Source organism: Amblyomma americanum, chromosome 1, assembly GCF_052857255.1.
Source record: "Amblyomma americanum isolate KBUSLIRL-KWMA chromosome 1, ASM5285725v1, whole genome shotgun sequence".
In the NCBI taxonomy this organism is placed as follows: Eukaryota; Metazoa; Arthropoda; class Arachnida; order Ixodida; family Ixodidae; genus Amblyomma; species Amblyomma americanum.
This window is the reverse complement of record NC_135497.1, coordinates 143,938,706-144,079,491: the sequence shown is the minus strand read 5'-3', so window position 1 is coordinate 144,079,491 and position 140,786 is coordinate 143,938,706. Positions and strand designations below refer to the sequence as shown.

Below are 140,786 nucleotides of genomic sequence, written 5' to 3'. Positions count from 1 at the left end.
GCCAACATTCAAGAGCAGGACCCCTTATCGTCGTGGTTATCAGTCGCAGTGAAGTAAAATAATGTATTGTGTTCTTCCCGCTTCATTCACCCAGGTTCGACGCCCCCAATCTGCATCGTGTTGCCAGCAGCGGTCGATGTAGTGTCACCGTGTGGGGCTGTATTTCCAATGACGGCTTGGGTCCGCTTGTACACCTGGACCGCCGCTTTAATGCCACAACATACTTAGACCTCCTCGACACCGTCCTTATGCCGTACGCCCTGGATGGGCCATTTAAGGACGGATTGTTTTACTTCCACCACAACCGGAGCCCAGTTCACACCGCAGCACCCGTGAATCGCTTGCTGGAAGACAGGTGTGTGATGGTGTTGAACTGGCCTCCGCAAGGTGCGGACATGAATATTATTGAGAATGTATGGGCTGAAATAATGAAGGCCCTGTCTCGTCGGGCGCTCCACGCGTGTTCTTCGGACAACCTGTGGGCAGCTGTTCAAGAAGAATGGGAGAAGGTAGCGCGTTCTTCCTTGGCCGATAGCCTCTATGAAAGCTTCCCACGCAGAATGGCCACCGTATTGGCTGCTAAGGGCGAACCAACAAAATACTAAGACTTCCTTTAAATGTTGCACGAGGACGGGCCTGTGACTGCTTCTTTTCTTTTTTAGTCGTTACAAAACAAACGAAATAAACTTTCTTTTTTTTTTGTGCAAGTGTTCATCATGTCTACGAAGGCACGTACGGCGCAATCTCGTAGCTGAATCCCGTGTCTTGCTTGCACAGCACGCGTGCCGCATAGCCAAAACACGTGTAACGAGAGCGTCGTCTGCCCGCGCAGATGAGCAAGCAGACGACGCCGCAAAATGGGTAGTGCGCACCGCCGAACCATTTCGGTCGGCACACGAAGGCGCGCTAGCCTTGCAGCGCCACGCAGGCAGTGTGGTAAACTACAGGCCGGCTCATTGGCGACCGGAAGGAGCGATTCTGCTTTGTACATGTTCTCCCCCTCGCGCTATACCACAATGCAGCACGTTGGTTCCATGTGCATCCACTGGCGGCGCAGCATGCAGCGAAGGCCTGAGTATCTGACAGAGCATGAAAAATATGTAATGAACAAAGGTAGTAGGAATGCAGCTGTCATGAAAAATAGGGCACTGTGGAATTACAATATGTATGAAGTGGTAAGAGGGATCTGGAAAGGGGTGATGGTTCCTAGCCTGACTTTCGGTAATGCAGCCCAGTGCATGCGACTAGATGTTCAAGCAAGGTTAGAAATTAAACGTGGCGTAGGGAGGCTAGCTTTGGGAGCACATGGCAATACACCAAATCAGGGGGCACAAGGTGATACGGGATGGGCGTCGTTCGAGAGCAGAGAAGCTAGCAGTAAGATAGCATTTGAGGAGCAATTGAGAAAAATAGGGGAAAAGCAGCGGGCTAGGAAAGTTTTCAGATACCTGTATATAAGGAATGTTGATACGAAATGGAGAAAGCGCACTAGAAAATTGACAAGCAAATATCTGGACAGCAGTAGGGGGCAAATCAGCAGTTATCAGTTAAGAAAAAGGTTAAAGAAACAGAGAGAGCTTTGTGGAAAACAGGGATGCTGACCAAATCAGCACTGGGAACATACAGGATTTTTAAGCAGGAAATTGCCAAAGAAAATATCTATGATAATTGCAGGGGAATCTCTTTGTTGTTTGAGGCCAGGACAGGAGTTTTGCGGACTAAGACATATCGAGTCAGGTACCTTGAGATAGACACGTTGTGCGTTGCGTGCGGAGAGGAGGAGGAAACGGCTGAACACTTGATACTTTTCTGTAAAGGGCTTCACCCTACAGTGGAAAGCAGCGGGGCTGATTTATCCAAGTCATTGGGGTTTAAGTACAGTGAAGGGAAAGTAGATTTTAAGCGGCTAGAAGTAACCAAGCGAAGGTTATCTGATTGGTGGCTAAAATCAAGAGAACAGTAAAATTTCATTAGTCATGGCTAGGAGGCTTGAGCCACCGGCCGATTTAAAGGGTTCAGCCGTATGCATCCATCCATCCAGCCACGCGCTCCGAATGTCCCATTTCAATCGGTGAGTAATGTACACACACGTTTGGCACACTTCTGAAATCTGACCACGTAGCGAAGTTGTTCAGGCCCTTAACAAAAAAATCTGAACCTTAACAGGACATACCCGGGTTCGAACCCGACCGCGGCGGCTGCGTTTTTATGGAGGAAAAACGCTAAGGCGCCCATGTGCTGTGCGATGTCAGCACACGTTAAAGCTCCAGGTGGTCGAAATTATTCCGGAGCCCTCCACTACGGCATTTCTAGTGGCGCGCATTGCGCTTTTTACTTAGTGCTTTAAGCAAGTTTTGTGTGGCTTACGACAAACAGGACGCACCTACAGTCAGGACCTAGCCGTCACACGACCCTAAAACATTTTCAGTTTCGGTTTCGAAATATAAAAGCTCCTGTTGGAACTTGATCATAACACTGGGCCCTTTCCTTTTCTCTGCGCTGTAAACAGCAACTTCTGTGCTATCTACGATAAAATAAACACTTCTTTTATAACGCCCATAAATGCAGCAAGTGCTTGAAAAGTCTGTAATTGCTGCAAAATAAGTATTTTATGGCTCGGTGTGTGGTATATATCATGAGTACTATATTGCCACTGACCTGAAATCAGCCACTTAGGACCAGCAGGGGGGGGGGGGGGATAAAAATTGCTGAATAGGTGAACTGATGCACTGGAAGAATATATGTTAAGAAAATAGAAGAGTGCAAGGTACGAGGAGGAAGAGGTTCTCAAAAATAAACTGCTAGTGAGCTACGACTTCCAAATTTGCGTATTCTTCACAAAATTATCCAATTACTCCACTCCTTACCCGTGTGTGCGTTTGTATCAACAATGTACCCTGGCTAATCCCCCATCGTGGGTACGTGCCATTCATCCAGAGGCCATCATCATCATCATCAACACGGAACTGCGTAGCACTAGATTCACTAAAAGTCTTTATTTAGTGACTCTAGGTAGCACAACCGCGCTCTCGATCGAGGTGCTTCGTTGAGTTCTATAAGTATAGTTTCGCAGTGTTCTCTGGCACACCGCTGTCGTGTCCGGGTCATAATGGCAGCGGGTGAAGGTTTCGGCTGTGCTCGAGACAATTAGTATAGCCAAGGACTCCGGAACTTTTGTTTTTTTAGTGGGAGGGCAGGAGTTCGAGCTTATTTTGTTATTTATTTATTTATTAATCATTTACATAATAAATTATATATATATATTTTTTTCTACGTTCAAAGCTTGATGCAAAGTGTCACGTTGCGGTGACGACACTCCAGCTGTCAGGAAGAGAAGGAAAAAGCTTCCAAAATTACCTGTTTAACGGGCTGACTCACGCCCACTAAGAACTGAATTACTCGGCGGCGACAATAGGCGCAATTAAGCGTGCTCGGCGGTCATCGAACTGAATGTCATGCAGTTCTTGGTCGTGCTGAATTTAAAGCTGGCAAGGAACCTTTGAGATAAAGAACAGAAAGCAGCAAGAATCTGGAAAAATGTGGAATCATTTGCACGTGGCGATGATCAATGGATATAAGTCTGGTCGCATCTCGCATTACAAAACAAAATGATAAAGCCGCGTGCCGGCGGTTGTGAGTGCGAACGAACAAATGGTGCAAAGATTCATGGCAATATAAAATAATTGAAATAAGGAGCTTGATTTATAGGTAGGAAGCTGTACGCACGAGTGATCAATTCCATTAAAAAGTATGTGCATAGTTTGTTGAAATTCTGCTAATCAAGATCATGTACACGGTCAGGTCGACAGTCGATTGAATTCTGCAGGGACATGACTGGTTTAGGTTACTCATATACAAAGTCCTTTACAACTGGCTACTAAGCCAAGCAGCTCAGCCCCACTGCGCTTTGAATTAAAAGGGTCCTGGAACTAATGTGTTCCAATTTTCAGAAATATGATCCAAGTAGAAGCAGTTGGAGACTGGGGGGGGGGGGGCGCTGCCTCATCTGGAAAAATGTTGGAAGGGGGGGGGCACCGTACCCCCCCCCCCCGTTCCGGGGTTCATGAGTATAGCCCACCTGAACTCGGGTAGGCGGCCCTTTAGATACGTGATCGGCCCGCTGGAATAGGTATCTCGCATATTGTATATCTGATATTCGTCGCAAAGCCGATGTCTAAACGTCCAAGGTGTTCTGAGAGATGTTCGATCCGACGAAGCATTCGGTCGGGAGAGATCTTTGAAGCCAGTTTGCAGTGTATCGAATTGTTTTTTCCGAACATATAGCTTTCGTCAAAATAGGAAATTTTTGGACTTCTTTTATTGACATATCTCTAATAAAGCCTTCATTTCTTCAAGAAAGAAAAACACAGTGAACAAGGTTCAGTAAAGTCTCCTCTCAGTCTAAACAGATAAATAATCAGGGTAACTGAGAAATTGCGAAGTACGACATCGTTGGACGTGCGCAGCAACCATGAGAACGAGAGGTATATGCGATATCTTAATATAATGCTTGGACTCGAAGGAACAGACTCGTACGTGTTCATTTTCGAGGAAAAACGGCATGCACAAATTCGATGCAGCCTGCGGAAATCGTCTCTCACTGCAACTCCACGAATTTTCACGGAAAGCTGCGTCTCTAGTATGTATTGAATTCACGTCTGCCTTCATTTCTTTCGGCGGGGCTTGTTTACAGTGCTTTCAAAAAATTCAGCAAATTAACAGCAAGACTGATTTCCAATCACCTCTATCCTTGTTTTCACCGGTCTGGAGAAGTAAGCGGGAATGGTATTCACGTGCAGAAAGCAATATGCGTCCAGAGGCTCCTGAATGTGCTTCCGGCTTTGGAACATGATGCCACGAACTTCGCGGACACATTCAAGGCGTTTATAGTAGCTCTGTTGTCGGGCAATACCTTGAACCGTTTTCCCTATAGCTTTAGCCAACAGGGATAACCTGAATGTGATAACGACCGCCGTTTCTTGTTCCTCTGACTTTAAGTTAAGATTTGGAATGTTGCAACTGTGCATTTTTGTATCGTTACAAGAACGATCCTCGATGCGTCACTGATAACAGGCTTTCGCGAAACAAATCAAGGAAATGACCTCAAAAAGAACTCTCAGCGAGGGCTACATTTGTTACAATGGCAGTCACAAAAGCATTGTGTGTCATCTGCTAGCGGTTCATCTGTAGCCTTGGTGGTCGCGGCCGCGCGGCGACCGCGCGAGTTGAGCCCCGTTTCTCCACAGCTGGCGTGACGTCAGACCACGTGCTCGGTTGCAGCGCCCCTAGCGGGAGGAGCGGGAGTTAGCCTTGGTGGTCGCGGCCGCGCGGCGACCGCGCGAGTTGCGCCCCGTCTCTCCTCAGCTGGCGTGACGTGCTCGGCTGCAGTGCCCCTAGCGGGAGGAGCGGGAGTTAGCCTTGGTGGTCGCGGCCGCGCCAGGCAGGGCTTCGCATAAAAAAGCACATATTTTCTAAAGGTTCTGCAGGAAAGCAAAGTTGCCGCTTTGAAGTCAGAGCTCGTCTGGAGCTTCTCTGCCTGTTCCGGGCATCCTTATGTACATTGGAGCAACGTCCTCCAAAAAGCCCGGAACTCTGTCCACCACTCTATGCAGTGTGCTCTCTGCCATTCCAAACAGCTGTGCTACAGATCTAAATGTGGCTTTGTTACCAGCATACCTGCAAAAACGAGTCAAGCATTCGAGAGACTCGGAACGCCTGTGAACATACATATGAAAAGGAATCGTGCAAACGCAAATATATTTTGCGCTTTGAACGATAATTCTTTACGCGGTCATTTACCACAGAAAGGACAAAGCGTGTTCTTCGGCTGTCTTCTGAGGTGTTCCGCCATGCCAATAATTTTTTGGAAACCAGCTTGAGTCTTCAAACTGCGTCGTCAACAAATTCCAAGTCGTTCTGGTCAGGCGAAAATGCCTCCGGAACTGAAAATAGACACATGAAAGAAATTAAAATGAACAAAAAGACCAAACAGCGGGGCACGACAGATAGACGCAACGAACTGCCGTTATGAAATGTATGTACCTCTTCATCGCTGTATTGCGGCACTACGCTGGTCACGAAGTTCTCCACTTTCGGCCGCTGATACAGGCGACCATGCTCATGAATAGCGGCAACTAGCTCATCTTCACTTTCCGATGAACTACTGGACTCCAACAATGCAAGAAGAAAGCGAGCGCGACGTTTATTATCCATTTGCTCTTTCCGCTGCATTTGGAATGCGGTAGTGAAGCTGCAGGAGACGTTCGCCGAGTCGTCTGCTGCCGGCTTTCCCGGCGCCTGCTAGCGCGCGCAGCACGACGGGATTGCACCGCGCTCCACCGTCAGTCTCTACGGTAGCGCGGTGGCGCGCACTCGTGTCGTGCTCATCCCAGCCGAACGTACGGCACCGCACGAGTGACAGCCAGCCGAACGTGCGGCACCGCACGAGTGCGCAGAAAACGCCACGAGTGCCGTCAGCCGAAGACACCAACAGTTTTATACAATGAGACGGTGGCGCTTCACCTGGCCATCTTTAATGATTTCAGCTTACCTACGCGGATTGGTAACAGTGTTACTGCCGATACTAGCCCAGACCTCACGCTTGGTAGAAACTTGGACCACCTTCACTGGGAAAGAATGCTTTCCACACTAGGCAGCGATCATCACCTCAATTCGAATAACGCTAAACTATCGCCGATCTCAGCGCAAATTTACCGTTAAGCACACTAATTGGGACGCGCTCCGCAAATTTAGACAAGCGCAGCCAATACCGGCCCCCTTCGACCTAGACACCTGTATTATTCAGTTGCAAAAAGACATTCGCCAACACACTCAAACGTTCGACTCTACGCCAGACACCCCTGTTATTGACAGCAAGCTCGCCCACCTCCTCCAAGCACAGGAAAATATAACGCAAAGGTGGAAGACTCAGAAGCACAATAGGAGACTAAAACTCAAACTTGCCCAGATTCAATCCCAAATAGTACAATGTAGTGCCACTCTTTGCAAAGCTAACTGGGCTCAGGTTTGTGACGGTCTCCGCGGCAATCTCTCCACAACCCGCGCTTGGCATCTGATACGGCACATGCTAGACCCCACGCAATCCAAATCTCAGACGCGCCTTAGCATTCGCCGCCTCGCTCACAACCATCGACAGGACACCGACGCCTTCCTCGCCCAGGTGAAATGCACCTATACAACCCCCGGTCTCCCTTGCAAGTATCCTGATTATGCAGGCCCACCCAGCCCGAGCTTGACGCCCTTATTACAGAATCAAAATTTCGCGCCGCCCTATTGAAATTACGGAATACCGCTCCCGGAGATGATCAAATTACCAATGCAGCTACCAGAAATCTTGACGATGCTTCCATCTATGACTTAGTCAACTACTTTAACGAATGTTGGGAGGCAGGTACTCTCCCTGCCTCGTGGAAGGGTGGAAGAATTATTTTTATTCCAAAGCCCCACAAGCCTATCACCCTAGACAACATCCACCCCATTTCTCTTGCATCCTGTCAAGGTCTTCCAGCACATAATTCTTGCTCGGCTAACAACGTACATGGCAGACAACCTTTTCCGCCACAGTATGCTCGGCTTTCGTGCGCATATATCTGCGCAGGACGCCCTACTTCAAATTACGCATGACGTGCTTGATGATACCATCCCCCACCACACTAAAGCTATCCTGGCAGTTGACGTCACCAAGGCATTTGACAGAATTCGACACGATGCCATCTTACGGGAACTGCAGGCTCTACAGGTAGGCCCTAAAACCTACAACTATGTATACGCTCGCGCGTTTCTCTCGGGCCGCACTGCCTCCCTGCACATAGATCAGGTCACCACATCCCCTTGTACACTCGGAGAGCTCGGAACCCCTCAAGGGGCGGTCCTTTCTACCCTTTTCTTTAACGTTGCTCTCATCCCCCTAGCTCACAAACCGGCTCTAATCCCACACCTAAAGCATACCCTGTACGCTGATGATATTACCACAGGGACCACTCATGGCTCTGACAGGGAAATTGAGGAAACTCTTCAGTTAGCAGCAACCATCTCCTCTCACGCGTCATCCATCGGGCTCGGATGTTCCCCATCTAAGTCCGCGCTCTTCCTAATTAGGCCAAAATCTGGCGCTAACTCGCCCATCCAAATCAATTTAAAAGGATCCCTTATCCCCATCACACCCGCCCTCCGCATGCTTGGCCTCCACTTGCAGGATTCTGGACGAAATGAACACACCCTTAAGAGACTCAAGGCCTCCACGCAATCCATGTTGCACCTTCTACGCCGAGTGCCCTCCCTTAACAGGGGTTTAGACGAAGCGGACAACATGAAAGTAGTGCACGCATTTACGCTCAGCCGCATTCTATATGCAACCCCATATCTCAAACTGAACCGCACGGAAACCGGACGCGTGAACGCAATAATCCGCCTTGCGACTAAGGCAGCCCTAAACCTACCTCGTAGCACTAGCACAGCCAAACTTCTTGCACTAGGCATGCATAACACCATTCAGGAACTAGTTGACGCGCACCTTCAGACACAGTACCTTAGACTTGCCACGTGCGCCACTGGCCACCATATACTCTCCTCCCTTCGCATCAACATAACCGCTAACCATTCAACCCTTATAGCCATCCCTCGACACATCCATACACCTCTCGTTGTGAAACCCCTTCCTCGAAACATCCATCCCTAATATCACATCCCTCGCCGCGTAGCTCGCGCTAATGCCCTCCATAAGTATTATGGGCAAGCCCACGATGCCGTTTGGGTAGACGCCGCATGTACAGCGCATGAAGCGGTAGCAGTTGCCTACAATCCAACCATACCTCATCCCCTAACTCACCGTCTTCCCTCGGGCTCTACGCCTGAGGAGGCAGAGGGGACCGCCATCGCCCTAGCCCTTGCACATTCGGACGCCCAATACATCTTCAGCGACTCCAAAACGGCTCTGTCCAACTTTGCGAGGGGCAGGACTCACGCCCCTACCTGGCAATTGTTGAACACCCCTACCCAAAATTTACCTCGCAGGGTAGAGCTTCAGTGGGTTCCGGCTCACCCTGGGAACCCTGGAAACGAGGCTGCCGATAAATTGGCCCGAGGTTTGATTTGCCGGGCTCAGGACAGTCTCGATCCAGGATTCTCGAGGGAGCGGGCGCACAGCTCTGCGGAGCTCACGCAAATACCCCATTTGGACCGCCGGACTTACCCTCCTCCCCAACCCTCTCTTACGCACTCCCAACAGATCCTCTTCAGACGCCTCCAGACGCGCTCTCTGTCATCCCCTCAGCTTTTATCCCACTATTGCGGCACATCCCCTGCATGCTCCCTTTGCGGTGACCCCCACGCCACACTCTCCCATATCCTTTTCGGCTGCCCTGCCGACCCTCCCCCGCGGGGACAGCACGCCATCTCGAGCTGGGAGGACTGGGAGGTCCTGCTTATGTCTGCAGACCTGACATTGCAGCTTGCTGTGGTGACACGGGCTGCCGACGTCATGTCCTGGCATGACCTACTTGATGCAGTGCGGGACCGCGCAGCGGCTCAGGGACCCAGCTGGGTTTAAAACTCACTTGCTCAATAAAGTTTTTCAGTCGGTCTGTCTGTCTGTCTGTCTGTCTGTCTGTCTGTCCCGTACATCTCTTTGATGAGAAGCACGAAAGAAGGTGGTAAACCAAAAGCATCCAATGTGCCGTAAACATACTCCTGCTCTAAAAGGTGCAACGCTTTTTTTTTGAGCGAGAGAAAGAAGACCCTGTGCGCGCCGCCGTATAGTACACTCTAGGATAACCCGCGTTACGGATGATAAAACTATGTATTCCACGTACGACCCGGGATGGAACTAACCTGGCGGCAGGAAACGAGGCAAGGGAGGAGAGCCCGTAGACGGCGAACGAGTAATTTTGCTAATGCTTTACAAGCTGAATTTAGTAAAGTGATAGCGCGCCAATCTGCCGGACATGTCGAGAAAATAGACTTTTTAGGAATCAGGACAATGCGGCCTCCTTTAAATGAATCGGGAAAGACATTCCCAGGTAAACAGATTATTAGCACATCCTAGAAAACGGGGCCTACAATATGCCAGAATTATAAATAGAACTCCACAGGAAGCGTATGTAGCCCTGGCGCTGAGCCTCGTTTCATGGAATCTAACGCCTCCTTGGTTTTTCACCTGCTGTTGGCGGAGCCATAAGGCCATCATGAAGATAACGGTAATCTGCGCGGCAATCTACGCGGCAATCTGCAGCAAGCCTTCACAGCTTTGCACTAGGGCTCGATCATCATCATCATCATCATCATCATCATCATCATCATCATCAGCCTTACTACACCCACTGCAGGGCAAAGGCCTCTCCCATGTCTCTCCAATTAACCCTATCCTTTGCCAGCTGCATCCACCCTTTGCCTGCAAACTTCTTAATCTCATCCGCCCACCTAACCGTCTGCCGCCCCCTGCTACGCTTACTTTCTCTTGGAACCCACTCCGTTACCCTTAAGGACCAGCGGTTAACTTGCCTTCGCATTACATGCCCTGCCCAAGCCCATTTCTTTCTCTTGATTTCGACTAGGATGTCATTAACCCGTGTTTGTTCCCTCACCCACTCTGCCCGCTTCCGATCTCTTAACGTTACACCTATCATTTTTCTTTCCATGGCTCGCTGCGTTGTCCTTAACCTAAGCTGAACTCTTTTCGTTAGCCTCCACGTTTCTGCCCCGTAGGTGAGTACCGGTAAGATTATGCTGTTGTACACTTTCCTCTTGAGGGAAATTGGTAAACTGCCACTCATGATCTGCGAGAATTTGTTATATGCGCTCCACCCCATTCTTATCCTTCTAGTTATCTCCCTCTCATGATCTGGATCAGCTGTCACTACCTGCCCTAAGTAGACGTATTCCGGCACAATTTCTAGGCTCTCGCTGCCAATTGTGAACTGTTGTTCCCTTGCTAGGCTGTTGAACATTACCTTGGTTTTCTGCATGTTAATTTTTAGACCCATCGATCTGCTCTGCCTGTCTAACTCGTTGATCATGATTTGCAGTTCACCTCCTGAGTGACTCAGCAAGGCAATGTCATCAGCAAATCGCAGATTATTTAGGTATTCTCCATTTATTCTTATTCCCAACTGTTCCCAATTCAGGCTTCGAAATACCTCCTGCAAACATGCGGTGAACAGCATTGGCGAGATCGTGTCTCCTTGCCTGACACCCTTCCTTATTGGAATTTTATTGCTGACTTTATGGAGGACTATAGTAGCTGTGCAGTTGCTATATATATCTTCCAGTATTTTGACATAAGGCTCTTCTACCCCCTGATTACGCAATGCCTGTATGACTGCTGAGGTTTCCACTGAGTCGAATGCTTTCTCGTAATCAATGAAAGCTATATATAGAGGTTGGTTATATTCTGCGCATTTCTCTATCACCTGATTGACAGTGTGAATATGATCTATTGTGGAATATCCTTTACGAAAGCCTGCCTGATCATTTGGTTGATTAAAGTCTAACGTTGCCCTGACTCTATTAGCGATTACCTTAGTAAATACTTTGTAGGCAACGGATAGTAAGCTGATCGGCCTGTAATTTTTCAAGTCCTTGGCGTCTCCCTTCTTATGAATTAAGATAATGTTTGCATTCTTCCAAGCTTCTGGTACAGTTGAGGTCATAAGGCATTGCGTATACAGGGTGGCTAGTTTTGCTAGCACGATGTCCCCTCCATCCTTCAACAGATCTGCTGTTACCTGATCCTCCCCAGCTGCTTTTCCCCTTTTCATTGCTTCTAAGGCTTTCTTTACTTCATCTTTCGTTACTGGCGGGATGACGCATTGTTGTGCACTGCTGTCTTTCTCATTAGCGCTCTGATTACATTGGCTACTGTACAGGTCTGTGTAGAACTCTTCGGCTACGTTAACTATCATATCCATATTGCTAATGACATTGCCCTGCTTGTCTCTTAATGCATACATCTGGTTTTTACCTATGCCTAGTTTCCTCTTCACTGTTTTTAGGCTACCTCCGTTCTTTATAGCATGCTCGATTCTCTCCATATTAAAATTCCTTATGTCGGCTACCTTGCGCTTATTTATTAACTTTGATAGCTCCGTTAGTTCTATTCTATCGGTAGTGTTAGATGCCTTCATGTTTTGGCGCTTCTTGAATCAGATCTTTCGTCACCTGAGATAGCTTCCCGGTATCTTTTCGAACTGTCCTACCGCCTACTTCTACTGCGCACTCCGTAATTATTGATGTCAGGTTATCGTGCATTGAATGAACATGAAGATCATCTTCCTCAGTTAAAGCCGAATATCTGTTTTGCAGCGCTATCCTAAACTCCTGTGCTTTCCCTCTTAAGGCTAACTCGTTAATGGTCTTCTTCTTCGCTAGCTTCTTCCGTTCCCTTTTCAAGTCTAAGCTAATTCTAGACCTTACCATTCTATGGTCGCTGCAACGCACCCTTCCGAGGACGGCCACATCCTGAATGATGCCAGGTTTAGCGCATAGTATGAAGTCGATTTCATTTTTAATCTCACCATTGGGACTCTTCCAGGTCCACTTCCTGTTTTCTCGTTTGCGGAAGAAGGTATTCATGATCCGTAAATTATTTCTATCCGCGAATTCGACTAATAACTCTCCCCTGCTATTTCTACAGCCTATCCCATAGTCACCTACCGCGTGGTCGTCAGCCTGCTTCTTGCCCACCTTCGCATTGAAGTCGCCCATCAGTACAGTGTACTGCGATTTTGCTTTATTCATTGCTGATTCTACGTCCTCATAGAAGCTTTCAACGGTCTGGTCATCATGGCTGGATGTGGGTGCGTAGGCCTGCACCACTTTCAGCTTGTACCTCCTATTCAGCCTAATTACGATAGCTGCTACCCTCTCGTTAATACTGTAGAACTCCTCTATGTTGCCAGCTATATCCTTATTAATGAGGAAACCCACACCTAGTTCTCGTCTATCCTCTAACCCGCGATAGCACAGTATGTGTCCGTCCTTTAGTACTGTATACGCCTCACCTGTCCTCCTAACTTCGCTAAGCCCTATCACATCCCATTGAATTCCCGCTAGTTCCTCAAACAGCACTGCTAGGCTAGCCTCACTAGCTAAAGTTCTAGCGTTAAACGTTGCCAGGTTCAGATTCCAATGGCGGCCTGTCCGGAGCCAGAGATTCTTAGCACCCTCCGCTGCGTCACAGGTCTGACCGCCGCCGTGGTCAGTTGCTCTGCAGCCGCTGGGGACTGAGGGCCGAGGGTTAATTGGTTTGATCATAGAAGGTTGTGGCCAAGTACTACACCAGGGTGGCCAAATCCTGCTCTGGTGAGAGTGCGTTGTCGGTTCTGGTCACCGAGATAAGGCCGCACTCCAGGCCTGGTTATGCAATTCCATCGACACGCGGATTTTTTTTTTTTTTAAACCCGGTGGAGAGTTGCGCGGCACCAGGATTTGAACCCCGGTCCTCTTGCACGCGAGGCGGATGTTCTACCTCTACGCCATCGCTGCATCTCGATCATCCCGTGCCAAACGTTCGACGACGAAGGCATCCCGCAGTTTTGTACCGAAAATCTTAGTACTCAGCGTTCAAAAGTCTGGCGATTCAGCTGACATATTTAGGCAGAGTGTCCTTGAAAACCACAGCGAAGGCTCGGGCACTGCAATCAGAATCTGGCCTCAAGGATCTGCACTGAACTGTTTATTGAAATAAAGAGTAGTGCAAAGTGTGAATGCAAAAGAAGTGTATCTTTTCTACAGCTTTTGTTTTTACTTGCTTGACCGAGTGGCCCGACGCTGCCCTCCAGGCTGAGCTTTCCTTTCTCGCCGCTGTACACGGCGACGCTCCACGGGCCATCCTTTTCCTCACGGCGCTGTTGAGGTGTACACTGGGAAGTGAGAGAGTTACTGCGCCATTTACTTTCCTCAAAAAACGCCTTTTTTATCTCGTGCTGCCTCGATAGAGCATCTCTTTGGTAGGGTGGCATCACTGATCGTTCGATCTGGAGGCGCCATTCTGAATCACAGGGGTTAAATAATAATAATAATAATAATAATAATAATAATAATAATAATAATAATAATAATAATAATAATAATAATAATAATAATAATAATAATAATAATTTGTTTTTGGGGAAAGGAAATGGCGCAGCATGTCTCATATATCGTTGGACACCTGAACCGCGCCGTAAGCGAAGGGATAAAGGTGTGAGTGAAAGAAGAAAGGAGACGTTTCCAATAATGGAGACGCTTCTAAATTTAATCTGAAATAATATTTTCATGTCTGGAAGAAGTACTGGTCACTCTGGTGAGTAAGAAAAAAATTGGAGAGGACACTTAAAGGGACACTGAGGAGAAATTTAAGTTGGCTTGTATCGATAGAACACCAGCTCTTGACAACAAAAACGCCACTCTTACTGAAAACAAAGCTCTTGATAGGTAGAAAATAGCAATAACCAAAATACAGGTATCGTCGCCATATGCCAATCTCGCAACACAAACGTGATAACGTCATAGGACAAGAGACGTCACCTTGGAGGAATTTTCCTTCCTACATGGGTGCGCGAATCTCTGAGGCTGACAAAGAAAGGTGGCGCGGTTCAATCTTGAAGTAAGTTTTGTCTTAAAACCGAAAGTGCACTTTTGTTACACAAGACAAAAAAGACAACCTGAATGTTGGAAGCAAAGAAAACCGATGCTTGGTGTTGCCACAGGCGGTCAGGAGTTTTTCGATTTGTTATGGCACTTCGCGTCTATGAGATTTGCGTGCCGCGTGGTTTTGTTTTTGACGCACCTCGACATAGAAGCGCCGAACAGCAGAGGAACTCCAAGTGCCGCTTCAAGTGCTAGTTAAACTTTGAAGGAGCCTTTTAAGGCTGGTCAGATGATCGCCACGGTCGATTAAAAACTATGATGGCACGATGGTCGGTGATCGTACAAGGCAGTTCGCAGTATTTATAAAGAGCACTTGCGTCTTCGCACGATCGCTCGGCGAAACATTCCCGGCTGTGCCAGTCAACTTCACACTACTTAACGGAAATCGTTTATTAGGGACGGGAGACAAGATACAAGGCAGTTAAGAAAAATTGCTGATGGCCTAGCTCTGTTAGGCCAGGGTATACGTAGCGAAAGCGCGGAGACTTCTGCATCAGAATAGTGCATTTTATATATGCGCATTTATTGATGGCTATACCTTGAGCCGTCGTGGCTGAGTGGCGGCGTCTCCGCCTAAAACGCCAAAGGCCCTGGTTCGATTTCGAGTCTCGGCACAGTGTATTTTTTTAATCAGTGAGTGGGCGGGGGGTTTCAGTGGCTCCCATAGATGCCGCCACCGAGTACGTTGGTTAGCGTTTAAGCGCAGGCTCTGTTGAGGCGCATTTATACTCCGGCGTAACGCGCGCGCGCACGCTGCACGGCGACGTCACGTCGGCCAAAGCGAGACCCCCTATACTCCAACTGTGCTTGACCGCCGACGCGATCGGCGGCTTCGGCGCACTCTGACCGCACTGGCGGAGACTCGGGGTATGTCTCTATTTCGCGCCGAGTGCGCCAGCCGCCGCCGGCCCGGCGAGACCGATTCGGCTCCGCGGCGAGGTGCGCGTTGTGACGTAATTCAATAGTTTCGGCAATTGGGCGCAGCTCTTTTTTTCGAGCTCTCGGCTAATTTAATCCATTCCCAGTACACATCTGAAGGTACATGCAAGTGGCGAGAGGACCAATCAAGTGGACCCGTTGGATCCAGCGGAAGCCGTTGAAGCGTCGTGCGTCGGATTTAGTTTCAAGCCGCCAACTTTAAACGCGAGCGCCCTTGAGCACCCATACGATTTTTTTGTGGAAACCGTGCATGGGAGACCTCGACGCCGCCTGCTGCACCGTGCAATCGCGCCGTTCAAGGAATCGCAATCCGTTGGCGCCAAAGAACCGGCCAGCCTCCGATGGGCGCAACGCGCCGTCCTTGTCCTGACCCCTCGCGACTCCCCGCAATGGGGTTATGACATTTAATTTGCAACGGCTGCTCACGGCGGAAGGGGGAAACGACCCCGCCGGCGCCTAACCTAACCGTGCTCCCTCAAAAGCATCGCACGCTCTCTGGGCCTGCGGTCGCTGAAATGCAGGTCGGAGTTTTTGCGAGAACTTAGTCGTCGGGTTCGTGAACGGGATCAATCGTAACGCTGGCAGGACGCCGGTGCAAACGTAAACGAAGCGACGGTAGCGACCCCCGATAGATGCCTTCAACGTGCGGCGGCGGTAGCTTTCATTTCGGCAGCTGCTAGACCGCACCGCTAGCCGCCAGAAACAACGGAGTCTGCATTTACGTGACGTTTCACATCACGCCGTCCTATGACGTCACAAGAGTTCTACGTGACGTCATAAGAGCTCTCGAGTTTGAATCGGAGCGGCGGGAGAGAGAGAGAGAGAGAGAGAAACTTTATTGAGGTCTTTTAAGAGATTGGCGGTTCGGTCTTCGTCTTCATCGCTGTCGACGCTTCACCTCTTTCAGCAAGGTTGGGCCCCTATTCCAGGGCTCTACTGAGCCTAGCTGCTTCGCTTGCGTGCTGCACTAGTGCCCTTTGGGCAGTGAGCTCGCAGCTGGTGAGCCGGCTCTCCCATTGCTCCGCACTCGGGGTTTTGTGTTGGTGGAATGCGTAGTTGCGTTCGCACTCCCGGGTGATATGGTATAGCGTGGGGGTTGCCCCGCACCACGGGCATGTGTCCCTGAATTGTGTAGGATACATTTTGTGTAGGATGTGTAAGTTAAAGAAAGTTCCCGTTTGCAGCCTCCGCCAACTAGCTGCGGGAAAAACTTTTTCAACTTCGAATCCAAATTTCTTTCAAATAAAAGCATCTTTCGCTCCCGAACAAGCGGCAACAAATCCATGAAATGCCGAACTATCAGATTTTGCTAACGAGAAGATTTGATACAGTTCTCCTCACTGTCCCTTTAAGCTACGCCTTAAGGGTATGACGCGATAGCGTACTGGCTTACGCTTTCCATCCTGAGCAGTTTGCAACCTTCGAACACATTTTTCGTTTCATAAAATTGCTGCAGTTCATTAATCTATCAATTGCACACACTAAATTTTCTTAATTAGCATCATCATGCATTGCCTTTTCATACTGAGCATTTTGATACCTTTGAACAACCTTTTTTCAATTTTGCCATTTTCTTATTTCTTTAATTTATCTATTCATTACAATGATTTCATTAACTCGTCATCGCTTATCACACACCAATCATTCATCAATCACTACAACCACAAATTACAATGATACGATTTTTTACCGCAGCCCCCGATTATTTCCGACACGCTGTGCCGACTATTACTGCGCCGACGGCTTTTCGAGCGAACGAGCTGTATACGCTATCGCGTAATGCGCGACAATGCTGTTAGGCTCAAGCCTCGAGGGTGTAGTAGAGTTCAAGGCACCCCGAACAGAGAGACACAGGAAAGCGCAATAAAGTTCTGGGTTGTTGTGTTTAAAGCACCGAAACGAAACAACACTAACGTTCCAAAGCCGAGACATGCATCTGTCGCTTTGGAACGTTAAATTCATTTGTATAAAATTACTTATCTTTGCCATGTGGCACCATGTAGAAAGACAGAGCGAGGAAAGGTGAGTACAGCCGAAATCACCTGCATTATTCCTCGAAATACGAGGGATTTATAGGGTCATTGGGCTTTTAACCCTAAGATGTGTCGTTTCTGCTCTCGTCGCAAGGTAAAGAGGATGAGCACGCGGGCAGTGTTCCTCTGCAGTTTTATAGATTAAGTTGCTGATATATTGGTTTGGTTTGGTTTAAGGGGGTTTAACGTGCCAAAGGGACTCAGGCTATGAGGGACGCCGTAGTGAAGGGCTCCGGGAATTTCGACCACCTGGGGTTCTTTAACGTGCACTGACATCGCACAGTACACGGGCCTCTAGAATTTCGCCTCCATTTAAATTCGACCGCCACGGCCAGGATCGAGCACGCGTCTTTCGGGCAAGCAGCCGAGCGCCATAACCACTGAGCCACGGCGGCGGCTCCTGCTGATATATTGGCAGTGCATGGTTGGTAATAGGGACAGCGTAGAGGAAGTGCGCGTACTGGGTAAGCGGAGTTTCATACATCGAGAACAATACGGTCATGCCACTCCTTCCAGCGACTGCATTGCAAGGAAATTACATCATTATCATCTCTGCTCAGTTTCTCTTAACCAAAAGGTTAGCAGTTGTTTTAATGTAATTTTATATTGAGCTTAACTGCACTTATAGGGGAGAAATTTTTACCGTGCTACTTGTTTGAAGAAGCAACTTATGCAAGCTTATATTCAGAGGCTGTTCGATGAACATTTTAAGACTACAGCTGTTGCCTTCTAACCTGAAATGAGGACATATGCGATCCAGTTTCTAACTTGAAGTAGTTGCTAAAGGACAAACATTCCTGTAGGTGTTGTGAGCTTGTGTGAGTTGTGAAAAGAAATGGTGTTTGTTCCAAGTTTCAACTTTAGACCAAATTTTTTGAGTATGTGTGGAGTGTGTGCTTATCTTCATAATTCTACATCACAACCTTGAACATGAGGAGTAAACTTGATGCCACCTATCATGGTTGAAAGAACATTTTCAGTGCATAAATGCAGTAGAGCAATAAAATGAAACATAAAAGTGCCTTTCAAGTCACCTCAGAATTCTGCTTGGTTGTGGAAATATGCAGGGGTTGTGAATTCTGCGAGAAAAATATTCCAAGAGCTTGAATGCCGAAAACCAACAGTAATGACGCTTGTTCCCCTCCTCACTGTTTATTGATGCACCATTCACACTTCGAAAAGGTTTAAAACACGAGGCAAGCAGGGTATATTTGTGGCTGCTAACCACTTCGTTTTCAGTATGTATTTTATTTTCTATGAAGATAGTGTGTATTTTAGTATACATTTGTTGCTATAAATCGTACTATTACAGCATACTCTTATCAGTGATTTTCATGTGTTCGAAGAGTCACATTGTGAGCACTGAAGAAAAGTGCGTTAAACGCAGCACATTTAAAGATGTGTGCTTCTGCGACTTGCTTTTGTTTGGAGCCCGCTACATGTGTGTTGTGCCAGGTGTGCATGTGTGCGTGCCATGCCACATGCTTGGTTCGCACCATGTGGCAGTGAACTGTAGTAGCACATTGTGGAATGCATTGTGCTAAACACCTTAATGTGGGGATAATCCAGCTGCCGCTGCTCACTTTGCTGAAAAGAGTTGAAATAACTTTCTTGCATACCATCTCATAGGATACGACATGACGGAGTGGAGACCAGCCATGGTGCCTTGGTGGCTATGACATTCGACTGCTGAGCTCAAAGACTTGAGGTTGAATCCCGGCTGCGGTGGCCGCATTTCGATGGAAGTGAAATGAAAAACACTCATGTGATATGCGATGTCAGTGTGCTGAAGAACCCCTTGTAGTCTAAATTACTCCAGAGCCCTCTACTATGGCGTCCTCCGTAGCCCATGTACAGCTGTGGGTCATTAAACCCCGCAAACCAAACAAACCAACGATAAAAGAGTGCAGTGTCATACGTCTGTACTATTAATACTGCAGCAACTTTTGATCTCGTCATCTTTACAAGCTAGTACAACAAAGCTTAGTCCTAATTGTTGGCCTCTGAAAGGTTATACATTTATCTCTGGGCAATCAGTAGGTGGCCGCCTGCAGGTGAAGATGTAACACTCGGCATTCACAATAGTCGCAATGATAAGCTGGTTACAAAAACGCTAAGTTTCATGCCATGTTTGTGGTCATTGAACATGAGAGTTGGAATGACGCCAGGGCAAGCCATCTATGTAAGGAATATCTGGAAAAGTAAATGGACCACAGAAGTGACTGAATATTTACTCCAGGACAGCTTAGCATATGAAGTCAGAAAATGACGAGCATGACAAGTGCGATCTACTATGCTTGGCATCTACTAATGGAGTAAACACTGAGGTATGTATGCCAGGACCGATGCAGTATGCCAGGTTCCAAGAAATAAGATTTAAAATTCGTTTTCTTGGTTCATTTACTTTTCCTGCCAATGGTACAAACATTATGTAGCAGGAAAAGCAGATAAATTCTTTCTTTGCAGCAGCATGTGCATGTTGCTGGAAACGCACAAGAATTCTCCACAATCCTCTTTTCAATTCAGAGTAACACTCTGGCAGCCAAGGGTACATTCACGGCCATATTTACTTGGGACATCATAAAGACACGACAGAGAATTACACAGGGGAATTCTCTAACGTCCAGTGCTGCGCACATAACGCACTAGAAACACACACTAGGGATGAACACAAAAACAAGCAGTGCTCATAATACAAAACACAAAAATGAAAACAGAACTGAAAACTTGGTGATAAAGCATGTGATTATGCATAACGCATACAGGGGTATGAACACTGCAGTAAACACAATTAAATTGGTGGCACTTGAGAAGCATAATTTGACAGAATCCAGAATCAATTCAGAGTAACTGAAAAACAGCGTTGCCCCATGTTTCCAGTTTCGAAAAATACTAACGCAGTTTGGAATCCAGGGGCAGCAATTTGTAACAGTTCTTTTTCAGATTCATTCTTTCACCACTTTACCAGCGGCAGTAGTGGCTTGCAATGTCTTGCTGGACAGTCACTATGGCTGGGATTCCATCCCACATCTTTTGGTTCAGTAATCTAATGCCGCAGCCACTTAGCCAGTGCACCAGGTATTATCAAGCTTTAGCACAGTGCGATGTGTAGCGTGCTATTGTGATCAGCCATGTCCAGGTGACTGGCGTTGGTGCAAACCTGCCATGGCACAGATGGTTCACAAGACACATACTTCATAGTTTATTTGCACCTGTCAACGAGGAGGAGGAGAGATGGCGTTTGCAAAGGCTGGTTACTCTGCATGTGAGAGAAACTGTCTTGGAGACGGCATAGCAGAGAGAAGCACAGTGAGTTGTTGGTTGAGATAGACCGAATTTTGCTATAACAAGTCCTGAAAAATTTTTTTCCGAGTTGCATTCGTGAACATCTCATAGCCACCGGAGTGTAACAAACTTTTTGACAAGCAGCAGGTTAAGTTGGAGTTTAGGACAAAATAGTTTGCTCAATGCAAAAGTGCCAATAAGCAAGGGTCTTAGTTACAGAAGGTTATTATGGGAAGCCCAGAGATGGCCACATTCCATGCAAAAACATGCATGAACCGCTCAAAGCAATATGAAAGGCAAGTCCTTCTGGGCATGAAGGCAGTGATTACTCCCCATATGCTAGTGAGCAGCATATTTAATTCTTCAAAGTTTTGTGTTAGATGTACGAGTCCTTTGATGCCTTCTCAAGTTTAAAATTTATTTCACAATTACTGAGTGTTCTCTTTCGTCCTGCTTGCACATGCCTGCAAAATTAGAAGTGCAGGCCATGGTGGTGTTGACAAGCTGTTGGCAGAGGCAAAGGTTTCTTCATGCCCCAAGTTTCATTTTATTTACTTGATGAACCCTTTTGGGCTAATGCGTGAAGGGTGCGCTTACAGACAGATAGTTGCAAGTACTGAACATGAACACTCACCGTCTTCAAAAATGGCATGGGCAGATGATGGCCACGACGTGACCAGGGTGTCCCAGCCGACACCCGTTCGAGGGAAAGTGTTGGGCAAAGATGTGGGATATGGGTGGGAAGGCGACCTGTAGGAGGCCAGTACAAAGTGGCAGTATAAAGATCTATAACGTCCAAATCCAACTCTCAGTAATTGTCAATGACTATTGCCTGCCTCCATGTACATTGTAATGAGCCCCTCATTTCACTATCCTTCCTTGCTCTTGAACTAAAGCATTTAACAGGAAGTGCTTTTATGTGTGTTACCCATATCATTTTTCTGAGAATACAAATTTAGGTACAATAGATGTGCACGTCAATAGAAACAAGCCATGCACCACAGTAAAATCACTTTACTGTTTAGTAATCACTTTAATAAGCATTGAAATTTGCCTCCTGCCTTTCAGAAACAGCACCTATAGTTGGGTTTTTCTTTCATGGCCATGCTTGGTTTACATCTTGTGCACTTTCCAGAATGCAGTTTTTTACTTCGTGGCCTTACACTTTTCTGTATAACACATTTACAAAAACCTTGCAATCTAAGCATCAATTTGCCCATCTGCACAGTATTTCTCACAAAGCTGCCCTCTAGTTCCTACCTGTTGGTTTGTACTTTATGGGCGTCCTCGGCTTTTCTTTGCCGCTCATACGCGCATAAAACACGTGCACTCCTTCATTTCTTCGAAGGGTGGGCCCTGGGCTCACATGGGCCATTCCTTGGCAATTAGAAACCCAGATCTGGTGCAAAATGTGTTCTCTACCGAGACCTTTGCAATCTTTGCATCCAAAGAAAATGCATCGCCACCCTCAGTCATTAAGAGGAAGGGGGGAGGGTCTCGTGACTAAAGATTAAAGCACAAGAAAAAAATGCTTGCCGAAGCATTCTACAGCTTCTACGAGCTCCTCCACATAAATGAGTGTTATGCACTTACACTATTGTCATTGCTCCTCCGTGCCGCTCTCCCACCTTCCTTAGAGTCTGAAAAGGGGCATCACCCACCTACCAAAGGTACCGCAGGGAGGCATATTTCCTACCCAGTCGAATAACGAGAGTGGAGTACAGCTAAACTAGATTCCTTCTGAATCAAAAATTCTACTTTGAACGCCATATCTGCTGCATATCGCAAGCAGTACATGTGTAGCAAGCACATTCTTGCACCACTGACTACACCAGTACACTCTAAGCTATCCACCTAGACTCCGTGCATCTATAATTCTTTTCAAACGCGTGCAACTTGCATGGTGTAGCAAGAATGATGTTCTCGATATTCAATCACTACAGGGGAAATGCCAAGAAAGCATATAATTCATAAACCAACTTTTTAATGCGGACAATTACAGTGAAATGACGCGTGTCACTATACAAGCATTGAACCCGGCTGTTTTTGTAGCACACAAGTGTGCAGTACACAATGTTGGGAACTTGGGCACCCTACTGGCTGAATGCACTGTATTCCCCGCCACGTAAAGCCGGGACCAAGTGCAGCACTGAGCCACCAGTGACCTTATAGTCTGCTGCGAATTTTTGAGTGGAACCGGTCGCCCTTAGGGGACTGCACACTATAGTGAAAGTTATCGGGTAGTGGTCACTCGACGTGCCACAGTGAACTCGCGACAATGAAGATATCCCAACCCCATTAACAGCGAAAGTCAAATCAATCGCTGAACGCGAATGAGCGCGAATAAAAGCTATAGCACCGCTGTTGTGACAACGAGCATCATTTGCAGACATCTATGACCGAAGTAGTTGCCCACTGAAATCTGTGCGGAAACCCCATATAAATAACATGGTGTGAATTGAAGCCTCCCGCAAAAACCACGTTGTATACTTATTGCGCAATAGAGCACCCAAGCAATCCGTTCTAGGAATGCCAGCAGGGAGGTAAATATTCCCAACTGCTAGTGCGACACACTGCGGTACAAGGATATCAACTGCAGATATCTACAATCCGAGCGCATTATATTTTGTGACACATTCGCGCGGTGAAATAATTTTGATGAAATCAATGTCAACCCCCCCCCCCCCCCCCCCCCCCGCCCCGTTCGTGCGATCAGCTCTAAACACACGGAAATTCTTACGTGATTAGGACCGATTAGGAGAGAGCCGGGTTTTTTGCAGTAAAATAATGTATCGGCTATGCATAAGTAAGAGCCGCTGTAAGTCATGGAACTAATATGCGATTGAGCGACAACTCCATTTGACGACGGTTTGTTCATTTATTTATTTATTCTGGTCGAATATTTACGGAGAGGAGTGGGTAGTAAAAAACATAGAAGAACAATATTGGTACAACAGAATTGGGTTATACAATCACTAACAACATTCTTAATTAACTCGGACATTGTGATGGATGCAATGGAAGCGGGAAGGTGGTTCCATTCCTTAGCTGTCTTGGGGATGAAAAGGCGAAATGGATGATGGTGCGACTGCTTGGCACTTCAACCTTGAACTGATGGCCGCGGCGGGAAGAAATATATGAAGGCGGCAAAAGTAGCGAGTCTCTGAGATGAAAGTTATAATGGTATATTTCGTGCCCCCCTCCTGGAGCGGCCTCACCAGGAAGGCGGCAGAAGTAGCGAGTCTCTGAGATGAAAGTTATAATGGTATATTTCGTGCCCCCCCCCCCCCCCCCCCCCCTGGAGCGGCCTCAATAGGAAGGCGGCAGAAGTAGCGAGTCTCTGAGATGAAAGTTATAATGGTATATTTCGTGCCCCCGCCCCACCTGGAGCGGCCTGACCAGGAACCGATGAGAGTCGAGAGGACGCTGCAGCAAAGTTCTAGGAGAAGCAGGGACGCGGGAGGGGTCGACGGGTCGCGGCGAAGAAGGTATACGGCACACTCGGAGGCTTGATCCGGTCGTCTCGATTTAGGCTGGTCGCGTACCAAGACCCAAGACGCACCTCGAGAAGCACGATGTGGTCGTTGCTTTCCTCAGTAAACATGGCATGTACCCACGTGGGGGGACTGGCCAGGGTACGGTGGTGAATGCCAATGAACTATATGCACAGGGAAAAAAAAGGCGTTAGGGGACGAAATATAATAATAAAATGTTTGAAACTGAAAATACTTAGTTGTTGAAAAAGTCATATAAATTCAACAAATTTGCAGCACCAAGAATGGAATAAAATACAGTTTTTGGACACGCGGCAGCATTTTATGCGCAGTTAACATGGTAACCGACCAGTTGCAATAATGTAATCACGAAGGCAGCCGCGAACACTACTTAACGAGAATCCCTTGGCGCTCGCACCGAACGAGAAAAGAGCTGGAAGAGGGATTCCTAACGTCGAAAGAGCGACCTATAAATACTGCTTTCTCTGAAATGCAAACCGCCAACAAGAGAGGAGAAAATGTTCTATTGTTTCAACTTCCCCACATGAGTCATAAGGGTTTGTCGTAGCGAGCCCGCATCTGCATAAGTACAAATTTATGCGAGGGATTATGCATTTCAGAAGAGTCAGTGGCGCCTAAAACAGCCTTGATTTATACGACCGGGCATTTCATAGGGGCTTTAAGTGTTGAAAATCATGGCTATTGAGCAACTGAGCACTCAAGCTGGCTGATATATGTTGGAACCGCTGGTAACGAGAAGTCTTCAAAGCAATTAGATCAGCGACGGGATGAATAACAGGGGCGCTGAGAGCTGACCTTGCCAAAATAGACACCAGAACGACTATGTACCCAGACAGAACGGACCTAGCTCACTGTGCGCGGAAGAAAAAACTCAAGGGAACGATTAAATAGATATTTATCGGAAGTTTGGAGAGAGACTAAAATGAAAGGCAGTGTGGCAAGGATAAGAGCCCATGCTACATGGCTCAGGATTTTGAGAAGAGCCAAACCAATAGACAAAAACCTCTGCAAAGAATGTAGGAGTATAATCAGGGATACGAACGGAATGGCTCCAAGCCAGATCCTGCGAATATATCTTAATCGCCGCCTTCTTACAGCTCCCGGAGGCATCGGTGGAGATAACAGTATGACGAGCAAAATTCTGAAGGTATTCAGCAACAAGGCCATTTATGATATTTGCGGGCGCATGTTTAGCATGGAACGGAAATATATGGTCGTAATAGAAGACGGGGTCAGCCTGCGTATCAGCGACTCGTTGCAAGGAGATCAGATCGACCTGAAGCGGGCTAACAGGTTCTCGTGAACATAACTTGCGGAAGCTGATAACGTGGCCAATGATTAGTGAAACAGGTGTAAATGGGTTAGAAATATGGGAGTATTAACGCCGGGAGCCGGGTGAAAGGACCTAAGGAAAGTGCGCACCGTTAGAAGTTGGATGCTGCAGATGTATGAAGCCCATACACAGGAATTGGATGGCCATGGGCGACGGGTTTTTACAATCCCTGTACGGTAAGATAAGAACGTAGAACACTGTACCGATAGTCACCTTTGATTTAGAGTCAGCTTGTTTGGGATACAGCGTAAGAGAATTAATAGAATGAGACAGCAATCAAGGGCTTGCAGACAAAAGGGCTCCAAGACTCCGGTAGAAAAAAAAAAAATCTTCCCCCCATGAACACCATTATAGTGCTGTATTCTTTTCAAATGCTCACTTGTATTTCTGTAGCCAGCGTGCGCATGAAAATCTGCGTTGAAGGAAAGTTTCACGGTGAAGCAGAGCCCGCTTAACAGCAGCGGGAGCAGCGCTAGTGCAGGCACCTGAACATGCCCCTTGTTAAGCGCATGCTTCGAAGGAAACGAACTGATAGCGCCCGATCACGCCACGTCACTCTGTTGCGACAACCACGTGCAGTAGGGTTTGTTTTGCAGAACTTTGACTACAAAAGTTCGTTTCGCGGGCACCCTTTTAAAGCCAGGCGCCGAGATTGAACTCGGAGGAAACTGAAAATCTGATCAAATTAGCGGGAGGCTTTCTAATGTTCTCGATGGTGACGGCACCAAAGCGTCAGTTCAAATTAAGCGGCTCCTCTAATCAAGAGAGTTGCGATAACAAGAGTTCACTGTAACGCAAATACTGGAAGATTGAGAACTCCATCCAATTTTTCCTGGGTAAAAATCGACTGTGCGGCGCTTTCTGGTTATGTTGATGTTTGTTGACAGCAAAATGCGCGTTTATTGTGAGAAAGTTGTATTTTAAAAATAGAACCTTTATTCCCGCCACTCGATTCGGACTCGTGAGTTGAAGCCCGAAAGGACTCTGTGATGAGCGCTGGAAGTAAATGACGGTGTAACCTAGCCTCAGGGATCCGCGTTGCAAACTGTCTTGCTGTCTTGACGTCACCGCAGCTTGCATGCGAAAATGGCCGGTGGTGCCCCCCCCCCCCCCCCCCTCCCCCTTGTATTCTTTTGTAGCGATAACTACATTACGGTAGCATTTCGAGCCTTCAGCGTGGCGGCCCCACCACGCTGTCATGTGGTTGGTCACGTGGTGCGGAACAGCTACCCAACGTTAATAGACTAGGAACCTAGTCTAGTAACGTTGGGCGAAACCGAGCTGCACAGGTGTGCACATGCGCTGTGTCAAGTGGGACGAAGATGAAGAAGGAACGCCAGCCAAACGGAGCGGCGAAAGACTGCCTTTGCAATTCAACTCAGCGAGTTCCACTCGGCCAGATGTAGCTATCATGTCACTCCAGGTTTAACCAGAGCTAAACCACCGCCAATTTTCTTACCTCTTCCAGATTATAAAAGCTCTTGTTCAGCGAGAGAAGCCACTTCTACCGGTGCAGACCAACTATTTTTTTTTCTCAGGGTCACATTAGCTTGATATTTTTTTACTTGTTTCAGCCATATTTCTTGAACTGATGCGTTATTTGCACGACCGCGCCTGCGAGTGCATGCGCTCCACATGTACTACGCGGGAAGGGCGCGCTGAACGTATTGGCAGAATGTGACCGTGAAACAGCCAGTCCGGGTATCAGAAACGTCTTCACCGTGAAGTTTACATCGAACATATATAAATTGTACCGAAAAAAAAGCACTGCTTCACTGCGTACTAACAAGCATCAGTCGTGTGCAAATACAGTAAAGCTCAAAGTTAACCTTTGGCGTACATCTGACAGTCACACTGGCCTCTTGCTCCTTCCTCCCTTTTCGCAAAGCTCGCGTTCATGTGTGACGTCACACAATGAAACCGTCTGTTCTACTTCTTGAAGTCGCAGCTGCGTCTTGTCGACTATTGCCTGCAGTACATGCACCACATTGCAGAGCAGTAATGAAACACGAAGTCAGCCTCTTCCAAAGCCCAATTTCTATCATTCACTCCATAACTAAGCTGACTGTTGGGCAATGCAGTAATCGTTTAACCGGAAGGTTAGCCTGCCAGCCTACGGTTTTGAAAGATATAAACGTGAAATAATTTTTGTTTGCGGCTGTGCAATCATCGATGCACGAAATGAACGCATCGTAGACAGGGAAAAGCTTCCACCAGCAGGATTAAGAACACACCTCCACGCAACCGCTAGGGGAGCAGAAAGGAGCGGCATCTTCACGCGGTGTGGTGAACGCTGAAGGCGGTAGTCGAGCTGCGCCGTTGGTAAGTGGCGCTGTAGGCCTGCGTCGGGAAGTCGGGAATAACCACTGGCGCCGGGGCGCAGGGTACTTAAGCAGTTCGAACATGTAGGCTTGGTGCGTCAATAAACTTCCTGAGGAGCGATTGATTTGTGGGGGGGGGGGGGGGGGTGCAGCCCAGGGCCTCACCTCGGACAGTACAAAGGGGGCCCTTTATTCTAATCTGCTTATAGGATAAGAAACCATGGGCAACGGAACTTCGAGCGATATGTATGAAAGACCGCAGACCATTTGTTCCCGCTGACAGTCGCAACAAGAGCGGAGAAGAGGTCGCGTACCTGGATGCCGAAGTGGCTGCAGAGGAAGAAGTCGAAGTCCAGCGGGTGCGCGACCACCGAGTCGACGGTCGTAATGTGTGTGGCCTTTTATTAGCCGCAGTGATGCCAACTCAGGCCAACGTTTTATCCCTAAAATGAGCCCCCAAAGATCTCTAGATTGAAGAAAAATCCCTAGCTTTTAGTTGTTTACTTGTTAATGTGGCGATTTCAGCTTTAACAAAGTCTCAATGCAGTTCACGCTTTATTCCATGTCTTGTACATTTTATCAGAGATAAATAAATGTGTGTTAGCCGCAACTGTAGCTTTTTTCTTAACTTTTTGTAGAGTTGACATGCATAGAAGGTCCACAGAAGGCACCACCAGTTAAAGGGGGAGTCAGCAACGACGCTCTCCTGACTCCCCCTCTATCTGAAGTAAAATTCGAGCAAACGACTCCTGTTGCACCGCACCGCCTTTTTAGCTGCTCTTTCAGCAGGCTCATCTTTACGCGCAAAGAACCCTTGCAGCCCTTTGTAAATAGAATGGAGTTGAACCCAAGTTGAAAGAGCTGGCATTGTTTGCTAAGCCCCCTTAACGCATCAAAGTATTTTGTTCAGACAACATTAACAGTCTTTTTAAGATGCAGACAGAAAGACGAACACGTTTGACTTCGTGAAAGTCCCCTTCCCGCCTCAAACATAACACTCAGAAGCGGTGGAATGGCGTACCTCAATGCCCAGTACTTTATTTATCAAAGTTTCAATCAAAGATCGTCAAACAGTAGTTGGAGCGACTAAGAAATGACATCACGAGAACTTGACATCCTCAAAAATGTAGTCTTGCTAGCAGTGATAGCAGTGATTCAGACGTAGAGTTGGTAATTACAAAAGCAGAAAATGGTTTCTTAAAACTGAGAATATATATGTTGTTTTGGAATTGAGCAGCACGTTGAAACGAAGCGGTCTGGCAAACGTGGAGAGTGCTTTTCTGTTAAAAAAAAAAAGCTGCACAGATCGAAGCACTTTCTTCAATAACAAAAAACACGTACGGTGCAAATGATACTGTATTCAGAAATAACGTAAATGCGCGTGCAGTGTCGATGCTGACGCTTTAAGATATATCTTTCTTAACTCTCTAGAATTATTATATGGCACACGAACAAGGAATTAGACGCGCACACAATCTTAAAGTCTTAATCATCGTACAGATCTTTGTTCATCCTCTTCAAATGAGAAGGAGTGATCTTGAACTTGTAACAGCAGCTGTCTATCAAGGATCTTTTTGCGTGCAGCAAACCGCACAACGCTTCTGTTGACAATCTGTTTCTCTGCTTTGTTTTCAACAAGTTGACTTGCGAAAACACGCGTTCGACAGCGGCGCTGGAGTGTGGCAGGCACAAATGGTCCTTCATGAAACTTGACAGCAAGGGGTACTCTTGTGAACTGTCTCCTTTTTTCATTTGAGACACTTTGTGCCAGAACTGGCTTGCAGCCAAGTCAGCGTAGTCGCTCAGCTCCATGTTGCGGAGAAGTCGCCATTCCCTGTCGAGTTCATTAACTTCGTTTTCTTTCATTATCAAAGGAAAGGAGACCGCAAGCGACGCGATTGATGGCACTGTCTTTCCCAGGACAACTTTCGGCTCTATGACTCGAAGGTTTTTCATCTGTTCACTTTTTAGGGGGAACCGCAGGTAGATCTGATGGGCTGCTTCAATAAAAAAACTCTAAACACCGCAGCCGAAAGTTGTGAAATTGATTATCGTTTAAGCCGTGCGTGTTACCGCTAGTGCGGCAGTTGGCTTTGCTCCGAGGTAAATTTCTTCCAATGGCAGGAACTTGGCTGGGTCTTTGTACCGCACATCGGACAACGCTGTGGCCTCCAAGTAGTCCCGCTTGATGTAGCATTCGAGTATGCATTTCAGCATGGCCGAACCGAAACTTTTTCATGGACCAAGTGGATTCTGGTTTCTTCCGACTGCATTTCCTTATTTAGGTTAGTGAAAAAAGGCAGGACATACTCAAGGAACTCGAGGTAGAGTTTCGTTGACGGGTCAATCAGTTTTTCCAGAATGGCTTCTGCAGCAAGCAGGCGGTCATCAGTGGCGGCTTTTTTGAAAAACAAAATCAGGGCAGGCATCTGCTCAAGTAAGCGTGTCACAACAACTTGTAGAGACAGCCACCTTGTTTGGCTTGGTTGCAACAGCTTGTGTGGTTTCACCTCTGCAAGCTTCTGGAATTCTTGGAAGGCAGATGTCTGCTTCGGCGACAAAAAGTAGTTGAAAACATCGCGTGCCAGATCCTCAACTTCTCTCGGAAGTGTTTTACATGCATACGAGGCGCACAGATGGAACGAATGACAAACGCACTTCATAATGAAGAGGCCTGGAATTTCTGCCTGTAGCAGCGATGCGACGGAATGATGTGCACCCATCATCACGTTCGCTCCGTCGGCCGCAAAGCCAATCAAATTTTTGTCGTACGGAATTTCCGCAGCACTGAACACTGCCTTCAGGCTAGTGTAGAGAGAGCTGGCAGTCGCATCACTGAGTGGTACTAAGTCCAAAAACGCATCCATTATGCCACCGTCGACGTTCATTACTCGGGCGACGAGGGACAGATGCTTCACCGTTGCCTTGTCAGTGGATTCGTCGACTAGAAGGGAGAACTTGTTTGCGCAAAAGCTCACTGAGCTCTTCGCGACTCTCCTCTCCAAGCACATTCTTTATGATGGCAGCGCACTTCGTCCGGCGGCAACTTAAGTTCTTTGCAATCTGCGAGTCGTCACACGACGCTTTGACATCAACTAAATGCCCCATGGCTTAAAGGGTAGATTGTGTTCCGTGATAAGCGCCGCAAGTCTTATTTCAGCTTCTTTGTCAGATTTGTCTACTTGAGTTTGCCCACTTATTGAAGGCATGGATGTCAGTTCGCGGGTCGATTGCAAGCTCGCAGCGCTTTTTTTTGTGTTTGGAGCTCGCAAGGTGGCGGTCGATTTCGGATTTTCCCCCTTTGTAATCGGATCTGCATGCTTTGCAGGAAAAGAAAAAGGCCCTTTTTTACTGGCTGATAACCAGCCTCTGTACTTTGGATCCGCCTCCCATTTTGTCAAATATTTTTGGTCGTATGCTTTCGCTTTCTTTTTGCTTGGCTCACCTTTCTCAAAGTCTCCTGGTCCAGAAGTTGCCATCTGGCATGCAGCACGTTTGAACGGATAAGGTACGCGGTGAGTGTAAACGTAGCGCGTTGATCCAGACAATACAAGTCAAAACTCAACTTTTTTCTTTCGTAGAGCAGCAGTCACTCGTAGCGCCAGTGATGACACGCACGATTAAACAGTTTGAAAGTCATATGGTTTCGTTTCTCCTCCCTGTGCAGCAGCCGATTATTTCGCGTTGCAGAACTGCTCTCGCCATCTATCGGCTTGGCACCACAAAAATAGAGGAGTAACCAGGATTTTTCATTGTTTTTTTTCTGTTCGAAAGGCACTATAATCAAATACGATTTATAAGGCCTCAAAATCCCTAGATTTCACAAAAAGACGCTAAATCCCTAAAGCAAAGAGAAAATCTCTAGATCTAGGGATAAATCCTTAGGGTTGGCATCGCTGATTAGCCGTGCCACATGCGCACTAGAAGTGACCGCAGATGTTTGTAGCCTTAGGTTTGCCTATGCCATTATTTTCGGAGCTGGCGCTACACGTCCACCAGATTTAATGACATTATTATTTATTGACAGATTTATTAACATTACAGATTCGCGACTATAACAGCGGAGATTACATTCGAATAATTCTTATTAGACGAAACAACAACAAAAACGACGGTCGTGCTGGGAGGAACGTTGCGGAACTTGCCCACGCTGTCGCTGTCGTTGGCGGGCATGAACTGCGCGTGGCGTCGCTTCTGGACCACGATGAACGTCAGCGATGGCTCGTAGGTTTCGGTGGGAGACATTTCAGCACACGCCAGCCGGGTGACGCTCACCTGAGAGATTCGAGAGCGGAAACAAAAAAACTTGGTCAGGGCTGAAAGGCCATTCGAATAATTACGATATATACTTGTTTCAGAATGTAAACCAAACACTTTGGACCTTCACGAACTGTGCCGTTCTATCTTATACAATTGTCGTTTGAGAACAACTATACGGCGAAGAGCAGCGTTTTCTGTTAGCAATGCTGCAATGAGTAATACTCTGCACAGTTAAACGAGCTACCGTTCAGTTCAATGGAAGTGAAGCTTTTTCAACTGACGCTAAAATGAATAGCATTCGCTGCAGTTACATGGCACACTCCGCTAAACTGAGATCAGGCGGTTCACATTCTGGATCACGTGATCGGTTTGTACATAACTCTGGGCATTGACTCCCTACTTGACTTTACTTAACTAAAATTTCTGTGCAAGCTTGGCCCTTTGAGTATGCCGCTAGTCAACAACCACACAGAGCTAAGAAAATTCAGTAGAGGAACGTCCGGCTTCACCGCTCAGCGGTTACTTTCCTGGTGCCACTTGGCGGTATTTTTTTTTTCTGGCTACACTAATTTGCATATAGTCGGAAACACTCAAGAATGAAGCCGCTTTTCTCCGTAAAAGGACCCCCTTGCAGCCAATGGCTTCTGCTTATTATCACGAACCTGCAAGGTTGACAATGCGGCGAGCGCCGTAACAGTGACAATAGTGACATTAGTCTCCCCTTTGAGGGGGGAGACTACCCCCTTTCATCTGCCGCTCCCCACATTGTTACCCGAGCAGGCTCATGAGAATTTGTCTACGCCATTGGCTGCAAGACAGTCCATTCAGGGGGAAAAGCCGCTCGGTTCTTGAGTTGTATCCGACTATAATGGAAGTTTTAGTCGTACTTATATTCGCCGGGATAGCAAGATGTGGCAGCCGGAAATGCCGCCGACTCGGCCGATGCAGCGAGTCAGTAGACTGATCCAACTGCGTATCTCTACTGAGCAGAGATCTCAACAGCAGGTGGCGCTGCCTTTTATTACCCGTGCCACACGCGCACTAGAAATAACCGCAGATGTTTGCAGCCTTAAGTTTCCCTATGCCATTATTTTCGGATCTGGGGCTACACGTCCAGATTTAATGATGTTTATTGACAGATTTATTGACATCACACAGAAGATTACAATCGAATAAATGACGAACTTCAAGTGTTTCCTGAAAATATCCTGATGCCCTCTTTTCAATATAGGTCAGTAAAAAATAACCGCGGGTTCAATTTAGAGACAAGCTAGCCGAATTTGTAGCCAAACATGTCCCGCTTACCACGCTATCAAATCATAAACCTAACCCTTGCTTTACAAGAAAGCATCACCGCACGAGAAATAGAAAAAACGCTTGTAGAAAAATACAAAGCACGAATGTTCGCCCTGCGCGCGGTGTAAATATAAAACCTGCCTTAAGCTGTTTTGTTCTGGCCTTTGTGACGAAACAAAGCCCTTGCTGCGCTACTTAAGAACAATAAAAGCAAGTCCTTCAAAACAATACGTCCGACCAGTGTCAGTAATGATATATCAATACATGACGTTCACAGCACCCCCTACTTCGATGCTGAATGTCCTAAAGCATTAACTCGTTTTTCGCATATATTTTCACCCAAGAAGACAATCCTAACATCGCGTATGTAGCAGATTTTGGTTACCCGTACATGGCACTAGTTGACATTACACTTGATGGCTTAGTACACCTGATAAATAACCTAGTACCCTCTTCTTCTGGTGTTGATAAAATCAATTCAGAATACTAAAAAATGCCATTTCTGTCTCCAGCATCATCTTCCTTCATATCTTTAAGCAGTCAATATCTACAGGTGAGGTTTCCACCGGTTGGAAAATAGGAAAGGCTGTACCGGTTTTCAAGAATGGCAACAAACACTCGCACGAAAACTGCCGACTTGCACCTTTTTGGACTTTGCCAAAGCACTTTATCGGTTAGGATATTGCCGACAAATATCTGAGCTGTGTGCGCTTAAATTACATTCTTTTACTCTGTCATGGGTCCGTAGTTTTCTTTCTAATCGCCAGCAGTACACCGTTGTTAACAATTATTAATTTCCTGTTTGCGATATTACATCGGGCGCGGCGCAAGGAAGCCTCCTCGGTCCATTACTATTCTTAATTTACATTAATGACCTGCCAGCAACAATCTAATCTTAGATACACATATTTGCTGACGACTGCATTATTTATTGGCCAATAAAATTTACTAATGGCCACCTTGAACTTCAAAGTGACCTCGATTGCATAAACGACTGGTGTAAAGCATGTCTAATGACTTTAAGCATTTCTAAGTGTAAGATAATTACTTTTAGCCGAAAATCAGTCACTTCGAATTTTCCATACCACAATAATAACGATACGTTGACCCGGACAACGCAGTATAAGCCTCTAGGCGTCCATATTTCACCAAACTTTTCTCGGGCTGAACACACAACCACTAGTTTTCTTTCGCCGTAACCTGCAATGCACTACCCCTCACGTGCGTAAACAAGCCTACATTAATTTGAAACACGTCAGCTAGAGTACGCTTCATCCATCTGGTCACCTCATCAGAAATATCTAATAGAGAAGTTGGAAGCGGTCCAGAATCGGGCTTGTCGTCTCATTTCGCAAAATTACAGTTATCGGTCCAGTGTAACCCAACTAAAGATCAAACTTTCGCTCCATGCATCCGTAGCAAATTCGTCGCGAGACTGCTCTTTTATCTATCTTTCACAAATACGTCAATGCCACTGATTCACCGCGCCAGCACATCTACAACGTCCCTTCTACTTATAACATAGATTACATAATAACTACAGCTATGCCGCATTTATGGCAACACACATGCTTTCAACTTCTCGTCACTCCCGCGTGTCATTCGTCTCTGGAACGATCTTCGGGGCTGCATCGCCCTGCAGGCTAATCATGGCACCTTTTGCGAACATCTACCCAAACACTTCGTTGATAACAGTTAGCACGTCATTTATATACTCAGGATTCGGACAACTTCGTTTTCAGCAGCTTGAGACTATTGCCTCTTTGGTTCCGTGGATGGGCAGCTTTGCTCATTTATGCCTGATATGTTTTCGTTGGCTTTTGTATAACTCTTCGTGCATTTCCCCTGTTTTTGTTCCATGACGCAGAGTGGTTTTTTTACTTTTATCCCTTTTTATGAATTGGGATATCTTATCTGAACTCACCTCTTTTTTGTGTGTTTTGCTGTACTTTTACTATGATTTTTGGATTTCTAACCTATTTTTCACTAACTTCTGTATCCCCCCCTTACACAATGCCTCTCCGGAGGCCTATAAGGTGTCTGCATATAAGTAAATAAATAATTTAATTAGTCATGGTGACGATACCGCCTTCAAAGCAGTAAATAAAACCCCTATATAAGCAGTGTTAATCAGCCACTATCCCAGAAATGCCACTCAGATATAATATAAATTTTAATTTGTAGAAAATGTCACTGTTCTTGCTTGACAAGTGTGTAAAACTAGAACTCGTTTGTCAGCTCACAGGATAACACTACATATGAATTGCTCGTAAAAATAGTGTTCTTTATGAATAAACCATTATCCTCTGAATAGTAACTCGGAGATCCCACGTACCGTCGCGCGGCTTGCACATGGTGTTGTTCTCAAAAACCAGAGATGGCGGGTCGAGCACTCTGCCCACAGCCTGAGAGGGTCCAGTGTTGATCTTGACGCCGAACTCTCGCAGGTACTTGTTTGAGCTGCTGACAAGGTCGCGCACAGACTGACGAATCTCGTGGAAGCGCTTGGCTGGCGGCTAGGCCGTGCGCTTGATCATCTCGGCGGTCTGACTCTCGTCGAGCTTCTTCCGACAGTGCTGGCCTTCGGCCAGCTCGCACACCTCCAGAGGAATGTAGACCGGATGCGTCGGACTGCCACTCCGCACGCAAGGGAAGTTCGGGTACGACAAGCGCCTGTAGCGGCTCTGGAAGTAGTCGGCGACGGAGATCTGACTACCTTCTGATTCAAAATAGATGTCCTTCGCAGGTTCCCTCGTGATCTTGACCACTTTGTACTTGCGCGGGTACGGAAGGTGCGTCACTTTGACACGGAGCTCCCTATTCAGGCGCACGTACTGGTTGTCCCGCAATGACCGGAAGTCCGCGGGCGTCAACACACGACGGCTGTCGCTTAAGAACCTGCACATGAAGTCGACCAGTGGAAGCGACTCGTAGAATGCTGTTGCTGACATGTCGACGTTAAGCATGGGCTTCCATTGGGCGGGTCGAACACTCGTGTAGTAGCCAAACCACACCTCCCGGCCTCCTCCGAGGTCATTGTGCTCGTTGGGTCCTGGCGGTCTGAAGAACGAGCGTCCAACCGGTGCAAGGTTGATCGAGGGGCTGTGCCCCAAGACGATGTCTATGGCCTGGAGGACTTCCTGGGGCACAGTTTGTACGCGCTTTTCGAAGACGTCATGCAGGGCCTCCAGGTTCACTGTGGCCGCGTACTGGATCTTGATTATAAACTTCTGGGATCTTTGGTCTTCCTCCAGGTCGACAGTGAATGTACGCTAGCGAAAGTTGACCTGGCGGCGCGTGTACAGGTTCTTGCGGCCATCAAAAGCCGGGATGCAGTTGGCCAGATCTTGTCGGTACTTCTTTACTAGGAGCTCGATGACAATCCTGTTGATCTTCGTGCTGAGACATCGGTACTTTTTCTGCTCAGGAACTTTGGTCTCCTGGGCAGTCTCCGAGGAGATGTCGACGTCGTAGTGGTAGACGCTGCCAGTCGGTATTTCAATACTGAAGTGGTTGGCAAGAAGTTGTATGGTCCGGCCCAGCTGGCCGTGGGCGGGCCGCCGCGGGAATTGAGAGGGCAGGGTTCGCTCGAGCTCCTGCGTTGTGATTGGTGGTAATTAGAGCAGGGCATGAAGAAATAAGTAGGCATGCACTGTTTCGTGTGTTGAGCGTCACATAAGTTAGGCCGAATGGTCTTCGGTCTACACTACAGTGCAGGACCGGTTCCGGTGAGTATTAATGGGAAAAGCCTCCTGCACCCTGTGTGTTGTAGCGAGCCCGTTAAAGGACGGCACTTCATGAATACCTTGAAGTGAGGATGTTATAAACGTTTAGCGCAAGCGAATTTATCTGTAGTCAAAATTTAAATTTCAGCGTCTTCGAGCCTTTCCATCTCCTTTCGCCACACGTTTCTTGCTCACAGGTCGGCGCTCTTCAACCAGTCCTACCCACTCGGCCCAACCGCCGGCTGCCAACCCGTTCGAGGATTCCCCCGGCGCGTGTGTGTGTAGGGGGGGGGGGGGGCTTTCTGACCCGCTGAACCGACGCTTATTACTGGCACCGGCCATAATAGCTGCTTTACTTCTGAATTTAACCGACAGACAGATCTGAACAGAAATACGCACGAGAGCGAGGCGGAGAAATGCGCGGGCGTGAAAAAATCGCTGGAAAGAGCTCGCCAACCTTCGCTCGGTATTGTGGGTACTGTGCTCAATATAGAAATATTTGGTTCAGGTGTTTGTGACGAGAGAACGTAGTGGTTGACCGAGGTTATGTACACGGTTGGTCAAAAGTTCAGGGGCCACAGGGTTTGCTTTTTTCATCGGCATATCGTTGCATTTAAGATGCCAAAAAAGCTATCAGGGTTCGAAGAGTATAGAACGATACCTCTTCCGCCCTCTACAGATATTTTGAGTCTCTGGGGGTGTCATGTCTGCCTGATTATGCAGCTCAAAAACAGACCCTATGGCCTGAGAACTTCTGACCGACCCTGTACTTTCCTCGGAAGGTATTTCAGAGCCTTGTGCCATCTTGAGCACCTATGACAGGGACCACCGGGACGATTGCAAAATAAGGGAACCGCACTGCATGGTCGGGATGTACAACAAAAAGCGAGAGAGTAATTACACGTTCTTTCTTTCTCTCCCTTAATTTCTTTATTCAGGGAACCAAGGCCATGATGGCGCCACAGATCTGGAAGCATTTCTTGCAAAGTTTCTGAACCACTCAAATGGTAATTGCGGGCGATTTTGAATGTGTTTGGACGTGGTATTGTGTTCCCATTCCCATCACATTTCTTAAGAGACCCTTCTCAGTGCCTCAAAAACAGTTTTTCAAAAACCTGAGTAGAAGCCCTTTAAAAGAGGCAAAACCAGGAACGCGGAAACCAAAACTGGGTTTCTCCCAAAGTATGGCGTCAAGATAGAAGCTTGTCGTCATGCATACTGTCGCAGAACCTCTCGTCGCGCTGACTGACTAAACTGGAGACTAAGCGACAGACCACTGGTTGTGTGAAATGACCAAAAACAAAGCACTTAATTTTCTTCTTCTTGAGCAAACTCCGAGCAAATATCGAGGGGCATGCAGCTGGTGACGTCACACGTCCAAGGTCGCCCACAGAAATCGTCCCGATTGGGGCCACAAAATTTGAAAAATTTAATCATTCGTGATGAAACAAACCGGCGCCCGGCGGCGAAGCTCGGCTCAAGGAACTACCGTGGAAACTTCGGCATTCGTGGAGGTCGGAAAGACGCCGCAGCCGCCCATTAACAGCGAAAGATGAATAACAGGAATCATTCTGTGAAATGAGAATGTGCAGGCGGGTAATTTAAAAGAATCAACTGCAGCTACAGGCCAAGGAAACATCACATTGCCAGAGTGGATATTTGGGCTCGACAGTGCATAATTTCGCTCGGATTAAAAGCCCATTTAACGCGTGGAAAAAAAAGACAATACACTGATAGCGGTGGCTCAGTGGTTAGGGCGCTCGGCTGCTGTCCGGTGTTCCCAGGTTCGAACCCGACCGCGGCGGCTGCGTTTCGATGGACGCGAAACGCTAAGGCGCCCGTGTGCTGTTCGATGTCAGAGCACGTTAAAGATCCCCAGGTGGTCGCAATTATTCCGGAGCCCTCCACTACGGCACTTCTTCCTTTCCACTTTCACCCCCCCCCCTTTTGTCCCTTCCATTGCGGCGCTTTACGGGCGTCCGCCTATATGTGAGACAGGTACTGCGCCATGTACTGCGACAGGTACTGAGACAGGTACTGCCCCCCCGCCAAAAAAATTAATGTGCATTAGCTTAATAATAATAATTATAACTGGTTTTAGGGAAAGGAAATGGCGCGGTATCTGTCTCATATATCGTTGGACACCTGAACCGCGCCTAAGGGAAGCGATAAAAGAGGGAGTGAAAGAAGAAAAAGGTGCCGTAGTGGAGGGCTCCGGAATAATTTCGACCATGTGTCGATCTTTAACGTGCTCTGACATCGCACAGCACATGGGCGCCTTAGGGTTTTGTCTCCATAAAAACGCAGCCGCCGCGATCGGGTTCGAAACGGGGAACTCCGGATCAGTAGCCGAGCGCCCTAACCACTGAGCCACCGCGGCGGGTTGGATTAGCCCCGCTAATCCAGGATATACAAAGCGAAAGCGAGATTGAGGTCTCCACTGACCCACGGAGCCTGTTGTGCGTCTTTCCTTTCATGAAAATGAACGGTCTTTGCAAAGTTGTCAACGCCAATGAATTCTATGAACGCCGTCGGCTGACTTGTTTTGTTTGGTTTTTGAGGAAAAGAAATGGCACAGTAAACGTCTCCCATCCCGGTGGACACCCGAACCGCGCCGTGAAGGTAGGGATAAAAGAGGCAGTGAAAGAGGAAAGAGAGAACAAAATTGAAAGTTGGATTTTGAGGAAAGGCTCGGCGGTGCGCAGCGGCGGAACACCTGTGGCTCGGTGCTACTAGCGGCGAATGCGCAGTAGTGATTAGGGAGAGAAATGCGCTCTGTGTCGTCACTGCTCCTTGTTCATGCGCAGCACGGCTGTCCAGGTATCATGCGAAACAGCTCAACCTGCGGCCAGTAAAGCTTTCGCTTTAAAAACAGTTTCTCACGGTGGCAACACAACACTCGGCCGCCGGTGTGTAAGTACTGAACCCAAAGACTAAACCTGACTACGCACCTATTGCTTGAGCCAACCTTTATCCAGGCGACGACTGAGGCCCTGAACCTCACAGAAGAATCTGTGAAATTTGAAAATTGGTTTTTGGGGAAAGGAAATTGCGCTGTATCTTTTTCACATATCGGTGGACACCTGGAACGCGCCGTAAGGAAAGGGAAAAAGGAGTGAGTGAAAGAGGACAGGAAGAAAGAGGTGCAGTAGTGGAGGGCTCCGGAATAATTTCGACCACCTGGGGATCTTCAACCTACACTGACATTGCACAGCACACGTGCGCCATAGCGCTTCGCCTGCATCGAAACGCAACCGCAGCGGTCGGGTTCGAACCACTCATCTAAATACGGTCGTTACAACACAAACTTCGCTTTTAAATTTCACCCACTCGCCTTGCCCTCCTCGTTGTTGACCAAGGAAGCCGTAGCGGGTCTGAAACGTTGTTCGTGATCTTGAATTTGTCAGCGGAGTAAATCTGGTTTCACTTCCAGAGCGCCCTATACGTCATGCACTACCACGATTCTTGCTGCCCACACCACTTTTCAGTAGTAAAAACTAAGCCCTGCATAGTCGGCTGCAGCTCCAGAAAGAAGCGACGGATGCCCTACAAAGGACGCCTTGTAGCCAACGGCGTCGGCCGATTCTGCGGACGCCGCTGTCAATCTGTTTAAACGGTGGTTCATCTCCTTTCATCTGCCACTCCCCGAGATGTCACACAGGTCCAAGACGATTGACTAACCATGGCGTCATGAAAACCAGTCATCGCCATTGGCTGAAGGGCCTTTTTCGAGAGGCACATGCCGCTTCGTTCTTGAGTTGTATTATACCCGGGTTCGGTTCTCGTACCTTGCGTGTAAGTCGATGTTTTGGAGAGGTGAGCTTTCCTCTAGCCTTCAAGCTCACAGTTGAACCTCTTTGTAACAAAGCGGTTTATAACGAAACAACAGATATAACGAAGAAATTATGTTTGCACGTAGAAGCTCGGCCAAGAGCGGATATAACGAAGCTACAGCTATAACAAAGTAATCACCGGAAACCTTCAACTTCGTTGTAAAGAGGTGCTACTGTATATGGACCGCTGGCATAACGAACTGTAAAGCATGAGTTAGGACGAAATAATGGATGTAACGAAGTAATTGCGATTCCCCTCGGAAACTCGGTCAACACTGCATATAACGAAGTAACAGCCGGGAACGAACTTTTACTTTGTTATAACGAGGTTAAACGAGATACATAGCAAATGGCTCAAGTTGAAGCCCTTTTCGGCAAGCAGTACGCACCCTGATCTTGACATCGTCGCCGGGCGTGGTCTTGTCGCCAGCTTCGGGTGTTTGCTCTGTCACCGCAATGGGCGGCGTGCACGGCGGCGACGGTGGTGGGGCAGCTGCTGCCGGCTGACAGCCACTCACGGCGGCTGCCGCGGATGCAGGCCAGGGGCTGCTGGCAGCTACGTTGGCGGCACCAGCGGCGGCGGCGGCCCCATAGATGGGTCGGTAGCCGCTGGGCTCCACGCTGGGCTGAGCGCTGCGCTCGGCGGCGGGGGTCTGGCTGCCGCTGACGGCGCGCGGCTGCGGGCTGGCCGCAACGCCCTGCTGCAGTGCTTGCTCGAACGAAACCCGCGACGGACCGGCGGGCGAAGCGGTGGCTTGGTTGCCACCGCTGACGGAAGGCACCGCTGCGAGCCGAAAATGCCCATTTGACGTCGGCTTGATATATCTGCTGCGTTTTCGATCATAGCGATCGTTACGACACGCATATATACACCACCGAAAGCAGAAGACTGGACAGCCGTTGCCCTAGCTCGGTAGAGCACCGGACGCGAAATTCAGAGGTCATGGGTTTCGGACCGCACCGGCGGCAAATGGTTGTTTTTCTTCTGCTTTCTAATCAATTATCTTTAAAAAGTTTCGTCTCTTTATGGGTGTTTAGCGTCGCAAAGAGATTCTTTAAGAAGTTATTGCCCTATTAAGCCCCACTGATGAAGACCACAAATTATTTTATAAAAACATCCCCTACGCTTTTTGGTTCGGTCACTGTTGGCTTGAGTCATGCATGTCATAACGAGCACCTCTTGTTCCTTGCCTTGCTAAGCATCTTGAGCCTGAGACGCTTGCCAAGCGTCTCAGGCTCGTCAATGGGAGCGCCTGGATGGACAGCCGTTCTAGAGTATATACCCACACAACCACGTGGCTTAGACGTAGTATCACATGGTCTTACACCTCCATTGAATGTGTTGAAGGTCAAAGGTGAACCCAAATGTCACCCAATGTCTAAGGTCCAACATCAGACTTCAACTTAAAGGTCATGAGTCGGGGTCAGGAGCCAAGAGTTCGACGCCATAACTGTACCACGTATGGTCATACACGGCTCACGTGGTTGGGCTGAAGGTCATTCAATGTTCTTCTCCGGCCTATGCGACGACTGCTTTACCAAACGTGGTGAAGCTTTTCGCTTCGTGTTCAACAGCAGTGACTTCTTTAGTTTATTTTATTCTAGAGCGCAGCTCGCCCGTTCCTGCGTTCCGCGTCGTAGTCAGTGTAACATGCTACCTGACAGCTGACGAGTTGGCATGCAGTAGCAGTGCGGAGCGCCACGTGACACGGCGAGAGGAATGGACAGCCGGAAGGCGGCTGCTACCGGACGATTCCGGAGTGTGGCTAGCAACGTAGCACGACACCTGCCAAGCGGTAGCAGGCAGCTTGCGAAGAGCTGCGCTCAAATTCCGAATTACCGTCTGCCGTAATCGGCCTTCGATTTTTTAAAGCGGAAGCTTTACTGGCCGCTAACTTGCGATTTCGCCGTGGCGGTACTAGGAGGAGGCACATGACGTCACAACGGGCGCCTCGCCGCGGATATTTCTCTCTCTCTCTCTCGCTCCCTAGTCACTACTGCGCATGCGCCACTAGTAGCACCGAGCTGTTCACTCTAACCGAGCCACAGGTGTTCCGCCGCAGCGCAGTGCCGCGTTTTTCCTCAAAATCAGAGTTTCAATTTTCAGTTCTCTCTTTCTTCTTTCCCTCCCTCCTTTATCGATTCCTTTACGGCGTGGTTCGGGTGTCCGCCGAGATATGTGAGACGGTTACTGTGCCATTTCCTTTCCTCAAAAACCAAACAAAACAAGTGAGCAGATGGCGCTCATAGAGTTCATTGGCGTTGACAACTTTGCAAAGGCCGTTCATTTTCACGAAAGGGAAGGCGCACAACCGGCTCCGTGGGTCAGTGGAGTTACCCGATGCGGTGACTCAGTGGTTAGAGCGCTCGGCTACTGATCCGAAGTTCCCGAGTTGGAAGCCGACCGCGGCGGCTGCGTTTTTATGGAGGTAAAACGCTAAGGCGCCGGTGTGCTGTGCGATGCCAGTGCACGTTAAAGATCCCCAGGTGGTCGAAATTATTCCGGAGCCCTCCACTACGGCACCTCTCTCTTCCTTTCTTCTTTCACTCCCTCCTTTTTCTCTTCCCTTACGGCACGTTTCAGGTGTCAAACAATATAGGAGACAGATACTGCGCTATTTCCATTCCCCCAAAATCAATTATTATTCCTTTGCTCAAAGCCATCGCCGTCTAGAACATTGCCAACGCCAACGCCAATGAACACAGTGAACGCCGACATCTATCGCTTTTTATATCCTGGATTATCTGAGCGAGTCCACATTATTTTTATTTACATTTATATATCGGGCGTAAAGAATGCACCTTTCTTACCGCGGACAACGCTTGCTGTCACGGAGAATGTCAGCACATGCTGGTTGTGGGAAACGTTTGCCCAATTCCCTTCTTTCCTCAAAAGTGACGGAGTCCAGAACACCGTCAACGCCAATGATCACAATGAACGCGACGGTGGCGGCTGAGTGACGTCATAGCTGTCACGCGCTTTCTCCTCGGTTCAAGGTCAAACTCGCGTACACGGCGAAGCAGCTACGAAGGGTAGCAGTAAAGCTGTCACTTCACCTGAAGGGGACGATCAGGTGGCTGCCTGGCCCTGCTGAGCTGCGATGCAGGGGCTCTCGCACATGTCGCGAGGGCTCCTTGTCACCGGAGGTACCAGTTGCTAAAACCGTCGTCGTCACTTCAGATGACGCGGTCGTTGCGACGCGCGTCCTTTCTTTCATTATTTCCTCTCATATCTCTTTTAACTCCCCTACTGTCTGCCCGTGGCAGCGATTATCTGCAAGTGGCAGCGATTGTGGATCAGCTTGAGCCAGTGGCCGGGCCCCTGAACTTTTCATTCTTCCCTCAGTCCCAACAACAAAACCCTGCCACTCATCGTGCCCCACAGCGGGACCCCAAGTTGTTAAGCCGGCTTGATTTTACCCGGCAGCCCCATAGAGTGCTCACACTTATCTAGAAGTAAAACACACTCAGTCGCGATAAATAGTGACCACAATTCGGGGAAAGATAGACATTTGCTGAACTGAAGTAATAATAATAATAATAATAATAATAATAATAATAATAATAATAATAATAATAATAATAATAATAATAATAGGTTTTTTAGGGAATGGAAATGGCGCAGTATCTGTCATATATCGTTGGACAAGTGACTGCGCCGTAAGGGAAAGGATAAAGGAGGGAGTGAAAGAAGAAAGGAAGAGAGAGATGCCGTACTGAGAGGCTCCGGAATAATGTGGACCAACTGGGGATCTTTAACGTGCACTGACATCGCACAGCACACGGGCGCCTTAGCGTTTTGCTCCCATGAAAACGCAGCCGCCGCGGTCGGTTTCGCTGATATAATAATAATAATAATAATAATAATAATAATAATAATAATAATAATAATAATAATAATAATAATAATAATAATAATAATAATAATAATAATAATAATAATAATAATAATTGGTTCTTCGGGAAAAGAATTACTGCCGAATCTGTCATATATCATTGGACACCTGAACCGCGCCGTAAGGGAAAGCATAAAGGTGAATTAAGAAAGGAAGAAAGAGGTGCCTAGTGGAGGGCTCCGGAATAATTTCGACCACCTGGGGATCTTAAACGTGCACTGACATCGCACAACATACGGGCGCCTTAGCGTTTTTCCTCCATAAAAACGCATCCGCCGGGGTCGGGGCTGAAAACTGTTTTTTAGGAAAGAAAATGACGCAGTAACCGTCCCGCATATCTCGGTGAACACCTGCACCACGCCGTAAGGGAAGAGTTAGAAGGACTGAGAGCAGAAAGGAAAAAAGAGGTGCCATAGTGCAGTGGTCCGGAATAATTTCGACCACCAGGGCGTCTTTAACGTGCACCGATATCGCACAGCACACGGGCACCTTTGCGTTTCGCTTCCATCGAAAGGCGGCCGTCGCAGTCGGGTTCGAACCCGGGAGCTCCGGATCAGTAGCCGAGCGCCCTAATCACTGAGCCAGCGCGGCGGGTAATGCGGATAGCCCAAGCAAAAAATGCAGCGGAAACAGAGGACGCTGAAACACGATACCCGAAAGACGCAGGTTCGATTTTCGATGGAGGCGAAATTCTAGAAGCCCGTGTTCTGTGCGATGTCAGCGGACGTTAAAGAACCCCCATGAGGCCGATATTTCCGGGCCCATCTCTACGGCGTCCCTAATAGCCTAAGTCGCTTTGGGACGTTAAACCCAAATAAACCATAAAGAAATCGCAAATGCGCTTAGGTAATTGGGGCGCGGAGCTGCGGAGGGGTTGCTATGCATCAAGAACAACAGCGCTCGGAAACGTGCCGTGGATGAAGGCACTGACCAAGCGGAAGAGCGTTCCACAGCACCCGCCCCGTGTCAGGTCAGCAGCATGGCCGGACCACACAGGCGCACGTGCTACGCGTGCAGAAGCGCGTGCTCGAGGAGCGGCGAGACGCACAGTGCGCATGCGCAAGGCGAAAGTTCGAAAACGCATTCACGGCAGGAACGCGCCGCCGGTCACAAATGCGCGGCTGGGATTGACCCCCTTTTATTGGCACTCAGAAAAAAACAAAGGATAAAAAAACATGATGTGAAGCGAAGCGACGCAATCCTTTGTATTGGGTTTTGCCTTTCGGTTAGGTATTTCACATAACCTGTTAGCACTGACGTTCGTAGCATCCCTGGAATTTAGAAATTTTGTCCATTCCGCATACATTCTGTCGTATAGCAATGCTACCGCTAGATCATATATTCCCGAGACTGCAGCATCAATGCAAAACGTTGGTGGCCAAAACAAGAGACGAATATTAATGATATAAAAAGAGTGCATTGTCCACAACGCGGGTTCGAGATTGAGCAAGCTGAAGGCTTTGCCATTTCACTAAGCGTGCGCGCTTTGTTCGAACCAAGCAAAGCTCTTCACAGTCCTGGGGCAGCGCGCCAATTACCGGCGTTGCATATGGCGACACTAGGAAGCACGAGGACAAGAGACGCGCAGAGTGGCGCGAGCCCGGAGCTCGACCGACGTACGCAGTCCAAAGGCCACTTCACATGCAAGTGAAAACGCTAGCCGTTTCGAGCCGTCGCGGCGGGTCAAGCGGCCAGAGTGAAGAGGTTCCAAAATTTTGCAAATTTTTTGCTGCAACGCGCCGCTCAGTCGCTTGCACGTGAACCAACCTTAACGCGATTTAAAGGCGGTCGAGGTCGCTTCGACTCAACCAGACCAGTTTTTTTTTTCTCTCTCAAGTCACGGTCACTCACGCTAACATAAAAACGACGGTGCATAATAGAGAAACAAACCGGCTAGCCACGCTCACGTATTTCGTTCAGCCGTCTCGCAAAAATATAATGCTTTAGAACACAATCATCATAGCCTACTAGGTTAGGCCTAAAGCAGCCACCAAGTGACGGCAGATGAACAAATGGAGCACCCAAACCACGCTGCCGCGGCGAAGGCCACAGGACCGAAAGGAAATACGCTACGCACCTGGACGCCCATCAGCTGAGTCGCTTTTCTTCTTGCCGTTGTGCATTGTAATTTTAAAGAAGAACGGCGCGCACATTGAGAGGCACTACGCATTCCTTTCTCCGTAGCCACAAGCACAGCTGGTAATTGCACCTCTTAATCACTGCCGGCCAAGCGACTGGAGAAGAAGAAAGGGCAGACAGGCTGCGGTGTTGCTCCTTTATAGTGGCCTTCTCTGCTCTGCGATTGGCTCATGCGACGCCACGCTCCGTGTTCCGTCGTCATTGGCTGGAGACGTCATGCGCGTGCCGGCGATTCCATGTGCATCCAAGAACGCATAAAAAAAAATGTATAGAACCAAATGGAATTGTCGTATGATGTCGCGCTACCACTGCTCCTTATGGGAACGCAAAGGCTCGACGCGTCTCGAGCCCGCGCGCTGTGGAACTCGAAGACTACAAGTGGAGGGTAACTGCGCTTCGAAACCCAGCTAGTCCTATAGGCTACTTTGCTGAGAGGGACTAGTTCGGAAAATACAGAGGCGCATACCGACGTCACGGACGTACAAAGTGAGAAAATGGGAAGAGTGCTGCTAGCATTCATTTCCCATTTTGTCCAAGTCCGTACGTTTCCATATGACTGAGCCACCAGAAAGCGGCAAATAAAGAACTGTAGCGATTTCTCAACATTTCAGGTTTTATTTATGTCTCTATGTATTGTTAATGCACCCGTTTAATTCATTTTATTGCCACGTGCTAGCGTGGTTAAGTCTCGGAGTAAGGAGTGTGCGTGTTTTACTGCCCACATGTGAGGTGACAGTCTGAATAATATTTGGGGAGAAGAAATGGCGCAGTATCTGTCTCCCATACCCGCGACTCCTGAACCGCGCCGTAAAGGAAGGGACAAAGCAGGTACTAAGAGAATGAAGGAAGAAAGAGGTGCCGTCGTGGAGGGCTCCGGAATAACTTGGACGACCTGGGGATCTTAACTTGCACTGACATCGAACATCACACGGGCGCAAATCTCAGTTTATGTCCTGTCGTTGCGGTGGCCATTGCTCTCGATGGAGGTCTCGAAGCACGGTTCGCTGGTCACAACCGTGGCAGTCGCTCGGTAAGGAGGAGCCGCCATACTTTGACGTCTCCTTATGTGCGAGGCGACAAAAAAAAAAAAACGCAAGGCGGCGACTTTAGCCTAGGCTTAATATCTGATACGCGTCTCGCTGGCAATCTCCGACGCTGGCGTTCGATGGCATTGCAAGATTATCGCAGACTTCGATGTCCGAATTTATACATTCCCTAAGCCATCCATGTTGCTGTGACTACAGGACGACAGAGGAAAGTAAACGGGCCTGCCGACGGGCTCCAGCTATGCCCAACCACTGCCGCGTTGCAAACAAAGCCCAGTTCAAGGAGCTTTGAGGGGACCTACTGAAACGAGAATGATGCGTTGCATCAACTGCGTCCGCAGAAGCGACGACGGCTGTCTCAGCAAAAGATGCTCTTTTCCACCCCTGCTCTATCCATGCCCAATTGCAGCTCTAGCGTAGGACATTTGGAACACTGCAGTGCAGCGTTGCTATCTATTGTATAGGCGGCCTTTCGACTGTTATGCTGCTCAATCGAGCAGCTCTATTTCAGACACCTCAGGGGACCTTTATATTGCGAAAACGCCCGCGTGCTGTGCAACATGCGTGCTCTTAAAGAACGCCAAGCGGCCGAAATTACTGCGTAGCCCTCTATTACGCTGCCTCTTTCTCACTGCGTTTTTTTTTTCACTTCCTCTTTCGTCCCTACCCTTAGAGGGCGGACAAACCACCAAGGAGTGTTTTATCTTGGCCTTCCCTTTGCCAGCCTACGCTATCTCTACCGACACCGCCCCTGTTCGGAATAGCACACTGGAAACGCGGCCACAGAAGGAACAACATCGGAGGCGCCGTTTGCCAGGGCCACGTGTCATTTTCTCGCTCAAGGACTCGCGGATGTTCCCTCGTCTGCAACTCCGGTTATGACACATTACGCCGACAGCAACACAGTTTCCGCAAGAAATAGCCCCCCCCCCCCCCAAATTTACAGCTGAAAACACCAACCACACCTGCGATCAAAAGAAAAACCAAAATGGGACAGCGTGGCATTCGAAGCTAGGGATCATGCGTAGAGTGTAGATGATCGTACAGTAGGGATGATCTGAACAGTGTCGCAGCAACTGCGAGGCATTCGAACAAACGCACAGGTGAATGTGGCTTACTGTAGGTTTAACCAACCGGGGAACGGGAGCGGACGCCCCCGCCGAGGCGCCTCGCTCAACGCGGAGATTACTAACTTTTATCGCGGGCTGTTGCACATATCCCGCCCCTCACCCTGACCTGTACAGGGCGCAAGCCACGGCACTCAGACGCCTACAAACAAAGGCCATTCTTAGCCCCTACCGATTATGTTTAACCACCAACGGTGAATATCACCCTGCATGCCCCCACTGCGGTGACGGGACGCACGCCACCCAAGGCCATATTTTATCGGGATGCACTAGCAAACCCGCTCCGACGACACTTGCCAGCTCCCTCGGCGGAGGAATGGACAAGCTTTTGGTCAGTTCAAGAAAAACAACGCAGCTGGCCCTCATCACGCGAGCTCAAGAGGTCGCCCCTGGCTGGCGGCCACCCTGGGCTCTCCCCAGCCCCAACTCATCCCTTCCATTTGGTGGAAATAAACTTGTAACCACCACCTCATTGTAGCAGAACGCTACGGCTGTACCAGCGCTTCTATTTTCGAACGGACGCTGGATTGAAAGCAGGTTGTTCCACTGAGAAGTAAGACAATTACTTCTCTGTTTCCTTTCCTCACAACCAATTTTTCGTAGCCCAGTGCTACGGCATCGTGTCTCAGTACTTAGCGAACTGAACGACATTCGAACAGAAGCCGTCTGGAAGGGTGTTGCGGCAGCACAACGGTGCGGCAACGCAGTTCCGTCACCATATAGAGTTCCCAGCATCAAAAAATAAAGAAAACAACGCTTCGGCAACGGACTTCCACCAGCAACTAGCATTGCTAACATAAAAAATAAAGAAATAAAACGTTGTCACTTGGCACTTCCTTGAAGCTGGCGTTGCTGGGGTCGCCAGGTGTGTTGGACGCAGCGTTGCCTCTTTCCCCTTTCCCGAACACAAGTTAACGCCCAAGTGCTGCGCAAGGTCAGTGCATGCATGTTAAAGATCCCCAGGTGGTGGAATTTACTCCAGAGCACTCCATTACGAGACGTCTTCCTTTCTTGTCTTATTCCCTCCTTTATCCCTTCCCTTAAAGCCCAGATCAGGTGTTCGCCGAGATGTGTGAGAGATACTGCGCCATTTCCTTTCCAGCCCTATTTAAAAATCTGGTATATATGTCTTATATGTCTCATATATACGCAATTATTGGATTACCTATCCATCGTATATAGGAGCGCTTCGTAACCTTCCGACAGGTATGAGGGCCTCGTCATGGGGCCCTCATACCTGGGGTCATGGGGCCCTCATCATGGCCTTGCAACTCGTACTCTGTTGTACAGTTAATAGCCCTGAATATGTAAGTTACCTGAATGAACTTGCAACCCTTCAGCGCAGCAAATGCTGCATCCCAGCAGTAAATACCCGGCTGCAGTCAATGAAATAATTTTTTTTGCTGCCTTTATTTTATCATTTTGATATGACTACAGTCATTGACTACAGGGCCAGGGGCAGGTGCAGGAAATGATTATTTGATGTCTCTCAGCATGCCCGCCAGGTAGCGATTCAACTGCTCTCCAAATTTTCTCTTCCTCGGCAGCTCGTGCAGCTTTGATGTATGCATCAAATGCATCTGAAAAAGTATTAATCATGAAAAAATTGAAGACATGCAGGTGCTGCAAAAATAAAGATATTTAAGACATGCACATTTAAATAAACGAATGTCCGTCAGGAAATCTACCTAAACAAAAGAGGTTTCTTGAACACAGCGGCAAGTTTTTTTGAGCTCATCCGAGGCTTCTGCATGGCACCAGCCTTAAGGACTTGCCCGGCCACAGCGGCAAAGCCTGCAAATCTGCCTTACGCTGCTGTGCCTGTGGGGAACGTCATTGCAGAGAGGAATGCCCCGCCACGTAAAGCCGGGACCAAGTGTAGCACTGAGCCACCAGTGACCTTATAGTCTGCTGCGAATTTTTGAGTGGAACCGGTCGCCCTTAGGGGACTGCACACTATAGTGAAAATTATCGGGTAGTGGTCACTCGACGTGCCACAGTCAACTCGCGACCATGAAGATATCCGAACCCCATTAACAGCGAAAGTCCAATCAATCGCTGAACGCGAATGAGCGCGAATAAAAGCTATAGCACCGCTGTTGTCACAACGAGCATCATTTGCAGACATCTATGACCGAAGTACTTGCCCACTGAAATCTGTGCGGAAACCCCATATAAATAACATGGTGTGAATTGAAGCCTCCCGCAAAAACCACGTTGTATACTTATTGCGCAATAAAGCACCCAAGCAATCCGTTCTAGGAATGCCAGCAGGGACGTAAATATTCCCAACTGCTAGAGCGACACACTGCGCTACAAGGATATCAACTGCAAATATCTACAATCCGAGCGCATTACATTTTGTGACACATTCGCGCGGTGAAATAATTTTGATGAAATCAATATCAACCCCCCCCCCCCCCCGCCCCGTTCGTGCGATCAGCTCTAAACACAGGGAAATTCTTACGTGATTAGGACCGATTAGGAGAGAGCCGGGTTTCCTACTGTAAAATAATGTCTCGGCTATGCATAAGTAAGAGCCGCTGTAAATCATGGAACTAATATGCGATTGAGCGACAACTCTATTTGACGACGGTTTGTTCATTTATTTTTTTATTCTGGCCGAATAATTACAGAGGGGAGTGGGTAGTAAAAAAAATACAAGAACAATATTGGTACAGCAGAATTGGGTTATACAATCAATAACAACATTCTTAATTAACTCGGAGTTTGTAATGGATGCGATGAAAGCGGGAAGGTGGTTCCATTCCTTAGCTGTCTCGGGGATGAAAAGGTGAAATGGATGTTGGTGCGACTGCTTGGCACTTCAACCTTGAACTGATGGCCGCGGCGGGAAGAAATATATGAAGGCGGCAGAAGTCGCGAGCCTCCGAGATGAAAGTTATAATGGTATATTTCGTGCGCCCCCCCCCCCCCCCACCTGGAGCGGCTTCACCAGGAACCGATGAGAGTCGAGAGGACGCTGCAGCAAAGTTCAAGGAGAAGCAGAGAGAGAGAGAGAGAGAGACTCTTTAATGAAAAAACAGAGAATTTAGCCGGCGTTTCAATATTGCTGGCATGCTACTCTGCGCAGGGAGGGGAATTTGGGAGATAAAGACTTAAGGAGAGCAGCGTGGAAGAGGTGGGAAAAAAACGAAGATAAAATGCAGCCATGAAATGGGTACTAAGGATGCAGTGGCGAGTATTGATGTAACCTATGGAATCATGGACTACATAGTCCGACGAATGGGCTGACGAAGTTCACTGCAAGAAGAATGCATGAAGGTAACCTCCAAGTGAATTTAGAGCTTATCGAGATGCCCAATGTCTTTTAAATATGTAAAAAGAAAGTTCATTGCAAGTCTCTGTTGTCTGAAGCAGGCTAAGGGGCCTAAAACTTTGTCCATTGTTAGGGGCACTGGGCAGAGCTTCTGCATGCAATGTTCATAGTACGCACGCTCGTTAGCATACGCAGGGCACTCAAGCAGGATATGTTCCACAGTTTCTATCGAAGCACAGTTGTCACAATGCGGACTGTTCATTTGTCCAAAACGGTATCGCAGGCCATTTGTATATGCAGCATTCAGACGAAGTCGGTGATAAAGTGTTTCGAGTTGTCGAGGAATTCTGGGTGAGAGTCTTGATCTAAGATGTGGGTCGATTGAGTGAAGAAATTGGTACTGATGTGTCGGCAAACTCCAAAGCCGATACGTTTCTTCGTACGCAAAACTTTTAGCCATTTGGGACGCATCAGATTTCGTGAGAAAACTTCTAATGTATCTCTGATGTTGATGGCCCTTACGGGCCGCTTCATCTGCTTTTTCATTAGCCATAATGCCACAGTGAGCAGGTACCCACTGAAATGTTATGCAGTGGCCTGCGGCAATAGCTAAATGATGGATATACCCAATGTCCAGGGAAACTGGCTGGTGATTCGTTTTCTTCAGCAGGTTGGCCAGGATCTGCAGAGATGCTTTTGAATCGGTGAAGATAACCCAACGGCCGGCGGTTCGGCGCAGGATGTAAGAAACAGCTTCCTTAATGCCGTGAAGCTCAGCTGTTGTAGAGGAGGTCCTCCGCTGCAGCCGGTGTTGCGTTGTGTCTGCTCCGTTAGCGGACCCAACGGGTAGCGAAGAGCCGATCGTCAGAAGTCGGGCAGCAGGCACTCGGGCATCGCGTTTGACGACGATGCAGAGACGAGTCGAGCAATAGAGAAAACTAACAGAGATTTATTTACATGGTGATCGAAGCGATTTCGGTCCCACAATGAGCACTGCGGCTCGTTTTAAAGGGTCCCGTGTCCCCAGGTCCCTAGTTGGGGAACTTGGTTTAATGAAAAGCGTCCAATCACTACCCTTTTGGGTCACGTGCACTTTCTTCGGGAACCACCCACCGAGACGTCCCCGACACACCCTCGCCACTTCCTGCAGCAGCGATGACAAACACGAAAGGCGACCCAGGTGGAAGGAGCGAAAACAAGGCACAAGTCGAAGCAGCACTTGCGAACAGAGTTCCGCACAATGGAAGAGGAGGCGTCTTCAGAACGGCTGGTACACAGGTGGTGGGGCTCGCTGTAAACAACAGCAGCCGCGTCCGCCGCCGGGCACGGGCCACCCAACAGGACACCCAGACACACTCTCGCCGCCTCCGGCAACTGGTTGTAATGGGCTTTGCCACTTAGCGCACGACCCTCTCGGCGCCGCTCTCCCGATGCACACAATTGAAAGCATACGCGCGCCGGGAACCCGAGGAAGCAGCTTGGAGCAGTTTGGCCAGACCAGCGGATGTCCGTCCGAAACCCACTGTCCCGAGGCTCGGGATATTTCGAAACGTAACACCGGTAAGAAAGGGCATGGCCTGTTGAGGGCACATAAAGGCCACAAGAAGAAGTTTCTTTAGTAGTTGAACCATCGGTGAAGATATGGGTGTGCTGCGTATATTCTTCGATTAAGTAGGCGAGAGTAGCTTGCAGAAGTGCTGCCAGTGGCATGCGGCTCTTTGCATTCACACCTGGAACAGACTTCTTCACCTTTAGAGGAGAGAGTGTCCTTGGAGGAAAGGCCAGAGGTAGTAGTTTCTGAGGCTGATTAATAGTAGGAAGGGGCAGGAGCTGCACTGCCTGGCCAAAGCTAGAGTTGCTGCGAGTTAGGTGGACACGGTGTAGGAAGTGCTTCTTCCCTTGCAGGACATGGCGGAGATGGGTACGCATAGTTTCCTGGGCGGCAATTACCTCTAGTGGGAGACATCCTGCCTCCGCTACTGTTCCTGATGCAGAGGAACCCTTTGGGAGGCCAAGACATATTCGCAGGCAGTTGTTCCGTGCGGCATTGAGAGCCTTATTGCTTGATGTAGATAATATTTGAAGCACTGGTAGACAGTAGCGCAAGGTTCCTTCAACGTAGGCTTTTTCAAGCAGAAGCATTGATCGGCAGTTGCTACCCCACCTTGTTCCCGCCATGAACCTGAACACTTGCGATGCTGCAGTAATCCTCGCACGGAGTTTTTTTTATCTGAGGTGACCATGACAGATTATAGTCGCAGGACGCTACAGGGGTGGAAGGGTCGCGGCGAAGAAGGTATACGGCACACTCGGAGGCTTGATCCTGTCGTCTCGATTTAGGCGAGTCACGTACCAAGACCCAAGACGCACCTCGAGCAGCACGATGTGGTAGTTGCTTTCCTCAGTAAACATGGCATGTACCCACACGGGGGGACTGGCCAGGGTACGATGGTGAATGCCAAGGAAATATATGCACAGGGGGAAAAAAAGGCGTTAGGGGACGAAATATAATAATGAAATTTTTGAAACTGAAAATACTTATTTGTTGAAAAAGTCATAAATTCAACAAATTTGAAGCACCAAGAATGGAATAAAATACAGTTTTTGGACACGCGGCAGCATTTTATGCGCAGATAACGTGGTAACCGACCAGTTGCAATAATGTAATCACGAAGGCAGCCGCGAACACTACTTAACGAGAATCCCTTGGCGCTCGCACCGAACGAGAAAAGAGCTGGAAGAGGGATTCCTAACGTCGCAAGAGCGACCTATAAATACTGCTTTCTCTGAAATGCAAACCGCCGGCAAGAGAGGAGAAAATGTTCTATTGTTTCAACTTCCCCACATGAGTCATAAGGGTTTGTCGTAGCGAGCCCGCATCTGCATAAGTACAAATTTATGCGAGGGATTATGCATTGCAGAAGAGTCAGTGACGCCTAACACAGAATTGATTTATACGACCGGGCATTTCATAGGTGCTTTAAGTGTTGAAAATCATGGCTATTGATCAACTGATCACTCAAGCTGGCTGATATATGTTGGAACCGCTGGAAACGAGAAGTCTCCAAAGCAATTCGATGAGCGACGGGATGGATTACAGGGGTGCTGAGAGCTGACCTTGCCAAAATAGACACCAGAACGACTAGGTACCCAGACAGAACGGACCTCGCTCACTGTGCGCGGAAGAGAAAACTTAAGGGAACGATTAAATAGATATTTATCGGAAGTTTGGAGAGAGACTAAAATGAAAGGCAGTGTGGCAAGGATAAGAGCCCATGCTACATGGCTCAGGATTTTGAGAAGAGCCAAACCAAAAGCCAAAACCTCTGCAAAGAATGTAGGAGTATAATCAGGGATACGAACGGAATGGCTCCAAGCCAGATCCTGCGAATATATCTTAATCGCCGCCTTCTTACAGCTCCCGGAGGCATCGGTGGAGATAACAGTATGACGAGCAAAATTCTGAAGGTATTCAGCAACAAGACCATTTAGGATATTTGAGGGCGCATGTTTAGCATGGAACGGAAATATATGGTCGTAATAGAAGACGGGGTCAGCCTGCGTATCAGCGACTCGTTGCAAGGAGATCAGATCGACCTGAAGCGGGCTAACAGGTTCTCGTGAACATAACTTGCGGAAGCTGATAACGTGGCCAATGATTAGCGAAACAGGTGTAAATGGGTTAGAAATATGGGAGTATTAACGCCGGGAGCCGGGTGAAAGGACCTAAGGAAAGTACGCACCGTTAGAAGTTGGATGCTGGAATAGAGATCCGGGATACGGGCTTCTAGATAAAGGTCAGCGTTTGAAGCTGATTTTGGGAGCCCGAAGCAGAGCCGTAGGGCACACCTTTCCAGTAAGGCTAAGGGCTGCAGTTTGCAACTTGCGCTACCAGAGAACAGGACGCAACCAGATTCCAGAATCGGTCTCATATAAGCCTTATAGAGAAACAGTAACATGTCGCGAGGCATGCCAAAGTTTTTATTGCCTACTCGCGTAAACCGGCCCAGAGCACGTTTCCCTTTAGTAACATTATTCTTGATATATTGACGCCCAGAAGGGGTCGTCTGCTGCAATATTTTAAGAATAAAGATGCAATATTGCGCACGTTCGCGCCCATGCGCGACCGTAATCCATGAAAAACGCTGCACTCCGAACTACAAAATATGATAACCGAAACATTCTGCTCAAACGTCGCGGTGATATATGCACTTAGTGCAATTAGAAATTCATATCCTAGATGAGAGTTGGAAGATGTTAGCGCCTTGCCCTGGACCACTTTTCGGGCTCACCTTTACCACCCTGCTCTAACCTCTGAGCCATCCTGGCGGATTTTATCGGTATCGACAACTGACCAAAACGGACCATGAGATTATGGTGAAAATAAAAAGATCTTGCTTGACGTACCATCAGCAACGAACGAAACGCGAACAAGAAAACTGAAGTTCCGAACAAAAGCACTAACGTATTAGCTCCTGGAGGGGAAACACAAGTGAGGTTGAGTAACAGTTCTAATGGACCGTCTTCGCGCCTTCTAACTGAAATTCTCCTCTGTTAGTATTGAGGTGATCTTAGGAGCTTGTCATTTTGCTCTTCGTGGTTAAATTCTCTTGTTCGCTTTTCTTTGTTGCTGACGGTAAATTTACAGACTCGGGCATACTAGTACCGATGACATAAGGATTTGCAATTTCGATTTGACAAGGCAGGGCAGGGCAGGGAAGGGCAGGAAGTTCCAAGGCTGCCCAATAGAAATGGGAAACATAGTGCAAAGTCCCCCCCGGCAGCCTTTACGATTAAAGAAAGTTCCCAGCTTCCCCAAATCCAAAAAGGCTCTAAGCCATTCAGAAGCTTTTTTTTTTCTTGCTCTTTCCCGCCTCCCAGGGAAGAGATTAGTTGATGTCTCTATAGTTTGCAATATTTTTCTTATTTTCATTCTGTATGTAAGAAGTTCTTTCTTGACTATAACTGCACCCCTTTGTCTAAAATGATTTGTGTAACACAGGCTGCCAGCCTCTTTCCCTCTCTATTTCCCTCTCCACCTGCGCTCGAATCTCTAGACCCCCCTTCGATGGAGCCAAACTAAGCTGTGCGTGTGCCCATCACGTTACCACACTCTGGTGAAATCAGTGTTCTTCGATCCTACAGAGTGGAAAACTGGTTCGAAGCGTGACTCACGGAGTAACGTAGATAGGAGCGCCGACTCAGGTCGCCACGCCAACGCGATGCGCTGTGCGATGTCACCCTATTGAGGTGAATGAATCCAACCCCAGCGTTGCACTGCTCTCCCACTCCTCTTCCGTGCGCTTGCCGACGCGCCTTTGTGCCTATTTTCCCCGTTAGCCGTGTTTCGATGGAGGCGAAACGCAAAAAGCACCCGTGTGCTGTACAGATGAAAGTGCGCGTTAAAGATCCCCAGGTGTTCGAAATTATTCGGTAGCCCTCCACCATGACACCTTTTCCTCTATTTCTTGTTTCGTTTCTCCTTTATACCTTCCCTTAAGGCGCGGTTAAGGTGTCCACCGAGCGGTGTGTGACGTTACTGCGCCATTTCCTCTTCTTAATAATAATAATTGGTTTTGGGGGAAAGGAAATGACGCTGTATCTGTCTCATATATCGGCGGACACCATTTCCTCTCCTCAAAAAGCGATTTCCATCCTTGCAGGCGAGACTGGCGTGGCCCTCACGGGCAACGTAAGATTTCGGCCTAGTTGGAATCAGTTCGTAGTGAACAACCGCGCTGTTTGAATGCGCAAGAGACGCGCCTGGAAGGCAGCGCCGCCCATCCCGTGCCGCCGTAACAGACGACGGCTGGCACCATGGCTGACACGCTGTACGGGATAAAATTCGCGGGAAGTTTGGTCGTAGCTTGGTTCAAGCCTCGAGGAGCGGTTTTTTAGGCGTGATTTTTCTTCGCCAGTGAGTAAACAGCTGTGACCATTCAAGATTACAATTGTGCAAAAGAGAGAAAGACAGAGAGAGAGCATAGTGAGGAGCCGTTCTTCAGAGCTGTGAAGCGACGCTCGCCTCGCTCACAAGCAGTGCCTTGAAACGCTCAGGGAATTGTGCGAACGAGGTATATAAGGTTTCTTTACGCGTCTGTTATACAGACAGAAGTTGTTTTATTTGTTCGGTGCGTGAAGGGTCAGCAATCCACAGAACAAGGGTCACCCCTGCACCGCGTCATATTGCAGATGTATGAAGCCCATACCCAGGAATTGGATGGCCATGGGCGACGGGTTTTGACAATCCCTGTACGGTAAGATAAGAACGTAGAACACTGTACCGATAGTCACCTTTGATTTAGAGTCAGCTTGTTTGGGATACAGGGTAAGAGAATTAATAGAATGAGACAGCAATCAAGGGCTTGCAGACAAAAGGGCTCGAAGACTACGATAGAAAAAAAAATCTTCCCCCCATGAACACCATTATAGTGCTGTATTCTTTTCAAATGCTCACTTGTATTTCTGTAGCCCGCGTGCGCATGAAAATCTGCGTTGAAGGAAAGTTTCACGGTGAAGCAGAGCCCGCTTAAAAGCAGCGGGAGCAGCGCTAGTGCAGGCACCTGAACATGCCCCTTGTTAAGCGCATGCTTCGAAGGAAACGAACTGATAGCGCCCGATGACGCCACGTCACTCTGTTGCGACAACCACGTGCCGTAGGGTTTGTTTTGCAGAACATTGACTACAAAAGTTCGTTTCGCGGGCACCCTTTTAAAGCCAGGCGCCGAGCTTCAACTCGGAGGAAACTGAAAATCTGTTCGAATTAGCGGGAGGCTTTCTAATGCCCTCGATGGTGACGGCACCAAAGCGTCAGTTCAAATTAAGCGGCTCCTCTAATCAAGAGAGTTGCAATAACAAGAGTTCACTGTAACGCAAATACTGGAAGATTGAAAACTCCATCCAATTTTTTCCTGGGTAAAAATCGATTGTGCGGCGCTTTCTGGTTATGTTGATGTTTGTTGACAGCAAAATGCGCGTTTATTGTGAGAAAGTTGTATTTAAAAATAGAACCTTTATTCCCGCCACTCGATTCGGACTCGTGAGGTGAAGGCCGAAAAGGACTCTGTGATGAGCGCTGGAAGTAAATGACGGTGTAACCTAGCCTCAGGGATCCGCGTTGCAAACTGTCTTGCTGTCTTGACGTCACCGCAGCTTGCATGCGAAAAGGGCCGGTGGTGCACCCCCCCCCCCCCCTCCCCTTGTATTCTTTTGTAGCGATAACTACATTACGGTAGCATTTCGAGCCTTCAGCGTGGCGGCGCCACCACGCTGTCACGTGGTTGGTCACGTGGTGCGGAGCAGCTACCCAACGTTAATAGACTAGGAACCTAGTCTAGTAACGTTCGGCGAAACCGAGCTGCCACAGGTGTGCACATGCGCTGTGTCAAGTGGAACGAAGATGAAGAAGGAACGCCCAGCCAAACGGAGCGGCGAAAGACTGACTTTGCAATTCAACTCAGCGCGTTCCACTCGGCCAGATGTAGCTATCATGTCACTCCAGGTTTAACCAGAGCTAAACCACCGCCAAATTTTCTTACCTCTTCCAGATTATAAAAGCTCCTTGTTCAGCGAGAGAAACCACTTCTACCGGTGCAGACCAACTTTTTTTTTCTCAGGGTCACATTAACTTGATTTTTTTTACTTGTTTCAGCCATATTTCTTGAACTGATGCGTTATTTGCACGACCGTGCCTGCGAGAGCATGCGCTCCACATGTACTACGCGTGAAGGGCAAGCTGAACGTATTGGCAGAATGTGACCGTGAAACAGCCAGTCCGGGTATCAGAAACGTCTTCATCGTGAAGTTTACATCGAACATATATAAATTGCACCGAAAAAAAAAAGCACTGCTTCACTGCGTACTAACAAGCATCAGTCGTGTGCAAATACAGTAAAGCTCGAAGTTTACCTTTGGCGTACATCTGACAGTCACACTGGCCTCTTGCTCCTTCCTCATTTTTCGTAATTCTCGCGTTCATGTGTGACGTCACACAATGAAACCGCCTCTTCCAGTCCTTGCAGTCGCGCCAGCGTCTTGTCGACTATTGCCTGCAGTACATGCACCACATTGCAGAGCAGTAATGAAACACGGAGTTAGCCTCTTCCAAAGCCGAATTTCTATCATTCACTCGATAACTAAGCTGACTGTGGGCCAATGCAGTAATCGTTTAATCGGAAGGTTAGCCTGCCAGCCTACGGCTTTGTAAGATATAAACGTGCAATAATTTTTGTTTGCGGCTGTGCAATCATCGATGCACGAAATGAACGCATCGTAGACAGGGAAAAGCTTCCACCAGCAGGATTAAGAACACACCTCCACGCAACCGCTTGGGGAGCAGAAAGGAGCGACATCTTGACGCGGTGTGTTGAACGCTGAAGGCGGTAGTCGAGCTGCGCCGTTGGTAAGTGGCGCTGTAGGCCCTCGTCGGGAAGTCAGGAATAACCACTGGCGCCGGGGCGCAGGGCACATGTTCGAACATGTTCGAAAACTGTTCACGTCACCTTCACAAGAAAACGTGCTAATCATCCGTATAGGTATAGAATTAATGATTTTACTCGCAACATAAGCAAGTCATTTAAATATCTAAGCGTCTTTTTTACATCGGACTTACGATGGAATAAGCACATTAATTGTATTGCGAATAAGGCAGCGTTACGTTTGGGTTTTCTACGGCGGAATTTTAGCCATTTACCATGTAACTTAAAAAGACAGCTGTATTTCAGTTATGTACGCTCCATACTTGAATATGGATGTGTTTGCTGGGACCCACACACATCCGAGTGTGTAGGAAAATTTGAGAAAATTCAGAATAGGGCAGTTAGATTTGTTCTTGGTAATTATAACTGGCAAGTTAGTATGACGGAAAGCAACCGAAAAGTTAACTGGCAAGAGTTGAAGGACCGTAGAAGGTACATCAGATTGAAATTTCTCCATGAGATTTATTATTCAAAAACTGACATAAACCGCGAACAATATATCCAGGCTCCTCATTATATTTCAAAGCGGCTGGACCACTGCTTGAAGGTCACAGAATTTTCTTGCAAGGGTGACGTCTTGCGTTATTCTTTTTTTGTTAGAACTGTTCGGGACGGGAACAGTTTGCCATCGAGCATTGTATGTATTACATCTAACGAAGCATTTTTCCATGCACTGCAATAATTGCTTTATACCTATAAATGAAGTCTGTACCCCCTGCTTTAATGCCCTGCGGGGCGATGCAGGTAACTAATAAATAAATAAATAAATAAATAAACTAAGCTGACTGTGGGCCAATGCAGTAATCGTTTAATCGGAAGGTTAGCCTGCCAGCCTACGGCTTTGTAAGATATAAACGTGCAATAATTTTTGTTTGCGGCTGTGCAATCATCGATGCACGAAATGAACGCATCGTAGACAGGGAAAAGCTTCCAATTATCAGCCCACGCGGCGCATTCGCCTAATTTGGACGCCTGCTCATGCTTCCCTTGCTGGTAATGAGGCGGCTCATAACCTAGCTCGAGAACTGTCCCGCCGAGCTGGGTCGTGCAGCCCACCCGCCCTATACTCTGGCAAGGACAGGTTGTTTTCTTACAGATAAATCCTGCAGCACTACAGGCTTGCAAGACTCAGATTCCACCCAGCAGATAAAGCGCTCTCCAAGCAACAGGCCAAAGCCTGGCGTAAACTTCAAACTAACACCTATCCAAATCCCCAATTGTGTAGCTTCTATTCGGAAGGACTCTACTCAAACAAATGCAAAAATTGTGATGCGAAAGCCGATCTAAATCACATGATCTGGAACTGCCCGCAGTCCCTACCCGCGAGTCACTTCATTACCGACTCTGCTCATTGGGAGGCTCTATTGCTCAGCCCCGACCCGGGGATACAGATCAAGCTCCTCCAGCTGGCTGAAGACGCCGCCGCTGCCCAAGGGATAGCGGCCGCCGTTTAAGCGGGGGGCGACTTCGTGTCGCTCCTCTATATCCGCTGGAAATAAAGTTTTACAACCAACCGACCAGCAGGATTAAGAACACACCTCCACGCAACCGCTAGGGGAGTAGGGTGCCTCGATGCCAGCGCCGCTTTTCAGGGTGGGGACACACTTTGTAGCACTCCGCGCCGCCTCTGCGCCATGTTGGTTCTTTCCCGCCGGCCGTCGAGCTGAACGGAAGCGCGTCGCGTTCTATTTGCTGTCTTTGTGGTGTTGCGGTGCGAGAGCTCGTGTTTTATGTGGTCTCTTGGGAAGTGCGCGCTTGTTAACGAAACATGACGGGCTGTTGTGCCGCTCTGTGCACTGGATCGAGCGCAAAAGGGCAGCGGGTATTTCGTTTCCCCCGCGATGCTGAACGAAGAAAGAAATGGGCAGCGCAAGTAAAACGTGACGGCTGGGAACCGACGGATACAACTAAGATATGTGAGGTAAGGCTCATGATTTTGTGATACACTATTATGAATAATGTCATTTTCTATTGCTTTTCATCATCTCAATACAGCAGCATGCATATGTTGGCGTGCCTTTTGTAGTGATCACGCTGCAATATGGTGCGATCGCCGTGTTTGACTCGTTGCAACGGCGTAGGTTTTTTCTAGACGTGCGAACTGCGCATTTTTTTTTCTATCTAGAAGTATTGGGGCGCTTATAAACTCGGTTCGTTTCCGAGTTCGTGCATTGATCTCGATAGGCATGAGGGGTTTATTTATTCGTCGACTGGGGTGTGTGTGAAGAAAGTGCCTTACGATTCTGCTTGCCACCTCATCTTTCAATGACATGCTGTGCTTCTTTTTTCATTCTTACAGCTCCACTTTGGGCAGGATCAATATGAATTAAATCGTCTGGATGGACGACGGCTGCTCAAATGGAACGCCTTGCCTACTCTCTTCGATTTTAGGCGTACGTAAACATGAATTTGTTGTTTTTTATCTTTTGCTATTGTGAAAAATCTTATAAAGTTTGCAGTCGCGCGAATTTTTCGTGTTTGTTTTCCGCAGACTGCACTCGTTTAAGCTTTGCTCAAGGAGTGTGCATATGTTGCATTGCATGTATTGCTCATTATGTAGAAGATCGGCGGAACTTACACGCGTGTTTGTAATATGCAAGCGTATATTTTATTACTCTATTGGACTCACTGATTATTGAATCCTTAATTAGGTCAAAACTATTACAAATTATTAGCAGCAGGGGTCTTGTGCTTCCCATGACATGCACTTATTGTGTTGTCATTGCCAGTTCCTTAATCACGTGGCTCTCATGGGTAACAAGCTCTGTGGGCCGTCTGCTTTCAGGGTGGATTCATTGTTGTTTTTTATGAACTTATTGCTCCCATTGGTGATGTGATGTTCACATATCAAATGGCCACTTCACGAAAATGAAGGTTGGCATTGCCGTACAGTTTTTCAGAGAGGTACCACCAGTTATTCGGTTCTGGATTGAAAAAAAAATGCTTCCTCCTGAAGCTGAAACAACAGCATGGTTCTTTGAGCTTATCTTTCAATGGTACACGCTCATGACAGCTCGCCATCCCGTAGTTGCTTTGAGCCATCTCGATGACGCAAAATACAAGCAAGCCATATCAACTCTGAGTCTTGCTTCAGATGTGATCAGGGGTCTCAACATTGGCATCAAGGGTGTATGGAAGCCATGCCAGTCTGGCGTCTTGATGTCAACGGAAGTGGTAATGAAACTACATGCTGCTCTTATTAACGAGCGCGGGTACACATTTGTGCTGACTGGAAGGCTCGCTCAAGACTGCCTTGAAAACCTGTTCTCTGTAGTACGAATGATGAGTCCAGTACCGAGTGCTTACGATTTGAAAAACGCACTAAGAATAGTGTCGGTGAGCCAGTTCCTCAAGGTACCGAAAGCGTCTGGATACACAATCGATGACAGCACCTACCTTGTCGATTTGCTCTCACCAGAAATTAAACAGTTTCAAAGTATCATCCAGTCGGAAGAGAGCGATGAGAGAAGAGACTTCGTTCTTGACTTAGAGGAAGTGTCTTCTCTTGAGGAAGATGTGCTCGCCCACTTGGCGGGCTTCTTGTTAAAACCAATTGTCCGCACTGTGGAACACTGCTATGCATGCGCATGCTAGTGGCAGAAGAACCTGGACCGGAACACCACCTTACTCAACTAAAGGAATATGTTAAAGGTAGCAGGAATTTAATTTATGCAAGCAGACAAGTGCTGGACTTTCTTTTAAAATGTGAGAGCGCCTTCAAGTCCTTTGCTGAAGCTCAAAATCTGAGCCATCTAAGAACACCATTGAAAGCACTGAAGGAAATTATTGCAAACAATGTAACCTTGCCAGAAAACCCATGTTGTCAGCACAAAGATGTGATCGAAAAACTTCTTCAGCGCTTTGTGTCCACAAGGCTTCAGATCTATCTGCGATGGCTTAACACTCCAGAAAAGCCAGCTGAGCGTTACGCTAGCAAGACTGTAGCAGGTAGGAGCCTCCAGTAAGGCAATTACATTTCAGCCTTATAACCTCGTTGAGACCTCATAATGTGGAGTATGAGTGATTATTTTACAAATAAAACGTGTTTGATTGTTGAAGACTGTTTTTAGTGCATTTCTTGCTCTTCCGTTAGGACGTGAGCTGCTTTCGGCGAACTTACGCGGCGTCTCCTCATTTTTCTCCTAGTTTTATAAATCTGACCGGAAACACACAATAAGAAACAAAATTGTTACGAAAGTACTGCAAACAATAAATTTCATCCAAGTGTGCAATTCCAGTAATGTTTGTATGACGTGTACGAGTGAAATGAGTAAATAAAAAGGGGTAACCTCAGATGCAAATCTTGCCAACATCAGGTTGTGATGCACGCGAAAAGTGTCGCCACAACCACTCTGGAACTGAACAGTTTATGCAAACAAAATGCTCAATAGATGGTAAAGCAGAAAATTTGCATTTAAATAACGGTGGTATCGCCCTCATACGCCCGCGCCCCTTTCTTTCTGCCCGATAGTTAATCTGCACGCCCTGCGCCTCCGAATTGGAAAGAACCAAGATGGCGGCGAAAAGAGTCGGTGTCCCCGCTTTGAAACGGAAGCGCGGGCATCGAGGCAGCCTATAGGGGAGCAGAAAGGAGCGACATCTTGACGCGGTGTGTTGAACGCTGAAGGCGGTAGTCGAGCTGCGCCGTTGGTAAGTGGCGCTGTAGGCCTTCGTCAGGAAGTCGGGAATAACCACTGGCGCCGGGGCGCAGGGTACTTAAACAGTTCGAAAATGTAGGCTTGGTGCGTCAATAAACTTTCTGAGCAGCGATGGATTAAGGGGGGGGGGGGGGCGGGGGGGGGGCGGCTGCAGCCCAGGGCCTCAACTCGGACAAAAAGTATGGTGGGGCAGCCAGAAAAAAAGAATGTAAACCAATATGCCCCTGCCTGTACAGTAGAAGGGGGCCCATTTATTCTAATATGCTTATAGGATATGGAACCATGGGCAACGGAACTTCGAGCGATATGTATGAAACACCGCAGACCATTTGTTCCCGCTGACAGTCGCAACAAGAGCGGAGAAGAGGTCGCGTACCTGGACGCCGAAGTGAGCCGAAGTCCAGCGGGTGCGCGACCACCGAGTCGACGGTCGTGGTGTGTGTGGCCTTTTATTAGCCGTGCCACATGCGCACTAGAAGTAACCGCAGATGTTAGTAGCCTTAGGTTTGCCTATGCCATTATTTACGGAGCTGGCGCTACACGTCCACCAGATTTAATGACATTATTATTTATTGACAGATTTATTAACATTACAGATTCGCGACTATAAGAGGAGATTAAAATCGAATAAATCGTATTAGACGAAACAACAACGACGACGACGGTCGTGCAGGGAGGAACGTTGCGGAACTTGCCCACCCCGTCGGGTCGAGCACTCTGCCCACAACCTGAGTGGGTTCAGTGTTGATCTTGACGCCGAACTCTCGTAGGTACTTGTCCGAGCTGCTGACCATGTCGCGCACAGACTGACGAATCTCGTGGAAGCGCTTGGCTGGCGGCTTGGCCGTGCGCTTGATCATCTCGGTGGTCTGACTCTCGTCGAGCTTCTTCCGACAGTGCTGGCCTTCGGCCAGCTCGCACACCTCCAGTGTAGACTGGATGCGTCGGGCTGCCACTCTGCACGCAAGGGAAGTTCGGGTACGACAAGCGCCTGTAGCGGCTCTGGAAGTAGTCGGCGAAAGAGATATGACTACCTTCTGATTCAAAATAGATGTCCTTCGCAGGTTCCCTCGTGATATTGACCACTTTGTACTTGCGCGGGTGCGGAAGGTGCGTCACTTTGACACGGAGTCCCTTGAGCTCCCTATTCAGGCGCACGTACTGGTTGTCCCGCAATGACCGGAAGTCCGCGGGCGTCAACACACGACGGCTGTCGCTTAAGAACCTGCACATGAAGTCGACCAGTGGAAGCGACTCGTAGAATGCTGTTGCTGACATGTCGACGTTAAGCATGGGCTTCCATTGGGCGGGTCGAACACTCGTGTAGTAGCCAAACCACACCTCCCGGCCTCCTCCGAGGTCATTGTGCTCGTTGGGTCCCGGCGGTCTGAAGAACGAGCGTCGAACCGGTGCAAGGTTGATCGAGGGGCTGTGCCTCAAGACGATGTTTATGGCCTGGAGGACTTCCTGGGGCACAGTTTGTACGCGCTTTTCGAAGACGTCATGCAGGGCCTCCAGGTTCACTGTGGCCGCGTACTGGATCTTGATTATAAACTTCTGGGACCTTTGGTCTTCCTCGAGGTCGACAGTGAATGTCCGCTCGCGAAAGTTGACCTGGCGGCGCGTGTACAGGTTCTTGCGGCCATCAAAAGCCGGGATGCAGTTGGCCAGGTCTTGCCGGTACTTCTTTACTAGGAGCTCGATGACAATCCTGTTGATCTTCGTGCTGAGACATCCGTACTTATTCTGCTCAGGAACCTTGGTCTCCTGGGCAGTCTCCGAGGAGATGTCGACGTCGTAGTGGTAGACGCTGCCAGTCGGTATCTCAATGCTGAAGTGGTTGGCAAGAAGTTGTATGGTCCGGCCCAGCTGGCCGTGGGCGGGCCGCCGCGGGAAGTTAGAGGGCAGGGTTCGCTCGAGCTCCTGCGCCGTAATTGGTGGTAATTAGAGCAGGGCATGAAGAAATAAGTAGGCATGCACTGTTTCGTGTGTTGAGCATCACATAAGTTAGGCCGAATGGTCTTCGGTCTACACTACAGTGCAGGACCGGTTCCGGTGAGTATTAATGGGAAAAGCCTCCTGCACCCTGTGTGTTGTAGCGAGCCCGTTAAAGGACGGCACTTCATGAATACCTTAAAGTGAGAACGTTATAAACGTTTTGCGCAAGCGAATTTATCTGTAGTAAAATTTAAATTTGAGCGTCTTCGAGCCTTTCCATCTCCTTTCGCCACTCGTTTCTTGCTCACAGGTCGGCGCTCTTCAACCAGCCCTACCCACTCGGCCCAACCGCCGGCTGCCGTCCCGTTCGGGGATTCCCCCGGCGTGTGTGTGTGTAGGGGGGGGGGGGGGGAGCGGGGCCTTTCTGACCCGCTGAACCGACGCTTATTACTGGCACCGGCCATAGTAGCTGCTTTACTTCTGAATCTAACTGACAGACAGATCTGAACAGAAATACGCACGAGAGCGAGGTGGAGATTTGCGCGGGCGTGAAAAAGTCGCTGGAAAGAGCTCGCCAACCTTCGCTCGGTATTGTGGGTACTGTGCTCAATGTAGAAATATTTGGTTCAGGTGTTTGTGACGAGAGAACGTAGTGGTTGAGCCAGGTTATGTACACGGTTGGTCAAAAGTTCAGGGGCCACGGGGTTTGCTTTTTTCATCGGCATATCGTTGCATTTAAGATGCCAAAAAAGCTATCAGGGTTCGCAGAGTATATAGAACGATACCTCTTCCGCCCTCTACAGATATTTTGAGCCTTTGGGGGTGTCATGTCTGCCTGATTATGCAACTCAAAAACACCCTATGGCCTGAGAACTTCTGACCGACCCTGTACTTTCCTCGGAAGGTGTTTCAGAGCCTTGTGCCATCTAGAGCACCTATGACATGGACGATCGGGACGATTGCAAAATAAGGGAACCGCACTGCGTGGTCAGGATGTTCAACAAAAATTTCTCTCCCTTAATTTCTTTATTCAGGGAACCAAGGCCATGATGGCGCCACAGCTGTAGAAGCATTTCTTGCAAAGTTTCTGAACCACTCATATGGTAATTGCGGACGATTTTGAATGTGTTTAGACGTGGTATTGTGTTCCCATTCCCATCACATTTCTTAAGAGTCCCTTCTCTGTGCCTCAAAAACCGTTTTTCAATCAGGAGTCCAACCATATATGAGACAGATACTGCGCCATTTCCTTTAATAATAATAATAATTGGTTTTTGGTGGAAAGGAAATGGCGCAGTATCTGTCTCATATATCGTTGGACACCTGAACCGCGCCGTAAGGGAAGGGATAAAGGAGGGAGTGAAAGAAGAGAGGAACAAATAGGTCCGTAGTGGAGGGCTCCGGAATAATTTCGACCACCTGGGGATCTTTAACGTGCACTGACATCGCACAGCACACGGGCGCCTTAGCGTTTTTCCTCCATAAAAACGCAGCCGCCGCGGTCGGGTTCGAACCCAGGAACTCCGGATCAGTAGTCGAGCGCCCTAACCACTGAGCCACCGCGGCGGGGCACCATTTCCTTTCCCCCAAAACCAAATATTATTGTTATTAAAACCTGAGTAGAAGCCCTTTAAAAGAGGAAAAACAAGGAACGCGGAAACCAAAACTGGGTTTCTCCCAAAGTATGGCGTCATGATAGAAGCTAGTCGTCATGCATACTGTTGCAGAACCTCTCGTCGCTCTGACTGACTAAACTGGAGACTAAGCGACAGACCACTGGTTGCGTGAAATGACCAAAAACAAAGGACATAATTTTCTTCTTCTTGAGCAAACTCCTAGCAAATGTCGAGGGGCATGCAGCTGGTGACGTCACACGTCCAAGGTCGCCCACAGAAATCGTCCCGATCGGGGCGACAAAATTTGAAGAATTTAATTATTCGTGATTAAACAAACCGGCGCCCGGCGGCGAAGCTCGGCACAAGGAACTACAGTGGAAATTTCTGCATTCGTGGAAGTCGGAAAGACGCCGCAGCCGCCCATTAACAGCGAAAGATGAATAACAGGAATCTTTCTGTGAAAGGAGAATGTGCAGACGGGTAATTTAAAAGAATCAACTGCAGCTACAGGCCAAGGAAACATCACTTTGCCAGAGTGGATATTTGGGCCCGACAGTGCATAATTTCGCTCGGATTAAAAGCCCATATAACGCATGGATAAAAAAGACAATACACTGATAGCGGTGGCTCAGTGGTTAGGGCGCTCGGCTGCTGTCTGGTGTTCCCAGGTTCGAACCCGACCGCGGCGGCTGCGTTTCGATGGACGCGAAACGTTAAGGCGCCTGTGTGCTGTTCGATGTCAGAGCACGTTAAAGATCCCCAGGTGGTCGCAAATATTCCGGAGCCCTCCACTACGGCACTTCTTCCTTTCTACTTCCACCCCCCCCCCTTTGTCCCTTCCCTTGCGGCGCTTTACGGGCGTCCGCCTATATGTGAGACAGGTACTGCGCCATGAACTGCGACCGGTACTGCCCCCCCGCCAAAAAATAATTTGCATTAGCTCAATAATAATAATTATAACTGGTTTTTAGGGAAAGGAAATGGCGGAGTATCTGTCTCATATATCGTTGGACACCTGAACCGCGCCTAAGGGAAGCGATAAAGGAGGGAGTGAAAGAAGAAAGAGGTGCCGTAGTGGAGGGCTCCGGAATAATTTCGATCATCTGGGGATCTTTAACGTTCTCTGACATCGCACAGCACATGGGCGCCTTAGGGTTTTGTCTCCATAAAAACGCAGCCGCCGCGATCGGGTTCGAAACGGGGAACTCCGGATCAGTAGCCGCCCCGCCGCGGTGGCTCAGTGGTTAGGGCGCTCGACTACTGATCCGGAGTTCCCGGGTTCGAACCCGACCGCGGCGGCTGCTTTTTTATGGAGGAAAAACGCTAAGGCGCCCGTGTGCTGTGCGATGTCAGTGCACGTTAAAGATCCCCAGGTGGTCGAAATTATTCCGGAGCCCTCCACTACGGCACCTATTTTTCCTTTCTTCTTTCACTCCTTCCTTTATCCCTTCCCTTACTGCGCGGTTCAGGTGTCCAAAGATATATGAGACAGATACTGCGCCATTTCCTTTCCCCAAAAACCAATTATTATTATTATTTATCAGTAGCCGAGCGCCCTAACCACTGAGCCACCGCGGCGGGTTGGATTAGCCCCGCTAATCCAGGATATAAAAGCGAAAGCGAGATTGAGGTCTCCACTGACCCACGGAGCCGGTTGTGCGTCTTTCCTTTCATGAAAATGAACGGTCTTTGCAAAGTTGTCAACGCCAATGAATTCTATGAACGCCGTCGGCTCACTTGTTTTGTTTGGTTTTTGAGGAAAAGAAATGGCACAGTAAACGTCTCTCATCCCGGTGGACACCCGAACCGCACCGTGAAGGTAGGGATAAAGGAGGCAGGGAAAGAGGAAAGAGAGAACAAAATTGAAAGTTGGATTTTGAGGAAAGGCTCGGCGGTGCGCAGCGGCGGGACACCTGTGGCTCGGTGCTACTAGCGGCGAATGCGCAGTAGTGATTAGGGAGAGAAATGCGCTCTGTGTTGTCACTGCTCCTTGTTCATGCGCAGCACGGCTGTCCAGGTATCACGCGAAACAGCTCAACCTGCGACCAGTAAAGCTTTCGCTTTAAAAACAATTTCTCACGGTGGCAACACAACACTCGGCCGCCGGTGTGTAAGTACTGAACCCAAAGGCTAAACCTGACTACGCACCTATTGCTTGAGCCACCCTTTATCCAGGCGACGACTGAGGCCCTGAACCTCAGAAGAATCTGTGAAATTTGAAAATTGGTTTTTGGGGAAAGGAAATGGCGCTGTATCTTTCTCACATATCGGTGGGCACCTGGAACGCGCCGTAAGGGAAGGGAAAAAGGAGTGAGTGAAAGAGGACAGGAAGAAAGAGATGCAGTAGTGGAGGGCTCCGGAATAATTTCGACCACCTGGGGATCTTCAACCTACACTGACATTGCACAGCACATGGGCGCCTTAGCGCTTCGCCTGCATCGAAACGCAACCGCAGCGGTCGGGTTCGAACCACTCATCTAAATACGGTCGTTGCAACACAAACTTCGCTTTTAAATTTCACCCACTCGCCTTGTCCTCCTCATTGTTGACCAAGGAAGCAAGTCGTAGCGGTTCCGTAACGTTGTTCGTGATCTTGACTTTGTCAGCGGAGTAAATCTTGTTTCACTTCAAGAGCGCCCTATGCGTCATGCACTACCACGATTCTTGCTGCCCACACCACTTTTCAGTAGTAAAAACTAAGCTCTGCATAGTCGGCTGCAGCTCCAGAAAGAAGCGACGGATGCCCTACAAAGGACGCCTTGCAGCCAACGGCGTCGGCCGAATCTGCGGACGCCGCTGCCAATCTGTTTAAACGGTGGTTCATCTCCTTTCATCTGAAACTCCCTGAGATGTCACACAGGTCCAAGACGATTGACAAACCATGGCGTCATGAAAACCAGTCATCGCCATTGGCTGGAGGGCCTCTTTCGAGAGGCACATGCCGCTTCGTTCTTCAGTTGTATTATACCCGGGTTCGGTTCTCGTACCTTGCGTGTAAGTCGATGTTTTGGAGAGGTGAGCTTTCCTCTAGCCTTCAAGCTCACAGTTGAACCTCTTTGTAACGAAGCGGTTTATAACGAAACAACAGATATAACGAAGAAATTATGTTTGCACGTGGAAGTTCGGCCTAGGGCGGATATAACGAAGCTACAGCTATAACGAAGTAATCGCCGGAAACCTTCAACTTCGTTGTAAAGAGGTGCTACTGTATATAGACCGCTGGCATAACGAACTGTACAGCATTAGTTATAACGAAATAATGGATGTAATGAAGTAATTACGATTCCCCTCGGAAACTCGGTAAACACTGCATATAACGAAGTAACAGCCGGGAACGAACTTTTACTTTGTTATAACGAGGTTAAACGAGATACATAGCAAATGGCTCAAGTTGAAGCCCTTTTCGGCAAGCAGTACGCACCCTGATCTTGACATCGTCGCCGGGCGTGGTCTTGTCGCCAGCTTCGGGTGTTTGCTCTGTCACCGCAATGGGCGGCGTGCACGGCGGCGACGGTGGTGGGGCAGCTGCTGCCGGCTGACAGCCACTCACGGCGGCTGCCGCGGATGCAGGCCAGGGGCTGCTGGCAGCTACGTTGGCGGCACCAGCGGCGGCGGCGGCCCCATAGATGGGTCGGTAGCCGCTGGGCTCCACGCTGGGCTGAGCGCTGCGCTCGGCGGCGGGGGTCTGGCTGCCGCTGACGGCGCGCGGCTGCGGGCTGGCCGCAAAGCCCTGCTGCAGTGCTTGCTCGAACGAAACCCGCGACGGACCGGGGGGCGAAACGGTGGCTTGGTTGCCACCGCTGACGGAAGGCACCGCTGCGAGCCGAAAATGCCCATTTGACGTCGGCTTGATATATCTGCTGCGTTTTCGATCATAGCGATCGTTACGACACGCATATATACACCACCGAAAGCAGAAGACTGGACAGCCGTCGCCCTAGCTCGGTAGAGCACCGGACGCGAAATTCAGAGGTCATGGGTTTCGGACCGCACCGGCGGCAAATGGTTGTTTTTCTTCTGCTTTCTAATCAATTATCTTTAAAAAGTTTCGTCTCTTTATGGGTGTTTAGCGTCGCAAAGAGATTCTTTAAGAAGTTATTGCCCTATTAAGCCCCACTGATGAAGACCACAAATTATTTTATAAAAAACATCCCCTACGCTTTTTGGTTCGGTCACTGTTGGCTTGAGTCATGCATGTCATAACGAGCACCTCTTGTTCCTTGCCTTGCTAAGCGTCTTGAGCCTGAGACGCTTGCTAAGCGTCTCAGGCTCGTCAATGGGAGCGCCTGGATGGACAGCCGTTCTAGAGTATATACCCACACAACCACGTGGCTTAGACGTAGTATCACATGGTCTTACACCTCCATTGAATGTGTTGAAGGTCAAAGGTGAACCCAAATGTCACCCAATGTCTAAGGTCAAACATCAGAGGTCAACTTAAAGGTCATGAGTCGAGGTCAGGAGCCAAGTGTTCGACGCCATAACTGTACCACGTATGGTCATACACGGCTAACGTGGTTGGGCTGAAGGTCATTCAATGTTCTTCTCCGGCCTATGCGACGACTGCTTTACCAAACGTGGTGAAGCTTATCGCTTCGTGTTCAACAGCAGTGACTTCTTTAGTTTATTTTATTCTAGAGCGCAGCTCGCCCGTTCCTACGTTCCGCGTCGTAGTCAGTGTAACATGCTACCTGACAGCTGACGTGTTGGCAGGCAGTAGCAGAGCGAAGCGCCACCTGACACGGCGAGAGGAATGGACAGCCGGAAGGCGGCTGCTACCGGGCGATTCCGGAGTGTGGCTAGCAACGTAGCACGACACCTGCCAAGCGGTAACAGGCAGCTTGCGAAGAACTGCGCTTAAATTCCGAATTACCGTGCGCCGTAATCGGCCTTCGATTTTTTAGAGCGAAAGCTTTACTGGCCGCGAACTTACGATTTCGCCGTGGCGGTACTCCGAGGAGGCACATGACGTCACATCGTGCCCCTCGCCGCGGATATTCCTCTCTCGCTCCCTAGTCACTACTGCGCATGCGCCACTAGTAGCACCGAGCTGTTCCCTCTAACCAAGCCACAGGTGTTCCGCCGCAGCGCAGTGCCGCGTTTTTCCTCAAAATCGAAGTTTCAATTTTCAGTTCTCTTTCTTTTTTCCCTTCCTCCTTTATCGATTCCTTTACGGCGCGGTTCGGGTGTCCACCGAGATATGTGAGACGGTTACTGTGCCATTTCCTTTCCTCAAAAACCAAACAAAACAAGTGAGCAGATGGCGCTCATAGAGTTCTTTGGTGTTGACAACTTTGCAAAGGCCGTTCATTTTCACGAAAAGGAAGGCGCACAACTGGCTCCGTGGGTCAGTGGAGTTACCCGCCGCGGTGACTCAGTGGTTAGAGCGCTCGGCTACTGATCCGAAGTTCCCGAGTTCGAAGCCGACCGCGGCGGCTGCGTTTTTATGGAGGTAAAACGCTAAGGCGCCGGTGTGCTGTGCGATGCCAGTGCACGTTAAAGATCCCCAGGTGGTCGAAATTATTCCGTAGCCCTCCACTACGGCACCTCTCTCTTCCTTTCTTCTTTCACTCCCTCCTTTTTCTCTTCCCTTACGGCACGTTTCAGGTGTCAAACAATATAGGAGACAGATACTGCGCTATTTCCTTTCCCCCAAAATCAATTATTATTCCTTTGCTCAAAGCCATCGCAGTCTAGAACATTGTCAACGCCAATGAACACAGTGAACGCCGACATCTATTGTTTTGTATATCCTAGATTAGCTGAACTAGTCCACATTATATTTATTTACATTTATATATCGGGCGTAAATAATGCACCTTACCGCGGACAACGCTTGCTCCCACGGAGAATGTCAGCACATGCTGGTTGTGGGAAACGTTTGCCCAGTTCCCTTCTTTCCTCAAAAGTGACGGAGTCCAGAACACCGTCAACGCCAATGATCACAATGAACGCGACGGTGGCGGCTGAGTGACGTCATAGCTGTCACGCGCTTTCTCCTCGGTTCAAGGTCAAACTCGCGTACACGGCGAAGGAGCTACGGAGGGTAGCAGTAAAGCTGTCACTTCACGGGAAGGGGACGATCAGGTGGCTGCCTGGACCTGCTGAGCTGCGATGCAGGGGCTCTCGCACATGTCGCGAGGGCTCCTTGTCACCGGAGGTACCAGTTGCTAAACCGTCGTCGTCACTTCAGATGACGCGGTCGTTGCGACGCGCGTCCTTTCTTTCATTATTTCCTCTCTTATCTCTTTTAACTCTCATACTGTCTGCCCGTGGCAGCGATTATCTGCAAGTGGCAGCGATTGTGGATCAGCTTGAGCCAGTGGCCGGGCCCCTGAACTTTTCATTCTTCCCTCAGTCCCAACAACAAAACCCTGCCACTCATCGTGCCCCACAGCGGGACGCCAACTTCTTAAGGCGGCTTGATTTTACCCGGCAGCACCATAGAGTGCACACTCTTACCTAGAAGCAAAACACACTCAGTCGCGATAAATAGTGACCACAATTCGGGGAAAGATAGACATTTGCTGAAGTAATAATAATAATAATAATAATAATAATAATAATAGGTTTTTTAGGGAATGGAAATCGCGCAGTATCTGTCATATATCGTTGGACAAGTGACCGCGCCGTAAGGGAAAGGATAAAGGAGGGAGTGAAAGAAGAAAGGAAGAGAGAGATGCCGTACTGAGAGTCTCCGGAATAATGTGGACCAACTGGGGATTTTTAACGTGCACTGACATCGCACAGCACACGGGCGCCTTAGCGTTTTGCTCCCATGAAAACACAGGCGCCGCGGTCGGTATCGCTGATATAATAATAATAATAATAATAATAATAATAATAATAATAATAATAATAATAATAATAATAATAATAATAATAATAATAATAATAATAATAATAATAATAATAATATTAATATTAATATTATTAACAATAATAATAATAATAATAGTAATTGCTTCTTGGCGAAGGGAATTACCGCCGTATCTGTCATATATCATTGGACACCTGAACCGCGCCGTAAGGGAAAGCATAAATTTGAATTAAGAAAGGAAGAAAGAGGTGCCTAGTGGAGGGCTCCGGAATAATTTCGACCACCTGGGGATCTTAAACGTGCACTGACATCGCACAACATACGGGCGCCTTAGCGTTTTTCCTCCATAAAAACGCATCCGCCGGGGTCGGGGCTGAAAATTGTTTTTTAGGAAAGAAAATGACGCAGTAACCGTCCCGCATATCTCGGTGAACACCTGCACCACGCCGTAAGGGAAGAGTTAGAAGGACTGAGAGCAGAAAGGAAAAAAGAGGTGCCATAGTGCAGTGGTCCGGAATAATTTCGACCACCGATAACGTGCACCGATATCGCACAGCACACGGGCACCTTTGCGTTTCGCTTCCATCGAAAGGCGGCCGTCGCAGTCGGGTTCGAACCCGGGAGCTCCGGATCAGTAGCCGAGCGCCCTAATCACTGAGCCAGCGCGGCGGCTAATGCGGATAGCCCAAGCAAAAAATGCAGCGGAAACAGAGGACGCTGAAACACGATACCCGAAAGACGCAGGTTGGATCCCGGACGCGGCGGTCGATTTTCGATGGAGGCGAAATTCTAGAAGCCCGTGTTCTGTGCGATGTCAGCGCACGTTAAAGAACCCCCATGTGGCCGATATTTCCGGGCCCATCTCTACGGCGTCCCTAATAGCCTAAGTCGCTTTGGGACGTTAAACCCAAATAAACCATAAAGAAATCGCAAATGCGCTTAGGGGATTGGGGCGCGGAGCTGCGGAGGGGTTGCTATGCATCAAGAACAACAGCGCTCGGAAACGTGCCGTGGATCAAAGCACTGACCAAGCGGAAGAGCGTTCCACAGCACCCGCCCCGTGTCAGGTCAGCAGCACGGCCGGACCACACAGGCGCACGTGCTACGCGTGCAGAAGCGCGTGCTCGAGGAGCGGCGAGACGCACAGTGCGCATGCGCAAGGCGAAAGTTCGAAAACGCATTCACGGCAGGAACGCGCCGCCGGTCACAAATGCGCGGCTGGGATTGACCCCCTTTAATTGGCACTCTCAGAAAAAAACAGAATAAAAAAACATGATGTGAAGCGAAGCGACGCGATCCTTTGTATTGGGTTTTGCCTTTCGGTTAGTTATTTCACATAGCCTGTCAGCACTGACGTTCGTAGCATCCCTGGAATTTAGAAATTTGGTCCATTCCGCATACATTCTGTCGTGTAGCAATGCTACCGCTAGATCATATATTCCCGAGACTGCAGCATCAATGAAAAACGTTTGTGGCCCAAACAAGAGACGAATATTAATGATATCGAAAGAGTGCATTGTCCACAACGCAGGTTCGAGACTGAGCAAGCTGAAGGCTTTGCCATTTCACTAAGCGTGCGCGCTTTGTTCGAACCAAGCAAGGCTCTTCACAGCCCTGGGGCAGCGCGCCAATTACCGGTGTTGCATATGGCGACACTAGGAAGCACGAGGACAAGAGACGCGCAGAGTGGCGCGAACCCGGAGCTCGACCGACGTCCGCAGTCCAAAGGCTACTTCACATGCAAGCGAAAACGCTAGCGATTTCTGCCGCCGCGGCGCACGAAGCCGTTTCGAGCCGTCGCGGCGGGTCAAGCGGCCAGAGTGAAGAGGTTCCAAAATTTTGCAAATTTTTTGCTGCAACGCGCCGCTCAGTCGCTTGCACGTGAACCAACCTTAACGCGATTTAAAGGCTGTCGAGGTCGCATCGACTCAACCAGACCAGTTTTTTTTTTCTCTCTCAAGTCACGGTCACTCACGCTAACATAAAAACGACGGTGCATAATAGAGAAACAAACCGGCTAGCCACGCTCACGTATTTCGTTCAGCCGTCTCGCAAAAATATAATGCTTTAGAACACAATCATCATAGCCTACTAGCTTAGGCCTAAAGCAGCCACCAAGTGACGGCAGATGAACAAAGGGAGCACCCAAACCAGGCTGCCGCGGCGAAGGCCACAGAACCGAAAGGAAATACGCTACGCACCTGGACGCCCATCAGCTGAGTCGCTTTTCTTCTTGCCGTTGTGCATTGTAATTTTAAAGAAGAACGGCGCGCACATTGAGAGGCACTACACATTCCTTTCTTCGTAGCCACAAGCACAGCTGGTAATTGCACCTCTTAATCACTGCCGGCCAAGCGACTGGAGAAGAAGAAAGGGAAGGAAGGCTGCGGTGTTGCTCCTTTATAGTGGCCTTCTCCGCTCTGCGATTGGCTCATGCGACGCCACGCTCCGTGTTCCGTCGTCATTGGCTGGAGACGTCATGCGCGTGCCGGCGATTCCAAGTGCATCCAAGAACGCATAAAAAAATGTATAGAACCAAATGGAATTGTCGTATGATGTCGCGCTATCACTGCTCCTTATGGGAACGCAAAGGCTCGACACGTCTCGAGCCCGCGCGCTGTGGAACTCGAAGACTACAAGTGGAGGGTAACTGCGCTTCGAAACCCAGCTAGTCCTATAGGCTACTTTGCTGAGAGGGACTAGTTCGGAAAATACAGAGGCGCATTCCGATGTCACCGACGTACAAAGTGAGAAAATGGGACGAGTGCTGCTAGCATTAATTTCCCATTTTGTCCAAGTCCGTGCGTTTCCATATGACTGAGACACCAGAAAGCGGCAAATAAATAACTGTAGCGATTTCTCAACATTTCAGGTTTTATTTATGTCTCTATGTATTTTTAATGCACCCGTTTAATTCATTTTATTGCCACGTGCTAGCGTGGTTAAGTCTCGGAGTAAGGAGTGTACATGTTTTACTGCCCACATGTGAGGTGACAGTCTGAATAATATTTGGGGAGAAGAAATGGCGCAGTATCTGTCTCCCATACCCGCGACTCCTGAACCGCGCCGTAAGGGAAGGGATAAAGCAGGTACTAAGAGAATGAAGGAAGAAAGAGGTGCCGTATTGGAGGGCTCCGGAATAACTTGGACGACCTGGGGATCTTAACTTGCACTGACATCGAACATCACACGGGCGCAAATCTCAGTTTATGTCCTGTCGTTGCGGTGGCCATTGCTCTCGATGGAGGTCTCGAAGCATGGTTCGCTGGTCACAACCGGAGCACTCGCTCGGTAAGGAGGAGCCGCCAACCTTTGACGGCTGCTTGTGTGCGAGGCGAGAAAAAAAAAAAAAACCGCAAGGCGGCGACTTTAGCATACGCCTAATATCTGATACGCGTCTCGATGGCAATCTCCGACGGTGGCGTTCGATGGCATTGTATTATCGCAGACATCCATGTCCGAAGTTATACATTCCCTAAGCCATCCATGTTGCTGTGATTACAGGACGATAGAGGAAAGTGCACGGGCCTGCCGACGGGCTCCAGCTATGCCCAACCACTGCCGCGTTGCAAACAAAGCACAGTTCAAGGAGCTTTGAGGGGAACTACTGAAAGGAGAATAGTGCGTTGCATCAACTGCGTCCGGAGAAGCGACGACGGCTGTCTCAGCAAAAGATGCTCTTTTTCACCCCTGCTCTATCCATGCCTAATTGCAGCTCTAGCGTAGGACATTTATAACACTGCAGTGCAGCGTTGCTATCTATTGTATAGGCGGCCCTTCGACTGTTACGCTGCTCAATCGAGCAGCTCTCTTTCAGACACCTCAGGGGACCTTTATATTGCGAAAACGCCCGCGTGCTGTGCAACATGCGTGCTCTTAAAGAACGCCAAGCGGCCGAAATTACTGCGTAGCCCTCTATTACGCTGCATCTTCCTCACTGCGTTTTTTTTTTCACTTCCTCTTTCGTCCCTATCCTTAGAGGGCGGACAAGCCACCAAGGAGTGTTTTATCTTGGCCTTCCCTTTGCCAGCCTACGCTATCTCTACCGACACCAAGCCTGTTCGGAATAGCACACTGGAAACGCGGCCACAGAAGGAACAATATCGGAGACGCCGTTTGCCAGGGCCACGTGTCATTTTCTCGCTCAAGGACTCGCGGATGTTCCCTCGTCTGCAACTCCGGTTATGACACATTGCGCCGACAGCAACACAGTTTCCGCAAGGGATAGCCCCCCCCTCCCCCCCCCCCCCCAATTTACAGCTGAAAACACCAACCACACCTGCGATCAAAAGAAAAACCAAAATGGGACAGCGTGGCATTCGAGGCTAGGGATCATGCGTAGAGTGTAGATGATCGTACAGTAGGGATGATCTGAACAGTGTCGCAGCAACTGCGAGGCATTCGAACAAACGCACAGGTGAATGTGGCTTACTGTAGGTTTAACCAACCGGGGAACGGGAGCGGACGCCCCCGCCGAGGCGCCTCGCTCAACGCGGAGATCACTAACTTTTATCTCGGGCTAAGTTGCACGTATCCCACCCCTCACCCTGACCTGGACAGGGCGCAAGCCACGGCACTCAGACGCCTACTAACAAAGGCCATTCTTAACCACCAACGGTGAATATCACCCTGCATGCCCCCACTGCGGTGACGGGACGCACGCCACCCAAGGCCATATTGTATGGGGATGCACTAGCAAACCCGCTCCGACGACACTTCCCAGCTCCCTCGGCGGAGGAATGGACAAGCTTTTGGTCAGTTCAAGAAAAACAACGCAGCTGGCCCTCATCACGCGAGCTCAAGAGGTCGCCCCTGGCTGGCGGCCACCCTGGGCTCTCCCCAGCCCCAACTAATCCCTTCCATTTGGTGGAAACAAAGTTGTAACCACCACCTCATTGTAGCAGAACGCTACGGCGGTACCAGCGCTTCTATTTTCGAACGGGCGCTGGATTGAAAGCAGGTTGTTTCACTGATAAGTAAGACAATTACTTCTCTGTTTCCTTTCCTCACAACCAATTTTTCGTAGCCCAGTGCTACGGCATCGTGTCTCAGTACTTAGCGAACTGAACGACATTCGAACAGAAGCCGTCTGGAAGGGTGTTGCAGCAGCACAACGGTGCGGCAACGCAGTTTCGTCACCATATAGAGTTCCCAGCATCGACCGCAGCGGTGGCCAAGTGGTTGAGCATCGGCCTCGCATGCGGGAGGTGCGGGGTTCGATCCCCAGTGCCGCCGGGTACCCACCGGTGATACAATGGGCACAAGCTTTGCCCTAGTCTGGTGCTCGGCTTATTTAGGGTGAAATGATTGGGAAATGGGTCTCTGACCCCACCTTGAGAAAAAGAAAAAATACCTTGTGACATCGCGCTCTTTGGCCATAGCTGCCCTTGCGCCATAAAAATCCATAATCATCATAATTCCCAGCATCAAAAAATAAAGAAAACAACGCTTCGGCAACGGACCTCCACCAGCAACTAGCATTGCTAACATAAACAATAAAGAAATAAAACGTTGTCACTTGGCACTTCCTTGAAGCTGGCGTTGCTGGGGTCGCCAGGTGTGTTGGACGCAGCGTTGCCTCTTTTCCCTTTCCTGAACAAAAGTTAACGCCCAAGTGCTGTGCAAGGTCAGTGCATGCATGTTAAAGATCCCCAGGTGGTGGAATTTACTCCAGAGCACTCCATTACGAGACGTCTTCCTTTCTTGTCTTAGTCCCTCCTTTATCCCTTCCCATACAGCCCAGATCAGGTGTTCGCTGAGATGTGTGAGAGATACTGCGCTATTTAAAAATCTGGTATATATGTCATATGTCTCATATATACGCAATTATTGGATTCCCTATCCATCGTATATACGAGCGCTTCGTAACCTTCGGACAGGTATGAGGGCCTCGTCATGGGGCCCTCATACCTGGGGTCATGGAGCCCTCATCATGGCCTTGCAACTCGTACTCTGGTGTACAGTTAATAGCTCTGAATATGTAAGTTACCTGAATGAACTTGCAACCCTTCAGCGCAGCCAATGCTGCATCCCAGCAGTAAATACCCGGCTGCAGTCAATGAAATATATTTTTTTTGCTGCCTTTATTTTATCATTTTGATATGACTACAGTCATTGACTACAGGGCCAGGGGCAGGTGCAGGCAATGATTATTTGATGTCCCTCAGCATGGCCGCCAGGTAGCGATTCAACTGCTCTCCAAATTTTCTCTTCCTCGGCAGCTCGTGCAGCTTTGATGTATGCATCAAATGCATCTGAAAAAGTATTAATCATGAAAAAATTGAAGACATGCAGGTGCTGCAAAAATAAAGATATTTAGGACATGCACATTTAAATAAACGAATGTCCGTCAGGAAATCTACCTAAACAAAAGAAGTTTGCTGCCCACAGCGGCTAGTTTTTTTTAGCTCATCCGAGGCTTCTGCATGGCACCAGCCCTAAGGAATTGCCGGTATACTGAGCCAGTGATGCTCCTTCCCCGAAGGATCTTCAGGGAAGGAGCATCACCAGGAAGGAGCGTCACTTTTGTGGGGAGCCCCACAAAACTTTTGTGGCGTCCTTGCAAAAGAAGCAGTCTGTACCTCGGGGAAAGGAGCCAGCGCCACCTATCTGCACAGACAATTTCCGCTCCCGAGGTGTACCTGCAATAAAACAGTTGCACATATGCTTTGTATAAAGCCCTATAACAGGTTCGGGAGAGAGTTATTTGCCACATTAAAACTGCTAAAATCCCCATTCCTCAGGACTGCAATATGTAACATTATGAAAATGGCAATTTTCCTTGCACACACTACTAATGATAAAACATGACACATCACGCTCTTCTTTGGAGTGAGTAGCCAAGTGATCCATGTTGTTAAGTGATAAGGAGCGTCGTGTCTTAGGAATTTATAACTAGAGTATTATGTTTTTTCTTCTTGTTTGCGTCCTGCCTTTTAGGTTTTAGCTATATGTTTTCTTTCTTGTACCTATGATGATGTGTTCCCTTGCGGTTTGGCGCTGCTACAGGTCTTACATGACTTTCCTTTTCGTTGCTGCACATGCCCGCTGTACTCTATATGTATTCGCTGCGCAGCAGCAATAAACACTGTTGAAGTCAGCACTTTGTGGTGTCTCCCCTCGTGTCCGTGTTCGTCTTTGCGCTGTGAATGTAAGTCCGAGAGGTGTGCACTGATCCTCATGACCCCCTACACGTTTCCACAGTTTCTAGATTGTTCGCCTGCAGTTACCAAGAACGAGAGCTAAAAGCATTTCAAGCTTACAAACTAGTTCTAAATATGAGAAGCCATCGTACCTGGCCATTGACCTCAGCAAGAACACCTGGGTGCCGTGGTGCAGCAGGACCCATTCTAGTGGAAGCCTGGAAAGAGTGAAAAATGTTCGCATTTGCAACAAGAGTAATGTACAGTGTTGGTGAAGTCTTAAGGCCAAAGGCTTTTCGCTTCGGCCGCATAACAGAGCCATTACAGCACTATTAAAGACCGAGTGGCCTTGAAATGCTAGCAGAAGGTTTCTTCTTGCGATAGAGAAGCTTCCTGCTTGACTATTGTTTTGAATGACCTGCTACACGGATCATTCTAGGAACATTCATTTCACTGCAGCTGAATGCTGTAGCCTTGACACTTTTGACCAAGACTCTACATGGTACATTAATAGCCATCTCCAGAGGATTTTTAAACATATTGAGTTTACTATCACATTACACTTCTTGAACCTTGTCTCAGTGGCAAGAAATAATTCTGCAAAATAATGAAACGTCAACAACTAGATCACAAAAAAAAACTGGATTTCGACCACAAAGCCATCGCTAAGCAAAGCTGCTCCGAGCTGCCACAGGTTGAAATTGTGCCTGGGGCTGCTCTGCAGGCAATTTTTTTCTGCTTCATATCATTCTGACAAAAAAACTTTCCATTTCCAAGAGGTGTGCAGTGATGCTCATCCCCATGTTTCCAGTTTGTAGATTGTTTGCCTGCATTTCTCAAGGATGAGAGCTAATAGCATTTCAAGCTTATAAAATGATTCTTGTAAGACAGACAATTGGGCTTTGATGCCCCAGCAGCCAGTGCTGAAGAAGGAGCAAAACACAGACGGAAGACGAGGCTGACAAAGTTCAGTTTAGCGCTCAGGATCGCTTGGCTACCAAGGTGCGCTGTGCTAGCAAAGATTGTGGCCGTCGACACTTCTTGTTAGCACGGCGCACCCAGCCCCTCCGCCAAGTGTAAAGACGCAAATCAAATAAGAAGTGTGGACGGCCACAATCTTTGTTAGCACGGTGCACCCCAGTAGCCAAGCGTTCCTGAGCACCAAACTGAACTTTGTCAGCCTCGTCTTCCGTCTGTGTTTTGCTCCTTCGTCAGCACTGGCCGATGGGGCATCAAAGCCCAATTGTCTGTCTTGCATTCTAAATATGCGACACCATCATACCTGGCTGCTCAAATCAGCAAGGTACCCGGGTTCTGTGGTGCAGCAGGATCCATGCTAGTGGAAGACTGCAAGGTATGAAAACTGTTTGCATTCGCTACAAAAGACTAATGTACAAGGTAAATTAAAGGGCAACTTCAAGGGATTTTCAAACATTTTAAGTTTACTATCACATTACACTTCTTGAGCCTGGTCAGTCCCAAGAAATAATTTTTCAAAATAAGAAGCAAAGAAATAATGAAACACCATTAACTTAAACACAGAAAAACTTGGTTTTATTCAATGGATCAAAAGATGATGTTAAAGGCTTTGATTGGTAACACTGGTGACTGGTGGCTGTCACATTCTGTAATGCACAAACTATTTTTGAAGGAGTACAGACAACTATCTTTTGGGTGTGTGTTTTCTGCTTCCTAATGAGGCATAAGGCATTATTATACATGCATTACCTTGTGGTATTCTCCTATTCTCAACAGCCTAGCAAGGGAACAGCAGTTCACAATTGGTAGCGAGGTAAGGGAAGTGGTAAAGGAATATGCCTATTTAAGGCAGGTATTTAAGGCAGGTACGAAGCAGTGTATAGGGTCGTTCAGAATATGTGCGAACACGGCTCAGCGTGGCCACGCTCTGCGGAGTGCATCCGGCGCAGGCGCACATCGAAACTAAGCGGCACAGGTGCACAGGAGCCCGGAGGCGGTGCGTCGTGTTTTTCTGTTACAGTGCAGAAGCGCACAGGTACTGTGCTTGCATTGCAGTGAAGCGCACCAGACTGTGTGCCGATACAGTGTTTCGGGAAAGCGCACTTCTCTCATTGCAGCGTGTTGTCTTTGCTTCAGCTTGCAACTCAGTGGCCTGTTTTCTCAGTGCCGCGATGCCGGTTAAATATATAACAATAGTAATATAATAATAAGTTTATTTCCATCAGATCAAATAAAATTTGATGGAGGAGGGGAGAAAAAAAAGCGGCATTCCGCTTGACAGAGTTTTCACCTCCTGTTGAGGCGGCAGTGACAGGGACGGGAAACAATTTTTTTAGCATAAGAGTCAGCTTCAATATACAATAGTATACAGTCAAGAAAATAAACACCATTGTGTGCGCATTCAAACAGAAATACAACTGTAGAAAAACTGAGGATTGGGCGAGTTGGTTGTGATCCATCGCATTAAGAACCAGCGCTAAAAAACACACACAGAGGACGAGAAGAGACACACTCGTCCTCTGTGTGTGTTTTTTAGCGCTGGTTCTTAATGCGACAGAAATACAAGGAATTATAAGGAACGAAATGAAATAGGTGGCTAAGCATCAAACATCAAATAAGAGTAGAAGGTCCATCGAACAAAACGGTTGATATATTACTGGTAACTGAGATGAACTAGCATATTTCGGAGAGAGGAGAGAGTAATATCGGGAAAGCTAACGTTAACTTCAATTAGCTTGTTTAGTGCGAGCGGTAACTGATAATTAACCATTTGACGGCCATAGTTGGTTCTTGTAAATGGTAAAACCCACTGATGTTTATGGCGGTGTGGATAGGGCGAATCAGACTGATGCAAACTGGCCAGAGAGGAATTGGTGTCGATACGTCGTTCTTGCTCAACTTTATATAGGCGCAACAGTCTATAAGCATAAAGGTTTAGTATTGTAATGATGTCGAGGGTAGTAATCAGATTCTGGGTTGTGTGTCTACTGGGTAAGACATACACTATATGAACGATTTTTTTTTTGAAGCACCAATATCCTTTGTAAATTAGAATGCATTGTTGTTGCCCAAACTAATGTACTGCAATTTAGGTGGGAGCAGAATAAAGAATTATATAAGGCATGTTTGACTTTTTCAGGTAAAATGTTTCAGTGACGCGATAGAAAGCCTACAGCCTTAGATGCCTTCAGCATGACGTAATTAACATGGTCATCCCATTGCATGTTTTCTTGAAGATAAACACCTATCGATTTAAATGATTTTACAGTTTCAATTAATTGTGATTTGTAAAACAAAGCTATTTCTGTACTACAAGTCTTATTCTTCGGACGGAAAACTACAGTTTTAGATTTTGTCATGTTTATTGAGAGGGAATTCATGTCTGACCATTCTGCTAGTTTGTCCAGAATGCGATTAGCATGCATGTTTAGATCATTGCAAGTATCACCAGGTATGAGGATTGTAGTAACATTTGCATAAATTATAAAGCGGGCGAAAGTGTCAATAGTAACAATATCATTAATATATAGATTAAACAGCACAGGACCAAGGATACTGCCTTGAGGGACACCGGTACGAACTGAACGTTGTGATGATAAGTTACTAATCTGAACATATTGTTTTCGAGATGATAAATATTATTTCATAAAAAGTAAGGCTTGTCCTTGTATCCCATATAATTCTAGCTTTTCAAAAAGATAGTTATGACTAATTCTGTCAAAAGCTTTAGTAAAGTCGATAAAAATACCCAATACTAACATTCTGCTTTCAAAGTGTTCTAATATATATTCCTTCTGGTGAAGAAGGGCGAGTTCTGTTGATTTATTCTGTCTAAATCCGTACTGTGAACTAGTAATTATGTTCTGAGATTGCAGAAATTTTTCTATTCGTATTAGAATAATTTTTCCAGGCACTCAGAAAAAACGGGAAGAATACTGATTGACCTGTAATTACCGAAATCATTCTTGTTACCCTTTTTGTAAAGGACAGACACCTTTGCTACCTGCATATCTGTGGGAAATGTTGCTGTTCCTAAGCATAAGTTATATATACAAGCTAGAGGGACAGAGACAGATTCAATGATATCTTTGACAGGACGAATCTGTACGTTGTTAACATCACAAGAGGTGGAGTTTGATAATTCGTGAAATATATAATTTCTCTTTCATCAACAGGTGCAAGAAAAAGGGTAGCAGGACATCTTGTGATAAGTCGATGGTGCCATTCAGAAACAGGTTCAACGTACTGCAAGAAATGAGTGTTGAATGCTTCAGCTAAGTTGTTGCCTGTATAGTGCTTTCCGCCAATAGTGACCTTGTCAACTGCTGTGTTGATGTACTTGCCATCAAGAGAACGCAGCTTTTTCCAAAGTATATCAGGACGAACAACCGTACGAAAGTAATTCTGATAGTAACGTCTCCTTGCATTACGTATATTATTGTTTAGCTTATTTATGTATTTCTTGAATTCTTTCAGAATGGAAATGTTTTTGGATGTAACAAAAGAATTGTGCAGTTTATTCTTCTCTTTGATGCGCGCAAATAACTCTGGTGATAACCACGGCTTTTGCACTTTCCTGTTCTTTCGTTTGCTTTTAAGAGGAAAATGCTTGTGATATATGGCGTTAAATTTTTCTACAAAGGTTTGACATGATTCGTTCGCGTTCTTTTGGTTATATACAACGCACATCTCCGCATGGAAAGCATCAAGGGAGGCTGCTGTTATATCCTGGAATAAAGATACAATCTGCTTTTTAAATTTGGGTTTCACAGTGTGACATAATAGATAGATTCCCAAGTGGTAAATTTGGGTTTCACAGTGTGACATAATAGATTCCCATGTGGTCGCTTAGATCACTGCAAGTTACTCCGGAGAGTAATGAAGAAGCATAGATATTGGTGATAAATAAATCAAGTAGAGTTTCTAAGCTCGAGGTTATGCGAGTCGGGTCTTTGATAGTAATTGCCATGCCGAAGCTGCGCAGAATTATGTCGAAATTGACACTGTTTGCAACCTTTGATAACATGTCTATGTTACAGTCACCGCTAATGACTCACTCGTAAATATGTTCACATATAAATGTAAAAAAGGGCTCTATATACTAAAAAAAAACACAGATGTCACCATTCAGTGGTCTATAAAACACAGAAAACAAAGTACTTATTGGTTATTACAGAAACAACTTCCACATCTGGAGACATGTGACAGATCTTCCACCAATTCACACTCAATTCGGTTATTAACAAGATTACAGACTCCTCCACCACGACGACGGTCGTAGTTAAGGGAAAACGTTGAAAATGACTGCAACTGGAAGTTATCTGTATTAAACCACGATTCTGAAATCATAACAAAATCAAAGGAGAAGCCGAAGCTTTGCAATAGAATTTGAAACTCATCTAGTTTGCTGTTTAACAATCGCACATTGAGATGGAAACATTTCAGCACAGAAGAAGATGACCACTGTGGGAGCAGCGTGTTCCGTATAGCACTGGGTAAAAAATAACGTGCGCTTGTAGCCATGACAGAGCTAATGGCGCGTTATTGCAGTGAACAGGTGGTTATCAGTTAATGACAAACCTAGCTAAGTCACGTGCGTCAGTGACTACCTGTGCGGAGTCACCTTCCTTTCTGCGGATGAGCAATTTGCCATTGAAGCACCAGACAAAGCGGTACCTATTGCTGTTAGTCCATACTTTGGTTGTTGAGAGCAGAAGCTTAGTACGGCGCGTCAGGTAATCGCACATGTACAGATTGCTGTCCTTCTCTCTGAGCAAGGCTCTCTTAGCCATCCACTTGTCTTTGAGTGCTTGCCTTCCAAACCTCACTAGAATAGCGGGCACTTTACTTGGTTTGGATGGGAGCCTATGACAAACCTCACAATCACAGTCATCACTTTGCCAAGTCAACGAGTTTAGCTATATCATTTACTTTTTGTAGGAAATTTTCCTGCTCAGTTACCGGAACGCCATGTATCTCCAAATTTGTTTTTCTGCTGCGAAACTCAAGTTCATTTATATATCAGCATGCAGCTGAGGTACAGCTTCGGTACAATTTACGTTCTCTACATGTACAAGCCTTTTCTTGATCTGCCCGATTTCTTTCTCCTGGTTGTCAAGACGGCTTAGAATGTCGTAAAAATGGTCAGACATGGTTTGAATGGACTGTTCAATGTTGTCGACCTGTTCTTTAAGTGGCAAAAGGGAGTCGAGCTAACGACTCAGTTCAGCGAAAGTGGCGGCTACATTAAAGTCCTGGCACGCGCCCATTGCCCTTGCCGCGCCACTGCGGGAAGCAACTGTTTTGCACGTCGGACAAACAAAATTTTTGCGGTAGTTCCCACTCCTGGTCTTCGAAGCTAAACCAGAGCAATTTTCGGCGTGATAGGAGTGCATACATTGCTTACACTTAAGCACGTCGTCAGCAACTTCAATCTCACGATTGCAGGCCAAACAAATTTCCAGTTCTGAATCACTCACGACAATGAGTAACGTACACTTCGTAAGAGAAAAAAAAAGAGCAACAAACAAAAAACTAGCGAGCTTGGCAGCAGCAGCGGTTTGAGCATACACAGTGAAGCAAAATGTGGAAAAGTGCCACAAACCTGGAAAAATGCACAAGAACTTGTCAAAGCCCACGTCCGTCGCTCCTCGCTGCCACTGCCAAACTGCTGTTAAAAGGGGGCGTAGCCAGTTGATGAAGATTATGATGCACAGTGTTTGTGACGCAAGGCCCAACAGCCGCTGATTCCTGGGTGTCCAAGAAAAGCAGGTAACGGTCGTTAGGTTCCGTGCGCTGATGCAGCGTCAGAACAGCATATCCTGGAACTTTCAGCGTGAAGTGATGGCAGCAGGACAGGACAGGATTTCCAGGATGTATTGCTGGAAATTTATAAGCCCTGGTATTGTTCGGTTACGCAGCTTACCAAAGCGAATCGGGTTTCTTGGGACGCCAATATGGTCCCAAACGATGACGACGATGGGGAGGGGAGTAACTTGCACTGACATTGCGCATTAAACAGCTGCTTCGCGTTAAACTTCCACTCAAACGGGTTCTCCGCTGCTGAGATCGATCTCGTGTGCCCCGACACTGCAGTCGGGCGGTCTGCCTTGAGCCAGTGCGGCAAGGCCTCCTCAGAGCTTTACCGCACTATGCAAGTGACGCGGATAGCGGACAACTTCATTTTATATGCGTGCTGTGTGAGGCGGATGAGATACTTTGCAGCAGCTGCTAATCTCTGTGCAGATCGATGAAATCAATGTCATTCTTCTTGGCCACAGCTCTCTCATAATAAGTCTCGCGCGAAAGTGCTCGCAGACTGCATCGCTCCACATCAAATTTTATTAAAGAACTGATAAACATCATCAACAGTTGTAATGAGCCTGAAAGAAATCAGAATACGTTTAACTCATCACGAAATTTTTGCTTTATGGACGCCGTTCATTCCAGCATTCAGCAGGCAGTGCGACAATGCATTTGGAAGCTCAAGCGACCACTCACAGGACCATATTCGTAACGCGTTGTAATAGCCTGCCACACTGGTCGCTTTTTCTGAATCAGCTCTGATCCCCGATAATATAAAACAGAGAAGCCAGCACTCACCGAAACTGAGGTTGCGGATCGGCACGTGGGTACCGCATTTCAATGGATGATGAAATGCAAGTTTGCCCAAGGGCTGTGCAATGTGCACGCACGTTAAAGACCCCTCATGAATAATAATTATCAGAGGCTCTAGCCGCGTCTCACGTGGCCCGATTCGCTTTGGTAAGCCACATAACCGAACAATAGCAGGGCTTATAAATTTCCAGCAATACATATATTTAACCAGCATCCTGGCACTGAGAAAACAGGCCACTGAGTTGCAAGCCGAAGCAACGAACAACACGCTGCAATGAGAGAAGTGCGCTGTCCCGCAACGCCGTATCGGTGGGCTCGCTACAAGGCTCTCTACAGCCGAAGGCAGCCTGGCTGCACCCCAAAACCATAAATATTTTAGACAACAACGCGAGGAGGCAACACGAAAAATGAAACTTTGACCTGACATCAAGCACACAATACATGAGAGAGCAAAAAACAGCACGACGCTTCCATCCATTTCTCATGCGGTTCTCTAGTGTCCTACACAATCTTTCACAATGGTAGCATTTAAGCAATATGTCTATACTACAATTCAAAGATCAGCTACAAGGCTCTCTGTTGCTGAAGGGAGCCTGGCTGCTTCCTGCAACCATAAATATTTTAGACACACACAGGGAGAGACACCTCTCGGGCTCTGAAGCATGATGCTATGTAATGTACATATTGCGAATGGTAAGCGTGTGAGTGGCACTAGCAGAGGCATCCACAGTAAAACTTCGCTCAGTACATACATGTATCTGTGCAACTGTTGTTCCTGGCTCAGACTCTTCAAAGTCCATCGCAGTGATTTTTCTCTTCGACATCCTCTGGATAAGCTCCGCTTTTGTTACTGGAACACAAAAAATGAGAGATAAAATAATGAAAGCGACAGCAAACACAGGGCAAGCTACGAAAACGGATCTGTTAGTGTGTCGCGTTCATTGCTTTCCAAAAAGCATACGATGCGAAAAATTAGCAGATCTGAAAACAGCCTGTTTCTCCCTGCCTTATGCAATTACTTGAATTCAAGAAAAAAATCACGAAATATTTCTTCGCTCAGAGTGACATTTCCTCGAGACCTGCTACAACGCGACCACGCAGTTTTTCCCTTCTTTGGGAAGCAAGCGTTGGGCTGCTGTGTGCTCGGATCGCAAGCACAGAGGAAGTGGTACTGTAAGTGTTCTGCAAGTGCTCGCAACAGTAAAAAAAGCACACGCATCAACTTTATGTAAAACGCCACCAAGCTTTGTTAAAAGCGTTAGGCTAAACTATACAGTACTCACGGATTGAAATAGGACATTCGGAGCGCGTGGCTGGATGGATGGATGGATACGGCTGAACGCTTTACATCGGGCGGTGGCTCAAGCCACCTAGCCATGTCTTGTGAAATTTTACTCCTGTCTTGCTTTTAGCCACCAATCAGATAAACTTCGCTTGGTTACTTCTAACCTCTTAAAATCCACTTTCCCTTCACTATCCCTAAACCCCAATGCCTTGGGTAAGTCAGCCCCGCTGCCTTCCACTGTAGGGTGAAGCCCTTTACAGAAAAGTATCAAGTGTTCAGCCGTTTCCTCCTCCTCTCCGCACGCAATGCACAAAGTGTCTATCTCCTGGTACCTGACTCTATACTTCTTAGTCCGCAAAACTCCAGTCCTGGCCTCAAACAACAAAGAACTTCCCCTACAATTATCATAGATATTTTCTTTGACAATTTCCTGTTTAAAGGTCCGGTATGTTTCTAGTGCCGATTTCGTCAGCATCCCTGTTTTCCACAAAGCTCTCTCTGTTCCTTTAACCTTTTTCTTAACCGATAGTTGCTGATTTGCCCCCTTACTGCTGTCCAGATATTTGCTTGTCAATTTTCTAGTTCGCTTTCTCCATTTCGTGTCAACATTCTTTATATACAGGTATCTGAAAACTTTCCTAGCCCACCGCTTTTCCTCCATCCTTCTCAATCGTTCCTCAAATGCTATCTTACTGCTAGCCTCTCTGCTCTCGAAAGACGCCCATCCCATATCACCCTGTACCCCCTGATTTGGTGTATTGCCATGTGCTCCCAAAGCTAACCTCCCTACTCCCCGTTGCCTAATTTCCAGCCTTGCTTGAACATTTGGCCTCATACACAGGACCGCATTCCCGAAGGTCAGGCTAGGGACCATCACCCCTTTCCAGATCCCTCTTACCACCTCATACCTATTGTAATTCCACAGTGCCCTATTTTTCATGACAGCTGCATTCCTACTAGCTTTATTCATTACATATTTTTCATGCTCTGTCAGATACTCAACACTGTTATTTATCCACACCCCAAGATACTTGTACTCATTCACTACCTTTAGCACGAACTCCTGTATTCTATGCTCGCCGCCCTCTTCATTAAATGTCATGACTGCAGATTTTTCCTTACTATACTTGAAGTCTAATCTATCTCCCTCTGTACTGCATATGTCTAACAACTTCTGCAGGTCTTCCTTGTTGTCAGCCATTATCACTATATCGTCCACATATATTAGTCCCGGTAATGTCTGTTTAATCAATTCCCCTTGCTTGAAAAAAGATAGGTTGAAACCTAGTCCGCTCCCCTCTAGCTTGGCCTCCAAACCTTGCAGGTACAACATGAACAACAAAGGGGACAGAGGACATCCTTGTCTAAGCCCCCGCTGTATCTCTACAGGCCCTGATACATTTTTTTCCCATTTTATGAGCACTCTGTTACCTCTATATATATCTTTTAAAAGATTAAATACTCCATTTTCCACATCCAATGTGCCCAATATGTCCCACAAATGCTCCTGAGTAACGTTGTCATAGGCTCCCCTAATATCCAGAAATGCTAGCAATAAGGGCCTATGTTCCTTTTCCGCAATTTCTATACACTGTGTCAATGAAAATAGATTGTCCTCCAACCTCCTTTGTTTCCGGAACCCATTCTGTAGTTCCCCTAGCACCCCCTCGTTCTCCACCCAAGCCTGCAGTCTATCCTTTATAATTTGCATCACCACCCTGTAAACCACAGACGTCACTGTTATGGGGCGATAGTTACTTACGTCTGCTTTGTCCCCCTTTCCCTTATATATCATGTTCATTCTACTTAATCGCCATTCATCGGGGACTTTCTCATCCACTATCATTTTGTTCACTACCTGTATTAATGTTTGCTTGGATTTTGGTCCTAACTTCTTTATCAACATAATCGGGATACCATCTGGTCCTGTTGATGTGCCACTAGGAACCTTCTTCTCTGCCCTTTCCCACTCTCCTTGCTCAAGTGAAGCTATTGCTGTAACCGGTCTATCCTCCTTCGATAAATTATGTACCACGTGCTTTGCTGAAAATTTTTCCGTCATCCTTGTTCCTATGTGTTTTATTGCTTCATCCCCTTCTAGTCGAATACCCTCATCTGTAACAATAAACCTTTGTTCTAGCCTAGTTTTATTACTCATTGCATTTAGATGTTTCCAGAATTTTTGGGCTGCTTTTCTATCCTTTTTATTTACTTTTGACATCCATTGGGCACCCTTTCTTCTAATTTTCTCATTAATCAAATAGGATGCGTCCCTTCTACACTTTATGAAGGTATCCCATTTTCTGTCTACTTCGGGTTTTGGTTCCCCCCTCTTCTTGGAATATCTGTGTTCCCTGGATGCTTCCTTGCGCTTTTCTATTGCCCTCTTGACCTCCTCATCCCACCAACTCTTGGGTTTGCATCTTTTCCCTTTTAGCTTTACTCGCACCTTAGCTAGCTCTAGCTCCAGTAATCGAGTTAATTTGGTATAAGTCCATTCTGTTTCACTATCCTCAAAAATTACTTTCTCGATTTGTTTGGCTGCTACTTCCAATTGCTTTTCTGAGTAAAAATTTCCCCCTGATTGTTTATCTTGATTCAGTCCTACAATGCTTTTTCTTCTGAAGCTCAACTTGATACGCTTGTGGTCACTACCTAGACTTCTGGAACCATCTTCATCTATGCTCATTACCCCTAATCTGTTATACATCCTCTGTGACATTAGTGCATAACCCTTTCAGGGCGATCGTCACGGAAGAAGGCTCATGGCAAAAAGTGCTTTCAAACTACCTACAGTGTTCCTTCGAGGGCCTGGTGCCTGCAGATCCTTTTGTTGTGCAGGGTTCAATGAGCATGGTGGAGTGCCTCAATCGCGGTTTCCCCGACGCTAATGCAGCCTTCTCGGTGGACATTGTGGACTTGTTTTATTCTGTGCCCCATGACGAACTTTTTATTGCTGTGCGCGAATTCATTGAAAGATCTGGGACAATTTCCTTCGAGAATAAGTGTGGCATCACTTTAGAATCCTTCCTCGAACTTTTAAAAGTGTACCTGAATTCTACGATAGCACAGCATGAAGATGAGTATGTTGTGCAAAAACATGGAATCTGTATCGGCTCCTGTGTTGCGCTGGTGCTGTACAACATTTTTTTAGCAAAATTTGACTCGATGCTACAAAGATCTCTAAACGACACACGTGCTGTAAGGGTTTTTAGATATGTTGACGATTTTTTAGTAATTTTGAACTTAACCGAAACTGACCAGTTTACCCTTGTGGCAGACCAGATTTTAAATATTTTTAGCACTTGTTCTAAGAACTTGGTTTTTACGCATGAGATTCCTTCTGACAAGACCATTAGGTTCCTGGATTTAGAATTGACTTTTTTACCCAATCAACACGTGTGCTGGAAATATGCGCCCAGGTCTAAGAAGGCACTGTTGCCGTATGATTCGGCCCATTCTAAGTTAGTGAAGCGCAGCATTGCAAACTTATGTTTTTTGAATGCCTTAAAGAAGAGTTGCCCTCATGTGATGCAGCAAAGTCTGGCGGAGCAGGTTGAACGGCTACAATGTTCTGGGTTTCCTCCCTCGGTTTTGCTGGCGGCGGCGGAATCCTTGGGGAAAAAACTGAAGTTATCTTCAAAGGATGCCAGGCCAGTAGAAGTGCCAACAAGAAAGTTGGAAGTCATGCCTTACTTCCACAAGACTTCACATGGTCTGAAAAAAGCGGCTCAGAAGTTTGGTGTCACTATGGCATTTTCTGCTCCTTGCAAACTGTCCGGTTTGTGCGCCCAAACCTTTGCAGACATGCGCAGAACTGGTGTTTGCAACACGAAACACCAGACTATATTCACCACATGCGCAGTGGGCATGGTGTATTCAATCCCATTGTCATGCGGGAAAATTACATAGGCCAAACTGGAGCATGCTTGAATGAGCGCCTGAGGCAACATCGCACAACTTTGGGCACAGGCACAGGCAGCAATCTAGCCTTACATGTAAAGGACTGCAAATGTTCTCCTAGTTTTCACATTGCCAGCATTATCGGGCGGGGGAAATCTAAACGTGAGCGTGAGCTATTGGAGGCATTCATGATCAGAAAGAATAAGCAGAAATGCGTCAGTGAGCCGTCTGTGATTATCACTGAAAAGGAGTACAAGTTTTTATCGTTATAGTAGGCATGTCATCATGTGGTGCGCGAAGTGTATTGTCTGTAGGGTGGGTGCGCAGGCAGAAAATTCTTTTAAAATGAGCAATTCTTCATCGCAATAAATAAGTTGTAAGTCCAGCGTTGTGGTGTGTGCCTCCTTCGTTCTTGTCTTGCGTCTATTTTCGCTGGTTCCTTTTATATGCGAAAGGTAGCAGGAATGCAGCTGTCATGAAAAATAGGGCACTGTGGAATTACAATATGTATGAAGTGGTAAGAGGGATCTGGAAAGGGGTGATGGTTCCTAGACTGACTTTCGGTAATGCAGCCCAGTGCATGCGACTAGACGTTCAAGCAAGGTTAGAAATTAAACGTGGCGTAGGGAGGCTAGCTTTGGGAGCACATGGCAATACACCAAATCAGGGGGCACAAGGTGATATGGGATGGGCGTCGTTCGAGAGCAGAGAAGCTAGCAGTAAGATAGCATTTGAGGAGCGATTGAGAAAAATGGGGGAAAAGCAGTGGGCTAGGAAAGTTTTCAGATACCTGTATATAAGGAATGTTGATACGAAATGGAGAAAGCGGACTAGAAAATTGACAAGCAAATATCTGGACAGCAGTAGGGGGCAAATCAGCAGTTATCAGTTAAGAAAAAGGTTAAAGAAACAGAGACAGCTTTGTGGAAAACAGGGATGCTGACCAAATCAGCACTGGGAACATACAGGATTTTTAAGCAGGAAATTGCCAAAGAAAATATCTATGATAATTGTAGGGGAAGCTCTTTGTTGTTTGAGGACAGGACAGGAGTTTTGCGGACTAAGACATATCGAGTCAGGTACCTTGAGATAGACACGTTGTGCGTTGCGTGCGGTGAGGAGGAGGAAACGGTTGAACACGATACTTTTCTTTAAAGGGCTTCACCCTACAGTGGAAAGCAGCGGGGCTGATTTATCCAAGGCATTGGGGTTTAAGGACAGTGAAGGGAAAGTAGATTTTAAGCGGGTAGAAGTAACCAAGCGAAGGTTATCTGATTGGTGGCTAAAATGAAGAGAACCGTAAAATTTCATTAGTCATTGCTAGGAGGCTTGAGCCACCGGCCGATTTAAAGGGTTCAGCCGTATGCATCCATCCATCCAGCCACGCGCTCCGAATGTCCCATTTCAATCGGTGAGTAATGTACACACACGTTCGGCACACTTCTGAAATCTGACCACGTAGCGAAGTTGTTCAGGCCCTTAACAAAAAAATCTGAACCTTAACAGGACATACCCGGGTTCGAACCCGACCGCGGCGGCTGCGTTTTTATAGAGGAAAAACGCTAAGGCGCCCGTGTGCTGTGCGATGTCAGCACACGTGGTCGAAATTATTCCGGAGCCCTCCACTACGGCACCTTTTTTTCCTTTCTTCTTTCACTCCCCCCTTATCCCTTCCCTTACGGCATGGTTCAGGTGTCCAACGATATACGAGACAGATACTGCGCCATTTCCTTTCCCCCAAAACCAATTATTATTATAAGCGAAGTAACTGTAAAAGTCACCTCCAAGCTCCATTACTTGGGCGGAATAGAATGCCTTCTCATTTTTTCCGCCACGCCAGTAGTCCTTTTTTTTCGCCAGGTCGCTAACGGCAGTCGGTGAGATATCATGAGAGGTGTAGCCCGAAGGAAACAAGGACGACATAGAGATGTGTACGATAGCTTTTGCGCCGTCGGTCGAAGTATTTCACGTACGCATATCTCCGCGGAGCTGACGAACTCATAGTGGAAGTGTCACATGTGGCTGCAAAACCCACAATGTATTGTAACAACAATAACAGAAACCGACACAGTGCTGACTGACAACGCAAAACGTTGGGCGCAAACGACCACAGACTTGGATTGGCTTGGCGACGCGGACCGCACAGGGCGCTGCATACGATGATGATGATGACCTCTTCGTTAAAAACATGAATAATAAATACCTCTTATTCGATCAGTTTCCGCTGTTTATTTCCTGTGGCAGAACTTCCGTCTTCGACCCATGTCGCAGCCTCCTCGTGCAGCTCATCCGGCCATCCAGCTGACTGCTGGTTGACCGCATGTAGTAGCAGACAACGCGGAGCTCTACAACCATGAAATACTTATAATATTTGAAAAGTTACAAATACCACTTTGAAGGGGAAATAGTTATCGGCGCCGTGCCATGCTGTGCCACAGAGCGTTGGTCCAACACAAGCAGAACCAACTGCAGAACCAACTATCCCACCAAGTCGCTCTTGCACCTGTGACAGCCCATGGAGTGTGAATAGGGTGGCTTAGTCTAACTGTATGAGCTTTATGGTATTGCTGTAACCTAGATGTCTGAAGTGTTCTGGTAATTTTTATCGCCACGGTATTACACAAAGTAGTAGCTACGTGACAAATCACCATCGGTTTAGGTTTCAAAGCTCGAAGCTAGCGGCAAGCGTTGCGCTTTTCACTCAGTGCTTTAAGCAAGTTTTGTGTGGCTTACGACAAACAGGACTAGCCGTCACACGAAGCTAAAACATTTTCAGTCTCGGTTTCGAAATATAAAAGCTCCTGTTGGAACTTGATGATAACACTGGGCCCTTCCCTTTTCTCTGCGCTGTAAACAGCAACTTCTGTGTTATCTACGATAAAATAAACACTTCTTTTAGAACGCCCCTAAATGCAGCAAGTGCTTGAAAAGTCTGTAATTGCTGCTAAATAAGTATTTTATGGCTCGGTGTGTGGTATATATCATGAGTACTATATTGCCACTGACCTGAAATCAGCCACTGAGGACCAGCAGTGAAGGGGGATATAAACTGCTGAATAGGTAAACTGATGCACTGGAAGAATATATGTTAAGAAAATAGAAGAGTGCAAGGTACCAGGAGGAAGAGGTTCTCAAAAATAAACTGCTAGTGAGCTACAACTTCCAAATTTGCGTATTCTTCACAAAATTATCCAATTACTCCACTCCTTACCCGTGTGTGCGTTTGTATCAACAATGTACCCTGGCTAATCCCCCATCGTGGGTACGTGCCATTCATCCAGAGGCCATCATCATCATCAACACGGAACTGCGTAGCACTAGAGTCACTAAAGGTCTTTATTTAGTGACTCTAGGCAGCACAACCGCGCTCTCGATCGAGGTGCTTGGTTGAGTTCTATAAGTATATTTTCGCAGTGTTCTCTGGCACACCGCTGTCGTGTCCGGATCATAATGGCAGCGGGTGAAAGTTTCGGCTGTGCTCGAGACAATTAGTATAGCGAAGGACTCCGGAACTTTTTTTTTAGTGGGAGGGCGGGAGTTCGAGATTATTTTGTTATTTATTTATTTAATAATCATTTACATAATAAATTTTATATGTTTTTATATATTTTATATATTTTATATATTTATAAAGATTCATGGCAATATAAAATAATTGAAATAAGGAGCTTGATTTATAGGTAGGAAGCTGTACGCACGAGTGATCAATTTCATTAAAAAGTATGTGCATAGTTTCTTGAAATTCTGCTAATCATGATCATGTACACGGTCAGGTCGACAGTCGATTGAATTCTGCAGGGACATGACTGGTTTAGGTTACTCGTATACAAAGTGCTTTACAACTGGCTACTAAGCCAAGCAGCTCAGCCCCACTGCGCTTTGAATTAAAAGGGTCCTGGAACTAATGCGTTCCAATTTTCAGAAATATGATCCAAGTAGAAGCAATTGGAGACTTGGGGGGGGGGAGGGGGGGGGCGCTGCCTCATCTGGAAAAATGTTGGAAGGGGGGGGGCACCGTACCCTTTGCCCCCCCCCCCCCCCGTTCCGGGGTTCCTGAGTATAGCCCACCTGAACTCGGGTAGGCGGCCCTATAGATACGTGATCGGCCCGCTGGAATAGGTATCTCGCATATTGTATATCTGATATTCGTCGCAAAGCCGATGTCTAAACGTCCAAGGTGTTCTGAGAGATGTTCGATCCCACGAAGCATTCGGTCGGGAGAGATCTTTGAAGCCAGTTCGCAGTGTATCGAATTGTTTTTTCCGAACATATACTTTCGTCGAACTAGGAACTTTTTGGACTTCTTTTATTGACATATCTCTAATAAAGCCTTCATTTCTTCAAGAAAGAAAAACACAGTGAACGAGGTTCAGTAAAGTCTCCTCTCAGTCTAAACAGATAAATAATCAGGGTAACTGAGAAATTGCGAAGTACGACATCGTTGGACGTGCGCAGCAACCATAAGAACGAGAGGTATATGCGATATCTTAATATAATGATTGGACTCGAAGGAACAGACTCGTACGTGTTCAGTTTCGAGGAAAAACGGCATGCACAAATTCGATGCAGCCTGCGGAAATCGTCTCTCACTGCAACTCCACGAATTTTCACGGAAAGCTGCGTCTCTAGTATGTATTGAATTCACGTCTGCCTTCATTTCTTTCGGCGTGGCTTGTTTACAGTGCTTTCAAAAAATTCAGCAAATTAACAGCAAGACTGATTTCCAATCACCTCTATCCTTGTTTTCACCGGACTTGAGAAGTAAGCGGGAATGGTATTCGCGTGCAGAAAGCAATATGCGTCCAGAGGCTTCTGAATGTGCTTCCGGTTTTGTAACATGATGCCACGAACTTCGCGGACACATTCAAGGCTTTTATAGTAGCTCTGTTGTCGGGCAAAACCTTGAACCGTTTTCCCTATACCTTTAGCCAACAGGGATAACCTGAATGTGATAACGACCGCCGTTTCTTGTTCCTTTGACTTTAAGTAAAGATTTGGAATGTTGAAACTGTGCATTTTTGTATCGTTACAAGAACGATCCTCGATGCGTCACTGATAACAGGCTTTCGCGAAACAAATCAAGGAAATGACCTCAAAAAGAACTCTCAGCGAGGGCTACATTTGTTACGATTCCAAAGCGTCGCAAGGTGTACTTCGCCAACGAAAGCAGCGCAGCGGTCACTCACGTCGAGCGTGGCTGCTGAAACGCCGCCTTCGACGTCTGGTAACCGGAACCCAACTTGCTCCGCTCGCGTTTCATGCAGCTCTAGTTCCGCTGAGCCTAGCATTGAATCCCACTTTGGGGCTGTGCCGTTGGCGGACGCCACAGACGAAACTGGCAGCAGTGATGAATGCTGTCACGTGTACGACAGCAGAAATGACGACACCAGAGGGGCCCACGATGGTTTGTGTCGCACACGGACTACGTAGAACCGCAAATAGATGCCCCAAGCGAGGGTGACTGCAGCAGCAGCAGTGATGAGTGCGGTGACCCGGACGACGGCCAAGATGACGGTGCCGGTGGACCGCACGGTGGTGCTGTGGCACAGTTTAACGGTGCAGTGCGTCTTGCTCAATCTGTACTGTACTTATGACGCCAAAAACACTGCCTGGCTCGTCGACGACATTGGCTGAGGCAGTTTTTCTGATAATGGCCTTTGTTGTCGCTAACGAGCTGATTTGAGCAGCGCTTGATGCCTTGTTCGGGTACCGGTCGGGCCTGCCGCACTCAGATTACCTCTTCAGAAAGTTGTGAACGCCGAAATGTGCAATATTCGTTCAAAGCCATTTTTACTGCGAAGTGTGCATGCCTCCCCTCCAGGCCAGCAAAAATAGTCAGACGCGAGCTTGCAAAGTGTGCAGAACACAACCAGAAGTGTGCATTTTTAAGGAAAGAGGCTGTTTTTCTTTTGTGATAATTAACCTCAGGGAACAGCTTTGTCTTCTCACGGACAAAGAATTTTCTGCTGAACACCGCTTTGTTGCCCCTCCAAGAAGCGCACCTAACATAACACGTTTTCTAAGCAGTACTTGTAGCTAGGCTTATTGGCGCATATTCAGGAAAAGTACAGGAGTGCAAAGTATGGACAAAGGTGAAGTGATTTTGACATGCCAGCATATTTATCCCTTATGCAGATGGAGAGAGCACAAACATTCACGCATTTATGGACAACAGCTATACTCGGGTACAACTCAAGAACACGGTGGCTTTCCCCCTCAAAGGACCCCCTTTTAGCCAGTGGCGTCGGCCGATTCTCATGACCCTTGCTGATGTGACCAAGCAGGGAGTGGCAGACAAAAGGGGGTAATCCCTTCCCACTGTGTCCAGGGATAGACCCCTCTCTTCATTGCGAACTGCCTGCAAGGTTGAGCACTGCAATATTCTTAACTTAGCACACTGTGCTGTGTGATGAGCATGTGATGCTTCGTGCTCCTCAGGGCATCCATATCCCAGCACAGTGCATGTCGCAGGTCCAGCTTTTGTGCTTCTCTTCAGCACATAATTTACCGCACAAATCTGATGCTTCCACTTGTAGAGTAACACTCATGCTGGCAGCACTGTGTACCTAAGCTAAGTTTTGAACTACTTTGACTACATATCACAGCAAGTTACTTAGAACTTGTAGTTGATAGCAGGGTAGCGGATAAGCCACTCCGATATGAAAGAGGCTGGCAGATTCAAACAGCCACCCTGAAACATTCAATCAGAGATGCTACCGGGGTACTGTGCAGAACTGAAGAAATAAATGAGAGATGGGAGATGGCGGGAAATTGTCTTGGCATCTGCTCGTGGTTCCCTGCCTTCTGGTGGCACTGAGTAGTTGTGGTAGTTATGGCTACCCTTTTGTGATCATTAGCAATGCCGGAAGTCAGGGTGAACTTGTCGAGGCCCACTCTGTACACATTACCTACTAATCCCCAGGAGAGTTGTCAGCATACCCTCCACAGCATTTTGAACTCGTTGCAGCCCATGCTGCCCATTGTTTCTGTCCATAAAAAAAAACAGGTAGTCGCTGACATACTCCAAAATCCTGTTATGAAAGCTTTGCAATGCAGTTTGCAAGGCCCTCTTTCTGTAGCTAAGAAAAATCTTGGTTCACAATACATGAGACACTGGCAGATACTGGCTTTTTGTATGTACAGTTTCGATACCCATGTAACAACGGTGGCATGCAAAATACAAATGAAAGGTGAGAAGCTCCATAAATGCCCTCAACAGCACTTCGCTTTAAATATAGCACTTCGCTTTAAAGGCAAGTTCATCATTGTTTTGTGGTGTTCCTTTTTAGAATGAAACAACTCATCTAGCTCTCCACGTTATCGTGATTGATGCCTCTGACTCTTGCAGGCACTGAGCAAATATGTTGAACTGTGATCGTCATGTTAGCATAAAGTTAAAAAGCATGCCAATATGTAACGTGTGCACGGGCACCTTCCTCTCTTCTGCACATTTTGTGCTGCACAGTTCTGGCTATAATTCTGCCATACTGATATCATTTTGATGGGACTGTAATATAGAAACCTTTGTTGTACACAGGTCAATGTATTTGTTGTAACCCACAGCTGACTGAAATGCCAGTAAACAACCCTCACTAACCTGGGATAAATTCTATATGTGTTGCATTAAAAGGTATCTTAAAACTGTTCTTATCCTTAATCAAGGCATTTTTGGTCTCAACTGTCTTTTCAACCTCTGTTTTACATGACCAACCAATTCAGTTCATGACAGCTCATCACTAACCTTTATTTTTCCAGTGTGTGAACATCAAAGGTGCAGTGTTATGTAGCATGTTTAAATGTACTCTGAAGACAAATTCCTGTTGCTATGTATCAACAGATTTGTGCATTCCAATGATGAAGTGGTTACTTTCATTGAAAAACTTATTAAGCTGGTAAAGGTAAAAAATTGAATACAGGTGTCACCACCACCAGGCCTTTTCTGAAGAAAATTGTGGTGGTGCCAAGACTGGTTTCCCACCATCCACTTTCTAGCAGGGATGACAAGAGTATTTCTCAGTCTAGATATGAATTTCAATGAAGTAGCGAGAAAAACTAATTTTTAAATCCAGTTTTCCCAACAATAAATATATATTTTGCTGCTGAAGAAGTAACACAATGGCTAGAAAGGGCCGTACAACATATTTTTACTGAGAACAGAAATTGCATTGACATGTCCTTAGTGTCCCTTTGAGAAGCAGTACATAGTTTCTTTTGTATGTTGTGTAAACTATAGTTGAATACAGCCGCCGCGGTGGCTGAGTGGTTATGGCACTCGACTGCCGACCCGAAAGACGCGGGTTCAATCCCGGCCGCGGTGGTCGAATTTCGATGGAGGCGAAATTCTAGAGGCCCGTGTGCTGTGCGATGTCAGTGCACGTAAAAGAACCCCAGGTGGTCGACTTTTCCGGAGCCCTTCACTACGGCGTCTCTCATAGCCTGAGTCGCTTTGGGACGTTAAACCCCATAAACCATCCAACCATGGTTGAATACAACTCAAGAATGAAGTGGCAAATGCTTCTCTATAATTCATCTCGCAAGTTGTTTGCATGAAAGGTACGACAACCTGAGCCAATCAGGATGGCGCACACTATATAATTGGGTTGCTGCATGCCTGCCATACCCATTGCCTTGTGACAGGTAGCTCCATTTCTGGGAATGAAGGTGTACTAGTGTTTAGGCTGTTTATTTCTTCAGCAGGTGACACTTACTGTCTTTTTATTTTTGTTTTGTTTTCAGATGGGTGTACATGTTCGCACACTGAAGAGGGCATTTATGGCCCACTTTTCTTTTTGTCATTACCTGTCCATATTCAGTTCTTTAGTTGTCAGGTCACAGTTGTTTGGATGTACATTTATTCACTCCATTGTGGTATATGCCCAAGGAAGCCGAGTCAAATCCAGGCGAGGGCAGTCGCATGTCGATAGAGGTGAAGTGGAAAACACGCCTCTTTGTTGTCCGTTGTCAGCACATATAAGGTTGAAATTAACCTGGAGCCCTCCACCATGGCGTCTGCAATAGCTCATCAGAGACATTGTCATTCTCATTTTTGCTAATCTCATTGTGGCAGTGCTCGATGTGCTCGGCTTGTATACACAGACATTTAATGGATCACATTGGCCTGTTAACGGGCTCACATCTCATCGTCATCATCAAAACACGCATGAACACTGCTGGTTGGTGTCCTCCTCCTCCATGCTCATTACGACGCCTGGTCCTTTGAAAGGCATCTGCCACATCATTCTTACGTTGTATTCGAGTATAGTAAATATGGAGAAATATACCTAATATTGTATGTCACTTGCTGCTGTGTTGTTCAAGTGGTCTGTGTACAAAACTCTTACTCTTGTGCCATGATATATTATGTAGTGTTTTTGTGTATTTAGGGTTGTTTCATTGAACAGATGGTATTTGTGGATTCTGTTTGTACGAGGGGTGTTCAGTATATTTTTTACCTCCTGGTCTGTAACACATTTATTAACTCATGAAAGGGAAAGACGTTACAATGAAAAGAAAGTTTGGTGCTCCCACTTTTCACGATGTTTTCATTTTGCACATGGCACGACTGATATTGAAGTAGTCACAAGGAAAATGTGGGTATTCATCAGTACGGTTCGAACAGTTTTTCAAAACCAAATTTTGTATGGCAGAAGGTCTTCTCCTTATCACTATCCACCGTCGATTGAGTCCTATTTATGGTAATGTGTATGTTATGTTTCCAGTCGGAAGGTGGGTACAAACTGTACGTGCATGCAAGATCCAGCTGTGTTGAGTGCGAAAGACGAGGAGCGCAGTAGGTGCCCGCTGTCTGCATATCACACCTGAGCTCGTGGCACATGTGGATGAATTTATTTGTGATGATTGTCACATTAAGCAGATGGTTATTGCGGGCATTCTTGAACTTGAGGATGCTGAAGGACCGTGAGCTTTTGCTTAAAGTTTGTACTTAAAAAATCCATCATTTAACGTGACAACGCTTGCCATAACAACAAGTTAGGTGACAAAACCGCTGTGTTGAATAAGCTGCAGTTTCAGGATGTTCTGCCTCACCCTCCCATAGTTCTGGCCTAGTGCCTTGTAGCTGCTGGCTGTTCCATACCTGAAGAAACATTTGAAGACCTTTAGTGACCAGTTGGGGCAATCAGCCTCATTCTCCTCTGAGGGCATGTCAACAATAGTGTATCGATGACGTAAGGGCATCAGTGTAAGTGGGAGACTATATCAAAAACTGAATTACACCTGTGAAAAAAAGACATCTGAAGCTTTATTTTTACAATAATATGTTTCACTTTCAGTAATTAGCACATTATAGACAAGGAGGCAAATTATTCAACACACCTCTCAAGCTTACGATATATGTATCGGAAATTTTTGCTTCTGTATAGTCACTTCCTTATTATTGGAGGTTTCTTGAGTCATTTATCCCATGAACCAATGTTTAGTGGCCTCATTATCTATTTTGTTTTAGATGGTCTCCTTGGATTAATTATACTTCATGTCCTGATGATTTTCTAAATTTTTTTTCGAATGTGTGTGCTGTAGCTGAGGTGTAGCTTTGAAACTGCACAGTATTGGAATGCCATATGCTTGTTCATACATGTTGTGCTAAGCTCATACAACGTGGAATGGTACTGTACTTGGGATTTAACATCCTACCACGTTAGAGGGACCTATCTTGATCACCTGTGTTCTTTAATTATGAGCTCAAGTGCTCTGCGTGAAAGACAAGATGAAATGTAATCCATTTAATTTCATATGAGCCATATAAAAGGCACACATATGAGCTGACTGAGAGACGCAGTTCACCCGTTTGAGTGATACGAGAGCTGCATATTGGCTCAAATGAGTTTTTTTTTTCCAAAATTTCACTCAAATTCACTTTTTCTTCAAGCACAAAATTAAACCTCGACTACCTTAAATGAGCCATTGTTTCGTAATTATTTGACTGTACAAGGCACCCTGTCGAATCCCCCGCTGTGGCTATGTGGCACTCCAACAGAGGTCAACAACAACGACGTCCCAGACACTTTTGGCGAGGACTGGATCCGCCGCTAACTGGTTGCACGGAACAATTCATAATATGCTAGGTACCTCGAGAGGCCCACAATGGAGTAGGTTTGCAGGTTGGCTTAGCGCGAGACAAACGGGGACAAGAGAGGCCACAGGGTGAGCGCTCGTCCTGTGTCAGCGCTCATCCGGTGCCCCTCTCGTGTCCTCGTTTGCCTCGCGCTAAGCCAACCTGCAAATCGTGAATCACCAACTGGCCCAAAACTCCGCTTTGCCAAAGGAGTGGGTTCCTCGGCAGCGGCGAAATCGAAAGTTGCAGACGGCCACTTGTTAATCGGGCCACGGCGGAGCACTCACCACTGTGCTAATTAAACCCGACAAATGAACGCAACCTTTTAACACAAATCTCTCGCTTGCATCTAAAAAGAATAGTCACAATGCTGCAGAATCGGGAAGAAAACCGCCGCTGCTGACCAAAAGGTGGTGCGAGCTCACTGACAACGAATTTCGGACAGTTCACAATAACGCTGTATGCATCAAATGAACAGATGCATGCAGTTCATTTCGAGACACGGCACATTATTCCAGCGATTCCGAAGGAAACGATATTTCTCATTCAAGTCACGCGAAATGCAACCTGCAATGAGAAAAAAAGATTGCGAAAAAACCGAAAAACCCTAGTTGTGTTTCGACGACTTTTTTTTTTCTGCTTTGTCTTGTACATTTTTTCTCTGTCTTTGAAGTAATTATGCATATAAACCATTGCATTTAATTGTAAACATATGCGGAAATCAATCGCATGGGTGTTCTTTTCGTCTTTTTTTTCATATTGCCCTTTCAATAACCATGGTTTCATAAGAATGTATAACGTTACCTTGCCTTTCTGCTTTCTATTTCGCTTTGTAAATATATGGCCACGTCATTAATCTACTTGTTATACCCCCCCCCCCCCCATGTAATGCCCAACCCAGGGCCCTTAAGGGATAACAAATAATGATGACTCTCCGAAGCGACGCGTTAGGGCACACAGCCAGAGAAGAGCGCGTAGTGATATACCTCTCTATACCTCTCTGTACACATGCCAAGGTTACCGGATACAATGACATTCACAAGTAGACATGACTCTAAGCATGTAAGGCGAGCCAATTAAAGAGGAACCATAAGCATCTTTGAGCAACTAACAGGAATTGCTTGTGGGCGATTTAAAACATGATAGTAAACCTATTCACAGAAAATTGAAACAGCAATAATCTGACACGAAAAAAAAAGACCTTAGCGCCAGTTTGATCCAAAGACCAGAATAAGACGATAGTTGTTAAGAGAAATGAATGGGCACGACCACTGCCGGAGGAACCCTTCCTCTCCCAAGAAAAAGAGTTCCTCTGACAAGAAACTGATCAGCTCTCGAAGGCGGCCAAGTATTGACCACACAGCGCAGCGTCGAAAGCCACTAGCGACCGCGGTGCATCAACTGCGCTATGAACTAAAGAGACCCGCAACAATCAACAGGCGAGCAAAGCGGCCGCGGGAGACAAGGATCGAAATGCCCCGCCCACGGAATCCCGCATGAACCGCGCGCCAAAAGACGCGCTATCACGCAGGTGACTGTAGCGTGGCGATTAGATTCCGGAAGCGGGTGGTTCGGACAGGTACTGGCGCGCAAAACACCCCACCGTTCTAACCGATCACAAGTAGGCAGCACCGCCCAGCCAAGTTTCCAATCAAAGTCGCGTAGAGGGTCTGGGACGCTATATACGCGCGCCAATTGAACGCGGCGCATCGGTGAGCGGCGAGACGCCGGCACAACAGGCAACAGCAGCGAGCCCATAATGTCCACCACACGGTCTGCAACGATGTTGACATCAGGTGCTAGTGCGCCTGCATGTCTGAAAAAGGTCATTGACGTAGTATAGAAAGCGGTAGGCTGCTCTGATTAAGGTCCATGATTAACAGGGTCCGAGGGATTCAAAAAGCGCAAAGAAGGGCCCAAAAAGTGCCGCGCCAGGGTTCGCGCTGGAGACGTGTCCCCCATCAGGATACGCAAAATGCACTTCAAAGCTATAGATATACATAACAACGAGGACGTGATGGGCAAAGTTGGAAAGGCAAAATCGCTTCTCTCCCGTGGTTGTCCAAGAACAGCACGAGCCACAAGCTCGGTTCTGCCTGACAAAAAAAAAAAAAGAACGGAAGCCTGCACCCGCCTTATGACGCGCAGGGGTGGTTTAACAATGTGGCAAAGGTATCAGAAGGCACCCAGCACGACCGACTCAACCAGGTAGCGCCTCTAAAGCAGCGGGAGGTCAAATGTCTGTGCCCTCCGCACACGAGCTGCAATGCTCTCTACGACCGAAGACCACATACCATCCCATATTCCAGCACAGTCGTAGGTCACGCCTCAAATGCGCATCTGCGCACAGCACTGTAAAGGTATCGCAAATGTAATACGTCTCTGACGAGACCCCACAAAAAAGCAATGACTCTTCGAATAATTGAGAGCAGTCCCCGACAAGGAGGCGTACTCACGAAAAACGTTTAAAGCTTCGAACAGGCTGTGTTCGTCAGCTAAGTAGAGTGTAATGTCATCTGCATGAGCGGTGACGCGTACTGCCTCACTTCCTGGCAACGCCAGACCTCTAATAAGAGAGTGGTTATTGACTGCCAAGAGGAAAGGCTCTAATGCTATCAGACAAACAAAGGGGGGGGGGGGAGCGGACAACCTTGACGGACGCCGCGGCCAACACAAATGCGGTACTTTCCCGGCTACCGAGGAATGCAGTGCTTTAAATACCCTCGGAACCCCTCAAGGGGCGGTTCTTTCTCCCCTTTTCTTTGACGTTGCTCTCATCCCCCACGTCATCCACATTCTCCTACGTCAGCCAATTAACTTACTCCCCTCACTTCTCAAATCCGCAACCCAGTTGGCCGGATCAAACCCCCTACTTATTGCCGGAGATTTTAATTGCGCTCACGTGGACTGGGGCTATCGGCGCACCAACCACATGCAGAGGCAGTTTTATACAATGAGACGCTGGCGCTTCACCTGACCATCTTTAATGATTTCAGCTTACCTACGCGGATTGGTAACAGTGTTACTGCCGATACTAGCCCAGACCTCACGCTTGGTAGAAACATGGACCACCTGCAGTGTGAATGAATGCTTTCCACACTAGGCAGCGATCATCCCCTAATTCGAATAACGCTAAACTATCGCCGATCTCAGCGCAAATTTACCGTTAAGCACACTAATTGGGACGCGCTCCGCAAATTTAGACAAGCGCAGCCAACACAGGCCCCCTTCGACCTAGAACCTGGATTATTCAGTTGTAAAAAGACATTCGCCAACACACTCAAACACTCGACTCTACGCCAGATACCCCTGTTATTGACAGCAAGCTCGCCCACCTCCTCCAAGCACAGGACAACATAACGCAAAGGTGGAAGACTCAGAAGCACAGTAGGAGACTAAAACTCAAACTTGCCCAGATTCAATCCCAAATAGTACAATGTAGTGCCACTCTTTGCAAAGCTAACTGGGCTCAGGTTTGTGACGGTCTCCGCGGCAATCTCTCCACAACCCGCGCTTGGCATCTGTTACGGCACAAGCTAGACCCCACGCAATCCAAATCTCAGACTCGCCTTAGCATTCGCCGCCTCGCTCACAACTATCGAGAGGACACCGACGCCTTCCTCGCCCAGGTGAAATGCACCTATACAACCCCCGGTCTCCCTTGCAAGTATCCTGATTATAAAGGCCCACCCCAGCCCGAGCTTGACGCCCTTATTACAGAATCAGAATTTAGCGCCGCCATATTGAAATTACGGAATACCGCTCCCGGAGATGATCAAATTACCAATGCAGCTACCAGAAATCTTGACGATGCTTCCATCTATGACTTAGTCAACTACTTTAACGAATGTTGGGAGGCAGGTACTCCCTGCCTCGTGGAAGGATGGAAGAATTATTTTTATTCCAAAACCCCACAAGCCTATCACCCTAGACAACATCCGCCCCATTTCTCTTACATGCTGTCTAGGCAAGTTCTTCGAGCACATAATTTTTGCTCGGCTAACAGCGTACATGGAAGACAACCTTTTCCCCCACAGTAATAATAATAACAATTGTTTTTTTGGGGGGGAAAGGAAATGGCGCAGTATCTGTCTCATATATCGTTCGACACCTGAACCGCGCCGTAAGGGAAGGGTAAAGGAGGGAGTGAAAGAAGAAAGGAAGAGAGAGGTATGCTGGGCTTTCGTGCGCATCTATCTGCGCAGGACGCCCTACTTCAAATTACGCATGACGTGCTTGATGATACCATCCCCCGCCACACTAAAGCTATCCTGGAAGTTGACGTCACCAAGGCATTTGACAGAATTCGACACGATGCCATCTTACGGGAACTGCAGGCTCTACAGATAGGCCCTAAAACCTACAACTACGCTCGCGCGTTTCTCTCGGGCCGCACTGCCTCCCTGCACATAGATCAGATTACCACATCCCCTTATACACTCGGAGAGCTGGGAACCCCTCAAGGTGCGGTCCTTTCTCCCCTTTTCTTTAATGTTGCTCTCATCCCCCTAGCTCACAATCTGGCTCTAATCCCACAACTAAAGCATACCCTGTACGCTGATGATATTACCACAGGGACCACTCATGGCTCTGACAGGGAAATTGAGGAAACTCCTCTCACGCGTCATCCATCGGGCTCGGATGTTCCCCATCTAAGTCCGCGCTCTTCCTAATTAGGCCAAAATCTGGCGCTAACTCGCCCATCCAAATCAATTGAAAAGGATCCCTTATCCCCGTCACACCCGCCTTCCGCATGCTTGGCCTCCACTTGCAGGATTCTGGACGAAATGAACACACCCTTAAGAGACTCAAGGCCTCCACGCAATCCATGTTGCACCTTCTACGCCGAGTGCCCTCCCTTAACAAGGGTTTAGACGAAGCGGACAACATGAAAGTAGTGCACGCATTTACGCTCAGCCGCATTCTATATGCAACCCCATATCTCAAACTGAACCGCACGGAAACCGGACGCGTGAACGCAATAATCCGCCTTGCGACTAAGGCAGCCCTAAACCTACCTCGTAGCACTAGCACAGCCAAACTTCTTGCACTAGGCATGCATAACACCATTCAGGAACTAGTTGACGCGCACCTTCAGACACAGTACCTTAGACTTGCCACGTGCGCCACTGGCCACCATATACTCTTCTCCCTTCGCATCAACATACCCGCTAACCAGTCAAACCTTATAGCCATCCCTCGACACATCCATACACCTCTAGTTGTGAAACCCCTTCCTCGAAACGTCCATCCCTAATATCACATCCCTCGCCGCGTAGCTCGCGCTAATGCCCTCCATAAGTATTATGGGCAAGCCCACGATGCCGTTTGGATAGACGACGCATGTACAGCGCATGAAGTGGTAGCAGTTGCCTACAATCCAACCATACCTCATCCCCTAACTCACCGTCTTCCCTCGGGCTCTACGCCTGAGGAGGCAGAGGAGACCGCCATCGCCCTAGCCCTTGCACATTCGGACGCCCAATACATCTTCAGCGACTCCAAAACGGCTGTGTCCAACTTTGCCAGGGGCAGGATTCGCACCCCTTCATGGCAATTGTTGAACACTCCTACCCAAAATTTACCGCGCCGGGTAGAGCTTCAGTGGGTGCCGGCGCACTATGGGAACCCTGGAAACGAAGCTGCCAATAAATTGGCCCGAGGTTTGATTTGCTGGGCTCAGGACAGTCTCGATCCAGGATTCTCGAGGGATCGGGCGACACCTCTGCGGAGCTCACGCAAATACCCCGTTTGGACCGTCGGACTTACCCTCCTCCCCACCCCTCTCTTACGCACTCCGAACAGATCGTCTTCAGACGCCTCCAGACCCGCTCTCTGTCATCCCCTCAGCTTTTATCCCACCATTGCGGCACATCCCCTGCATGCTCCCTATGCGGTGACCCCCACGCCACACTCTCCAATATCCTTTTCGGCTGCCCTGCTGACCCTCCCCCGCGGGGACAGCACGCCATCTCGAGCTGGGAGGACTGGGAGGTCCTGCTTATGTCTGCAGACCCGACATCGCAGCTTGCTGCGGTGACTCGGGCTGCCGACGTCATGTCCCGGCATGACCTACTTGATGCAGTGCGGGACCGCGCAGTGGCCCAGGGACCCAGCTGGGTCTAAAACTCACTTGCTCAATAAAGTTTTTCTGTCTGTCTGTCTGTCCCGTAGTACACCTCTTTGATGAGAAGCACGAAAGAAGGTGGGAAACCAAAAGCATCCAATGTACCGTAAACATACTCCTGCTCTAAGAGGTCCAACGCTTTTTTTTTTTTGACCGAGAGAAAGAAGAAGATCCTGTGCGCGCCGCCGTATAGTATACTATCGGATATCTCGCGTTACGGACGATAAAACTGTGTATTCCACGTACGACCCGGGATGGAGCAAACCTGGTGGCAGGAAACGAGGCAAGGGAGGAGAGCCCGTAGACGGCGAACCAGTAATTTTGCTAATACTTTACAAGCTGAATTTAGTAAAGTGTTAGCGCGCCAATCTGCCGGACATGTAGAGAAAAAAGACTCTTTAGGAATCAGGACAGTGCGGCCTCTTTTAAATGAATCGGGAAAGACATGCCGAGGGAAACAGATTATTAACACATCCTAGAAAATGGGGCCTACAATATGCCAGAATTGTAAATAGAACTCCACAGGAAGCGTATGTAGCCCTGGCGCTGAGCCTCGTTTCATGGAATCTAACGCCTCCTTGGTTTTTCACCTGCTGTTGGTGGAGCCATAAGGCCATCATGAAGATAACGGTAATCTGCGCGGCAATCTACGCGGCAATCTGCAGCAAGCCTTCACAGCTTTGCACTAGGGCTCGATCATCCCGTGCCAAACGTTCGACGACGAAGGCATCCCGCAGTTTTGTACCGAAAATCTTAGTACTCAGCGTTCAAAAGTCTGACGATTCAGCTGACATATTTAGGCAGAGTGTCCTTGAAAACCACAGCGAAGGCTCGGGCACTGCAATCAGAATCTGGCCTCAAGGATCTGCACTGAACTGTTTATTGAAATAAAGAGTAGTGCAAAGTGTGAATGCAAAAGAAGTGTATCTTTTCTCCAGCTTTTGTTGTTACTTGCTTGACCGAGTGGCCCGACGCTGCCCTCCAGGCTGAGCTTTCCTTTCTCGCCGCTGTACACGGCGACGCTCCACGGGCCATCCTTTTCCTCACGGCGCTGTTGAGGTGTACACTGGGAAGTGAGAGAGTTACTGCGCCATTTACTTTCCTCAAAAAACGCCTTTTTTATCTCGTGCTGCCTCGATAGAGCATCTCTTTGGTAGGGTGGCATCACTGATCGTTCGATCTGGAGGCGCCATTCTGAATCACAGGGGTTAAATAATAATAATAATAATAATAATAATAATAATAATAATAATAATAATAATAATAATAATAATAATAATAATAATAATAATAATAATAATAATAATAATAATAATAATAATATAAAATATTAATAATAATAATAATAATAATAATAATAATAATTTGTTTTGGGGGAAAGGAAATGGCGCAGCATGTCTCATATATCGTTGGACACCTGAACCGCGCCGTAAGCGAAGGGATAAAGGTGTGAGTGAAAGAAGAAAGGAGACGTTTCCAATAATGGAGACGCTTCTAAATTTAATCTGAAATAATATTTTCATGTCTGGAAGAAGTACTGGTCACTCTGGTGAGTAAGAAAAAAATTGGAGAGGACACTTAAAGGGACACTGAGGAGAAATTTAAGTTGGCTTGTATCGGTAGAACACCAGCTCTTGGCAACAAAAACGCCACTCTTACTGAAAACAATGCTCTTGTTAGGTAGAAAATAGCAATAACCAAAATACAGGTATCGTCGCCATTTGCCAATCTCGCAACTACAAGCGTGATAACGTCATAGGACAAGAGACGTCAAATTGGAGGAATTTTCCTTCCTACATGGGCGCGAATCTCTGAGGCTGACAAAGAAAGGTGGCGCGGTTCAATCTTGAAGTAAGTTTTGTCTTAAAACCGAAAGTGCACTTTTGTTACACAAGACAAAAAAGACAACCTGAATGTTGGAAGCAAAGAAAACCGATGCTTGGCGCTGCCACAGGCGGTCAGGAGTTTTTCGATTTGTTATGGCACTTCGCGTCTATGAGATTTGCGTGCCCCGTGGTTTTGTTTTTGACGCGCCTCGGTTTACAAGCGCCGAACAGCAGAGGAACTCCAAGTGCCGCTTAACGTGCTAGTTAACCTTTGAAGGTGCCTGTTAAGGCTGGTCACATGATCGCCACAGTCGATGAAAAACTATGATGGCACGATGGTCGGTGATTGTACAAGGCAGTTCGCAATACAAAGAGCACTTGGGTCTTCGCACGCTCGCTCGGCGAAACATTCCCGGCTGTGCCAGTCAACTTCAAACTACTTAACGGAAATCGTTTATTAGGGACGGGAGACAAGGTACAAGGCAGTTAAGAAAAATTGCTGATTGCCTAGCTCTGTTAGGCCAGGGTATACGTAGCGAAAGCGCGGAGACTTCTGCATCACAAGAGTGCATTCTCTATATGCGCCTTTATTGATGGCTATACCTTGAGCCGTCGTTTCTGAGTGGCAGCGTCTCCGCCTAAAACGCCAAAGGCCCTGGTTCGATTTCGAGTCTCGGCACAGTGTATTTTTTTAATCAGTGAGTGGGCGGGGGGTTTCAGTGGCTCCCATAGATGCCGCCGCCGAATACGTTGGTTAGCGTTTCAGCGCAGGCTCTGTTAAGGAGAATTTATACTCCGGCGTAACGCGCACGCTGCACGGCGACGTCACGTCGGCCAAAGCGAGACCCTTTATACTCCAACTGCGCTTGAGCGCCGACGCGTTCGGCGGCTTCGGCGCACTCTGACCGCAATGGCGGAGACTGGGAGTATGTCTCTATTTCGCGCCGAGTGCGCCAGCCGCCGCCGACCCGGCCAGACCGATTCGGCTCCGCGGCGAGGTTCGCGTTGTGACAATAGTTGTGTCAATAGTTTCGGCAATTGGGCGGAGCTCTTCTTTTCGAGCTGTCGGCTAATTTAATCCATTCACAGTACACATCTGAAGGTACATGCAAGTGGCGAGAGGCCCAATCCAGTGGACTCGTTGAATACAGCGGAAGCCGTTGAAGCGTCGTGCGTCGGCTTTAGTTTCAAGCCGCCAACTTTAAACGCGAGCGCCCTTGAGCACCCATCCGTTTTTTGTGGCAGCCATGCATGGGAGACCTCGACGCCACCTGCTGCACCGTGCAACAGCGCCGTTCAAGGAATCACAATCCGTTGGCGCCAAAGAACCGGCCAGCCTCCGATGGGCGCAACGCGCCGTCCTTGTCCTGGCCCCTCGCGACTCCCCGCAATGGTGTTATGATATTTAATTTGCAACGGCTGCTCACGGCGGAAGGGGGAAACGACCCGCCGGCGCCTAATCTAGCCGTGCTCCCTCAAAAGCATCGCACGCTCTCTGGGCCTGTGGTCGCTGAAATGCAGGTCGAAGTTTTTGCGAGAACTTCGTCGTCGGGTTCGGGATCCATCGTAACGCTGGCAGGACGCCGGTGCAAACGTAAACGAAGCGACGGTAGCGACCCCCGATAGATGCCTTCAACGTGCGGCGGCGGTAGCTTTCATTTCGGCAGCTGCTATACCGCACCGCTAGCCGCCAGAAACCACGGAGTCTGCATTTACGTCACTTTTCACGTCACTCCGTTCTATGACGTCACATTTGACGTGTACATTTGGCGCATTTTGGTCCTGGGTGGGGACGTTGAAACAAACCCAGGCCCTATGAGGAAGGGCCAAGAGGAAAATCTCGAACTGGTATATGTAACAGTTCAAAGGCTTGAGACGAACCACACGAATATCCTCGAAAGTGTTAACAAGATTCTTACAATTCATACTGGCCTGCAAAGTGAAATGAAGACTTTAAACTATCGTGTGCATGAACTGGAACTTAAAATCGAGTCTATTCCAGTTCTTCAAAGTGATTTACAGTCTTTAGCTACCCGTGTGCAGGAACTGGAACTTAAAAAAACAGCCAGTGCCTACCACAGTATCTGCCACGAGTTGTACACACGATGTATCCAACATTCAAGTAAAACTTGACGACCTGGAAAATCGTTCCCGCCGGTCTAACATTCTTTTTTATGGTGTTCAGGACACTGATGAGTCTGAAACTTGGGAAGACTCTGAGCGTCATGTGAACGAATTCTGTTCTAGCAAACTTGGTATCACGTTGTCTTCCTTAGCCCGTGCTCACCGCATAGGCCGTTTTTCTCAGGAAAAAAAGAGGCCCATTATTGCAAAGCTGTTCAAAGAAAAAGAAGTCGAAACGCTTATGAGTAAGGGCTGTAAACTCAAAAATACCGATTTCAGCATTTCGCGAGATTACTCGAAAACGGTTCGTGAGAAACGCAGCCAACTGTGGAAGTATGCCAAATCAGTAAAAAAAGAAGGTGACAAGGTCCGTTTGTCTTTTGATAAACTGCTTATCAATGGTGTCTCGTATTTCTGGGATGATCAAACCAGTAGCGCAGTGCGCGTGTCCCTTGCCTGACGCATCCCTTACAGTTCCCGTAAAGTGGCTGGCAAACCACCCGTGCGGCCATACGTGCAGCGTTGCTCCAATTACGATGTCAGTTTTCTGTACACTAACATAAGGAGTGTTCTTTCTAAAAACGTAGCACTTTCTTCTTTAATTGATTCATGCTGCTCCTCGGTCATCGCGCTTACCGAGACGTGGTTAAATGACATGGTTCCTGATGATGTCATTTTCGCCTGTGACTCCGAATTCAACATATTTCGTTGTAACCGTACGGGCCGTAGAGATGGCGGTGTCCTTCTGGCTGTCAAGAAAGTGCTCACTGCTGTGCCTATCGAGGCCACGTCGTACCTAGAATTGGTATTTGTCCAGTTGAGTTGTGGTCCCACGGTCGCCATCATTGGCGTCATTTACCGCCCTCCGGACATGAATTCTTCATTCGCAAGTCAGTTTTCTAATTTACTAAGCGATCTTACTTGTCGTTTCCCGAATTCAAGCTTACTTTTACTTGGTGACTTTAACTTTCCGGCTATTAACTGGTCGTCATTAACAGCTCCTGCCAATGATTCTGAAGCTCAGGCTTTCCTCCAGTCCTGTCTCGATTTCTCTTTGCAACAACTTTTTTTGAACCTACGCGTCGTTCCGCCTCTACAGCCAATATTCTCGATCTTATCTTGACAAGTGATCCTTACCTTTGCTCCAACATTGCGCTCTTAGAAGGCCTTTCCGACCATTCCATAATCACGGGTAACCTGAAATTTGTGCCCCATAAAAAGGTAACTCGCACTAAACAAATAAGGTGCTACAACCGAGCAAACTTAGGTGAAATAAACGCTCAGTTTTCAGTCTTTGCCGATCATTTTCTTCACGATTTTTCGTCACGCTCCGTGGAAACGAACTGGAACCTGTTCAGCGTGAAACTTGCTACTCTCATTGACAGATTCATACCAGTCATCAGTATCCCATGCTCTAACACAGCGCCTTGGTTTAATAGGCATCTACGTCGCCTTAATAACAAGAAAAAGCGCCTTTACAGACAAGTCGACAAGAACAGACACTCAGAATCTTGGCAATGGTACAAACTATGTGATAAGGAATATCAGTCTGAGTTGATATCTGTACGTAGGCACTTCACACACGATCTACCGGCAATGCTAACAAACAATCCACGGAAGTTCTGGCAGATAATAAGCCCCGCTAATCATCCTGACATTACTCTTACCAACGCGGAAGGCAGCAGTGTTCCAGTGGCCGAATGCGCCGAACTTTTCAATAACGCATTCACATCCGTTTTTACCCGTGAAGATCTCCCTCTACCTCCTATTTCTGTCAGCACTTCTAATACGTCAATGTCCGAAAAATGTATCAGTGAGACAGGTATCTTATCCTTACTAGGGAAGCTTAAAACAACATCAGCATCAGATCACCTTGGCTTTAATAACAGAATACTCAAAAATTCATCTGATGGTATTCATCGCATCTTATCCGCTATTTTTTCACAATCTCTATCATCAGGCGTGATTCCGCTGGACTGGCGCCTAGCTAAAGTTGTGCCAATTTTCAAGTCTGGTGATCGTTCCTCACCACTAAATTACCGACCCATTTCATTAACTAGCACTGTTTGCAAACTTCTTGAACCCATAATTCACTCGCAGGTAATTAACTATCTTAAAGAACGTAACATTATCTTTAAATATCAACATGGGTTCCGTAAAGGCTACTCATGCGAAACGCAACTCGCCGGATTCATTCAAGACATACATTCATCGATTGATGCTGGCATTCTAGTAGACTCCATATTTCTTGATTTTTCTAAGCTTTCGAAAGAGTACCTCACAACCGGTTATTAATGAAACTAGCACTGCTTAATATTCACCCTCTTGTCATTGCATGGGTTAAAGTTTTTCTCTTTTCCAGGTCTCAATTTACAGCTGTCAATAACCACAATTCGTCTTTCAGTCAAGAACACTCTGGCGTCCCACAAGGAAGTGTGCTTGGCCCCTTACTTTTCCTAATATTTATCAACGATTTACCGGATTCCATTTCTTCCCATATCAGACTTTTTGCTGATGATTGCGTAATTTATCGCAAAATTTATTCTAACACCGATTGCCAATCCCTTCAATCTGACATGGATTCAGTAACAGCATGGTGCTCAACCTGGCCTATGCAACTTAATCATTCAAAAACTAAATTGATGTCTTTTACTAACCGAATGTCTCGAATTCAAACAGCATACTCCTTAAAAAATAGCTCACTCGAGCTAGTCACCACGTATAAGTCCTTAGGACTTCACCGTCATTCAGACTTAGCATGGAACCACCATATTAACCTTATGCTTGCATCTGCTAATCGGTCATTAGGTCTCTTAAAACATAACCTAAAGCATGCTCCTCCTCACCTCCGTGCCCATGCCTATACCGCTCTAATTCGACCTAAAATCGAATATGCCTCGGCTATTTGGGACCCTTACCAATCTTACCTAATAAATAACATTGAATCATGGCAGAACCGCGCCGTTCGTTTTATTTACTCCGATTATTCACGTAACACCAGCATCACAGCCTTAGAGAAACGCGCAGGTCTCCAGGATTTATGTCTCCGACGCAAAATTGCACGACTATCACTTTTTCACAAACTTTATCATCATCCATCACTTCATAACGACTTTTTTTCTTTGCCTCCTTCGATTTTTGACCGCCGCGATCATCCCTTTAAAGTTAGGCGTTTCACGTGCAGAACATTTAACTATGCGCATTCAGTCTTACCACGCACAATATCTGACTGGAACACTCTGCCTTCATATATCGCAACCACCACTGATCCTGATAAATATTTTAATCTTATATCTTCAATAACTACTGCTTAACTATTCGCATACATTGTCATTTTTTCATGGCTTCCTTTACAGGGTATGTTATTAAATGATTAATTGCATTAGTGTTCTGTTTGTATAATTTTAATACTGCAGTAATCTTCGTTCTTTGCCGCGCTGCCATTCTTTTTATTCTTTTGCTTACTTATGTCATGCGAAGTGTCTTATTTTTGCTTTTGTTGTTTTATATTTGGGGTTTTGTTTTATTCTGTTCATTTGCCTGTGCCCCCCCCCCCCCCCCCTATGTAATACCCTGTCGAGGGCCTTTAGGGGTATTCTGTATATAAAAAAAAGTTCGACGTGACGTCATAAGAGCTCTCGAGTTTGAATCGGAGCGGCGGGAGAGAGAGAGAGAGAGAGAGAAACTTTATTGAGGTCTTTTAAGAGATTGGCGGTTCGGTCTTCGTCTTCATCGCTGTCGACGCTTGACCTCTTTCAGCAAGGTTGGGCCCCTATTCCAAGGCTCCACTGAGGCTAGCTGCTTCGCTTGCGTGCTGCACTAGTGCCCTTTGGGCAGTGAGCTTGCAGCTGGTGAGCCGGCTCTCCCATTGCTCCGCACTCGGGGTTTTGTGTTGGTGGAATGCGCAGTTGCGTTCGCACGGCCAGGAGATATGGTATAGCGTGGGGGTTGCCCCGCACCACGGGCATGTGTCCCTGAATTGTGTAGGATACATTTTGTGTAGGGTGTGTAAGTTAAAGAAAGTTCCCGTTTGCAGCCTCCGCCAACTAGCTGCGGGAAAAACTTTTTCAACTGCGAATCCAAATTTCTTTGAAATAAATGCATCTTTCGCTCCCGAAAAAGCGGCAACAAATTCATGAAATGCCGAACTATCAGATTTTGCTAACGAGAAGATTTGATAGAGTTCTGCTCACTGTCCCTTTAAGCTACGCCTTAAGGGTATGACACGATAGCGCACTGGCTCAGGCTTTCCATCTTGAGCAGTTTGCCACCTTCGAACGCAATTTTCGTTTCTTAAAATTGCTGCAGTTCATTAATCTATCAATTGCACACACTAAATTTTCTTCATTAGCATCATCAAGCATTGGCTTTTCATACTGAGCATTTTGATACCTTTGAACCACCTTTTTCCAATTTTGCCATTTTCTTATTTCTTTAATTTATCAATTCATTACAATGATTTCATTAACTCGTCATCGCTTATCACACACCAATCATTCATCAATCACTACAACCACAAATTACCATGATACGATTTTTTACAGCAGCCCCCGATTATTTCCGACACGCTGCGCCGACTATTACTGCGCCGACGGCTTTTCGGCCGAACCAGCTGTATACGCTATCGCGTAATGCGCGACAATGCTGTTAGGCTCACAGCCTCGAGGGTGTAGTAGAGTTCAAGGCACCCCGAAAAGAGAGACACAGGAAAGCGAAATAAAGTTCTGGGTTGTTGAGTTGAAAGCACCGAAACGAAACGACACTAACGTTCCAAAGCCGAGACATGCATCTGTCGCTTGGGAACGTTAAACTGATTTGTATAAAATTACTTATCTTTGCCATGTGGCACCATGTGGAAAGACAGAGCGAGGAAAGGTGAGTACAGCCGAAATCACCTGCATTATTCCTCGAAATACGAGGGATTTATAGGGTCATTGGGCTTTTAACCCTAACATGTGTCGTTTCTGCTCTCGTCGCACGGTAAAGAGGATGAGCACGCGGGCAGTGTTCCTCTGCAGTTTTATAGATTAAGTTGCTGATATATTGGTTTGGTTTGGTTTATGGGGTTTAACGTCTCAGAGGGACTCACGCTATGAGGGACGCCGTAGTGAAGGGCTCCGGGAATTTCGACCACCTGGGGTTCTTTAACGTGCACTGACATCGCACAGTACACGGGCCTCTAGAATTTCGCCTCCATTTACATTCGACCGCCGCGGCCGGAATCGAGCCCGCGTCTTTCGGGTCAGCAGCCGATCGCCATAACCACTGAGCCACGGCGGCGGCTCCTGCTGATATATTGGCAGTGCATGGTTGGTAATAGAGACAGCGTAGAGGAAGTGCGCGTACTGGCTAAACGGAGTTTCATACATCGAGAACAATTCGGTCATGCCACTCCTTCCAGCGACTGCATTGCATGGAAATTACATCATTATCATCTCTTCTCAGTTTCTCTTAACCAAAAGGTTAGCAGTTGCTTTAATGTAATTTTATAGTGAGCTTAACTGCTCTTATAGGGGAGAAATTTTTACAGTGCTATTTGTTTGAAGAAGCAACTTATGCAAGCTGATATTCAGAGGCTGTTTGGTGAACATTTTAAGACTACAGCTGTTGCCTTCTAACCTGAAATGAGGACATCTGTGATCCAGTTTCTAACTTTAAGTACTTGCTAAAGGACAAACATTCCTGTAGGTGTTGTGAGCTTGTGTGAGTTGTGAAAACAAGTGGTGTTTGTTTCAAGTTTCAGCTTTAGACCAAATTTTTTGAGTATGTGTGGAGAGTGTGCTTATCTTCATAATTCTACATCACACTCTTGAACATGAGGAGTAAACTTGATGCCACTTATCATGGTTGAAAGAACATTTTCAGTGCATAAATGCAGTAGAGCAATAAAACGAAACATAACGGTGCCTTTCAAGTCACCTCAGAATTCTGCTTGGTTGTGGAAATATGCACGGGTTGTGAATTCTGCGAGAAAATATTCCAAGAGCTTGAATGCCGGAAACCAACAGTAATGACGTTTGTTCCCCTCCTCACTGTTTATTGATGCACCATTCACACTTCGAAAAGCTTTAAAACACGAGGCAAGCAGGGTATATTTGTGAACGCTAACCAGTTCGTTTTCAATATGTGTTTTATTTTCTATGAAGATAGTGTGTATTTTAGTATACATTTGTTGAAATAAATCGTACTATTACAGCATACTCTTCTCAGTGATTTTCATGTGTTCGAAGAGTCACATTGTGAGCACTGAAGAAAAGTGCGTTAAACGCAGCACATTTAAAGATGTGTGCTTCTGCGACTTGCTTTTGTTTGGAGCCCGCTACATGTGTGTTGTGCCAGGTGCGCATGTGTGCGTGCCATGCCACATGCTTGGCTCGCACCATGTGGCAGTGAACTGTAGTAGCACATTGTGGAATGCATTATGCTAAACACCTTAATGTGGGGATAATCCAGCTGCCGCTACTCACTTTGCTGAAAAGAGTTGAAATAACTTTCTTGCATACCATCTCACGGGATACAACATGACGGAGTGCAGACCAGCCATGGTGTCTTGGTGGCTATGACATTCGACTGCTGAGCACAAGGACTTGAGGTTGAATCCCGGCTGCGGTGGCCGCATTTTGATGGAAGTGAAATGAAAAACACTCATGTGATGTGCGATGTCAGTGTGCTGAAGAATCCCTGGTAGTCTAAATTATTCCAGAGCCCTCTACTATGGCGTCCTCCGTAGCCCATGTACAGCTGTGGGTCATTAAACCACGCAAACGAAACAAACCAACGATAAAAGACTGCAGTGCCATACGTCTGTACTATTAATACTGCAGCAACTTTTGATCTCGTCATCTTTACAAGCTAGTACAACAAAGCTTAATCCTAATTGTAGGCCTCTGAAAGCTTATACATTTATCTCTGGGCAATCAGTAGGTGGCCGCCTGCAGGTGATGATGTAACACTCGGCATTCACAATAGTGGCAACGAGAAGCTGGTTACAAAAACGCCAAGTTTCATGCCATGGTTGTGGTCATTGAACATGACGGTTGGAATGACGCCAGGGCAACCCATCTATGTAAGGAATATCTGGAAAAGTAAATGGACCACAGAAGTGACTGAATATTTACTCCAGGACAGCTTAGCACATGAAGTCAGAAAATGACGAGCATGACAAGTGCGATCTACTATGCTTGGCATCTACTAATGGAGTAAACACTGAGGTATGTATGCCAGGACGGATGGAGTATGCCAGGTTCCAAGAAATAAGATTTAAAATTCGTTTTCTTGGTTCATTTACTTTTCCTGCCAATGGTACAAACATTATGTAGCAGGAAAAGCAGATAAATTCTTTCTTTGCAGCAGCATGTGCATGCTGCTCGAAACGCACAAGAATTCTCCACAATCCTCTTTTCAATTCAGAGTAACACTCTGGCAGCCAAGTGTACATTCACGGCCATATTTATTTCGGACATCATAAGGACCCGACAGAGAATTACACAGGGGAATTCTCTAACGTCCAATGCTGCGCACATAACGCACTAGAAACACACACTAGGGATGAACACAAAAACAAGCAGTGCTCATAATACAAAACACAAAACTGAAAACAGAACTGAAAACTTGGTGATAAAGCATGTAAGTATGTATAACGCATACAGGGGCATGAACACTGCAGTAAACACAATTAAATTGGTGGCACTTCAGAAGCATGATTTGACAGAATCCAGAATCAATTCAGAGTAACTGAAAAACAGCGTTGCCCCATGTTTCCAGTTTCGAAAAATACTAATGCAGTTTGGAATCCAGGGGCAGCAATTTGTAACAGTTCTTTTTCAGATTCATTCTTTCACCACTCTACCATCGGCAGTAGTGACTTGCAATGTCTTGATGGACAGTCACTATGGCTGGGATTCCATCCCACAACTTTTGGTTCAGTAATCTAATGCCGTAGCCACTTAGCCAGTGCACCAGGTATTATCAAGCTTTAGCACAGTGCGATGTGTAGCGTGCTGTTGTGATCAGCCATGTCCAGGTGATGGGTGTTGGTGCAAACCTGCCATGGCACAGATGGGTCACAAGACACATACTTCATATTTTAATCGCACCTGTCCACGGGGAGGAGGAGAGATGGCGTTTGCAAAGGCTGGTTACTCTGCATGTGAGAGAAACTGTCTTGGAGAGGGCGTAGCAGAGAGAAGCACAGTGAGTTGCTGGTTGAGATAGACCGAATTCTGCTATTAACAAGTCTTGAAAAAATTTTTCCGAGTTGCATTCATGAACATCTTATAGCCACCGGAGAGTAACAAACTTTTTGACAAGAAGCAGGTTAAGTTGGAGTTTCGGACAAAATAGTTTGCTCAATGCAAACGTGCCCATGAGCAAGGGTCTTAGTTACAGAAGGTTATTATGGGAAACCCAGAGATGGCCACATTCCATGCAAAAGCATGCATGAACCGCTCAAAGCAATATGAAAAACAAGTCGTTCTGGGCATGCAGGCAGTGATTACTCCCCATATGCTAGTGAGCAGCATATTTAATTCTTCAAAGTTTTGTGTACGAGTCCTTTGATGCCTTCTCAAGTTTAAAACTTAATTTCATAATTACTGAGTGTTCTCTTTCGTCCTGCTTGCACATGCCTGCAAAATTAGAAATGCAGAAGGGGAAAGGGAAAGTGTTGGGCAAAGATGCGGGATATGGGTGGGAAGGCGACAGGTAGGAGGCCAGGACAAAGTGGCAGTATAAAGATGTATAACGTTCAAATCCAACTCTCAGTAATTGTCAATGACTATTGCCTGTCTCCATGTAGATTGTAATGAGCCCCTCATTTTGCCATCCTTCCTTGCTCTTGAACTAAAGCATTTAACAGGAAGTGCTTTTATATGTGTTACCCATATCATTTTTCTAAGAATACAAATTTAGGTACAATACATGTGCACGTCAATAGAAACAAGCCATGCACCACAGTAAAATCACTTTACTGTTTAGTAATCACTTTAATAGGCATTGAAATTTTCCCCCTGCCTTTCAGAAACAGCACCTATAGTTGGGTTTTTCTTCCAAGGCGATGCTTGGTTTACATCTTGTGCACCTTCCAGAATGCAGTTTTTTACTTTGTGGCCTTACAGTTTTCAGTATAACACATTTACAAAAACTTTGCAGTCTAAGCACCAAGTTGCACATCTGCACAGTATTGCTCACAAAGCTTCCCTCTAGTTCCTGCTTGTTGGTTTGTACTTTATGGGCGTCCTCGGCTTTTCTTTGCCGCTCATACGCGCATAAAACACGTGCACTCCTTCATTTCTTCGAAGGGTGGGCCCTGGGCTCACATGGGCCATTCCTTGGCAATTAGAAACCCAGATCTGGTGCAAAATGTGTTCTCTACCGAGACCTTTGCAATCTTTGCATCCAAGGAAAATGCATCGCCACCCTCGGTCATTAAGAGGAAGGGGGAGGGTCTCGTGACTAAAGATTAAAGCACAAGAAAAAATGCTTGCCGAAGCATTCTACAGCTTCTGCAAGCTCCTCCACATAAATGAGTGTTATGCACATACACTATTGTCATTACTCCTCCGTGCCGCTCTCCCACCTTCCTTAGACTCTGAAAAGGGGCATCGCCCACCTACCAAAGGTACCGCAGGGAGGCATATTTCCTATCCAGTCGAATAACGAGAGTCGAGTACAGCTAAACTAGATTCCTTCTGAATCAAAACTACTACTTTGAACGTCATATCTCCTGCATATCACAAGCAGTACATGTGTAGCAAGCACATTCTTGCCCCACTGATTACACCAGTACACTCTAAGCTATCCACCTAGACTCCGTGCATCTATAATTCTTTTCAAACCAGTGCAACTTCATGGTGTAGCAAGAGTGACGTTCTGGATATATAATCACTACAGGTAAAATGCCAAGAAAGCAATTCATTCACAAACCATCTTTTTAATGCGGACAATTATAGTGAAATGATTCGTCACTATACAAGCATTGAACCCGGCTGTTTTTGTAGCACACAAGTGTGCAGTACAGAACGTTGGAAACTTGGGCACCCTACTGGCTGAATGCACTGTATTCCTCGCCACGTAAAGCCGGGACCAAGTGTAGCACTGAGCCACCAGTGACCTTATAGTCTTCTGCGAATTTTTGTGTGGAACCGGTCGCCCTTAGGGGACTGCACACTATAGTGAAAGTTATCGGGTAGTGGTCACTCGACGTGCCACAGTGAACTGGCGACCGTGAAGATATCCCAACCCCATTAACAGCGAAAGTCAAATCAATCGCTGAACGCGAATAAGAGCGAATAAAAGTAATAGCACCGCTGTCGTAACAACGCGCATCATTTGCAGACATCTATGACCGAAGTAGTTGCCCACTGAAATCTGTGCGGAAATGCCCATATAACATGGCGTGAATTGAAGCCTCCCGCAAAAATCACGTTGTATACTTATCGCGCAATAAAGCACCCAAGCAATCCGTTCTAGGAATGCCAGCAGGGAGGTAAATATTCCCAACTGCTAGAGCGACACACTGCGGTACAAGGATATGAACTGCAAATATCTACAATCCGAGCGCATTATATGTTGTGACACATTCGCGCGGTGAAATAATTTTGATGAAATCAATATCAACCCCCACCCCCCCCCCCCCGCCCCCCCGTTCGTGCGATCAGCTCTAAACACAGGGAAATTCTTACGTGATTAGGACCGATTAGGAGAGAGCCGTGTTTTTTGCATTAAAATAATGTATCGGCTATGCATAAGTAAGAGCCGCTTTAAGTCATGGAACTAATATGCGATTGAGCGACAACTCCATTTGACGACGGTTTGTTCATTTATTTATTTATTCTGGTCGAATAATTACGGAGAGGAGTGGGTAGTAAAAAACATACAAGAACAATATTGGTACAGCAGAATTGGGTTATACAATCACTAACAACATTCCTAATTAACTCGGACATTGTAATGGATGCAATGGAAGCGGGAAGGTGGTTCCATTCCTTAGCTGTCTTGGGGATGAAAAGGCGAAATGGATGATGGTGCGACTGCTTGGCACTTCAACCTTGAACTAATGGCCGCGGCGGGAAGAAATTTATGAAGGCGGCAGAAGTAGCGAGTCTCTGAGATGAAAGTTGTAATGGTATATTTCGTGCGCCCCCCCCCCCCCACACACACACACACCTGGAGCAGCCTCACCAGGAACCGATGAGAGTCGAGAGGACGCTGCAGCAAAGTTCTAGGAGAAGCAGGACGCTACAGGGGTCGAAGGGTCGCGGCGAAGAAGGTATACGGCACACTCGGAGGCTTGATCATGTCGTCTCGATTTAGGCGAGTCGCGTACCAAGACCCAAGACGCACCTCGAGCAGCACGATGTGGTCGTTGCTTTCCTCAGTAAACATGGCATGTACCCACGCGGGGGGACTGGCTAGGGTACGGTGGTGAATGCCAAGGAAGTATATGCACAGGGGAAAAAAAGGCGTTAGGGGACGAAATATAATAATGGAATGTTTGAAACTGAAAATACTTAATTGTTAAAAAAGTCATATAAATTCAACAAATTTGAAGCACCAAGAATGGAATAAAATACAGTTTTTGGACATGCGGCAGCATTTTATGCGCAGTTAACATGGTAACCGACCAGTTGCAATAATGTAATCACGAAGGCAGTCCCGAACAGTACTTAACGAGAATCCATTGGCGCTCGCACCGAACGAGAAAAGAGCTGGAAGTGGGAGTCCTAACGTCGAAAGAGCGACCTATAAATACTGCTTTCTCTGAAATGCAAACCGCCGGCAAGAGAGGAGAAAATGTTCTCTTGTTTCAACTTCCCCACATGAGTCATAAGGGTTTGTCGTAGCGAGCCTGCATCTGCATAAGTACAAATTTATGCGAGGGATTAGGCATTGCAGAAGAGTCAGTGACGCCTAACACAGAATTGATTTATACGACCGGGCATTTAATAGGTGTTTTAAGTGTTGAAAATCATGGCTATTGATCAACTGATCACTCAAGCTGGTTGATATATGTTGGAACCGCTGGAAACGAGAAGTCTCCAAAGCAATTCGATGAGCGACGGGATGGATTACAGGGGCGCTGAGAGCTGACCTTGCCAAAATAGACTCCAGAACGACTAGGTACCCAGACAGAACGGACCTCGCTCACTGTGCGCGGAACAAAAACCTTAAGGGAACGATTCAATAGAGATTTATCGGAAGTTTGGAGAGAGACTAAAATGAAAGGCAGTGTGGCAAGGATAAGAGCCCATGCTACATGGCTCAGGATTTTGAGAAGAGCCAAACCAATAGACTAAACATCTGCAAAGAACGGTAGGAGTATAATCAGGGATACGAACGGAATAGCTCCAAGCCAGATCCTGCGAATATAGCTTAATCACCGCCTTCTTACAGCTCCCAGAGGCATCAGTGGAGAGAACAGTGTGAGGAACAAAATTCTCTAGGTATTCAGCAACAAGACCATTTAGGATATTTGCGGGCGCATGTTTAGCATGGAACGGAAATATATTGCCGCGAATATTTGCAGTGTTTGTTCGTTTTTCAAACCTACCGCGACACCACTTTATCGCTTTGTTTGCGACGCAAGACGCGACTAGATTTATCTCGATTGATCGCAGCCAGGCAGAGCTGATTCTACGTTGTTCCGGAATGTTCTAGTAACTTTGCGCTCTTTATCTCGAATGTTCGCTATCAGCTTTAAATTGAGCACGGCCGACAGCGGCGGGCATTCTGTTCGACGACCGCCGAGCACGCTTGTCGCTTCGCCGCCGCCGAGTGATTCAGTCCATTTTGGGTGCAAGTCAGCCCAATAAACAGTTCTTTTAGAAGACCCTTTCGTCCGTCTTCATCGCTGCTTCGACTGCCGTCACCACTACGCGACATCTGGTGGAGGTGCTGGGTAGCCTTCCATGTTCCGGACGCCCCCTTCAAGTCGTGAACCCAGCCCTAAGCGCTTCACACCCGAGGACGAACCAGCAGCTCAGCGAGCCAGCCGACGTCTCCAGGGAGAGGAGCCTGAGTTCGGGAAACTGCCGGACCGCCAGACAGCGAAAAGACGCTGCTACCAGCACCGCAACCTCGCCGAAGATGTCGACACCGATCATACTGCAGCAGCCGCGGGTGCCGCCAACTTTCAATGGATCCCTAGGCGAAGACCCTGAAGAATGGTTGGACCAATTTGAGCGCGTGGCGTCATTCAACAAGTGGGATGATGCGGCAAAGATTGGACACGGGTTTTTCTCATTGGATGGCTCCACACGCACGTGGTACGAAAACTACGAGTCGTCCCTTACGACATGGGAGCTATTCAAGAGAGAACTATTGAAGGTTTTCACCAGTGTCGTGAGGAAAGAAAGAGCCGAACGACTCCTCGAGTCCAGGATCCAGCTTCCGAATGAGCCCGTCCGCAATTACGTCGAGGAGATGAAGCGCCTATTTCGCCGCGCCGATCCCGGGATGACCGAGGAAAAGAAAGTACAGTTTTTAATGCGCGGCGTAAAAGAACAACTCTTTGCAAGCCTCGTCCGCCAGCCGCCAAAAACAGTCGAGGAGTTTATGCAAGAAGCCTGCACGATTGAGAAGACCCTCGACGTTCGAGCTCGGCAGTACAATCGCCCTTCGTCTGCCTGTGCAATCCGTTCGGACACGCCGGCCACCACCAGCGACAGCTTGCGGGAAGTTATCCGCGAAGTCGTCCGAGAGGAGCTGCGCCGATTACTGCCATCCTCCCCACAGCCACAAGCAGCGACTCTGATGGATGTGGTACGGGAAGAAGTGCAACAGGCATTTGACACCCCGACGGCCACAGAACCCCAGGCCATGACCTACGCCGCTGCAGTAAGGACTGCTCAGCCCCAGCGACAACCCCCACGTCCTCCCCGAGATGAGCCACTTGTTCCACAACGCCACCTCCCAGCCCCCGCCCGCCCAGCCTATGACCGACGCTCAAGCCCCAGGAAATGCGACGCTTGGAGGACTTCCGACAACCGGCCGTTGTGTTTCCATTGCGGTGAGGCCGGCCATATTCTTCGTCACTGCCCGTACCGACGTATCGGTCTTCGAGGATTTGCCTTTAACGCCCCACGACCACGCTTCGGACAACGTCCGCACGAAATCGACGAGTACCTGCGTCGAGAAGAGTACACGCCGAACCGCTTTTCGCGCTCACCATCGCCGTCAACCTCGCGCTTTGCGTCGCCACGCCTTAGCTACGCAGCCGCGGTACGAGGAAGGTCTCCCAGCCCCCGTAGGGGAAGCTAAAGGCAGCAACCTCTGGAGGTGAGGTTGCTCACGAGCTAAACGCCGAAGATCCTCCACCGACCACGCCCCATGAAGACGCTGCACCCGCGACGCCGCATGAAGAACCGACACTCGCTGCACCGACGCCGCACACAATGAGAACCTCGACCACGACGCAAGCTACCTTGAAATCGACGCCGCCACCCAGAGGAGCTTCGACCTCCGACCTAGAAGTGACTATCGACGGCCGGAAAGTTACCGCTCTAGTCGACACAGGAGCCGAATACTCCGTTATGAATGGAACATTCGCTGCGCATCTGAAAAAAGTCACAACGGCTTGGGACGGCCCACAAATTCGCACGGCAGGGGGCCACCTCATTACGCCATCAGGACGATGTACAGCGCGAGTGACTGTCAGAGGACATACCTATCCTGCGACCTTTGTTGTGCTACCGCAATGCTCCCGCGAAGTGATCTTGGGTATGGATTTCCTTGATGAGCATCAAGCGATCATCTACCTGCGATCCAAGCTGATCACGCTTTCGACGGACGAAGCCATCTTTTCGATGAAAACTCGGGAAAATCTCGTTGCCCTAAGTGTCCTGGAGGAAGAAGTGAGCGTCCCACCCCGTTCAAGCGTTATCGTGACCGTAGGCGCCACGAAAGCCATAAACACTGAAGCCATCATCGAAAGGAACATGCAGTTGCTACTAGACCGAGGAATCAGCATCGCAAGAGGCATCGCACATTTCCGCAATGGCCAGGCCGAAGTACTGCTGACTAACTTCAGCGAAGAATGCCGGCATATTAACAGAGGAACGACGATTGCTTTCTTCGACGAAATATCTGACGTACGAGCCTCCTTCACCCTCTCCGACCCCTCCGCAGAAGATTCGCCTGACCAAGAGAACTCGCCCACTTTCGACATCAACCCAGACCTGCACCGGAACAGACAAGATCAGATCCGCAATCTGCTTCAAAACTACAGTGAGTGCTTTTCGACATCGCCGAAGGTGCGACAGACGCCAATTGCCAAGCATCGCATTATAACGGATCAACACGTCCGACCTCTCCGTCAAAGCCCGTGTCTCCGCGAGGACGACAAGCCATCCGGGACCAAGTCGAAGAAATGCTTCGCGACGACGTCATCCAGCCTTCAAACAGCCCATGGGCGGCACCGGTTGTTCTAGTGAGAAAGAAAGACGGCGCACTTCGATTCTGCGTGGATTACCGCCGCTTGAACAACATAACAAAGAAGGACGTCTACCCCCTCCCCCGCATCGACGACACACTGGACTGCCTCTGCAACGCCAAATATTTCTCATCGATGGACCTCAAGAGCGGCTACTGGCAAATTGAGGTCGACGAAAGAGATCGCGAGAAGACAGCATTCATAACTCCGGATGGGCTGTTTGAGTTCAAGGTGATGCCATTTGGTCTCTGTTCTGCACCGGAACGTTTCAGCGAGTAATGGATACAGTGCTGGCAGGCCTGAAGTGGCAAATTTGTCTGGTATATTTAGATGACGTCGTTGTCTTTGCATCGAACTTTGAAGAGCACCTCCAAAAGACTTCGAACTGTTCTAGACACGATCAAGTCGTCTGGCCTAACCTTGAAGGCAGAGAAGTGCCACTTTGCCTCCGAAAAGCTACTGTTTCTAGGCCACATCGTTAGCAAGGAGGGAGTACGCCCGGACCCGCAGAAAACAGCTGCTATTGAACAGTTTCCACCGCCGACCGATAAGAAAGCAGTGCGCAGATTTCTCGGACTGTGCGCATATTACCGACGATTTGTGAAAAACTTTTCGTGCATCGCCGAGCCCCTGACCCAACTGATTAAAACATACGTGCCATTTAAATGGGAAGCGCCGCAAGCAGAAGCCTTCACGGAACTTCAGCGTCGTTTACAGTCCCCACCGATCCTCGCGCATTTTGATGAAAACGCCGATACTGAAGTTCATACCGACGCAAGCAGCGTGGGCCTAGGTGCCGTTCTCGTTCAAAAAAGTGACGGGCTGGAGAAGGTCATCGCATACGCTAGCCGTTCCCTTTCCAAGGCCGAGGCTAACTATTCGACCACTGAGAAGGAGTGCCTTGCCATCATCTGGGCTACGTCGAAATTCCGCCCCTACCTCTACGGACGGCCGTTCAAGGTGGTCAGCGACCACCGCGCGCTCTGCTGGCTTGCCAATTTGAAGGATCCCTCTGGCCGACTCCCTCGATAGAGTCTGCGTCTCCAGGAGTTTGACGTCACCGTCGTTTACAAGTCCGGACGCAAGCACTCTGACGCCGATTGCCTCTCACGAGCCCCTGTAGATGCACCGCCGCCGGACGACGATGAGGACGCCTTCCTGGGACCCATCAGCGCAATATCTTTTGCTCAGCAGCAACGCTCGGACCCCAACCTAAAAGGCCTCATCAAGTACCTGGAAGGCAAGGTTTCTTCACCCCCCGCTTCATTCAAGCGAGGACTGTCTTCTTTCTGTGTGCAGAATGAGGTCCTGGTGAAGAAGAACTTTACAGCGAACAAAACAGCCTACCTCCTTGTACCTACTTGTCTCCGCGAAGAAGTTCTACAGGCTTCACACGACGAGCCGACAGCTGGACATCTCGGGTTTACTCGCACCCTCCGCCGCATTCAAGACAAGTATTACTGGCCCCGACTGTCTGCCGATTTCGCACACTATATGAAAACATGCCGAGATTGTCAGCGACGAGACTCCTCCCACACGACCAGCAGGATTTCTGAACCCCATTGAACATCCCTCAAGGCCCTTTCAGCAGATTGGCATGGACTTGCTTGGCCCTTTTCCAACGTCAACATCTGGAAATAAGTGGATCATCATAGCGACCGACTACCTGACCCGCTACGCCGAGGCGAAAGCCCTACCGAACGGAACAGCAGCAGAAGTGGCCAAATTTTTCGTGGAGTGCATTCTTCTTCGACACGGCGCCCCCGATGTGCTCATCACGGACAGAGCAACAGCATTTACGGCGGAACTCACGCAAGCCATCCTGCGCTACAGCCAAGCCAGCCACCGGAGGACAACTGCATACCTACCATCCGCAGACCAACGGAATGACCGAGCGCCTGAACAAAACCATCGCCGATATGCTCGCTATGTATGTCGATGCCGAACATAAAACCTGGGATGTCATCCTGCCTTCGCCTACAACACCGCAGTGCAGGAGACCACCCAGATCACGCCTTTTAGGCTCGTCCATGGCAGGGATGCCACGACCACGCTAGACGCCATGCTGCCCAACGTTACAGAAGAAGAGAACGTCGACGTTGCCGCCTACCTTCAACGCGCAGAAGAAGCTCGAAGGCTTGCCCGATTACGGATCAATGATCAGCAGCGGTCCGACGCCAGACGCTACAACCTACAAAGACGCAACGCGGAATACAAGCCAGGAGACCAAGTCTGGGTGTGGACGCCCATTGGCCGCCGTGGATTGAGTGAAAAGCTTTTGCGCCGCTATTTCGGCCCGTACAAGGTTCTTCGTCGGCTGGGTGAACTGGATTATGAAGTCATCCCTGACGCAATGACTGCATCCCAGCGACGCCGCGTACGACCAGAAATTGTCCATGTAGTCCGTCTGAAGCCGTATTATGGGCGCTAAAGGCCGCTGCATTTCCATGTTCTATTTTCGCAAGATCCGTTTTTTCCCTTACTAGTCGCATTATTTGTTTTAATGCATCGGGTCTATGCTTCTTTGAGAGGGGAGTAATGCCGCGAATATTTGCAGTGTTTGTTCGTTTTTCAAATCTGCCGCGACACCACTTTATCGCTTCGTTTGCGACGCAAGACTCGACTAGATTTATCTCGATTGATCGCAGCCAGGCAGAGCTGATTCTACGTTGTTCCGGAATGTTCTAGTAACTTTGCGCTCTTTATCTCGAATGTTCGCTATCAGCTTTAAACTGAGCACGGCCGACAGCGGCGGGCATTCTGTTCGACGACCGCCGAGCACGCTTGTCGCTTCGCCGCCGCCGAGTGATTCAGTCCATTTTGGGTGCAAGGCAGCCCAATAAACAGTTCTTTTAGAAGACCCTTTCGTCCGTCTTCATCGCTGCTTCGACTGCCGTCACCACTACGTGACGATATGGTCGTAATAGAAGACGGGGTCAGCCTGCGTATCAGCGACTCGTTGCAAGGAGAACAGATCGACCTGAAGCGGGCTAACAGGTTCTCGTGAACATAACTTGCGGAAGCTCATAACGTGGCCAATGATTAGCGAAACAGGTGTAAATGGTATAGAAAAATGGGAGTATTAACGCCGGGAGCCGGGTGAAAGGACCTAAGGAAAGTACGCACCGTGAGAAGTTGGAAGCTGGAATAGAGATCCGGGATACGGGCTTCTAGATAAAGGTCAGCGTTTGAAGCTGATTTTGGGAGCCCGAAGCAGAGCTGTAGGGCACACCTTTCCAGTAAGGCTAAGGGCTGCAGTTTGCAACTTGCGCTACCAGAGACCAGGACGCAACCAGCTTCCAGAATCGGTCTCATATAAGCCTTATAGAGAAACAGTTACATGTCGCGAGGCATGCCAAAGTTTTTACTGCCTACTCGCGTAAACCGGCCTAGAGCACGTTTCCCTTTAGTAATATTATTCTTGATATATTGACGCCCAGAAGGGGTCGTCTGCTGCAATATTTTAAGAATAAAGATGCAATATTGCGCACGTTCGCGCCCATGCGCGACCGTAATCCATGAAAAACGCTGCACTCCAAACTACAAATTATGATACCGAAACATTCTGCTCAAACGTCGCGGTGATATATGCACTTAGTGCAATTAGAAATCCATGTCTTAGATGAGAGTTGGAAGATGTTAGCGCCTTGCCTGGACCACTTTTCGGGCTCACCTTTACCACCCTGCTCTAACCTCTGAGCCATCCTGGCGGATTTTATCGGTATCGACAACTGACCAAAACGGACCATGGGATTACGGTGAAAATAAAAAGGTCTTGCTTGACGTACCATCAGCAACGAACGGAACGCGAACAAGAAAACTGAAGTTCCGAACAAAAGCACTAACGTATTAGCTCCTGAAGATGAAACACAAGTGAGGTTGAGTAACAGTTCTAATGGACCGTCTTCGCGCCTTCTAACTGAAATTCTCCTCTGTTAGTATTGAGGTGATCTTAGGAGCTTGTCATTTTGCTCTTCGTGGTTAAATTCTCTTGTTCGCGTTTTGTTTGTTGCTGACGGTAAATTGACAGACTCTGGCATACTAGTACCGATGAAATAAGGATTTGCAATTTCGATTTGACAAGGCAGGGCAGGGCAGGGAAGGGCAGGAAGTTCCAAGGCTGCCCAATAGAAATGGGAAACAGAGTGCAAAGTCCCCCCCGGCAGCCTTTACGATTAAAGAAAGTTCCCAGCTTCCCCAAATCCAAAAGGCTCTAAGCCGTTCAGAACCTTTTTTTTCTTTCTTGCTCTTTCCCGCCTCCTGGGGAAGAGATTAGTTGATGTCTCTAGTTTGCAATATTTTTTCTTATTTTCATTCTGTATGTACGAAGTTCTTTCTTGACTATATTTGCACCCCTTTGTCTAAAATGATTTGTGTAACACAGGCTGCCAGCCTCTTTCCCTCTCTATTTCCCTCTCCACCTGCGCACGAATCTCTAGACCCCCCTTCGATGGAGCCAAACTAAGCTGTGCGTGTGCCCATCACGTTACCACACTCTGGTAAAATCAGTGTTCTTCGATCCTGCAGAGTGGGAAACTGGTTCGAAGCCTGACTCACGGAGTAACGTAGATAGGAGCGCCGACTCAGGTCGCCACGCCAACGTGATGCGCTGTGCGGTGCCACCCTATTGAGGTGCTTTAATGCCACCCCAGCGTTGCACTGCTCTCCCACTCCTCTTCTATGCGCTTGCCGACGCGCCTTTGAGCCTATTTTCCCCGGCGGCCGTGTTTCGATGGAGGCGAAACGCAAAAAGCACCCGTGTGCTGTACAGATGAAAGTGCGCGTTAAAGATCCCCAGGTGTTCGAAATTATTCGGTAGCCCTCCACCATGACACCATTTCCTCTATTTCTTGTTTCGTTTCTCCTTTATACCTTCCCTTAAGGCGCGGTTAAGGTGTCCACCGAGCGGTGTGTGACGTTACTGCGCCATTTCCTCTCCTTAATAATAATAATTGGTATTGGGGGAAAGGAAATGACGCTGTATCTGTCTCATATATCGGCGGACACCATTTCCTCTCCTCAAAAAGCGATTTCCTTCCTTGCAGGCGAGACTGGCGTGTCCCAACGTCAACGGCAAAGCCCTCACGGGCAAGGTAAGGATTCGGCCTAGTTGGAATCAGTTCGTAGTGAACAACCGCGCTGTTTGAATGCGCAAGAGACGCGCCTTGCCGGCAGCGCCGCCCATCCCGTGCCGCCGTAACAGACGACGGCTGGCACCATGGCTGACACGCTGTACGGGAGAAAATTCGCGGGAAGTTTGGTTGTAGCTTGGTTCAAGCCTCGAGGCGCGGTTTTTTAGGCGTGATTTTTCTTCGCCAGTGAGTAAACAGCTGTGACCATTCAAGATTACAATTGTGCAAAAGAGAGAAAGACAGAGAGAGAGCATAGTGAGGAGCCGTTCTTCAGAGCTGTGAAGCGACGCTCGCCTCGCTCACAAGCAGTGCCTTGAAACGCTCAGGGAATTGTGCGAACGAGGTATATAAGGTTTCTTTACGCGTCTGTTATACAGACAGAAGTTGTTTTATTTGTTCGGTGCGTGAAGGGTCAGCAATCCACAGAACAAGGGTCACCCCTGCACCGCGTCATATTGCAGATGTATGAAGCCCATACCCAGGAATTGGATGGCCATGGGCGACGGGTTTTTACAATCCCTGTACGGTAAAATAAGAACGTAAAACACTGTACCGATAGTCACCTTTGATTTAGAGTCAGCTTGTTTGGGATACAGCGTAAGAGAATTAATAGAATGAGACAGCAATCAAGGGCTTGCAGACAAAAGGGCTCGAAGACTCCGATAGAAAAAAAAACTTCTTCCCCTCATGAACACCATTATAGTGCTGTATTCTTTTCAAATGCTCACTTGTATTTCTGTAGCCCGCGTGCGCATGAAAATCTGCGTTGAAGGAAAGTTTCACGGTGAAGCAGAGCCCGCTTAACAGCAGCGGGAGCAGCGCTAGTGCAGGCTCCTGAACATGCCCCTTGTTAAGCGCATGCTTCGAAGGAAACGAACTGATAGCGCCCGATGACGCCATGTCACTCTCATGCGACAACCACGTGCCGTAGGGTTTGTTTTGCAGAACTTTGACTACAAAAGTTCGTTTCCGGGCACCCTTTTAAAGCCAGGCGCCGAGCTTGAACTCGGAGGAAACTGAAAATCTGTTCGAATTAGCGGGAGGCTTTCTAATGCCCTCGATGGTGACGGCACCAAAGCGTCAGTTCGAATTAAGCGGCTCCTCTAATTAAGAGAGTTGCAATAACAAGAGTTCACTGTAACGCAAATACTGGAAGATTCTCCATCCAATTTTTTCCTGGGTAAAAATCGATTGTGCGGCGCTTTCTGGTTATGTTGATGTTTGTTGACAGCAAAATGCGCGTTTATTGTAAGAAAGATGTATTTAAAAATAGAACCTTTATCCCCGCCACTCGATTCGGACTCGTGAGGTGAAGGCCGAAAAGGACTCCGTGATGAACGCGGGAAGTAAATGACGGTGTAACCTAGCCTCAGGGATCCGCGTATCGAGCTGTCTTGCTGTCTTGACGTCACCGCAGCTTGCATGCGAAAAGGGCCGGTGGTGCTCCCCCCCTCCCCTTGTATTCTTTTGTAGCGATAGCTACATTACGCTAGCATTTCGAGCCTTCAGCGTGGCGGCGCCGCCACGCTGTCAGGTGGTTGGTCACGTGGTGCGGAGCAGCTACCCAACGTTAATAGACTAGACTAGGATAGGATAGGATAGGATAGGAAAATTTTTAATATCCAACAGAAAGAGGGTAGCCAGAGGGCTACCCGCCTAGACGACGGCCGAAAGGTCTTGACTCTCGGCGGCGGCTTCGGCCAGTCGGACGAGTTGTAACTGAGTCGCCGGGTCGGAGCTCAGTAGTAAGGTCTCCCATTGATCTTTTGTGTTAATACCTCGTCCCTCCCGGGGAGCATGAGGACATTCCCATAGTATGTGGTCCAAGGTGGCCCTAAGTTCGCAGTTCGCGCATTTTTCTGAAAATTGCCCTGGGTACATAAGACTCCAGAGGGCCGGGTTTGGAAATGTGTAAGTTTGTAACCGGCGCCAGTTGATGGCTTAGTATCTGGACAAGGATCTATCCGCTGGAGGAAGTCTAGCTCGTTGCAAACGATAGTGTTGTGTAATTTCTCTGTAGGTCACAATGCGATCCCTGTCTGTAAAGACCACCTCGCTCGGGTCCGCCCGGAAAGAAAAGCCTCGGGCGAACTCGTGGGCCGTCTCATTACCAGGCAGGGATGCATGTGCTGGTGTCCAGACTAGCGTAATTTTCCGGTCTATTACATGACGGCTTAGAATTGTATTCGTTAGAGGGGAGACCCGGCCCCTGCTGAAATTTAGTATGGCAACTTTGGAGTCACTGATGATGTATCTCGCTTTTGTGCCTACACAAGCCAGTGCTATGGCAGCTTCCTCTGCAGTCTCTGGGTTACCCGAGAGTATGGAGGCACTTATTTTGAGGAGTTGTTTATTATTGACGACCGCGACGGTCATCGTGTTCTTACCATACTCAGCGGCATCCACGTAGACCACGTCCTCGTCTTTGTAGGAGCGGAAGCGTTTCTCTAGCGCCTCTGCCCGCTTGGCCCGGCGCACTGAATGATGAATAGGATGCATATTCCTGGGTAGTCTAGTAACGTTGGGCGAAACCGAGGTGCCACAGGTGTGCACATGCGCTGTGTCAAGTGGGACGACGATGAAGAAGGAACGCCCAGCCAAACGGAGCGGCGAAAGACTGACTTTTCAATTCAACTCAGCGCGTTCCACGCGGCCAGATGTAGGTATCGTGTCACTCCAGGTTTAACCAAAGCTAAACCACCGCCAAATTTTTTTTTACCTCTTCCAGATTATAAAAGCTCCTTGTTCAGCGAGAGAAGCCACTTCTACCGGTGCAGACCAACTTTTTTTTTCTCAGGGTCACATTAACTTGATTTTTTTTACTTGTTTCAGCCATATTTCTTGAACTGATGCGTTATTTGCACGACCGTGCCTGCGAGTGCATGCGCTCCACATGTACTACGCGTGAAGGGCGCGCTGAACGTATTGGCAGAATGTGACCGTGAAACAGCCAGTCCGGGTATC

General features: G+C 47.6%; 1 protein-coding gene and 2 long non-coding RNA genes across 5 annotated transcripts; all 3 read right to left on the bottom strand.

The window, feature by feature from the left end:
- Positions 1-64,868: 64,868 nt before the first annotated feature.
- LOC144114113 (protein argonaute-4-like) lies at positions 64,869-78,430 on the bottom strand. Its single transcript, XM_077647609.1, has 4 exons — positions 78,385-78,430; positions 72,785-73,179; positions 66,844-67,732; positions 64,869-64,903 (listed from the first exon to the last, which is right to left on the bottom strand). Exons 1-4 carry the CDS (start codon positions 78,428-78,430, stop codon positions 64,869-64,871), a joined length of 1,365 nt encoding a protein of 454 aa, XP_077503735.1.
- Positions 78,431-82,242: 3,812 nt separating this feature from the next.
- On the bottom strand, positions 82,243-83,547 carry LOC144136334 (uncharacterized). Its single transcript, XR_013315595.1, has 2 exons — positions 83,478-83,547; positions 82,243-82,437 (listed from the first exon to the last, which is right to left on the bottom strand). It is a non-coding gene; the product is annotated as an uncharacterized LOC144136334 (long non-coding RNA).
- Positions 83,548-83,659: 112 nt separating this feature from the next.
- LOC144136320 (uncharacterized) lies at positions 83,660-98,193 on the bottom strand. Of its 3 annotated transcripts, XR_013315593.1 has the most exons (4): positions 97,891-98,193; positions 91,674-91,771; positions 89,909-90,054; positions 88,150-88,795 (listed from the first exon to the last, which is right to left on the bottom strand). It is a non-coding gene; the product is annotated as an uncharacterized LOC144136320 (long non-coding RNA). The 3 variants fall into 3 exon arrangements; XR_013315591.1 differs by lacking the exons at positions 88,150-88,795; positions 89,909-90,054 and adding an exon at positions 83,660-84,672; XR_013315594.1 differs by lacking the exon at positions 89,909-90,054.
- Positions 98,194-140,786: the final 42,593 nt, after the last annotated feature.

Coding starts and splice junctions, on each gene's coding strand:
- LOC144114113 (XM_077647609.1), bottom strand. CDS start 78,430: ATGCACAACGGCAAGAAGAAAAGCGACTCAGCTGATGGGCGTCCAG. Junction 73,180..78,384: donor CTCAGCTGATGGGCGTCCAG/GTGCGTAGCGTA, acceptor TTCGGCTCGCAG/CGGTGCCTTCCGTCAGCGGT. Junction 67,733..72,784: donor GCGACGATGTCAAGATCAGG/GTGCGTACTGCT, acceptor ATTACGGCGCAG/GAGCTCGAGCGAACCCTGCC.